At 39.0% G+C, this 121,896-nt stretch overlaps 1 protein-coding gene and 1 long non-coding RNA gene across 2 annotated transcripts; both read right to left on the bottom strand.

The window, feature by feature from the left end:
- Positions 1-752: 752 nt before the first annotated feature.
- Positions 753-105,173, bottom strand: CALCR (calcitonin receptor). The gene is made up of 13 exons (XM_081345566.1): positions 105,009-105,173; positions 104,567-104,651; positions 84,119-84,266; positions 79,155-79,265; positions 71,245-71,357; positions 69,649-69,740; positions 66,811-66,937; positions 33,844-33,997; positions 32,051-32,111; positions 31,733-31,799; positions 30,807-31,025; positions 14,306-14,347; positions 753-2,229 (listed from the first exon to the last, which is right to left on the bottom strand). The coding sequence occupies exons 1-13, from the start codon at positions 105,119-105,121 to the stop codon at positions 2,008-2,010; spliced, it is 1,554 nt and encodes a 517-aa protein (XP_081201692.1). The 5' UTR covers positions 105,122-105,173; the 3' UTR covers positions 753-2,007.
- LOC308678405 lies at positions 76,419-78,310 on the bottom strand. The gene is made up of 3 exons (XR_014028650.1): positions 78,254-78,310; positions 77,318-77,397; positions 76,419-76,707 (listed from the first exon to the last, which is right to left on the bottom strand). It is a non-coding gene; the product is annotated as an uncharacterized lncRNA (long non-coding RNA).
- Positions 105,174-121,896: the final 16,723 nt, after the last annotated feature.

Below are 121,896 nucleotides of genomic sequence, written 5' to 3'. Positions count from 1 at the left end.
TATAAAGAGATGCAGGTTGGCATAAAAATTCCAATGAAATCAAAGTAGAGGGAGACTTATGAACTTCCCAGACACAGTCATAAGTGATCCTGTGCCTCTGAATGCTGATGAAATGGGACTTCTGGTTGCTTTCCCTTAACCCAGCTATTTATTTGTTCAAATTATACTTTAGCTTTCTACTCCAAGTTCTTACTTTTGAAAGCTCCCCAAACTAATTTCTTCTTGTTGTGTATTCTCCAATTATTTTAAGAGAAATACAGAAAATCTGTACGTGAACTTTCTATTACGTAAAATATAAACTTAAAATGGTGAATAGAATATGTACTTTTTTTTTAGATATTTGGCATAACCCGAGTGTTGCCAAATATGTAACCAGTTCTTGGGAACATTGCAGTGGCTCCTTTCTTCTTTGGAACAGTGACTGTGGAATGTTAGGTTTAAGTGGAGCAAAAATGATCAAAAATTTAAACAACTATTTGTACCAGTGAAGCTAATTGGAAACTGTTTTCAGAGTTGAAATAGAATTGGAAATATTAAATGCATGCAATGTATAAATGCTTCTAAAATTTATTTTGATCATAGTATATGCATTAGAAAGTTATTAGAAAGTTATATGGCTTTTTAAAGTATTTTCAAGGCAAAAAAATAGTATGCATAGCTTTACCTACAATACATACATTGCAAAACCATACTCTTTCTAGATTAAAATTATGTCAAATTTTCTCATGAGCAGAATTAAGATTTAGGTGCAGCTGAATCCAAAAGTGATATGGAAATCACTTTTCTGTGTTGCTTACAATTTCAATAATATTAGTATGGAATGATATAAATAATAATTTTAATTACTTTTTATTCTATAAATTCTATTTGTGAATTGCAAGAAAAAAATTCTGGTGTTTATGAACAATGGCGTTCTCCTTAGATTATTTTTTTTTGCACTGGACTTTTCAGGGAAAGAAAGCAAGAAGATACATTGAAGGACATATAGTATGTAATAAAGTACAAAGTAGTTATAAAATTTAAGCCTGAATGATTAGCTATATAATGGTTACTTTCCATTTTGAATCCTTATCTGCAAAGGTTCCAGCTGGTAAAATGAATGAGTATTTAGAGTCAGAAAGACATCAATGGTAATATGAAAGAAGAAAGAAAAAGAAAGGAAGAAAGAATTAAAGAAAGAAAGAAGCTATTTTCCAAATAGAACTCTCACTTTATTTCTAGAAAAAATGATTATCTTTAATTTTTTGGACTGAAAAATATGGCTGACAAATTTCCGTTGAAACAATTTATATAAAGTTGATGTACTGAACAAGGGTCTTGAATCCCTTCAGTGATCTTCCTGACAGAATATTGTATTCCTATGATATTTAATCCTTTTTTCTAAACTTCATGATACAATAAATAATTTACCTTCATTTCTATCTCTTGCCTGATGTCAGAATAATACTGAATGGCTAGCATCCTGTTGTGATAGTAAAGATTTACATATAGGGAATAAATGTTGGTGTTGTTTTGCTCCAAGTTGTGGGGTGGGGAAAAACACTTTGAGACAGCATTTAGCCTTACTGAAAGTAAATAATAAAACTGCTCCAATATAATGACAAATAAATTTGTATTTATGATTCCAAATAGCAATAGCTCTTTACCATCTCCAGTTTGCATTTAGTTCTATTTGGATAACAAAGATCTCTTGTAGAAATAATGGATTATTCTAGTGGGATGTCTGATGCAAAGTTTTATTACTATTGCATCCTCATTTTATATGGACAAGTTCTGGAACTGGTGAAAAATTTTCCTCCTCATTGAGAAATCTAGTTTTCATCTCCTTTTCTTTTGAAAGTGGCATTGGCAACTGGGATCAGTCCCCATGTCTGAATCTCTATCAGACTTTCATGAACTGGTGCCACAAAAGAGCTGAATTTCTGCACTTGGCATATGATGGCTCCAGGTTGCCACCAGTCTTGCTCCTTTGTGCAGAAATGAAAAGTGGAACCCTTTAATTATAAATTAAGCAAATGTCTCTCCAGATTTTAATGCAACAAGTTCAGAGTCATGTATGTACTTTCCATTCAGATGCTCACTGTTGGAATCATGATGATACAGATAAACAGGAACCTCTGTGATAGATGTTGCTGTGTAGGAGGTAGACCGTGTAGAACAATGGTCACGGCGCCTTTGACCCCACTGAGTTTTATACTGCATCCATTGCCGCTTCAGAGTTCCTTGGACCTATAACCAAAATATATTCAATGTTAGCAAATATCTGTGAATTAATTTTAACAAAAAAGATCTCTGATTCCTGAAAAACATATTTAGAATGGAAATCACTTCAATGAAAATACAATTCACTCTTCTCAAATAGGCTTCGTATTTGTTACAATTTAATTCCCCTAGCAATGGTCACAATTTCTATGGATTAAAGGAGTTGACATCCCACATACCATGCTATAGGTGATTGCCATAAGCAATAATTGACCTCACTAACAGCTTCAATGAGATATAAAGAAGCGCATGTAGAATTCTGTTCATGGAAAAGGACTGTTTCTTGCCTCCTTCCTCAAACATGCCCTTCCTTGATAGAATATGCTTAGAGATCAGAAACTCCAAAACTGCGCAGTATACACTTCTGGAAATTGCATATAGAAAGAACAAGAAAGCAGGGTCAATCCAGGGCCAATCCTTCTTGAGTCTGAACAAATGTTCATTCAAGCTAGGCTTCTGCCTTCTATCTTGGTTTCTTTAGTCCAATGGTGACAGACATGCTGTTTTTGTGAGCTTTGGAGAAAATAAAATATTAGCTATCCAATATATGACTCTCAGAGGAGATATACTGCTCCTTGCGGTAATGGTTTTAAAATTGTTTAACTTGCAAATTGCTGGAGAGAGTTAGTTATTGTCCAGGAGATAAATAGTAAAAAAATAAAGAAAACAGTAAGTTCACATCATATAATTTAAGCCCTTTGAAAAGAGGTCAAAAGAGTCCCACAAAAGTCATTTAACTGGCATTTCCAAGAAGAATGGAGCTAGCCCTGCTAAAGAGTTATTTTTTATAAGGTAGCATTATAGCTAATCTATATTTTGTGACATAGAACCTACAATCATTCAATGTGGAACCAATATAACACAGTCTCACATAATGGAATTTTGAAGTCTTTCAGATATGGCTTTTATTATATTGTCTTCCTGATTCTCCTTCCAAAGATTTTTTTATGATCCTTACATGCCAACTTCCACTTGTGCATTAATTCTGATCTGTAATTCTTAGTAGGCACCATACATTCAGATGTGATTTATTCTTCAAATCTAGGTCCTCTAGGTGAGATGTGTCAAAATGTCAGCCCGTGGGCCGGTTTCATCATACCCAAGCCACCCATTGTCGGCAATGCAAAAAGAGTCGCGATACATCGCAACACGTCATGTGACGTGGTGAGTTTGACACCCGTGCTCTAGGTCCTCTAAATTCCTGTCCCCAAAGTCATGGAATTAGGACGATAGACCTACCACTGAGCATTATTTCAATATTTAGGGATAGTTTTTTTCCAGGCTTCTGAATCAGAAATGCTTATTGTGACTATCTCAAAGGGCATCCAAATCATCCTCAGCTATAAAAGCTTTCTATTTTAATCAACTATTTTAACCAATTCATTCTAGCTGCTAAAGCTTATGCCCACATTTCCTGGGATTCAATTAAGGCCATACAGTAAAATGGTAATATTAGAGAAAGTTCAATCCAAAGTTTGGAAAATATTTTCCAGATTCTATGCTGCATTTTAAATGTATATTTAGGGAAGAAGAAGGAGCCACTAGAGTTGAATCTTGCTTTTAGATTATTATTTTTACATTTGTAAGAATTTGTTATATTGTATAGTCCAGGTTGGTTGGCCCCTTTAGTTATAGGAGACAATTTTGATTCCACCTGAAAAAAAACATTACCAGAAAGCCAATTCAATTTGGAATTGGTAAAGTGTAGAAGGCAAACTGATTACATAGCTTTGACGTATTCATTAATAACCAATGACCAAAATATACACTAAATAAGTCAGCCATTTGGACAAAATCATTGTTTCAAATTTAGAAGATTTTCATCCTTGGCTCATTTTAACACTCTCCCACAGCAGTGTTGGAAGTAAACAACAGGAAAATTAATTTTTCCAAATGATTGTGGCCCGTTGATGCAGGGGCAATTCGATACAGTGTGTGTTATATGGCCAGTTCTAAGGCACACTCATTTGCAATTGATCTCTCTAAAAAATCCACAGGGCATTTTGATGTTCATTCAATCAATCATTGATAATTTTTTGGCTCCATCTGGTGAACATCAGGAGTTTGATATGAACAAAGGAGGGAAATCACGCAGAGCATGACTTCTAAAAGTTTTTCCAATCCCTTAACAGTAGCTTCGCTTTGGGCTATGACATGTGACTGAATAGGAAGAGGGAGGGAAGGCTTAGAGTGCAAAAGAGCTTAGTTTTTCCAGGAAACAGTCCAACCACCTCTCACACAGAGATCCACTGGGAATTTTTAAAATGATTTTCCCCCTCCACAGAGTACCTCAACATCTGGTCCATTTTTAGCTCAGCTGTTTTGCTGGTTTCTTCTACCATACCAAATTTGGTTCCATTCTGTTTAGCATTCAGAGTGTTAGCCTGCTGATGGGCAGTCTTAAGCCCTTTCTCATACTTTCTTTCTAATGTTGTGTTACAGTGAATAAAAATGGGTTCTTCAAGCTGTTCTTTTTTAAGTAGTGCTCTTGGCTTTTTCTGAAATGATATCATCCTTGGTTGGTAATAACTCACTCTCATTAGGAATAAATTGTTAAAAATCAGACTGAAACAACTTTCTCTTCCTACATCCCAAATCTCAGGTATTATCTTCTCCTCATCTTTAGAGGATAAAGACTTTAGAATGGTCAGGCTGCATAAATCTGACAACACCGAAATTGCAACATAAAGAATATCTATATAGAGCATGTACATTAAACTTTGTGTTACAAACGTATCTGGGATGTTTATACAAAGCATATATATCCAGTTAACTTCTGGTCTTCCTTTCAAAATGATTTCACAAAAGAGAAAAATGCCAGCCATTACAAATCCCCTTTCCTGGCAATGATCATAATAGGTAACATGAATTTCAGGCTGGGAACTATGGAAAAAGTCTGAAGACACCTTTCTATAAATTGAAGGAAGATCTTATTTAGCTTTGTGCTTTTTCACTAGGTGGGATTGAATTTAGGCTATTACACCAGTTTGAAAGTTAAATGACATACAGAATTCCACAAATTTGGTAACCGTGAAAAATTCAGGCAATTTTTATTTTGACTACGTTGCCGCATATGTGAAATCTCAAGAGTCATTGCAAAAATGGACAGGAATGGGTGAATTTAATTCAAATGACCATCAGATATACTACTGCGGGCAAGAATCCCTCAGAAGAAATGGAGTAGCCTTCATAGTCAATAAAAGAGTAGGAAAAGCAATACTGGGATACAATCCCCAAAATGACAGAATGATCTCAGTTCAAATCCAAGGCAAACCATTCAATATCACAGTAGTCCAAGTCTATGCCCCAACCACCAGTGCTGAAAAGGATGAAATTGATCGGTTCTATGAAGCCCTACAGCACTTTATAGAATTAAAACCAAAAAATGATGTCCTTATCATCATGGGGGATTGGAATGCTAAATTAGAAAGCCAAAAGATAACTGGAATAACAGGCAAGTTTTGCCTTGGAGTACAAAATGAAGCAGGGCACAGGCTGATAGAATTTTGTCAAGAGAATACGATGGTCATAGCAAACACTCTTTTCCAACAACCCAAGAGACAGCTCTACACATGGACATCACCAGACGGTCAACACAGAAATCAGATTGACTATATGCTCTGCAGCCAAAGATGGAGAAGCTCAATACAGTCAGTAAAAACAAGACCAGGAGCTGACTGTGGCTCAGATGATAAGCTTCTCATTGCAAAATTTAGGCTGAAATTGAAGAAAGTAGGGAAGTGCACTAGGCCACTCAGGTATGAACTAAATCATATCCCTGATGAATATACAGTAGAGGTGACAAATAGATTTAAGGAATTACATCTAATAGACAGAGTGCCTGAAGAACTATGGGTGGAGGTTTGCAACATTGTACAAAAGGTAGAAACTCAAACCATCTCAAAGAAAAAGAAATGCAAGAAAGCAAAATGGCTGTCTAAGGAAGCTTTGCAAATAGCTGAGGAAAGAAGAGAAGCGAAAGACAAGGGAGAAAGAGAAAGATACACCCAATTGAATGCAGAATTCCAGAGAATAGCTACAAAAGATAAGAATGCCTTCTTAAATGAACAGTGCAAAGAAATAGAAGAAAACAGTAGAATAAGGAGGACCAGAGATCTCTTCAAGAAAATTGGAGAAATGAAGGGAACGTTTCATGCAAAAATGGGCATGATAAAGGACCAAAATGGCAGGGACATAACAGAGGCAGAAGAGATTAAGAAAAGATGGCAAAATTACACAGAAGATCTATACAAGAATGAGCTTAACGTCCCTGATAACCATGATGGGGTGGTCAGAGCCAGACATCCTAGAATGTGAAGTGAAATGGGCCTTAGGAAAGCTGAGCAACAACAAAGCTAGTGGAGGTGACAGTATTCCAGCTGAGCTATTCAAAAATCTTAAAAGACGATGCAGTAAAAGTGCTACACTCAATTTGCCAGCAAATTTGGAAAACTCAACAGTGGCCACAGAATTGGAAAAGATTAGTTTACATTCCAATTCCAAAGAAAGGCAGTGCCAAAGAATGTTCAAACTATCGCACCATTGCACTCATTTCACATGCTAGTAAAGTTATGCTTAAAATCCTACAAGCTAGACTCCAGCAGTATGTGGATCAAGAACTATCAGAAGTACAGGCAGGATTTCGAAGAGACAGAGGAACTACAGATCAAATTGGCAACATATGCTGGATCATGGAGAAAGCTAGGGAGTTCCAGAAAAACATCTACTTTTGCTTCATTGACTATGCTAAAGCATTTGATTGTGTGGATCAGAACAAACTGTGGCAAGTTCTTAAAGAGATGGGAGTACCAGACCATCTTATTTGTCTCTTGAAAAATGTATACACGGGTCAAGAAAAAATAGTGAGAACTGGACACGGTACCACTGATTGGTTCAAAATTGGGAAAGGAGTCCGGCAAGGCTGTATACTGTCGTCCTGCCTATTTAACTTATATGCAGAGCACATCATGAGAAAGGCAGGGCTTGATGAATCAAAAGTTGGAATTAAGATTGCCAGGAGAAATATTAACAACCTAAGATATGCAGATGATACCACTGTAATGACAGAAAGTGAAGAGGAACTAAAGAGCCTCTTGATGCGAGTGAAGAAGAAGAGTGCAAAAGTTGGCTTGAAACTTAACATTAAGAAAACCAAGATCATGGCATCCGGCTCTCTCAATTCCTGGCAAATAGATGGGGAAGAAATGGAGGTAGTGATAGATTTTATTTTCCTGGGCTCCAGGATCACTGCAGATGGGGACTGCAGCCAATAAATTAAAAGACACTTGCTCCTCGGGAGGAAAGCAATGGGAAATCTAGACAGCATACTAAAAAGCAGAGACATCACCCTGCCAACAAAAGTGCGTATAGTCAAGGCTATGGTCTTCTCAGTTGCAATGTATGAAAGTTGGACCATAAGAAAGGCTGAGTGCCAAAGAATTGAAGCGTTTGAACTATGGTGCTGGAGAAGACTCCTGCGAGTTTCTTGGACTGCAAGGCAATCAAGCTGGTCAGTCTTAGAGGAGATCAACCCTGACTGCTCTTTAGAAGGCCAGATCCTGAAGTTGAAACTCAAATACTTTGGCCACCTAATGAGAAAGAAGGACTCACTGGAGAAGTGTCTAATGCTGGGAAAGATTGAGGGCAATAAAAGAAGGGGACGACAGAGAATGAGGTGGCTGGATGGAGTCACTGAAGCAGTAGGTGTGAGCTTAAATGGACTCCAGAAGATAGTCGAGGACAGGAAGGCCTGGAGGAACGTTGTCCATGGGGTCACGATGGGTCGGACACGACTTTGTAACTACAATAACAACAAATAGTTTGAAATTCCATCACTAAAATTTGTTTTTTGGTCATATAGAAAAAAGATCAAGAGCTGGAATTTTGTCTTCATGAGGCTTCCTGTTTCTGTTTGCACATTTTTTCCCCTTCATAGAGAAAAAAAATCGAACTTGCCACTCACTGCAAAATACTCCTATATCATCCAGCTGGTTGAGGAGTGTATATATTTATATATATATAAAACATTTATAAAGTTCTTTTCTAAGGTGGCTTCCACTGAAGAGTTGAAAAAACTCATTTAAACTAACACTAACTGCATAAAACTAATTTTAAATGAATAAAATCAGTACCACTATCCAGGAAAACTAAACCTGAAATAAATCTTAAAACATGTATAAAGAAAAGAATTTATGCATCTTTTGAATAAGTCATTCTCTCATATAAAAGCCAGGAATATCATTGTTGGGGTCATATCTGCAGACTTGCAAAAAGAGTCTTTGAGTCAGTGCTCAAAGCACAGGCTGGGTAGGTGAATGGACAAACCAAGGTGACTCTCCTAATACAGATCATTTCTGAAACTGATTGATTATATGCTGTCAAGTCATTTTTACTCCTTCCATGTAAATACATTTTATACATGACAATCTATCTGTAACCTGTTTTTTCAAGTCTCCCAATAGTGCACTTAGGCTATAGTAACTAAATCGTTGGATCCCTTGCTCTTTGCTGTCCTCTTCTTCTCTTTTTTCTCATCATTAGACCCTTTTCCAGAGAGCTGAGTCCTTGCATAATGTGTCCTAAGTAGATTATTTGAGCCTAATCATTTGTGCTTCAAGTAAGAACGCTAGGTTGATTTGTTTGATCCGTCATTTTGTTTCCTTGGCTGTCCATGGAATCTTTAGGAGTGCTCTCCAACAGCAAAATTCAAAGACATAAATAGTCTTCCTATCCTTCTTCTTTAAAGTCCAACTTTTGCTTTTATAGAGTATCCCAGAAAATACATTGGCTTGCACAATTCTGATCTTTATAGGTACAGTATAGACACATCGTGGCATTTAATATTTTTTCCAAAGCCTTCATGGCTGTTCTACCTAGTGCTAGTCTGCAGCATATTTCTTAATTGTTTGACCCTGTACTGTTGATCCTAAAAGGCAGAAGCTATCCACTTTCAGTATCTTCATTATCAATATAGGAACGTAAATAAAACTCAATCTTCCTGAGCAAAAGATATGCTTAAAATAAAAATCACTGCATACAATTATTCTGACAATACAATAAAACAATGACAAATGCAATATATAATTTTTATCAAACTGTGTCATATCTATCGCTCAGTCCAGCTGATAGAAAGATTGTATTTTTAAAGGTGCTTGATCTTATCAAGGGGATGATCTTTTAATGCAGAAAAACTCGCATACTTTTTTCCGCAGTAAAATGACTTAAATAACTAATTTATTTCAAGTGGAACTTGTGGTTAGTGGGAGCTAGGTTATTCTCCCAAATCACAGCAGCTACTTTCCAAAACCATAGTATTAATCTATCATGTTCAATATCAATCTACTCAAACCAGTATGGAAAGAACTCACCAAAATTGCAAGATGACACTGACTCATATAATCTATTGCTTCACCTATGCTTTATTATTTTTTAAAATGATGCTCAAGGATGTTGAGATTTTTTTTTAATTAAAAAGTTTTATCATACATTTTATCTTTAACAAACCCCCCTACCCCTCCCCTACCCCTCCCTCCTTACCCCTCCCCCCTCCCCCCCCCGACTTCCCAGAGCTAAGTACAAGGTATAAAAAACAAAAAAAAAGAATCATAAACAACCACATGCTAACAACCGTAAACTCTAAAATCTATCACTCTCTAGCTCATATAGAATAACTACAAACACTATTAATATAAAATCTTCATTTCAAAAAAAAGGATTTAGGCAGTCTAGCATGACTTGGGACGCGCTTAGAAGCTCCAGCCTTGTCCATCTGTACATCCAAAACACCATTCCAATCCCCCATAAAAATAACAGATTTATAATCCAACTGGGTAAGCTTTGTATAAAGTAAACTAAAAAAGTCAGCTTGTTGTTGATTATGAGCATATAATCCAACTAAAAGCGTCTTTTTGCCTTCTAGCAGCAGCTCTATCATAACGTATCTTCCATGCTTATCTGCTTCAATTAAGTCTGCTGTTAAAGCACTTTTAACATAAACAACCACTCCATTTTCCTTATTCATTACAGAAGCAACAAATCGCGTACCCAACCTTGAGTTCAGTAAATACTTTTGATCCACAACCCTAATATACCTTTCTTGCAAACATATAACATCTATCTTGAATTATTTTAAATATTGAAAAACTTTCTTCCTCTTCTGTGGTGAATTTAGTCCATTAACGTTCCAAGTTGAAAATTTAGTTGTCATGCATATCATCCCAAAGCTCTTGAAGCGCTGCTTTGATAGGACTATCTTTTTTAGGCCATGCTCCTCCCACTGCTTGGCTATAAGTACGTTGTGGAAATTCCATAGACTTCTGCTGATCTTTTTCTTTTATTTTTTTTTAATCGTTTTAAAGCAGCACGCGTCACCCTCTTCTCTCTAGGATCATCCAAAGAAGTTGTAGCTTGATCTCCTCCAGCACCGTTCTCCTCTGTCTGTCCATCTTCAGCCTCTTGGTGTTCTCCTTCTCCAAATCTCTTTGCAGCTTCCAAAAGTAATAATGGGGTTGCTTTTAAAACGTTATTGTAAAAATCACGCGCCTGCATCACAGTAGCCAGACGGTACCTTTTACCTTCATGCATCACCATCAACCCAACTGGGATCTCCCATCTGAATCTTATATCTCATTGTTTGAGCTCTTGCACAAGAAATGTAAAATCCTTCCTTCTCCTTAAAATCTTTGGAGGAATTTCTTTTAGAACCAAAACTTCTTGATCAGCAATCACAACTTTAGAATCATAGGCAGCTTGTATAACTTCATCTCTAATTTCCCTCTTTACAAAATAAACCACCACATCTCTAGGCAGCTTTCTCTGTCTAGCAATCCATGAATTCACATGAAACACTTTATCCATGCCTCCCTTTATTTCAGATGCTGGCTGATTCAATACCACTTCCAGAGCCTCCGAAATCAGCTGCTTTAGATCTTCCTTAATATTCTCTTTTAAGCCTCTGATTCTAACAGCAAACTGCATCTGATAATATTGAGCAAGACTCAATTCTCTGTCCATTTTATCTCTTAAATCTTCATTCTCCAATACTTTTGCTTCTAATATGGCATTCTTTTGAGTCAAATCTTCCACTTTTTTCTCCAGATCTTCCACACATTCAGCCACTTTATACACTGAAGACAAAATGTCTACCTTCATCACACTAAACTTCTGTTCCATCCTCTCTTCCATTCTCTCCTCCAATTTCTCCAATTTCTCCTCCATCCGTGCAAATTTATCTCCCATTGATTCCAGAATTACCTGGGCATGTTTTTCAAGAGCATCTTGTAGATCCTTCGGTGTCAATACATCAGGAGGATGCAACGCCTGCAATGATGATTGTTGCATCGGAGAAGTTCCAGCACTCCGAAGAGTTTTTGAGGGAGGTTTAGCCGCCATCTTTTAGTTTCACTTGTGACGCACTTTCACTTTAAGTTTAAAAAAGTCCATCAAGCTCGAGAGTAAAATATAATAATCCTCTTCATCTTTTCCTCTTGTACCGCTCTGCCTGCTCCTTTTATTCCATAGTCCTTCCTTCAGGCAGGGGTGGTCGCAAACGCCTGGCTCTGCTCCAAGAAATCCGGAGCAGAGACGCTGACCAGCTGGGAGCAACCCAGGCTACGGGGGAGTTCGATCCTTCAGCCGCCCAAGCTACAAGCTCAGGCGGCCCCGGAGAACTCAACCCCTACCTGGGGCCTCACCCCCTCCTCTTCTCCCGAGGAGGGGGCTTCAAATTCACCCGAACAGCTGATCGACGCTGTTTCGGGTGAAAATTACTCAGCTGAGCCGCGGGCAGCCCGGAAAGGCTGTCTCCGGCGCCGCGCAGCCACCGGAAGTCAAGGATGTTGAGATTTTGAAGAGGACTGGCTATGTATATTTTTCTTCCGGGTGAAAACCAGACTTTTTCCATTTTTGTTTATAAGAGCAAAAGGCAAAGATACTAGGGATCAAGAGACAGACTTAAAAATAAACTGACATGATCCTCATGTCTTTAATTTCTTCTATATTCAAATTGCTAGAATACTAGAATTGCAAAAACACCTTGGGACATTATTTATCTATTGTGCTTATTTACCTCGAACTCACAATGCTTTCCACAGTTAATTAAAACCTGTATCAAATAAAATTAAATTAAAGCTAAATTAAATTTAAACCACAATTTGTCAGAGCATTATCAAGCCAACAAAAAAGAAATAATTATAACAACAGAAACAATCAATGGTGTCTCTGGCAGAGCTCCTCTTTTGTCATCTACTGGAATGATATTAAAGGGGATAATTTAACATGCAAAGAATGGCTTTCATAGGAAGGCTGAGCCCAAGGGGTGCTAATTTTTCACTTATGATAAAAAAAACCCCAACAGATTTATCCTCACTCACATTATGAAACTAGGACAATCAATAATCTCTCTTGATATGGTTTAGGAATTTATAGATCAAACCCAGAATTTTGAATTGTACCTCTGAAATTATTGAGAGCCAATGCATAGTCCACAATACCAGTGCTATATATTTCTGGAAGCCTGCTAGCAAGTGGGTTGTCATATTCCCTCCCCCCTTGTACTTTGATCTAAACAGCCCCACACAGAACACGTTACTGCAATCTAAATGCACAGTGATTTACTACAGTGATTTAGTGAGGACATGATTTACTGTATCAGGATCTGCAGGCTCTAGGTATATGCAAAAGTCATATCTGTTTCTACTTGTCCATCAGCAGCCATGAATCCAGGAGAATCACCAAATCACACAGCCCAAATCAATCATAGATAGTGTCACTCCCTTGGGGAAAATGTTTGGAGCTGACAGAGTCATGATTGACAAATTCCAAATTGGTTTTTTTTTTAATTCAACTTCAGAATGTTTCAACCAATCCAGACCTTCATAGCCACTAGACCTTGACAAGTTCTCCACAATCTCATCTGTAGTAGGGATATACAATTCAGTATCAAAAGCATAATATAATCCGGGGGAAGATAAATGGAAGACATATGGTCCCAGTAGATTTTTCCTCCCAGCCCAGGAGTCGCTTCAGATTATGTAAATATGGACAATTGAACATGATTGCAGCTGCTGTTGTAAGCAACTGTACTAATTAATCCATTCACTATTAATAGTTATCATGAATCCAGTCATACCAAAACTTTTAAAAGCATTTGTTCTTGATGTTGTTGAATTCTTGCTGTGAACATTTAACATTTAGGACTTTCAGAATTTTAATTTATAAGTAGTCCTTGACTTATGACCATAACTGAGACTGGAGCTTCTCTCACTAAGTGAGATGGACATTAAGTGAGTCCTGCCCAATTGTTGTCATGGTTGTTAAGCAAATCACATGGTTGTTAAGTGAATCCAGCTTCCCATGTTGACTATGCTTGCTAAAAGCTGGCTGGGAAAGTTGTAAACTGTGACCCTGTGATCTAAGATGCAACAATCATTGTAAATACATGCTGGATGCCAAGAGGCCAAATTCTGATCAGGTGACTATGGGGATGCTGCAACGGTTTTAAATGTGAGGATCAGTCAGTCATAAGACACTTTTTTTTACCACTATCATAACAAATGGCCATAAGTCGAGGCCTACCTGTAACATGGATTAAAATCTTTTGCTGTACTTCCCCATACCAAAATCTCACTTTTTTCCCTACCTCATCCTAAAGATTTCATTCATTTCCTAAAGATTCATTTCTTCATTGTATTTTCATTACTCACATTACAACAGCAGGTTGCAGAGTAACAAGGCAATAATAAAAGCTCACAAAAATCCTTATAAAATGTATTGACACAACAAATTAAAACAAATGGTAACTACTAAAACAGCAGAGATAAAATGGATTAGTAAACCATGCGTGCAGTGTTAAGCTAAATGTTAAAAGATAGTTTTCTGATCAATGAATAAAATTGACCTGGCTCAAAATGTCAACCAAGGTATTTCTGTCATTTGTTGGGAGCAATTTGTTTTGTTTTCCAAGCTAATCTGAAGTGAATTCTACTTATCATACTAGGACTAAATGGCAGTATTAAATTACATGAAATGAAGTTTATTCACTCACCTCTCCGTTGAAGAAACAGAAAATAGTTGCCACAAGTAGGCCCTGAAAGGAAAAATTAAATGCAAATTATTCAGATTGTTTCTATGAATACAGAAATTATGGAATGAAATAAAGCGGATATATTTTATAACATTTCACTGTAGGTATAGTAGAGTATAATAACTCACAATTCAAGAATTCTGCTAGATCAAAGAGCTATCTAACCTAGCATCCTGTTATAGAAAACAGACAACCAGGTCATTAATGAGCTAATCCTCATCTGTTTCTCTTGTTTCTTCCTCTCTCTAATCTCCTTTTAAAACCATTTAAAAACTAATCACACATCCTAAAATCTTAATTAAGAAGGATGGAAATGAATGTCTTGATACTGTTCTGATTCAATGGTACTTAACTCAAGAATTATCACCACACATAATGAAAAGATATTCCATTATTGATCTTCAGTTACATTTTCATATTGATGTGAAACACTTCATTCTGTCTGTCCTGAATTTCACAATTTATTCCTTACATTTAGTTTTCCGTGATTAGAGACAAAACAAAAGGATATCCACAATGGGGGTCAAGGTGGACTCTCAAAAAGTCAAGATGGCACCTGCAAAGTCCAACTCCATATGTATAATTTTTCAATGTAAAAATTATAAACCCATACAATTATGCCTTCTGCCTTTTTTTTTTCTATTGAGCAATTATCACGTTGGACTTTTCCCAAAAAACTTAGTCTAAACCCCTGCTCCTTTTTAACAAGTACTGAACCAGTAACACACGTAAGAAAATGGAGAGGGATTCAACTATGGTCATCATGACAATGTCATGACTTTTTGACACCCCTTTCTCTGCCTCCTGTGGATGCCTCTTCTGTAAAATAAAATGTGGCACTTTTCAGGCATTCACCCTTTCTTCCCATAAAAACCAAGTCATTTGATAGAAAGTGTTATTTTCACAAAGTAGAGAAATTTGTGGGGAAAAAGTTATTCAAATGCTAGCTAATAGAGAAAATTAATGGTCTGAAACTAATAATTTCTTTTCCAAAAGAATACAGGACAAGCAGCATAGAATTTTGGAACATTTGAAAAAAAAAAGAAACATATTTATTTGGTGCAAGTTTTACTGATGGCAATTGTGATATTTTCCCCAAAGGACACAAGGCTTTGGACTGGGTGATCTTTTGTCAGCAGATCACATGTGATTCCCTTTCTTGTCTATTATTTCCTTGTTTCCATTTCTTGTCTGCTATTTTAGAATTAGAACAGAACAGAACAGAACAGAATAGAATCTGGAAATGACCTTGGAGGTCTTCTAGTCCAGCTCCCTGCTCATCAGGCAAAATAGAAGTGAAAGTTCTAAAATCCCATCAATAGGATTGTCATTAAATGAGTTACCAAAATCCAACTCTTCATTAGATGGCCCAAGGATACAGGAAGCTCTTTGCTACCATTTAGAGGACATCTGGATTGTTGTAGTTCAGATATGTCAATTCTACCCATTAATACAGGATCCCTAATTATTTGTTGCAGCCTTAAAGCCCATGCCAGTCACAAGGATCAATACCTGCATTATAATGTGGGAAATAAGGCAAATTGTAGAACTTGCCCTAAAATTGTGTTAGCATAGATTTTAAAAAGCTATTTTCTTTTCAGTGGAAATAAAATCCTGGCCTTATGGGTCCATACCCTGCTTGTTAATTTTTCCACCTGTTGCAGTCCTTACTCTTCCTAAAAATATTAAATGCAGACCACCGTTATTAAAAGACTGCACATTTGTGCATCAAAAATAAACACATACAAAGACATATTTATGTGTCCCTTTGTGTGTCTCTGTCTGTATTATACACACACATACGCATAGGTACACACCCCTGGAAATAAGCACTTCTGAATTCTCTATAGTTTCATAAGCAATTTAATAAATGTATATAATATTGCACTCCTTTTGTAATAGCAACTTTCTTCCTTTTAAAAAAATATTTCTATCTCATTCATAAAAGCATTTTGGATTATGCGGTTTCATAAATATATTGTATTTTGCCCAAGTGTAATCTGATCTGGACGTGTTCAGATGGTCTTGAAATTAGATTTTAATTCGCTATTCTGTAGGGAATACTACCAGAGGCAAATACAAGAGCCATGTAAGAAACAATGAAGAGGCTAATGGCAATAAGTGAGGTAATTTCAAAATAGCTTGTTTGCTTTATAACATTTTGAACCTGAAGCTACTGTCCTTGCCTAAAACTATTGTTCTTCCATCAGTGCAGCCTTCTCCAACAGGACCACTAAATTTCTTTGAAATTACAGCTTCTAGAACTCTGAGCCACTGGATTACCCATATCCAATAACTCCAAGGAAGAAATGACTAGGAAATATCCATGACAATCAGTGGACACATTTTAATGCATTTTTTCCAGTATTCTTAAAGTATTATTCCAAAGCAGTTGTAATATAATCCATCTGTGTTTTGCTAGAGATAAGGTACAATAATGTAGAGATTGTATCTTAGGCATCATGGGACAATGCCCCTGAAACGCTGTTCCTATTTGAACAATCTTGCAATCCAAAATTTGGAATGAGGGCAACTGCATGTACTAAGCTTCCATAATTTCATTACAATATACAAAATGCAAACATCATAGTTTAGGAGTACTAGAATCATTCTGCTTCTTCCTGTCCTACCTCAGCCATTCTGCTATGGCTCACAAAGAACTATAAAGTTTGAAGCAGCTTGAGATAATACAAAATGAAAGCTAAACAAAAGTATAAATAAATAAATAAATCACAGTCATAGCATTGTATGGAGATTTGCACAAACCGGCAAATCTTGCACATAGGTTTTGGGAATTGTGTATGGTTTGCAGTCTCAGGGTGTATCCTTCTGACAAAGTAGAAACTATGGTTTATAAATTACAATATAAACAGATTAAAACAAAACAAACCTCATTATGGCTTAGTCAATGAGTGACTATCAATGGAATTAAGAGCAGATGATACTTTGATTCAAGGTTTTTAAATAGAAGGAAATCACATGATTTCTTCAATATTATCCATGGGTTTGACTCTTTCACAAAATACATCCAATTACAATTTAATAATTTGAGTAGGTTTTTCTTATCTTCAGTGGCATTTAATTTTAGATTAAATGCTGATGATCTTGATAGCTTTCCATTAAATATTTAAACATTACCCAATGTCAAGCTAAGTATGCATGTGCTTTTGTAAAATTTCTTAGAAGAAGGATAATTCTTGTATGATAGTGCTCATCCTTTTGAGAGTAGTCGCAATATTCTGTCTTGCCAACTTTATTGTTTTTAATATCTTATGGCAGCAATAATAAATCAATAGATGAGTTTATACCTTTTTGCATGGTAGCTTATGTATAACCTTACATATTTTTATAGCTTGGAGAATGCATGTATTACAAGCTAATAAACAGATTACTGCAACAATATGAGTTTAATGGGCTTTGCAGAAAACACATTGATCTAGATGAAGGGGAAATGAAGCTGTCTCACATGCCAGCATCACATTATTTGCAGGCCACACAACTTTTGTATGTAGGAAATCATATTGTTGGTTTCTCCTGTTATTAGCAGACTAGCATACTGCTGCATAATTTATGGTCTGATCCGATCTTGGTTTGATATCCTGGCAACATAAATGCTGCTCTTTGCTATAAATACACAGCTTAACATAGCTTTTTATATAGCTGTAGCTACACTTAAATTTCCTTGAAGCATCAGTAATGATTTCAAAGTCTGATATAATCTAAATGCAAATATTTGCTCAGTGAACTGTTACTTAGCAATTAGTTATTTATCTCTGACTCCTAAAGGATTTAGGTTATTTCACATTTTGGTGGCATAAGAACAGCCTACAGCTAGTCCTTGATTTACAATCACAATTAAGACTGTAACTTCCATTACAAAGTGATCTGGCTGTCATGCCTGATTTTACAACTTGTTTTGCCCTATTTGTTAAGCAAATCACTTTGGTTATTAAACAAATCTGTCTCCCCCACTCCCCAAATCTGACTTTTCTTATTGGAAGCCCCCTGGGAAAGTCATAAATGATGATCACATGACCCTTGAGTGGCTACAACTGTTGTAAATAAATTCCACTTACTAGTTGCTTGAATTTTGATCCTGGGATTGTGGGGAATGCTGCAATGGTTGTAAGGACTGGTTGTAAGTCACTTGTTTCAGTACTGTCATTAACTTCAAATAGTCAAAGTTACAAATGTTAGTAAGTTGAGGACTATCTGTACAATACTGTAGGTATTTGATTTAGGACTAGGAAGGATGGAGCCCCATTTGAGAGAAAGGAAGAAAGAGACATCCTGGCCCACGAAGTGGTCTGCGGGGCTGTCCAGGCCATCCAGGAATCCAGATCCGGCAGCCAGACGGGCACCGTGCACCAGCAGGTTGCCACGGCCAAGGACGAGGACGACGAACGGAACATCGACCTCCTCCGATGGAAGGCGGCCCCAAACCAACGAGACAGATGGCCGGACAAGCCCACTGACGGCTCACAGAAGTGCACAGTGTGACTGACGGCTCACAGAAGTGCACAGGCTGCAGCGGAAACCATGTGTGCACGCTCTGCAAGTTCTGGTCAGCCACGTGTCGGGCCTGCAAGAAGACAGGCCACATAGCCATGGTCTGTCGTAGCCACCGACCCCGAGAAGAGATCCACGAGCTGCGCCCGGAAGATTCGCCGCCGAGAGTTACTGGGGCCCTGACCTGATTACAAATTGGATTTTTTGAGAGCCGGCTGGGCATCCACCACACTGGTAGCAACCGGCTGCTCAAACCCAAAATTAAATTAACAATCCGCTTGTAGGGTGTCCCCTGTAAAATGGAGTTTGACTCCGGCTCTGCGGTCTCCGTCATCTCCAATGAGACCCTTAACTACATTAACAGCCGGAGCAAGCAGCGGGTTCAATTGCGGCCCTCAAATTTAGCCCTGACCGACTTCCAAAATGCCTGAGTCAAGGTAAAAGGGGAGGCCACCCTGTCCGTGGGGTTTAAGAGTCGCGAGGAGCACCTGGAGGTAGTGGTGGTAGAGGGCCAGAGAGCCAGTCTAGTCAGCCTAGACTGGTTTGAGGCCCTTGGAATCATAGTCACAGGGATCCAACGCATCCAGGGAGAGTCCATCGAGGCCGTCTGCAAGGAGTTTGCAGACATCTTCGATGGAAAGCTGGGCAAGTACACAGGGGCCCCCATCTTGTTCAAACTGAACCCGAGCATCCGCCCCATTAGAGTCAGGCCGCGGCGAGTCCCCTTCGCGCTCAAGCACAAAATCGAGAGCGAATTGTACAAGCTGGTAGGCCAGGGAATCCTAGAGCCCAGAGATGGGGGGAGTGGGAAACCCCGATAGTCACCCCACTCAAGTCTAACAGGGAGGTGATGATCTGCGCTGACTACAAATGCTTGGTGAGCCGTGCCCTGAACCTGCACGCTTACCCGGTCCCCAGGGTCAGCCATGTTCTCACACAGGCGTACCAGCAGCTCACAGTTACTAGGGCAACAGCAGAAGAACAGACTATAGTGACACAGAGGGGAGCTTTCAAGGTAAACAGGCTGCAGTTTGGGATCAGTGTAGCTCCTGGCATTTTCCAGGAACCTCTCAAGGGCATCCCAGGAGTCTGCCCTTATTTTGATGACGTCCTGATTACAGGAGCATCAGCTGAGGAACTGGCAGGCAGGCTAAGGGAGGTCCTAGCCAGGCTGCGTGCTGCTGGCCTCAAATTAAAGAGGGAGAAGTGCAGTATTGGGGTCCCTTCCACAGAATTCCTGGGGTTCAGGATAGATGCAAAGGGAATCCACCCCACAGAGTCCAAGGTAAGGGCCATCAAGCTGGCACCCACACCCAAGAACAAAGCAGAGCTGCAGGCATTCCTGGGCCTGCTCAATTTCTACCACATATTCCTCCCACACAAGGCAGCCATTGCAGAACCACTACACAGGCTATTGGAAAAGAAGGCAGCATGGGCCTGGACCATGGTCCACGACCAAAGCTTTAGAGCTTTGAAGGCACTACTGTCTGACAAGTCCACAGTGACACACTTTATAGAATCAAAGCCCATATGCATCGCGTGTGATGCATCCCCTTACGGTGTGGGTGCTGTACTAAGCCACCTTGAGCCTAATGGGGCCCAGATCCCAATAGCTTACTACTCTAGAACGCTGTCTGGAGCAGAGAGGAACTATGCCCAAATAGATAAAGAGGCCCTGGCAATAGTTGCTGGGGTCAAAAAGTTCCATGGTTATCTCTATGGTAGGGAGTTCACAATTTACACAGACCACAAACCCCTGCTCGGCCTGTTCACAATGGACAAACAGACCCCCCCAAATACTATCTCCCAGAATGCTCCAGTGGTCCATCTTCCTTGCAGCGTACAATTGCAAGCTTGTGCACAAGCCAGGGAAGGAGATGGGCCACGCAGACAGCCTAAGTAGGCTGCCCATAGACACTACAGAACCAGACCCAGCCCCAGCATCACAGGTCCTGGCGTTGCAGGAATTAACAGAATGCCCAGTACATGCCAGGGACATTGCAGCAAAGACAGCCTATGACAACATCCTCAGTAGGGTACCCTCGTGGGTATGCACAGGCTGGCAGGGCAGGTCCCCAGGACCTGAATTCCAGGCATAACTCTCCACACACTGGGGTTGCCTCCTTTGGGGAAGCAGGGTCTTCATTCCCACAGCATTCCGGGACAGGGTATTGGAGTCTCTGCACGAGGGACATCCGGGGGTGGTTAGGATGAAGGCACTGGCCAGGAGTTAGCTCTGGTGGCCAGGGCTGGACAAGGACATTGAGGAACGGGTCAAGGGCTGTTACACATGCCAGAGATCCAGGCCAGAGATGCCCCACGCCCCTGTGCACAGGTGGGAGGCAACACACACTCCCTGGTCCCGCGTGCACATTGACTACGTGGGGCCCTTCCAGGGTCAGCTGTTCCTGGTAGTAGTAGACAGCCACTCTAAGTGGCTGGAGGTAGTCCCTGTTCCCAACATGATCTCAGCAAGGACAATCCAGGTGCTCAGGGCCCTCTTTGCCACACACGGCCTCCCAGACATAATTGTGTCTGATAACGGGCCTCAGTTTACCGCTAATGATTTCCAGGTGTTCTTGAAGGCGAACTGGATTAGACACGCCACCTCCGCACCCTTCCACCCGTCGACTAACGGTCAAGCTGAACGGATGGTAAGGACGACCAAGGACGCACTCCAGTGCATAATCAGCGGGGACTGACATCAATGGCTGGCATAATTCTTGCTCGACCAGCACACCACACCGTGCATGGCCACAGGGAAGAGCCCAGCAGAACTACGATGGGGACGGCGCCTCATCACCAAGCTTGACTGGCTGCACCCTGACTGAGTGGCAGCAGAGACCGAGAAGCCCTCGGCACCTAGGGTGCTCAACATGGGGGACCTGGTCTGGGTAAGGAACTATGGGGCAGGACATCCATGGATTCCGGGGACCGTGGTAGAGAAAACCGGGCCCCTCTCCTATATCGTCGGGTTGGAGGGGGATCGACATATCACACGACACATCGACCAGCTCAGGGAAAGGGCCCCTGAGTGCACCACCCATGTCCAACTGGAAAACCACACCCCAGGAGACCCCAGACCAGTGGAAAGCTGCACGGACCCTGAATCAGTGTGGGATGGCCTCCATCAGCCGGCCCTGCAGCAGCAACAGGGCATCATCGGTGGTGGTGACCCGGCAGCCGGACCCAACCCAGCCCAGGAGCACCGTGAGCCAGATGACCAGGGCCAGGGCGAAGCCCCACTCAGACGATCCACCAGGCCCCACAGGACTCCAGCGCACCTAGCAGACTACGTTTGCCAGTGACCCATCAACCTCACTGTATTTGTATATAGTTACACATTGTATATAGTTGTATTATGTTGCATAGTTGTGAGGGAGGCTCTTCTCTAAGGGGGGAGGGGTGTTATTTATCCAGGTGCAGGTCACCTACATAGCAGCGGCCACTAGGGGGAGTTGGCCTGGACGGTTGGTGGGAAACCGAGCATCCGGTGGGAAACCTAGGGCCAACCCCATTGGCTAGCTGCCTACCTGGCCAGGTATATAAGGAGGTCAGGTAGCCCATGTTTCTCAGTACGGACCCCTTCAATAAAGAGCTGAACCAGTACTCCAGCTGGTGTCTCTTCGTTGCGTCGGACCCACTACTTTACAGGGATCATATCTGGTTGTTCCACTGTTGGAACAAGCAGTGCTTGGATGCTTAAAATCAAACACCATTCATTGTCTTTCCCAAATCAAACTTTTAGGAAAAAAAAAACAAAAAACCAATGAAGGGATGTAATTTATTCAAACTGTACAAGGAACATTTCTTATGTTAAAGGAGCTTACATTAGGGAAAAGTATGGTTTCAAAGCCTGCATTGGGAATAAATAAGTATACATGAATAAAAAGTAATCATTAAAAAATGATTTTCTGGCAATTTGCATTAACTGCTTTTTATATCAGGGGAGATGCTCTAGATAATCACAGAAATGATCTTGGAATGTGACAGTTATCAAAATATGATTTAAGCCCAGGAATAAAAAAGAATATTAGAGAGAAACTTAAATTAGCTCTGCTGACAGAGTTTCAAGATTCTATTACTATCAATGAAGTAGGATTGCAATATTTCTTCTGGATTCTGTTTCCTGATTAAGTTTAACTTAAAGGGTTGGCAGATGCTTACAAAGATCCTGCAAGCCAGAAGATATTAAATCTTTTTAATATCTTCCAGTTTTAAATACTGGAAAAACCAAATATATTATTGTCGATTTCAGAAAAGGCAGGCACAGCCACACTGCTCTGTGCATTAATGATTCACCTGTGGAGATGGTTACCAGCATCATATTCCTGGGTGTGCAGCTAACGAGTAGGCTGGTTTGGTCGCTCAACGGTGGTGAAGTGAAGTGGGCACAGCAATACCTGCATCTTCTGCATTGCATAAGAAAAGCACATTTCCTTTCCCTGTCCTGACCACTTTCTACATGGGGACAATCGAGAGCATCCTGTCATACAGCATCACAGTCTGGTTTAGAAGCATCACTGTTTCAGACAGGAAGGTGGTGCAGAGAGTGGTAGGAACCCTAACCCTCCCCTCCATCCAGGACATAGCACATAAGTGTTGCTTGAGCAGGGTCAGTAAGATTGTCTGGGACACGACACATCCTCTTCACAACCTGTTTTCCTTGTTACCTTCTGGGAGAGGCTCCGTGGTATCCGAAGCAGAACATTCAGATTCAGTCACAGTTTTGTGCCATATAGTATTAACCTTGTGAACTCTAAAGCTTCCTCCTTCTGTTATGTATTCAACATGGACAGTGATTAATAGTTACATGCAGTGCTTTTTTTGTAAAAGAAAAAGGTGCCGGAACTGACACACGTCATAAAACCCGCCTTGCCTACCCTACAAGGTTCCATCCAAAAAAGGTGCCGGAACTCCGTTCTGAGTGTGCTATGAGAAAAAAAGCCCTGGTTATATGTAAGGGTGTAGGTCTATACATATATTGTATATAGTATGTTTAAATGTGTGTTGTGTATATGTACACTTTGAGAGCAAGCAACTAAATTTCATTTTTAATGTGTGCCATTGTGCCCACAGTAAAAAACGACAATAAAGGTTATCTAATTAAAGGACCAAATTACTGCCATATAAATGCATAAAATAAAATATGCCAGATTTTTATTGATCTATTTAACTCTAGAAGAGCTAGCCCACTAGTATATTATAAAGCATCTTGATCTAATTATTACAGACATTGATGTGTCAGGAAGTTGTAGGTAGGGAAGAAAAGAAGTTTGCCATACAGACACTCTTTGCTCAAAAAAGCTATATGAAAGGTGGGCAAACATTTTATGGCTGAGGCCATCTTTAATTTATAATACAATATGGGAATTGTTATGTATTGGGCTCAATTGTAACTCCACGTGGTAAGCTGGAGCTAGCTAATGGCTCTCCAGCAACTCAGACACCCCGTCTCCAGTGCTGCTATTGGCTGCCCCTAGGTGGCAGTGAATTGCTTTAAACCTATTGGCTACCGCCTAGGGGCCAGGCTATAAATTGCTGCAGGCTGCAGCCCAGTTCTTAGTTCAGATCCTGCAAGCAAATAAACATGACCATTGCTGAACTCACTTGCCTCATCTCCATTCCTGCGCAACGAACTCACTACACAACACTGGCGATGAAGGTGGGATCTTGCTTCTCCAAAAGAGCTGAAGTTCACTAGGGGAGAGGCAGCGCACGCCTGGCAGGAAAAGGCATTTCCCCCCCCTTTGGTTGGCTAGCCAGACACGCTAGCGACCACGTGCTCAGTGGATCAGTTCCTGGGCATCGGAGAAGCAGGATCAGAAGATGCAGGAACCAGCTGAGAGGACCTGAAGAATGCCTAAGGTTGGAAGGCTGCGAGAGTTCGATATCAAGCATACGGAGGGATGGCCATCCTACTTGTCCCAGGTAGAAAATTACCTCCGGGCAAATCAGGTTGCAGACGATGGGCTGAAGGCCACCACACTGCTCTGTGTGTGCGGCCCAGGCACATTCAACCTGGCCAAAAATCTGTTCGCCCTGACACCACTGGAGTCAGTCTTCTACTCTGAGCTTAAGAAGAAGCTAGGAGAACATTTCCAGCTGAAGATGTCTGTGATTGCTTGGTGTTACAAATTCGAACAGCGAATGCAGCAGCCCGGTGAGACCGTGTCAGAATACATCGCAGCCTTGAGGCAGGCCGCATGCATATGTAAATTTGCGGATGTTGAAGAGCGACTGTGAGACCGGCTCGTCTGCGGCCTACGAAACCGAACGCTGCAGCAAAGACTGTTTGCTAGACAGAATTTAACCTTCACTAAAGCCCAGGATGAAGTCATGGCAGACAAAGCCGCCCAAACAGTCCAAACAGTCCAGCCTGCCAAAATGACGAAACACAAAGAAACAGTCCACCACAAGGATGCCAAACGCTCAGAGAAATCATCAGAGGAAGAAGATGCCGAAGTCAACAAGCTACACAAGCAGCCCAACGCACAGCACTGCAGTAGCAAGCAACAAGAGACTCCTTACAAGGCAGTTCTCTTACTTAGATGTAAAAGTTGTGGCATAAGCCACCAATGTGCTGATTGCAGATTCTGGTCAGCCATGTGCAGGGCTTGCGACAAAACCGCCCACATCGCAGCAGTTTTCTGAGCTCGCCAGAGGGACCGGCCACCGAAACACCAGTCGGAAGATCTGACTAGGAGAGGTACTGGGGCCCAGGGACCGTTTAGTGTGGGGTTTTGTAAAAGCCATAGAAGTGTATGCCCCACTGGGGCCCGACGTCCCCTCAAACCAAAATTTAAACTTCAGGTGGAGCTACAAGGCGTCCCCTGTAAAATGGAGTTGGACACAAGCTCAGCCGTCTCCATTATTTCCGTGGACAAATTTAATTTTGTGTGCAGTCGCAGTAGAAAATGGGCCAAGCTAAGGCCCTCCGACATAATTTTAACTGATTTTCAAAATGCTAAAGTCAAAGTTAAAGGGGAAGCCACCTTGGGTGTAAAATTTAAAGGGTTTTATGGGCACCTGGATGTCATAATAGTAGGGGGCCAGAGAATGAGTCTAATAGGACTTCATTGGTTTGATGCTTTAGGCATTCAAGTAACTGGTATCAACTGGACACAAGCTGCAAATCTAATGTCAGTTTGTGAGGACTTTGCAGACGTATTTGACTCAGCCCTAGGAACATACACAGGCCTGCCTATTTCATTCAAGCTAGATCCCAGCATTGTCCCCATTAGGGTTAAGCCTCGAAGAGTCCCCTCTGCCCTCAAACATAAAATTGACACAGAAATAGACAAGCTTGTAGAACAGGGCGTTTTACAACCAGTTGATGGTGGGGAGTGGGAAACTCCTATAGTCACACCACTCAAGGCCAACGGAGAAATTAGTATATGTGCAGACCATAAATGTACTATTAACAAAGCCCTTAAGCAACACGCATATCCTGTCCCAGTGGTGAATCACATTTTAGCTTCTTTGCAAGGGGGCACTATTTTCGCAAAGTTAGATTTGGCACAGGCCTATCAGCAATTACCAGTCAATGAGGCCACAGCCACAGCTCAGACAATCATTTATTTTATTTATTTATTTTAATTCCATTTATATCCCGCCCTTCTCCGAAGACTCAGGGCGGCTTACAAGCTTAGCAGTAGCCTTCATTCTATGTATATGCCTGCTTATTAGGGCTTTCGCCCCCCCCCCAAGCGGCATGACTCACAGGGGGGATTTCAAAGTGAAGTGTTTACAATTTGGAGTTAGTGTTGCTCCAGGCATTTTCCAGGGAATCATTGAACATACACTTAAAGGCATTCAGGGTGTTTGCCCTTATTTTGATGATGTAATAATTGCTGGAGAATCTACAGAGGTATTAGCCAGCAGGCTCAGAGCTGTCCTCAGAGACGTGAATCAGGCCTCAAATTAAAAAAGAGTAAATGTAGTATTGGGGTTTCTTAAACTGAATTTCTGGGATTTCAAATTGATGCTAACGGTATTCACCCTGCTGAGTCCAAAGTGAAGGCCATTCATTTGGCTCCTAGTCCTAAATCCAAAGGAAAGCTACAAGCATTCTTGGGCCTCCTCAATTTCTACCATGCGTTTCTGCCTAAGAAGGCCACATTGGCAGAGCCTCTTCACAAGCTCTTAGATAAAAAAGCTCCATAGAAATGGACCAGCATTCACGAGAAAAGTTTCCAGGACCTAAAGGCACTATTGTCAGTTAAATCTACCGTAACTCATTTTAGGGAGTCTAAACCAGTCTGTTTAGCATGTGATGCATCTCCTTATGGGGTGGGGGCAGTCTTGAGTATATTTAGAAAAGAATGGATCACAAGTCCCTATTGCATTTTATTCAAGGACACTGTCCTCTGCTGAGCGTAACTATGCTCAAATTGACAAAGAGGCCTTACCCATTGTAGCAGGAATTAAATAATTCCATGACTATTTATATGGCAGGGACTTCACGGTCTTCACAGACCACAAACCAACCACTGGGATTCTTCACAACAGACAAACAAACTCCCCACATACTTTCCCCAAGAATGCTGAGATGGTCTATTTTCCTGTCTGCATACCCATTTAAGCTGGTTCACAAACCCGGCAAAGAAATGGGCCATGCTGATGGCCTGAGCAGATTCCCACTGCCACTAACAGAACCAGACCCGGCCCCTGCAGCCAGAATTCTGTCCATTCAGGATTTGCCAGAATTTCCCCTCCATGCTGGGGACATAGCTGCAGAAACAGCTACTGATAAAACACTTAGTAGAGTGCTTTCATGGGTACACACGGGGTGGTTAGATAAAAGCCCAGGCTCTGAGTTCCAGAGTTACTTTGTTAGAAGACACAAGCTATCAGCTCACAAGGGGTGCATCCTATGGGGGAACAGAGTCATAATTCCCTCATCACTGAGACATAGAGTTTTACAGTCACTACTTGAAGGCCATCCAGGCATTGTCAGAATGAAAGCTTTAGCAAGAAGCTACCTTTGGTGGCCTGGCCTAGACAAGGACATTGAGGCACAGGAACATGGATGTTATACATGCCAGCAATCAAGGCCTGAAATGTCACATGCTCCAGTTTACATGTGGGAGGAGACGCACACTCCCTGGTCTAGAATTCACATAGACTACGCTGGGCCCTTTCAGGGGCAGCTCTTCCTCATAGTAGTAGACAGCCACTCCAAATGGCTTGAAGTAATCCCAGTTGCAAACATGACTACTGCTAGGACCATCCAGGTGCTGAGAAAACTCTTTGCCACACATGGGTTGCCAGATGTCTTAGTTTCAGACAATGTGGCCCAATTCACTACTGCTGAATTTCAGGCCTTCCTAAGAGCAAATCTCATCAGACACGCAACATCTGCCCCTTTTCACCCGTCCTCTAATGGTCAAGCAGGAAGGAGTCACTTAAACAGATAGTAACAGGTGACTGGCATCACAGACTGGCAGATTTTTTACTTTGCCAGCATTCTATGCCCTGCACTGCTACAGGCAAAAGTCCTGCAGAACTTTGTTGGGGAGGCGACTGATCAATAAACTGGACAGGTTGCATCCAGATAGAGTGGCAGCAGAAGCCTCTCGATCAAAACCCCCAAGGGGGCTGCAAATGGGTGATTGGGTATGGGCCAGAAACTATGGACATGGGAATCTGTGGGTTCCTGGTAAAATTACCAAATCATCTGGTCCCCTCTCTTACAAAGTGGGGCTGGAGGGAGGGCGAGTCATCAGACGCCACATTGATCAACTCAGAAAACAGTTTCCAGAATGGCCACTAAGTGAGGACTGCCTCATAAGTCCCTCCCAAAGTCCCCAAACTTGCAGCCAAGCCAGCCCACACTTGGACTATCAAGACTCTTCCTTCATAAGTAATGAGGAATTGGGCATAGAGGAGGGGAGTCCAGAAGTGCAACAAGGATCCCCTGATGGAGCAAGCCAACCAGATTTTAACAACCACTGTGCCAACTCTGCTGAACAATCTGACTCTAGGGTGGGCCAACCCGGAGAGGCCAGCCAGAGAGCATCTATTTCCTTTGACTCAAGTGCATTAAGGGACACTGGTCTGCCTGGCCCGATGGGTAAGCTGGTAGACCAGAAAGTAACTGGAAACCTGAGGCGTTCCACAAGGGCACGCAAGCCTCCTACTTATTTAGCAGATTATGTTGTAAAATAAAGGAACTATAATGTTGTCTGTACTGTTGACTTGTTGCTGTACTGAAACAATAATGGAACTATGATGTTGTTAATTGTCTAGTGTGCTGTTAATGGAAGCCTATTCATTCTGGTTTTAAAATTGTGTAACTTGCCTAACTGTTGCTATGATGTTAAATCGTGTAACTTGTATTGTTTTGCTAATTGTTGCTATGATGTTGTCTATTCTAAGAGGGGAGGGGTGTTATGTATTGGGCTCAATTGTAACACCACGTGGTAAGCTGGAGCTAGCTAATGGCTCTCCAGCAACTCAGACACCCCGTCTCCAGTGCTGCTATTGGCTGCCCCTAGGCGGCAATGGGTTGTTTAAACCTATTGGCTGCCACCTAGGGGCCAGGCTATAAATTGCTGCAGGCTGCAGCCCAGTTCTTAGTTCAAATCCTGCAAGCAAATAAACATGACAATTGCTGAACTCACTTGCCTCGTCTCCATTCCTGCACAACGAACTCACTACACAACAGGAATACTATGTCATATCTTCATGGACAGTGCAGGATTATCTGAGTTTTCTTGTCCTTTCCCTCCAAGTATTTTTTCTTCCTAGAATTTTCCTAAAAGTGCAGGGTCCACATTTTTTGTATCAACAAAATATTGATCCATTGTAATGGGAATTGACCGACCGACTTTTTGCCCAAGCTTGGCACTGTGGGCTGAGTGAAATTAACTGGCCCCAAATCACCCAACCAACTTTCATACCTAATGTGGAACTAGAAGTCACAATCTCCTTAATTGCTAGACCAAACCAGCTCCCTCAAATTTATTATGCTTATTTACTGGATTTTTTTAAAAAATATTTCCCATTAAGTTAGCAAGAAACCGTGCCAATGATTTTCAGTAACTAGATCACTTTGGAAGTCACAAAAAAGGATTTAAAAGGCTGCATGTGGTTTTAGCTTGCATTTGTCCACACATTACCGTATGATCCTAGTGACACTGCCATGCCTTCAGAGTTTTAAAGAAGCCGTATGTAGTCTTCTTGATGTTACTGCCTGTTACCATGAATGAGGAACACTGAAGAAGGTATACCAAGCACTGGAAAATATATACCAAGCACTCTCAGGATGATCAATGAGCAGCATCTCAGACTAGCAGAAAAAAGTGGAATGCATTCATGGGCTATCAGTCAAAGTAGTTTTCTTCCCATGGTGTTGGGAAAAGCACTTATGCAATGCCAAATGGTTATATACTTAGTGACAATTCTCATTCTCATTCAGACTAAATTTGCCACTCACATTTTTATGTATTCTTTGGATTTGCAAGTACAAATATTTATTCTTCCCATGAATGTATTTTTAGATGGGAAGATTAAAGTCATTACCCAGGTAGTTATTTGCCAGGAAGGAGGGGTATATGTTTATTCTCTCTTCTTCAGATTAGTTTTCCCTACATATCATAAGTCCCTCCATAATCTTTCTTTTGTGTAAGGTAGTATTTCTACAGGAAAATTCAAACACAAGGGATAGATCTAAAATTGTGCCTCCATCAAATCATCTTCTGTAAGATGCTGTGTTTACTCAGTTAATATGCATAAGATCTCAGCCTAAATTATCTCACATATTTATGTGTGGATTTTTTTATTTGGAAAATAACCCACAAATCAACTAATCTGCTGTAAAGCTGACTTACTCTCATTGACTTTAGTGGCACTAATCCATTATTTGAAGCCAGCTGTGTTTCCTGGGAAAATATTCTTTTGTCAACTGAAACCTACCAGTATTACCAAAAAAACAATCATAAACCCATACCTGATAGTGCATTAAAATATGCATGATGTAATCATATATTTCTCCAGCAAGTTTATTTTCTGGTCTCCAAGGAAAAATGACAAACTGAATACCTAATAAGGGCACAAGAATTAAAGTGGCTCTGACAGCTTTCATGTACATATTGGATTCAGCCCGATGTGTATCTCTCAGTTTTGTTACCAGAACTCGTACAATGTTGAGCAAAAAGAAAAAATTGACCTGAAAAAAAAATGGGTTACTTTTATTTTTATAAAAAATTAAACAAAGATAAAGACATATGAATATTCCAATATAAAGAAAATATCACTCTTATTTTCATTAGTAGCCAACAGGGAATTTAGCTCACAACAAGGAAACATTAACATTTGCAAAGATGCTTGCAAAATGTTTTGAAATGAGGGCACATACAAGCAATATCTGTCTGTCTGCCTTTCTTTGCAGCTTTAGCAAAACCTATCCATTTATCCACTTTCTGCCAGGGAATTTCCCCAGTCATGTGAAAAGCCTTCACCTGGAATAATTTCCTTACTTGGTTCCAAACCCAATATCTCATCAAAAGAGTTAAAAGAAGATATAGAAGATATAGAAGAAGATATAAATATATATTATACCAGGCAGTTCCCAACTACTCAGAAAAATCCCCACTCATTTTAAATTCCAAACTATCATGCCATGTTACTGATAGATTTCTAGCATCCAAGTTGCTTCTCTACCATGAACAAAATAATCTGCTTCAGGTCAAGATAATGGTTCAGAAGTCCTAAGGACACAAGGAACCATGGAATTGGCTGATTATTTTTATAAAACATTAGGTGTTCTGAATTCTGTGCTGAAACGTGGGACAAAACATCTCAATAAGAACAATGAAGTGTAGCAGAATTAGAATAGTGCTGAACTCACAATAAAGTAGCAAATAATATTCTCACCAATAAAGCTGCCATTACAGGCCCATGAACAATGTACAGCAAATATGTGTCAACACTAATCCAACAGCTGGAAGAAAATCAATAAATTAAATAATGAAATTATATATATCATCTAATTAAGCTTATATATATATATATATATATATATATATATATATATATATATATATATATATATATATATTAACTAATTAAGCTTTAAATATGTGTCAACATTAATTCAGCAGCTGGAAGAAAATAAATAAATTAAATAATAAAATTTTATATATATATTAACAGATACTAATTAAGCTTTATATAAAGTAGCAAAATACTTACTTATCATTGAAATATCTGGCTCTGGCCACAGCATGAATTGATGCTGGCACTAAAGGAAAACCTAGAATAATAAATTATATATATCAGATTTATTATTATTTTTTATTCAATTATGGTATGCATAGGTCTGTACTGGTATTTCATAGAGACACAGGGTTGGAAAGGAAAGTTTAAACTAATATCCTGCATGTATTCAATCAAACTATTCCCAGCAGAAGATCATCCAATTTCTACCTGACAGATCCAGTGAGGAGGAACTTAGTAATTGGTTCCATTTTCAAGCTGCTGCTACTGTGAGAATTAGCTTCTTCTAGCATGCAGTCTCAATCTGGATTGTTCTACATACATTTATATCCTGTCATTGTACCACTATCCAAGTTAGCCAAAGTTATGCATTAGTAAAAAGTTAAACAGATATGTTAATTGACCACAAAGACAACAACAATAAAAATGAATTGCATGATTTAAAAAAGCTGTTTTAAAGCTATCATGAAAAACTGAAAGAGTCAAATAAGGCAGTGAGCCTAGTGGCTACTGTGAGATAGCCTCAGATCCATTCCAACTGATAATGGCACTTTTCTGCTGTTGAATTAGCCTTAAATGAGTAAATCAAGAGAGCTATGGGTCTCCTGTGGGCATACAAATGTTTTGCCACTCAACAACAATTCCTTTTAATGTATTTTTATGCAACTCAATGTTCTTTACAAGCTGGAGGGAATTTGAATGCAAATTCCCATAGTTTATGAAGAAAGCTTAAGCACTATCTTCAGTGTTTCAAACATCTCCTTTTCAAAAGGCTGTTACTGATGATAAGCACTATCTTCAGTGTTTCAAACATCTCCTTTTCAAAAGGCTGTTACTGATGATGAACAAGCTTTATCTGTTTAAGAGATGTGAGCACTGATGGAAATTGTTGTGGAATTAAGACTGATATCACAAAAAATTTTTACAATGCATTTTGCTTTAACATTGCCTTGGCAAATCACTGTTAAATTATATTTGAAGAAATAAAAAATGGACCAAACAACCTTTTATATGATAAAGCTTCTAGGTTTGTTGAGATACATTTCTTGACATAAATGTGAGCTATCAAATTCACCTTGACTTGGACTCCAGAGCTGGGGCAGATCACTGTGAGGCAACTTTAAAAGCTGCTATCCTGTTTGTATGGATTTTTTCCCCACCTACACATCTTAAAAGAGCTAAAGATCACCCCCAGAAATATATTTTCACAAAAAAAGCAACTGTGCAAGCTGAGAAACAATTATCTCTTAGCTTTTAATGATGAGATAAGTACAGTGTACAACAATGGCTAATGTATTAAGTGTGATGCTCCTCAATCACTCAAACCAAAGGACAAGTACGGTAATCCTAAGGCCAGTTAAATTTCTTTGACATCTGAAGCCAAAACATCTACTAGACTCCCCTTGGTGGGAAAAGTAAAATAATAATTAAATTAACCATTTGCTTTATACTGTCTAATGATAGGACTGGTCCTGAAAACTAGTAATTATAAATGTACTCATTTGTGAATGGAGACTATATAAACACAAATCCCAAAGTCATCCAACTGACTTTCATGTGTGTTTGTCTAGTGTTAGTATCTTAGCCACCATACCGTTCCAATTATTGGCTCTCATTCATTTGTACAAAAATACTATGCGTTTTTTGCATAATAACTTAACTATCTTATTCTGTGGATATTCTATGTTTGCATGAGTCAAAGTGCCAATTACTTTAAAAACTCTGTGACAAAAGGAAATATTTTAACAACTGGGTGGAAGACCACATACCCCAGCCCAGAAGGTAATACCAATGCAAGCGCTGTTCTTCAGCAAATACTGCCACCACAATCAGTGTATGAAGATATATTCCTTCACAAAGCATCCAGAAGTAGTTACAGCCCATTGTATATTGGTGAAAAAACTGAAGCACTTTGCAGCTTACCTGTCAGAGAAAAGCAGCAGACAGACATGGAGCAGATAACAAAGTACATAAATGAATAAGGAAATATCATAATAGACTTTCACAAAGTTTTCCTGCTATTACACCCTTCAGCATCTTCCAATGACTGAATTTCTAATGTACCAGACATACAGTACTGACTAAATCTGTGTCCTATATTAGGGCTTTGTTGAAGAAACCAACATGTCAAACACTAAAATCAACAATCCATACTTCAAATGTTTTTGCCTGTGATACAGAACAAATAGATGCAAAGTTCAATAAATTCAGGAGCTACACTACCTAAATTCTTCACTAGTCCATACTCACCCAGTTTTTTTAAATCTTTCTTTGTCTTATAATAAGCATTAGATGGTGCTATATAGCTAGAATGTATGTTGAAAACAAATTCTTTTTTAAAACTTTGCTGGCTACTGAAACTCAGTTTCATGAAATCACAGATTGCAGTAGCAAGAAAATGGGCAATAATACAAAATTTCCATATTATTGCAATGCAATATCTGTTGGGTATTGGACTAGGACCAAGGAGACCCAGGTTCTAATTCAACAGAAACCAACTATGTGACTTTGGGCCAGCCTTTGTCTCGTATTGTAACTTCACTAGGTATTTATTGTGTAGAGAAAAATTACTGTACAGAGTCATATATATTGTTTTAAGGTACTGGAGAAAAAGTATAATGTAAATTTAAAATATCAGTATTTGTTAACAAAAAAGAGAACATTTCCCTGAAGTTGGCTGGCAAAATATATCCATAACAAATGGCATTCTAAATATATTCAAACTTAGAGAACATTGCACTATATTAAGTGTATCACCAGCAGATGGATTTGTAGCTGGCTGACCGGCCATACTCAGTGTGTAGTCCTCAATGGAACTGCATCTACATGGAGCGAAGTAGACAGTGGGGTATCCCAAGGTTTGTTTTAGGGCCAGTAGTCTTCAACATCTTCATCAATGATTTGGATGAGGGGATAGATAGGGAACTCATCAAATTTGCAGATGACACCAAGCTGAAAGCAACATTCCAGAAGATAGGCTTAAGATACAGAAGGATCTTGACAGACTGGAACATTGGGTGCTATCTAATAAAATGAAATGCAATGGCGAAAAAAGTAAGGTTCTACATTTAGGCAATAAAAACCAAATGCACAGGTACACTATAGGTGGTACCTTGCTCAATATTAGTAACTGTGAGAGGGATCTCGGAGTCCTAGTGGACAATCACTTAAATATGAGCCAGCAGTGTGCTGCAGCTGCCAAAAAAGCTAACACAGTGCTAGGCTGCCTTAACAGAGGGATAGAATCAAGATCACATGAAGTGTTAATACCACTTTACAATGCTTTGATAAGGCCACACTTGGAATACTGCATCCACTTTTGGTCACCAAGATGTAAAAAAGATGTTGATACCCTATAAAGAGTGAAGAAAAGAGCAACAAAGATGATCAGAGGACTGGAGGCTCAAACATATAAAGACAGGGTAGAACTCATCAGGAATGAATTTTCTGACCTATTTTGTATTCTAAAACTTTAGAGTTTGAATGATGTGACATTCTCAAGAGACACATTTTCATTATTTGTTATATTCAATGTTATTATGAAACAAGTTTCTATATCTTTATTTAATTTTATTTTTGATTCATAATAGGAATTTTTGAGTATATACATTGGTTTTCTGCTGACAAGGCCAGCAAAGCTTAAGTCCATGCTGGCATTACATTATATTTAACTCTTAAATCAGAGTTGAAAAACTGGCCTTTTTCTTTCTTTTTTTTATTGAAAAGTTTTACAGTACATTTTATCTTTAACAAAACAAAACAAAACCCCTCCCAACCCCCTCCCCTCCCACACCCTTCCCACTCCCCAACCCTCCCCAGCCCCTCCCTCCCTTCCCCCTCGCCCCTCCCCGACTTCCCAGAGCTAAGTACAGGGTATAAAAATACAAACAATCATAATCTACCTTATGCAAACAATCATAAACTATTAAAACTATCGCACTTTAACTCATATAAATTAACTCCAAACAGTATAAATATCACATCAATAATTATTCAAATGCTGGATAATACTTTTTAGTCCCATATTTACTCCACAGTATCTCTCTGTTGCAAATAGTCTTTCAAGTACACTAAAGTCTTTGCCATATCCTCCAAGTTGGGAACTTTTACAGTCCATTCTTCTATAATCAGCAGTTCTTCCTTCTTCCTTCCTTCTTCCCTACTAAAAGTCTTGCTGCCGTGATTAAATTCAACATCCGCTTGATATCCACAACAATAGTGTCAATAAAAATACCCAATAAAAACAATTACAGACAAAACAAATTTACATCAATCATTAAAAAACCAATTTTCTATTCTTCTTTCCACCTGGTCTTTAATTTTCCATACTAAACCAAGTTTATACAATCTTTCCTTCTCTTAATATATTATACAGCTTCAAGTACCATACATTACTTTCCAAACTTAAAATTTTTTATATGTAATCACATCATTTTTATATTTTCTATTACGTGTTTCATTATTGCCCATAAAAGTAGCTTACAAGTTAACTTTCATCTATACTTTTTCCCAAACTCGCAACAGAGCATGTCATAAAATATATACCTTAAACACATTATCCACCTTCTTATCACACAATAGATATACATACCAACCAAACAGCAAATCATAACCTTCAAAATTTCAGTAAGCACTACTACAATTCTTCCCAATTAAGTTTTCATAATTATCTTAAAATTAAAACAACATAAAATATTACAAAACATAATTATTTTATATAACTCTACATTTGAGGGTGAAAAATATATCCCCAAATATTTAACCGTTTTAACAATTTCAATTCCCGTTTACTCTTCTAAAACCACCTTTTATGATCCTTATTGCATTATTATCTCCTTCAGTTCTACAACTAAATCTTCAGGCTCGTCTCATTCATCTAGAAGCAGCACGCCTCCTCCAATTTCTGGCCTCCTCCAGTGACACTGAAATTTGATCCACTCCTGTAACTTTCTCATCTGTCTGCATTGTTCCTTCAGCACCTTGTAGATTCTCTCTGTGTCGTTGAGACTCTCTCTCACCTTTCTTCTTTGTAGATTCCAAAAGTGGTATGGGGGCTGCTTTTAAAACATTACTGTAAAAATCATGTGCCTGAATCACCGTAGTAAGATGATGCCTCATACCTTCATAGGTCACCACCATACCCACTGGTATCTCCCATCTGAACTTGATATCACGTCGTCTCAATTCTTGTGTCAAAAAAGCAAATTCCTTCCTTCTACTTAAAATTCTTGGAGGGATCTCTTTTAAAATCAAGACTTCTTGCTCAGCAATTGCAAATTCAGTATTGTAGGAGGCTTGAATAACCTCATTTCTAATCACTCTCTTTGTAAAATAAACCACCACATCTCTGGGTAATTTCCTTTGTCTTGCAATCCACGAATTAACACGGAAAATTTTATCTATATCTTCCATTATTTCATCTGCTGGTCGCCCCAGCACCCCTTCCAGAGCCTCAGAAACTATTTTCTTCAAATTTTCTTTAGGATCTTCTTTTAAGCCTCTGATCCTCACAGCAAACTCCATCTGATAATACTGTACCGAGGTCAAATCACAATCAATTTTCTCCACCACATTTTCGGTTTCTGTCATTTTTACTTCTAATCTAGTATTATTTTGACTGAGATCTTCCACTCTTTCATCCAAATTCTCAATACATATAGCCATGCCTTGAAATGCAGATAAAATGTCTGCTCTTATTTCTGTTAGTTTCTCTATAATCTTTTCATCCATAACCTCAGCTAGTTTTTCTGTTAACTTCTCCTCCAGCTTTTTATCCATTATCTCAGCAAATTGTTGCAATTGCTTTTCCATAATCTCTTGCATCACATTCTGCAAATCTTTAACTGTAAGGGCTGATGCAAATATGGGTGCAGGGGGCAATAAGGCTTGCAACGAAGACTGCTGCACCAGAGCAGGAACTTTAGAAGATATAGCTGCCATTTTCACCCACTATTGTCTGCTACGCACTTCCACTTTCAAGCTCAGCAAAGTCCATTGAGTTAAAGATCAAAAGACCACTTTCACCTGAATCTCCTGTATCGCTCTGCCTGCATCCTCGTTCTCCAAAGTTCTTTCTTGCTAGCAGGGATGGTTGCAGACACCCTGTTCTGCTCCAAAAAGCCCGGAGCAGAAGTGCCTCGCAGTCCAGAGCATGCCCAGGCTTCGGGGGGGCTCAATCCTTCAGCCGCCAAAACTTTAAGTTCTGGCGGCCCCGGAGAGCTCTACCCCTACCTGGGCGCTCGCCCCCTCCTCTTCTCCCGAGGAGGGGGCTTCCGAGCCACCGAAACAGATGATCGGCGCTGTTTTCGGCGGCTCTATGGAGCCGCGGGGCTGACAGCCTAAGAATGGCTGCCTCCGGTGACGCCTTGCCATCCGGGACGGGCTCAACCACTGGGCCTCTGAGAGATGGCCGGGCAGGGTCAGGGGCCTCCAACATAAGCCCAACAAGAAGCCCCTGATTAAGTTTTTAGTTAAGTTTTTTGTGGGGTTAGGGAGGGGGGAGGGAGGAGACTATGGTTGCGCGGGAAAGGCACGCCTTCCAGCCACCATAACGCATGCCAGGCCCACGGCCGTCCGCGACGGCGTACAACGAGGACCAGTCGCCGATAACACCCAGTGGCGTCCCATCCCTAGGATGGTGGGGAATGGCAGAAGGTGCACAGACAGAGGGCCGTATCGTCACCGGGAGTGTCATCTCCGCTCTGTACAGGCGGTGAGACGCTCCGACCCTCTGTTCTCCCCCGGAGGACCCGGGAGCAAAGGTGCGCACCCTCCCATGCTAAGGCTGGTCTACCTGAATGCAAGGTCCGCAGCTAACAAAGCTCACCTCATTCGTGACCTAGTGGAGAGTGAGCATGCGGACCTGGCCTGCATCACGGAATCCTGGCTGGGCCCAGAGGGGGGTGTTCCTCTGGTTGACCTCTGCCCGCCAGGTTTCCAGGTACTGCACCAGCCCCGGGCTCATGGGAGGGGCGGGGGAGTGGCAGTTATCATCAGGGAATCCCTTAGCCCGCGAGAGACCACCGTCCCTCAGATGGTCGGGTGTGAGTCTCTCCTACTGAGATTCGGCCCAGGGGCGCAGTTGGGTCTGCTGCTGGCGTACCTACCACCTAATCGTGCAGCGGCGGCCCTTCCCGAGCTACTCGATGTCCTCTCAGGGTTGGTGATTGAATTCCCAAGACTCATGGTCTTGGGCGACTTTAATCTACCGTCCCTGGGAGGATCGTCCGAACTGGCTCGGGAGTTCATGGCTTCCATGACGGCCATGGACCTGTTGCAAATAATTTCTGGGCCGACTCATGAGAGAGGCCACAACCCAGACTTGGTGTTCTTGTCTGGACGGTGGCGTGATGATGTCGGTGGGGGTGCCACAACTATTACGCCCCTGTCATGGACCGATCACCACCTCCTGCGGCTAGACTTCCCCCTTGCCACCCCCCACCGTGGGTGCACGGTGCCAGTCAGATGGTACCGCCCTAGGCGCCTAATGGACCCTGATAAGTTCCAGGCAGCGCTTAGGGACTCGCATGCACCCCCTGCTCACAGCTCGGCGGAAGCCTTAGTGGAAGCCTGGGAAAAGGCAGCCACGGAGGCTCTGGACCGAGTTGTACCCTTGCGGCCTCTGACCCGGCGCAGATCCCAGCGAGCCCCATGGTTCACCGAGGAGCTCCGGGAGATGAAGCGTCGGAGACGGGGCCTAGAGAGCCGTTGGAGGTCCAGTCGATCCGAATCCGACCGATTGCGACTAAGAACCCTCACCAGGTCTTATCTCGCTGCGATAAGGGTGGCAAAATCCAACTACTTTTCCACCCTCATCGCGTCCGCAGATAATCGCCCGGCTGCCTTGTTCAGGGTGACTCGCTCCCTATTAAACCAAGAGGTGAGGGAGGAACCCTTGCAGGGTCGAGCCGAGGAATTTGGTCAATATCTGCTGGATAAAATCGCTCGGATCCGAACTGGTCTGGACTCCAACTGGGCTGAGATGGAAGAACAAGACATGGACAGTCTTGTCGACGTCATCTGGGAAGAATTTGATCCTGTAACTCCTAAGGAAGTGGACAGGATTATGAGAAGGTTGAGCTCCTCCACATGCTTACTGGACCCGTGCCCTTCCTGGCTGGCCTATGCAGCTCGAGAGGCGACACGAGGCTGGTTCCTAGCGGTCATCTCTGCTTCTCTGAGTGAGGGTCACTTCCCCACCGCCTTGAAGGAGGCGGTGGTGAGACCTCTCCTCAAGAAGCCCACCTTGGACCCATCCTCTTTGAATAACTTTCGTCCAGTCTCCAATCTTCGCTTCCTTGCGAAGGTTGTTGAGAGCGTGGTGGCGCACCAACTTCCTCAGATCCTGGATGAAGCGGTTTATCTAGACCCGTACCAATCGGGTTTCAGGCCGGGCTACAGCACGGAGACGGCATTGGTCGCTCTGATGAATGATCTCTGGAGAGCCCGGGACAGGGGCCATTCCTCTGTCCTAGTCTTATTAGACCTCTCGGCGGCTTTCGATACCATCGACCATGGTATCTTGCTGCGACGCCTCAGGGGACTGGGAGTGGGAGGCACGGTTCTGCGTTGGTTCTCCTCCTTTCTCCAGGGTCGCTCGCAGTCGGTGCTGACAGGGGGACAGAGGTCGACCCCGAGGCCTCTCGCTTGCGGAGTCCCTCAGGGGTCGGTCCTCTCGCCTCTCCTGTTCAACATCTACATGAAACCGCTGGGTGAGATCATTCGCAGTTTTGGAGTAGGGTACCATCAGTATGCTGATGACACCCAGCTTTTTATCTCAACTCCTAACAATATCAGTGATGCCCTAGACGTGATGTCCCGCTGCCTGAAAGCGGTCCGGGAATGGATGGGGAGAAACAGGCTTCAACTGAACCCGGACAAGACTGAATGGCTGTACGTACCGGCAAGCCAGGAGATTCAGAACGTCCCACTGCTTAACATTGGGGACAAGTTACTTCCCCCTGTTGATAGGGCCCGCAACCTGGGTGTCCTCCTAGACTCGCAGCTCTCCCTGGAAGACCACATTGGAGCTGTGACCAAGGGGGCCTTCTCCCGGGTTCGGCTAGTTCACCAACTACGGCCTTATCTGGACCTGGATTCCTTACGTACAGTCACCCATGCCCTTGTGACATCTCGCCTAGACTATTGTAACGCTCTCTACATGGGGCTGCCCTTGAGATCCACTCGGAAGCTTCAACTGGTGCAAAGTGCGGCGGCACGGACACTCTTGGGAGCCTCCCGATACTCCCATATCACACCTCTCCTCCGTGCGCTGCACTGGCTTCCGGTTGCCTTCCGTGTGAAGTTCAAGGTGCTAACAATGACATTCAAAGCCCTACATGGCATGGGTCCGGACTACCTACGGGAGCACCTTCTGCCGATGTCAGCACCCCACCGTCCTGTGCGCTCCCACAGAGAGGGCCTCCTCAGGGTGCCACCGCTCAAGGAATGTCGGCTGATGGCCCCCAGGGGGAGAGCATTCTCAGTGGGTGCGCCAGCCCTCTGGAACACCTTACCAACCGAAATCCGGATGGCCCCCGACCTCCGTACCTTCCGTCGCGACTTAAAAACTTTCCTATTCCAGCAGGCTGGCCTGGCATGATAACGTTAATCGGGGTCCCAGTTTGTGTTCATTAGTGTTTCTTATTATTTTATTGTTCGGTCTGTATACCTTCCTTCCTCTGTACACCGCCCCGAGTCCCTCGGGAGAAGGGCGGTTTATAAAAACTAATAAATAAATAAATAAATAAATAAATTTTAATTTAAGTTTGTAGGTTTCACTTTCTACATTAGATTAAGCACCTGCCATGTATTTTGGTGACGGTCTATAGCACGGGTCGGCAACCCGCGGTTCCGGAGCCGCATGCGGCTCTTTGAGCCGTCTCCTGCGGCTCCCAGCCGCCCGGTGCGCGCGCACCTCTTCGAACGGGCAGTGGTGCGCGCGCACCTCTCCAAATGGAGAGTGGCACTGCCCGTTTGGAGAGGTGCGCGCGCACCTCCCCGAATGGGCGGAGGTGCGCGCGCACCTCCCCAAACCTTTGGAGAGGTGCGCGCGTACCTCCGCGCGAACGGGCCGCGGCGTCGTTTTTTGAGGAAGCTGCCGCGGCCCGTCTGCAAAGCTGCCGAAAGCGGCAGCTTTGCAGATGGGCCACGGCAGCTTCCTGAAAGAGCGACGCCGCGGCCCGTTCCGAGAGGTGCGCGCGCACCTCCCCGAATGGGCGGAGCTGCACGCGCACCTCCCAAAACCTTTGGAGAGGTGCACGCGTACCTCCGCGCGAACGGGCCGCGGCGTCGTTCTTTGAGGAAGCTGCCGCGGCCCGTCTGCAAAGCGGCAGCTTTGCAGATGGGCCACGGCAGCTTCCTGAAAGAGCGACGCCGCGGCCCGTTCCGAGAGGTGCGCGCGCACCTCCCCGAATGGGCGGAGCTGCACGCGCACCTCCCCAAACCTTTGGAGAGGTGCACGCCTACCTCCGCACGAACGGGCCGCGGCGTCGTTCTTTGAGGACGCTGCCGCGGCCCATCTGCAAAGCTGCCGAGATGGGCCAAGGCAGCTTCCTGAAAGAGCGACGCCGCGGCCCGTTCCGAGAGGTGCGCGCGCACCTCCCCGAATGGGCGGAGGTGCGCGTGTACCTCCGCGCAAACGGGCCGCGGCGTCGCTCTTTGAGGAAGCTGCCGCGGCCCGTCTGCAAAGCTGCCGAAAGCGGCAGCTTTGCAGACGGGCCGTCGCCGTCGGGCAACCGGGAACCGGTTCCATCTCACTTTTTTAAAAAATGGCAACCGCGTGCGTCCGCGCATGCGCAAAAAACCGTTTTGCGCATGCGCAAAACATTTTTTGCGCATGCGCGTGCATGGACATGCGCACGCGGCTCCCAGTTTTTTTAATTTGTGATGGAACCGGTTCCCGGTGGCTCTTTTGCTTTTTTAGGTTGCCGACCCCTGGTCTATAGAAACCTGCTGGCTTCATTGCTTTGTGAAAAAGAAAAGGTGATGATATCTATTGACATCCTCTCCTGTTCCTGAGGATGCTAAGATTTGCTCTGTATAGTTTTGGTAGTCAAATGATGGATTGATATTTATAGAACATTTACAGTCGTTGGCTTGCGGATTCTCAGCATCCCCATGGCTAATTTTGCCCTGCCAGGGGACCCTAAATGGGACTAAGTCACCCCAGAGAGGCGACAAAGAAAGAAGGATGCTCCAGTGATTCTGGAATGGCAGCAGCCATTCTGTTCGACTTGGGGAAAGCCTTTTAACCTGACAGGAGAAAGGATGGCCAAATTGCATTGACCAGCCCAAGCTACTAGCAACTAAAGTCCAAAAGCACTAACCAGCACAACTGTGAACAGCGTGCTTGAAACTGGGTGAGGAATTTGATCTTCTCTTTTCTATTCTACATTTAATTTCTTGGAAAAGACTCCCAAGAAGCAAATACCTGCGAAAGGGCAGGAGGGGGATTTTCACCCCACCCTTATACTAATGGAAGCAATGAATTAATCTTTTTATGAAGGATCAAAATATATGGAAGTGAAATAAATATAAAACCTGAAATTTAAAACTTAAATCTGGATAAATCTAAAATTGTTTGAATGGTTAAGACTCTCATTTTAAAGATAATTGTTTATTTTGGAAATTGAAAAATAAATAGTTGTGAACACCTAGTGGTGGATGAAGACTATGACAACTATGACTTTAATATAAGACTTGGAAAATCTGGGAAAAGTTAATCTGTATTTGTGACCTTTGAAGTTTTAACAAAAAAAGAACACCTGTGACAAAAAAAGACAATAATCTGGGCTGTAGACAAAGAGAGAATTATAAATTTCAGGGGAAAAAATCTTTTTTTCAACTATTTGGATTACAAATATATATTTAATTGGGACTCTAAAGCTATTTGCAGAGAAAAGAAAGGAAGAAAAAAACTCAAATTCTTGGCCATCATGAATCAGAGACATGTAGAAAGAACATATCAAGAAAACATAAACACTTCACAGGAGGAGATATATAGTATACTGCAACCAATTTAAACAGCAATGACTTTAAACCACAAAAAAATCCAAAATAACTTTGAAAATATAAATCAATCTATTTCTAAGTTAACTCTACAACAAAAATTCCCAGAAAACAACAACAGAGAAGGAGCAGATAAATTGATATAGAATTGAGAATAGAGACTTAAAGATGGAACTTAACAAAACAAGGAAACAGGATTTAATCCTAGTGGAAATTTTTTTACAAGAATTGGAAAAATAACCAATTTATCCCTTAAGACTACAAAATAAATCTGAGGACAAGAAAACAGATTGGATAAAATGGACTGTAGAGGTGTCAGGAACATTGGAAAGAAAGGAAATGATGAGAGAAGCAGAGAGAAAGTAAAAGAAAAAGATTTTCAACAAACGTGGAAAGGCTGAAACTCCATACAAAGACATTTCACCTGATTTACTTTTTATATCTACAGCAACATTTATGAACATAAGGAAAAACCTTTTGATTCAGCTAAATATATTGATTAAGAAAGATACTGGGCAAACGAAAAAGACTAAAGTAGAAACCAAGAAAATAGATGATGGGACTTACCAGAGAGAATACTTGAAAAAGAAACATTTGTTTGAATATGGTTAAAGAAATAGAAAAGTTTTGGAATATATATGTCATTCTGAGAGGGATGAATTCCCTAAATAATATAGTATGCTTGTTCCCTTTTTTTGTTCTCTTTCTTGATATGAGTAATATAAAAAAGTTGAAATGACTTGGATAAAGGAAATATTTTAGATACTTAAATGTGATTGAATTTAAGAAAATTATAATGGATAAAAATGTTTTGAATAAGAGTTACAGGACTAGATGACTAGATGTATTAAATGGAATGTTTAAAGATTAAACATATTTTAATTATGGTTAAAAAGAATAAGAAATTTAGGAAATAAATAAAGAATAGCTTAGGAGGGATATATATTTAAGTAGTATGTTATTTTTTATGTTTCTTTACTCTTGCTCTCCTTTCTTTTTTTCATTGTTTTATCTATTCCTTAAGAAATGTAAAAGTGAGATGGCTCATATGGAAAAATAGAGTTAAATTTTTAAATGTAATTAATTTTTGAGAAAATCTTAACCAGTAAGAATACCTAGAATTTGGTGGGAGAAACAAATTAAAATAAGGACTGTAACAGGATCTATGATAAGGCAACCAGAATGATTGGATAAATATATATACTTAACTCAATGTTTCCAAAAGAGGACATTTGGGGAAACGAGGAAATCAACTAAAACCATTATGTGGGTTATGGATTATAGAAATCAATTGTTAATGATTGTTTTACAAAATGTAACCCAGACAACATACTGTTCACCAATTATTAAGTGATTTATGTTTTTTAAAAAATCAATGAAATATATTACCAAAAAAAGTGATTGCAGATGCACATTGTTCAGTTATTCTCACATGGATTGTTCCATCTATCCACAATGTTTTTAAGACAGGTATATTCACTAAGACTCCTATCTTGTCTCTGTCTCAGACACATCAAGAATTGGATGCTAATAATAAAACATGTTTGAATAAGAGTATCAGGCTCTACCCAGCTGGGCAAAATCAAGGATGCAAGATCAAGGATCAATTATATATTTTAATGCTAGTTCTGGGGGTAATCAGAAATTGTAAAACTGTTCCTTATGCACTGGATGATACATTCATTAATATATCATTTTCTCCTAAAATACTGTTGTAAATATCAGTACTTCTATTAGTTTCACTATATGCTAAATAAGCTGCTCTGTGGTATTTGATGTAACTTTTTCCTGTTTATATCGATCCTCATGGCTTATAGAATATTTCAGTGACTGATGGACAATGTTGGTACGTAATGCTCTCTGGTCCTGATGGAATGCTGTTTAACCAAAGAATGCCTATGTCTAAAAAAAACTACCAATAAACAATTTCTGTGAACACTGGCTTTCAGAAGAAAATTAAGAATTCCATTATTTTATGGACATTTTATTAAACTGTTTTAAAGAACAGTTAAACAAAAGATGTTCTAAACAGACCTTGGCATATGTCTGTAAATTTTATGTGATTATCTCAAAGTGTGCTGCTGTATTTTGTAGGTTTATTGATCAGAGTACATTGTTGTCTGGATCAAATAATCAAAGTCTTGCATCTGTTAAAAGAAAATGCATATCAAAAACAGCTTATCTAGTTCAGCTTTGGATTCTAAACAAGCGCCTGCTGCCATATTACAGGTAAACTCATTTAGCAACTATCTTCTGCAGTGCAGTTACAGTGTTGATGAAACAGTAGCTTTGTGACCAAGCTTCACATTTATAATCTTCTCAGGTCTCTAAAGCAAAGGAAAGCTGAGATATGATTGCAAGCACAATAGTTGTTTTACTTAGCAACCACTTTGCTTAATAACCAAATTGCTTCTCCCAATTGTGATGATTCAGGGAGGACTACCTGTAGGATGTTTCTAATAAAAAACAGAAACATTAATACTGCATGAAGCATCCACATGACACTAATTTTAGAAAACTATAAACATAGGAATAGGAAAGTCAATGCATGAGTTAAGCTAACATGAATTGGTTAATTATGTAAAAAAGATGTTGTGACTCTAGAAAGAGTGCAGAGAAGAGCAACAAAGATTATCAGGGGACTGGAGGCTAAAACATATAGGGAACGGTTGCTGGAATTGGGTATGTGTAGTTTAACAAAGAGAAGAGTGAGGGGTGACATGATAGCAGTGTTCCAATATCTCAGGGGCTGCCACAAAGAAGAGGGAGTCAAGCTATTCTCCAAAGCACCTGAAAGCAGGACAAGAAGCAATGGATGGAAACTAGTCAAGGAGAGAAGCAACACAGAACTAAGGAGAAACTTCCTGACAGTTAGAACAATTAACCAGTGGAACAACCTGCCTCCAGAAGTTGTGAATGCTCCAACACTGGAAGTTTTTAAGAAGAGACTGGCCAGCCACTTGTCTGAAATGGTATAGGGTTTCTTGCCTGAGCAGGGGGAGGACTAGAAGACCTCCAAGGTCCCTTCCAACTCAACTCTTCTCTTCTCTTATTAGTTGCAGAAAATTGTTCCTTCTGAATCCACTTAAGAACAATATCTTGACCACAGACACATGACATAGAGAATAACCAAATTAACAGAATAAACTGAATGTATAGGAGAAAGAATATAACTGCTCTGCCTACAGCATATGTGAGCACATAAGAAGGCACAGAAAAGCATGCTAACAAAATATTGTTAATAAATATGTATCTTCTACAACTTACAATCACTTGTTTAGCAATTTTTCAAAGTTACCACATCACTGAAAAAAATGACTTAAAACTGGTCTTCGCACTTACAACCATTGCTGCATCCCCATAGTCACAAGATCAAAATTTGGACACTTGGCAACCAGGATGTATTTATAATGGTTGCAGCATTCAGGGTCATGTGATTACCATTTGAGTCCTTTCCAGTTGACATTTGGTAAGCAAAGTCAATTGGGGAAGCTGGATTTGCTTAATGCAACATGAACAACAGTGGCAGAAAAGGTTGCAAAATCAGCATGACTCACTGAAGAATCACCTTGCTTAGTAATGGAAATTCTGTAAGTGGAGGACTCCCTGCCCTTAGGAAGGTGCCATCCACTGAGATACCTTGGTCACTCAGCAACTCCATAAGGGTGTCTAAACTGGTCAAACGTCACTCACCGAACTTTAGGTCTTTTTATATTCTTATCTGGCAAAATAACTCTAAATACAGCTTTATCAGAACTGTATTGTCTAAGAAAGTTTTCAATTAAAATGATATACCTATTTGGAACTTCCGGTGGCTCCGCGGCGCCGGAGACAGCCTTCCCGGGCTGCCCGCCGCCCAGCTGTGTGATTTTTCGCCCGAAACAGCGCCGATCAGCTGTTCGGGCGAATTTGAAGCCCCCTCCTCGGGAGAAGAGGAGGGGGTGAGCCCCCAGGTAGGGGTTGAGTTCTCCGGGGCCGCCTGAGCTTGGAGCTTGGGCGGCTGAAGGATCGAACTCCCCCGCAGCCTGGGCTGCTCCCAGCTGGCTAGCGTCTCTGCTCCGGACTTCATGGAGCAGAGCCAGGCGTCTGCGACCATCCCTGCTTGAAGGAGAGACTATGAAAGGAAAAGAGCAGGCAGAGCAGTACAAGAGGGAAAGATGAAGAGATGAAAAGGATTATTTTATTTTACTCTCGAGCTTGATGGACTTTGCTTAAAACTTAAAGTGAAAGTGCGACACAATTGTAAGTAAAAGATGGCGTCTAAACCTCCCCCTAGAACTTTTCGGAGTGCTGGAAATTCTCCGGTGCAACAACAATCATTACTGCAGGCGTTGCATTCTCCAGATGTAGTGACATCGAAGGATCTTGAAAAACATACCCAGTTAATTTTGGAGTCAATAGGTGTTAAATTTGCACAGATGGAGGAGAAATTGGAGAAATTGGAGCAGAGAATGGAAGAAAGGTTGGAACAGAAACTTAGAGAGATGAAGGTAGACATTTTGTCCTCAGTGCATAAAATAGCTAAATGTGTGGAGGTGCTGGATGACAAAGTGGGAGAATTGACTCAAAAGAATGCTATATTAGAAGCAAAAGTATTGGAAATTGAAGATTTCAAAGACAAAATGGATAGCGAACTGAGTTTGGCTCAATTTTATCAGATGCAGTTTGCTGTTAGAATTAGAGGCCTAAAAGAGAATATTAAGGAAGATTTAAAGCAGCTGGTTTCTGAGGCTTTTGAGGTGGTATTGAACCATCCAGCATCTGAAATAAAACAAGGCATGGACAAAGTGTTTCGTGTGAACTCGTGGATTGCTAAACAGAGAAAGTTGCCTAGAGATGTGGTGGTTTATTTTGTAAAAAGGGAAATTAGAGATGAAGTCATACAAGCTGCCTATGATACTAAAGTTGTGATTGCTGGTCAAGAAGTTTTGGTTCTAAAAGAAATTCCTCCAAAGATTTTAAAGAGAAGGAAGGACTTTATATTTCTTGTGCAAGAGCTCAAGCAAAGGGATATAAGGTTCAGATGGGAGATCCCAGCTGGGTTGAGCTTCATGTATGAAGGCAAAAGGTATTGTTTGGGTACTGTGAAGCAAGCGCATGATTTTTACAACAATGTTTTAAAAGCAACCCCATCAACACTTTTGGAAGCTGCAGAGGGATCTGGAGAAGGAGAACATCAAGAGGATGAAGATGGACAGATAGACGAGAATGGTACAGGAGGAGATCAAGCTGCAACTCTTTTGGATGATCCTAGAGAACAGAGGGTGACGCGTGCTGCCTTAAAACGCTCAAAAAAGAAAAGAAAATAGGTCTAGTAGAAATCTATGGAACTTCCACAACATACTGATAGTCAAGTGGTAGTTGTGTTTTTAAGAGTTTTGGAATGATATGTATGGTGACAGAATCTTTGATTTGGAATTAATGGACAATTTACTACAGAGGAAGAGGAAGAAAGTTTTGTGGGTTAATGTGGGTTAATTTGTGTAAGAATTATCTATTATAGCCTATTTTGGCTAGAGAGGTTAATAGGGATAGGTGTTTGTGATGTGTAAATGAGAATATGTTTAGGAAATAGTGAATTGTGGAAGAACATAGATGGGAATGACGCTAGTTTTCTTTTATTTTAGTTCTTTATACATATTTAGTATTATTAAGGATTGGTTTACTCTATATAAGCTAGAGAGTGATGGATTTTAGAGTTTATAATTGTTAGTATATGATTGTTTATGATTGCTTTTTAGATATATACCTTGTATTTTGCTCTGGGAAGTCGGGGGGGGAGGGGGGGAGGAGGGGAAGTAGGGGAGGGAGGTAGGGGAGGGAGGAGGGAGAGGGGGAGGGGGGGGATAGGGGGGAGGTAGGTAGGGGAGGAGGGAGGGGGAAGGGGGGGTTTTTTTTTAAAGGAAAACTGTATTTTAAAACTTTTCAATTAAAAAATAAAAATAAAAAAAAATAAAAAAAAAAGAAAATGATATACCTATTTAATTAAATGTAGATCAGTTGTTTGGTAACCTCATGCTTGTTTACTTAATTGATTAGTTTCCACTATTTATTCAGATTTGTTCCTTATATTATTCACCATGATCTTTCTCATAGTAATGTCTAAATATATTAAAGCTTTAGCTTCCAAAGTTCCAACTTATGAAGGCAATGATTGGTTATACAGAAGGATGCCTCTACTTGTGAAATATTCACTTATTTTACTCATTCAGTCAAGCTATAATATGGATTACCATGGGCTTCTTTGATAAATCAAAATTACTGTATTCAAACCATGGATCATATTTAATGGTTTAACCAAAATGAATTCATACAAAAAGAACGCACAAAGCAAACTGCATTATATTTGTTTATAGAGAAATGGTTCAAAGTTACATTAGTTAAACTGCCTGGACTATGTTCATATTTCAGCTTCTTTCATTCAGTCAAACTGTGCACAGAAGTCTCCATTTGACTGCAGTAGCAAAATCAGAAGCATTCAAATCCCTTTCCAGCTTTCTCATTGATATAGCCTTGAATTATCAGGAAAGCGTATCTTCTTCTAAGAGCAGAAAAGAACAGGAAAAGAACAATAAAAACTGTTTTGGGGAAAAAAAAACAAATATGTGATTGGTTCCAGTGGACGGTAATGCTTTATTGGCTGGAAAAGAGCTCTTCATGGTTGTTGGCTGTTGTTGGTTCTGACATCTGTTATTACAATAATCTAGATGCTTCTGAAAATATGTTGGCTGTTTCACATACTCCCATGTAAATCAGACTTAATACACATTCAGTATTGAAAAAGCACTGGAATTTAGGTTACTTCATCATGTTTTGCTTCATTAAGGTATGGAACAGGGGTGTCAAACTCAATTTCATTGAGGGCCGCATAAGCATTGCGGTTGCCCTCAGGGGGCCGGGTGGGTGTGGCCTGGGTGGGCGTGGCTAAAGTGCATATGGCCTACTGGGTGGGCGTGGCCAGCTCTACATCATTCGCATCAAGGGTGCCTATGGGGGCCTGGGCAGGAGTGGGACAGATCTGAGGGTCTCTGGCAGAAGGAGGGTCTCTGGGCCAGGGCCAAGGCAGTGGGGGCCGTTCCCTCACTGTTTCCAGGATGGCTTCGCAGGCCGCATGAAACCACTTTGCGGGCCAGATCTGGCCCCCGGGCCTTGTGTTTGACATGGAACAAAACTCTTTGAGCAGTTAATCTCTAACATATATATCTATATTTTTGAAAAAGCACACACTCTTTTGTACATTCTCACTTCAATCAGAATAGAGCTGGAAGGGACCTTGGAGGTCTTCTAGTCCAACTCTCTGCTCAAGCAGGAGACCCTATACCATTTCAGACTGGCTGTCCAGTCTTTTCTTAAACACCTCCAGTGATGAAGCACCTACAGGCCAGCTTCATCTGAAGTTTAGGATGCAAATTTTATTTTGTTTTTCCCCCCTATGTATTCAGTGAATTGCCTTATATTCACTGTTGAAAATCATGAGACCTAGATGTTTATTTATTTATTTACTTTGTGGATGTTGCCCATCCTCTACTCTACATAACTCTACTTCACACTCCAAGTAACAGAACTTGATGCCCAGGGAGTTTTGGTTATCCAACAGGTAGAAATATAATAAACGGATCTCTATTTGAGAAATTAAGAATGGCAAATAATGAAGACAGAACTGAGCCATCACGTGTAATTAAATATTGCCCTGATTTCCTTAGCAAATTCCATTAATTAATTAATTAATTTGCTGCCCATTGCGTTTCAAACAACTCTTCACTTAACTAAATCTAGATTGTTGTTTTTTTCTGAAGAATATATCTGGTTTTATTTTATTTCCTATATTATTAAACGTTGTTTAATTGGTTAATTTTCAGCCTCCAGAGAAAAAACAACTGAAGCTGGTCACTTTCACTTTCTTAATGGTATGGAAATAGGAAATGAGAAAGTAGCCAGTTAGAAATTGAACTGTGAATAGAGAAGAGCTAAAAGAAGGGTAGTTTTGAAATTGCCCTGAATACTGCTATTCATATCTGTTAACTCATTTACACTGCAAACCTATTCTATAAGGAAAAAAAGTAATAAATAAACTATCAGCCACTGGGATGAAATAGAGTAAGAATTTGTTGGTTGGAAGTATTTGGATTTATTGCATTCTCAGAGTGAAGAGTTCACCAGAGGCCCCAGTTGCTTTAGAAAGTGACCTGAATTTCCTAAATGCTAATGCAGAAAGCAAATAAATAAATAAAAAAATACTGGGAGAGGCAAGACATAGAAGCAGAGGAGAGAAAGCCATTTTTCATAGGAAGGAAACACAATAAATAAGCAGAATGTGAATATTGTGGAGCAACACACTTCTTCCAATGAATATCCCACTAAAAGAGAGAGATAAACCTTTGCCAATTTGGGAAGCTCTAATCCTTCTACATACTCCCCTGTCCATGCCTTCTTGGCTAGTGGGACGGGTCTAAGACAATTCGCCATGGCCAACTCGCCACGGCCAATTCGCCGCAACCCACTTGACATGGCCAACTCACTAGGGGACAACACACCAGGGCCAACTTGCCACAGGACAACTTGCTGTGAAACAAGAGGTACACTAATATCAAAGAAATGGTGGAATAGAATCATTAAAGAAAGGATGCAAAAGGAGGGGACAGAATAAAATGTGAATTGCAAAAATTAAGATATTTTTTATTTAATTTAAACAATTAAATAGAATTGTTAAACTGTCACACAACAAGTTGTTCCATGGCGAGATGGTTGTTGTAAGTTGTCCAGCGGTGCATTAGACATGGCGAGTTGACTGTGTCAAGTTGTCCCATTCCAAGTGGACAGTAGAAAGCTGACTGTACAATCAGAAGAGAGACACAGAAGTGTTGTCTACAAAGAACATTTTCCCTTGATATGTTACTTCTTAATTGCACAAACTTACGGTATTATATAAGAGAATGGTAAAGCCAGGAGCCTCAGCCCGGAACATCTATTCTAAGCTCTCAGAATCTACCAACTCATTCAGCTACTTATGTTAATTACATCTTAAATTGCAGCTAAACTAAACAACTGCAGTTAATTGGATGTGCAACTTGAAGATGCTTATTTCAGGGCCTGATATTGAAGTCCATAGATTTTGGATGGCATTTAACAAATAACTTTGTGAATGCCTTAGAATTCTAGTCACTTTAAAAAAATGGTTCTGCAAGTGTAACCGAATTACAGAAAATTTGCTACGTCTCTTAACACTGAAAATAGCTTGAGGGTTTGCTTCAGGTTCTGCTAACATCCAAATTGAAGATATTAAGTTATTTTGTTTGGACCATGCAATTTATATAAAACAAAGCCGCATTCAGCTTGGAGCAATTGAATTTTCTTGGCTTCACAGATCATAACCTTTAGATTCCAACTTAAATTCCAAAGTATCCATAGCTTCAAATAAATAACCTTTTGCCCTCAATTAAGCATCTTTAGCTTTAAGCCATTATAACATAATATATCTGCTGGTAATACTGCTATCTATTTTCAAATGTTAAGCCATTCACTTCAGTCTTTTTCTAATAGAAAACGGGCAGTCAAGCTTTCTTCTTAAGGTCCTTGATTAAATTCACTTTTTTTCATATCAAGGTGCCTGTTTCATAGTTTTTTAAATATTATCAATAACATGCAGCTACGGTGTGACATTTATATAATCTCCATGAAAACAATTTTGCTCATTCAGGCAAAAAGGAGCATTGATCTTACTAGTTTTTTCCCCTTTGCAGTTCACCACATGTATTCCTCTATGAGAATTATATTTTTTCCCATCTGTTGTTGCCCAATAACTTAAATTCACAGGCTGATGCTTCTGAGCTTAATAAATTATAGGTTTGCAAAGGAGAGAACTGATATAATCATAAATAGCAAGTAATGTTAGATGAGCTAATAGTATTAGATGGGCTAATAACATGTGCTAGCCAAACAAGGAGAAGAGAAATGAAGTTTTGATCAGTTTTTTAAATTATTCATATAAACTAAGTTAAATCACCACTGAGTCAGGCTTAGCCCTTGCAATTAAAAATGTCCATGTAGGTGTTTTTAACAATATTTTATTATTTTTTATAATCACAAATACTTAATATTTTATAAGCAACATGTTGTCTGGATTCTAATATTTAGCTTCCTAATACCTGTTAAACTCCTTTCTCTCTATCTTGTTTTTCTAGCCATTGATAAAATGTGTCCCATGTTCTAAAGTATTCTGAGTTTTCTTTCTTTTTCATTTTCAATGTAAGTTTGTCCATTTCTGCACAGTCCAAAGTTTTCTTGATTATCTCTTCCTCCGCTGATAATTCTTCATCTTCTAATGTTGAGCAAATAGAATTCTTGCTGCAATTAGTACATGTAACATTAAACATACACATTATTTCTCATAATTTCCTACAACTATACCTAAAAAAATAATTCTGGCTTAAAATCTACATTTTTTATCATTTTCTCTAATCATATATATATATATATATATATATATATATATATATATATATATATATATATATATATATATATATATATATATATATATATATATATATATATATATATATATATATATATATATATATATATATATATATATATATATATATATATATATATATATATATATATATATTCTTTACCAAAATCTTTTGGCTTTAAGGCATGTCCCTCAAAAATGATAGTATGTGCCTGGTTTTTGTCTACATTTCCAACAATTACTAGATATATTTTTAAACATTTTTGCTAACCTCAGAGGTGGTAAAACATTTTATATAGGTTTTCTTTGTAAGCCACCGCTTTTGTTATTTTAAGAGTTTCTTTCCTAAAGGCTTTGCCAGTTTTCTATGTTATGCCCAAAGTTTTTTGCCCATGTTACCATTGTTTCTTTAATTTGTTCCTCTTCTGTCTTTAAACTTAACATATACTTATACAGTTTCTTAATCAATTTTTCATCTGATGCCAATAGTATCTGGTCAAATTCTGTCTGTTCTTTATAAAATCCAGATGCTTTAGTATCTTTTTCATATCTCATTTGAATTTGCAGGTGTGGCCACTATGATAAATCAATGCCCTGTTCTTCCAGTTCTTGTCTAGATTTTAATTTCCCTTCAATATTCAAAATATCTTTATAAGTCATAATTTTCTTAAAGTTAATTAGGTTTGGGTGAACAAACACTTTCATTGTTGAAAGCCATCCAGGTATTTTCATATAAATTTTCGCTTTTACCTTTTCCCATTCTAGAAGACGTGTGTTTCTTATATAGTGGTTTTGAAAGTATCTATGTATTTTATTCTTCCCATACCATAGGAAGGCATGCTATCCAAGTTGTAGGTCATGCCCTTCTAGGTATAGTAATCTTTTATGTCTAAGGGTTATCCATTCTGTTAACCATGTTAATACAGATGCTTGATAGTATAAAGCCCAATCTGGTAGCCCAAATCCTCCATTTTCTTTCACTTCTTGTAGCATTTTAAATCTAATTCTGGATTTTTTTCCTTGCCAAATAAATTTTAAGATCAATGTATTTAGTTCATCAAAGAGTTTTTCCCCAGTTTTATAGGTATTGTTTGAAATAAAAAGAGTAATTTTGGTAAAATATTCATCTTCACAGGTACTATTCTCCCTAACATTGAAAGTTGTAGATTTTTCCATTTTTCCAAGTCTAGTTTTGTTTTAATAATTTTACGTACCGTAGTTCTCTTCTTTTATTGTTGCACATATTGCTGTTAAGTGTATTCCCAAGTATTTAACTTTTTTAACTATTCGAAGATCTGTTTTTTCTGACAGTTGATTTTTTTTGTTTATCTGTAAGGTTTTGTTATCATTTTGATCTTTTCTCTATTTATTTTCAGTCCTGCCACTTCTCTAAATTCTTCTATCTTTTTCAGAAGCTTGAGGCTTGTCTCAAGCGGCTCTTCTAATATAAAAACCAAGTCATCCGCGAAGGCTTGTAGTGTGTATATTTTATCTTTTATCTCCATTCTTTTGATTTCTGAATCTTGCCTAATTTCTATTCAATACTTTCAGTGTTAATATAAATAATAATAGGGATAATGGACATCCTTGTCTTGTGCCTTTTTTAATATTAAAATTTTCTGTAAAAGCTCCATTTATGATTACTTTAGCTATTTATCTATGATAAATTGTTTTAATTATATTTATTACTTTTTCTCCAGAGTTCATTTCATTTAGTTGTTGAATCATAAATTGCCAATTTACATTATCAAAAGCCTTCTGTGCATCTGGGAATATTAGCGCCATCTGCTTCTCTGGGTGCATTTCATAGTATTCCAAAGTATCTTAAATTGTTTTTTATTTGTATCTTAGGTAAAAATCCATTTTGGTCTGTATGTATAAATTCAATCAAAAATCTTTTTAACCGTTCCGCTATTGAAGCAAAAATTTTATAGTCCACATTTAATAGGGATATTGGTCTATAATTGTTTATCTGTGTCAACTCTGAATCTTCTTTGGGTATAAAGGACATTTGGCTTCTGTCCAGATATTTGGTATTTTAGCCTCTAAGAGTACCTCATTACACAGTTCTTTCATTAACGGGCTTAATGTATCTTCTAGGCATTTATAAAACTCTGATGGTAGCCCATCTGGACCCGGGATCTTATCTTTTTTTTTTTTGCCTTGTTATGGTCTCCATTACCTCCATCATTGATATTTTTTCATTTAGCATGTTTTGGATGTTCTCTGAAATTTTTGGTAAGACACTTTTTTTTAATGTATTGCTTTATGTTTTCTTGAGAAGTTTCTTCTGTGTCATAAAGTGTCTCATAAAAGTCTTTGATTATTTTTTTAATTATGTCATTTTGAAATTGTAAATCGTCATTTGAATCTTGCAATTTGTTTAGCAATTTTTTTTCTATCCTTCTTTTTTCAATTTGTATGCTAACCACCTACCCGGTTTATTAGCATTTTCAAAGTTTTGTTTTGCCCTTTTAATTTGTTGGGCCATTTTTTCAGCCTCTGTTATGTTTAATTTATGTTTTATTATTTTCATTGCTTTTTAAGAGTTTTCTTTTGTGGATCTCTTTGCAGTTCTGATTCCAATTTTATAAATTCCTCCTTTAACTTCGTTTGTTGTTGCTTTTTTTCTTTATTTTTTTGCCATGTAAGTTATAGCCAGACCTCTAAAACAGGGCTTTTCAACCTTTTCACCCATTCTACCACCTTTAGGATATGGCAACATCCGAGTACCACCAGTCACCTAGCAAGGTGTCAAAAACTTGATGACCAAAAAAAAAAAGGAAAATAATGATGAAGTACAGGTAGTCCTCAACTTATAACAGTTTGCTTACTGACTGTTCGAAGTTACAATGGCACTGAAAAAAGTGTCCCCCAAGCCATAGCCGAGCAAAACACTTGCTTGCCCGCCTGGCAGAGCACTTCCTCCTGTCCGAGGTTTTCATTGTTCTGAGCATTTCTGTTGAGGATTGGCAGTGGGGGTGGGGTGGTGTTGTGTTTGGTTTTTATTCCCCCCATCTGCTGGGTGGTTGCAGCAGGTTTTGGTCACTTCACATGACCCTGGGACACTGTGACCATCATAAATATGAATCAGTCAGAATGTAAATCACAAGATCCTGGGGATGCTGCAACATTCCAGCTGATCGGTGCTTCCTCTGGGCTCAGAAGGGCCAGAATCAGTGCCAAGCTCCAGCTGGAGCCTGGCAATGATCCTGGCACTTTCGCTGTGCTCTGACAGCCCTGCAGCTCCAGCTGTCTCTCGTTCAGGCTTGTGCGGTGCTACCACCAGTTCAGCTCATTCCCCTCCCCTGCTACCACTTTTCTAGGATGGTTGCGTACCACCTGCCAGGTGCCAATGTACCACAGGTGGTATCCATACCACTGGTTGAAAAGCCCTGCTCTAAAATATGCTTTAGCTGTATCGCACACATTTTGAAGCAATGTCTCTTCTTTTTTTTTATTTTAAAGAAAAAAACCATTTTCTTTTCTGCTATTTGTATAAATTCCTTCTCTTTCAGTAAAGATTGAGTCAGAGACCATCTTAGTTTTTTCTTAGCTCCTTTCCAAGTCATCTTTATCAGATTATGGTCTGCCCATATATTGGTTACTATCTCAATCTCTTGTATAATCATGCTTAATTCAGGAGATATCCATATCATATCAATTCTAGACCATGATTTGTGTCTGTGTGAGTAGAATGTATATTGTGATTTGGGAGGGGGGGTTCTCTCCATATATCCTGTATACAGATTTCTTCTGCCATTTTGAAGAAAGTCTTAGATAGTGTATTCCTTCCTTCCCCCCCATTTTGCAACTTCTGTAATCCATCTTCCCATCTACAATTGCATTAAAGTCTCCCATTTAGCAGATATTTTGATATTCCAATTCCACTATTTTTTAATGTAATTTTTGATAAAATTCTTGTTTGTTGTTAGGTGCATATATTGCTACCATCAGTATCATTTGATTTATCATTATTTCCACCATTAATATTCTTCCTTCTTCATCTGCATAGATTTGTTTGGGGTTCATTGTCTCTTTAATATATAAAGCTATTACTCTTTTCTTTTGTTGTGCTAGTGTGAAGTGGAGTTTCCCAATTGTTCCAACAGTTTGTAGTGTTGTCTTTTAATATGTGTTTCTTGGAGACAAACAAAATCCATTTTTAATTTTTGTAGTTGTGTAAGAAAAAATCTTTTTTCTGGGGGAGTTCTATTTGTTTATATTCATTGAAACAATCCCATTTCCCTTTTCCATCTCCTTCAGTTATATTTAGGTTTTATTCTCCTAGTTGTTCTTATCTGTCTTTGTACTCTTGCTTTTGCCCTTTCTTCTATGTTTGTGTTTTCTGTTTCTTCATCGTCCCTGGTTTGGCTGCTCCTTCTATTGCTCTCTCTTCCTGTTTTTTTGCTTTTCTCTCTGAATGAAATTCTGGACTTTTCCCTTCCAAAAAAGCTCTGTATCTCTCCTAGAATTCCATTGCCTTCAATACAGAGTCCAATTTGTATCTTTTCATGTCCCAATTAATTAAAATCCCTTCTGGAATCAGCCATCTGAAATTCACTCCTTTTTCAATTAATTTTCTGGTCAGGAATTGGTATTCTCTTCATGAATCTCTTATCCTCCTGGGGATCTGTTTCAGCAATACAATTTCCTTTTCTTTATAATGCAGAGGATCATCTCTCACTCTTCTCAATATCTCATCTCTTATAGATCTTTTGACAAATGTAACATGTATTTCTCTGGGGACTTTATTTCTCCTCACATAGCTTGAATTGACTTGAAATATCTGGTCTATCTCTCCTTCCATTTCCTGTTTCCTGATTTCCAGTGCTTCAGCCAATAGTTCTATCATTAAGTCCATGAGATCCTCTTCCTTATCCTCCATTATGTTTTGAAATCTTAAAAAAATAAGATGCCTTTTCCATTTCCAAAAGAGCCATGGATTTTCCAATTCTCTATTTGCCTGCATCAACCTCTGATTTTCATCTTTTATTTCTTCCATCTTCTGATCAATCTCTACTGACTTGTCTTCTATTTTCTGAATTCTTTGTTCATTCTTTGTAACCATCTGTCAGAAGCTTTCTAGTTGAGAGTTTGTTATGAATTTCTGGATTCATTTTATCAGAATTGCCTTTTGTCTCCTCATGATTTTTACTTGTATCTTCTTTGTGAGAGGAGATTGCCTCTTAGCCTGCTTGTAATGCCGCTTGCATCTTCTTCTGAAAGTTGTTAAGATTATTCTTGGAGAAAAATGTCCATGTAGTTTTTGTGCCACTGTTTTCTGAGATGGTTCCCTCCCCCATCTTTCTGGTATAGTCTAGTCTAAAGCCTTGGCATTCCATGAGAATTTCTAACCCCAAACTAATATGACAGTAATACACAAATGGTTGTAATAAATTCATAAATAAAGGCATAGTGAGATAGCACACTATAAGCAATTACTGTAAGTATTCTCTATTTTTTCTGAATGGTACATTCTGATGATTGCATTTCAGTGGAAGCATGTGAATTATTTCAAGGTTCTAATGAAATATTAGGAGCTCTGTGGTGGCTCAGTGATTAAAACACTTATCAGCTGGAAATCCAGCAGCCCAGGTTCAACACCCGAGCACCATGTGATAGGGTGAGTTCCTGTCCTTGCCTCAGTTCCTACCAATCCAGCAGTTCAAAAGCATATAAATACAAGTCGATAAACAGGTATCACTTCAGTGGGAAGATAACAGCAAAATGTCATGTGGGCCACATGACCACAAAAATATCTTTGTACAGTACTGCTAAATGGCCTTGAAACAGAGATGAGCACTGCCTCCTATAGCCAGCAACATCTAGTGGAATAAAATCCACAGAGACTCTTTTATCTTTTTTCCCCTAATGAAATATAACTATGTTATATGTAGGGATATGTATATAATAGGGATGTGGTGGCTCAGTGGGTTAGGATGCTGAGCTTGTCGATCAGAAAATTGGCAGTTTGGCGGGTCGAATCCCGAGTGCCGTGTAACAGAGTGAGCGCCTGTTACTCGTCCCAGCTTCTGCCAACCTAGCAGTTCGAAAGCATGTAAAAATGCAAGTAGAAAAATAGGGACCACTACGGTGGGAAGGTAACAGCGTTCCGTGCGCCTTTGGCGTCTAGTCATGCTGGCCACATAACCACGGAGACGACCTCGGACAAGTGCTGGCTCTTCGGCTTTGAAACAGAGATGAGCACCGGCCCCTAGAGTTGGAAACGACTAGCACGCATGTGCGGGGGAACCTTTACCTTTTTACCTATATGTAGGGAAATCTGAAATATAGATCCTTTCCCTGATGGAAATTGCCTACTCATAGGGATTGTTTTATAAGAAGGACTGGGAGCAAATAAAAGGATTACCCTAGAAAAGAAATTAAGCTTCCCATATAAAAATATAAAAGGCAAAGTCCTCTTATACATACTTATTTGACTTTTGACAGGTGTTGTCACAACAAGAAATCTTTCAAAAGAGATTGTTTGGTATTCTATGCTAACAGACCAGTTCTGACTTAATTTATGTGGGAGGTTTTGATTTAAAACTGTAACTGTAGTGGTTGCATCCATCACCATAACCACCACCTCCTCCCCTTCCCCTCCTCCTCTTTCTCCTTTAGTTTCCTTGATACTCTGCTTTTAGAAAAGCCGGATATGAATGTAAAAGGAGATGTGCTATCTGAGGTCCCACAATTTTCTGTGAACCCTAATAGTCTTCAGTTAGAAGAATCCTGAACCTATCAAATTGTTAATGTAACATAAGTGTAAGATATTAAATACATGACTTAATGAAATCAGATTTAGTTTTTGTCCACGGCTTCCAGCATTCTATTCAAAGACCTCATTTGTGCATGTGTAATAAAGGTAAATAATTTGGGTGAGAATCTATGAGAAGTGATTATAGATTGAATTATCTCCTGCAGAAGCCAGAAACCTTCACAAAGGATTTTGCTGGCTCAGTGGATGTTAACATTCAGCTTACATATTCGTGGGCTCTGTATGCATCATCAGGAGCCCGATGTTTTTCAGAATTCACCAATTACATACCTATAATTCACAGAAATTCATATTACTTCACAGATTGAAACCAAATAAGCACAAAGGAAATGAGTCACATGTACTGACCATAGAGATGTACAATATAAAGTGAAAGGAAACAGAACTGAAAAATAGAGTGACAGGTAAAAAAAAAGAAACAGTTAATTGATATTATGTTAATTTTGAAAGATAGGATTAAGTACAGCAGATAATTTACATATTAATATTTTATCAGATTTTGAAATTAATTTTATAAAATAAATTTAAAAGCTAATGCAAAACATTATTTCTCCTATAAGTTTACATTTAGATGTTAACTTATAAATCATACATCCAAGAACATTTTTCTATCTCCCCCATGTCATACACAAACATTTCAGAAATCTGTATACCTGCCGACATAAGCGTCATTTTATATTTTTTCCCCATTTCCTCATTTCAATAAGCAGCATTTTAGATAATCATAAACATTATTTCTGAACAAAAATATATAGAAAGCCTGTTCTATTGTCACTTATGTCAATTGTGTATCATTTTAATATTAAATTAAAATTTTATGAAGACTTATCCAAAATAGAATCTAATACTGGTTGGATAAAGCACAAACCGAATGATATTATATATTTGATCTATTTTTCTTCCTTACTTGCAACCCATGTCTAAACCAAATCCAACTAAAAATAGTATCAGTTGGAATAAATTTATCCTGTTTGATCTGCTGAGACTTAATAATGCTATTCTACCCTTCATTGAAGAAACATTGGATATGTCTATGTCATGATGAATATATGTACTTGATAGTTTTCAAGAGATAACAGGCTACACATCTTAGTTCTATAAAAGAAGGTTTCTTGAAATAGAAAATCTATCTAAATTATTCAGGTTCTTGAAATGTACAGATATTATTACACTTTGGAAACTACAAATATATTTAAGATATTAAACTTCAATGATGACTCTAAAGCTTTAGTGATGAAAAAAGATAGATAATTCAAATCTGTTCAATAATATAAACTAAAGACAGATTAGGCTTAATTTTCCAACTTATTTTTCTTAGGTTTTTACTATATAATATGCAACTCTACCGTACATGATTATGCATACACTCACAATGACATTTGTGAGGGAACATCAAGAAATAAAAACCAAAATAACAACAATTTAACCCTGAATTCTGCTTGAAAAACTTTTTGGGACAAAAAGTTTTATATATATTTCTGTTACTGCAGTCCTATAATACAAAAGTCATTTTTTCCTTTTGTTCTACAAATCACACAATAAGTCCATTTTATTTCTGTCCTTATTTGGCAACCATTCTCAGATATATATACTTTTTTTCTCTGACTTGAATTATAGTAAGTTCTATCTCCATTTATTATGAAGATTTGCATTTAATTTCTATCATAAATTTGCAGGTAAATATAAATACATTAATCACCTTTTCTGTGCTGCTTTCTTTAAAGGTTAACTGGAAAGAAGAGTCTAAAAAATTTTTTACAGGAAGATCTGGCAGAGTATATTTACTTTTTAAATTTATTTCCTGCTTTTTTTCTAGAAGCTATAGGAGTCTGACTGAATTTATATCTCACTCCAGTCAGGAACAGACTTTTGGCAGCTCATAATATGAAAAAAAAATGCTCAGTGCAAGTAATCCTCGACAATTCATTTGATGACAGTTAAAGTTGACTCATGACCTAACTTACAGAAGTCATATCACTCTCATGGTCACATAATTGCAATCTGGGCACTTGGCAACCAGCTTACGTTTACAATGGTTGCAGTGTCTCACAATTGTGATTTGCAATCTTCCCAGCTGGCTTCCGACTAGCAAAGTCAATTGGGGAAGCCAAATTTGCTTAATGACTGTGGTAAAAATGGTTGTAAAATCAGTTATGTGGTTGTAAGCTGAGGACTACATGTAACAAAAATCAGAAAAAAAACACCCCACATTTTAAAAATAGTATCTGGAATCAACCTCTAAATGTCCTCTGGAAAAGGTCCATATTTAGGGTTTCTGGAAGGCAACTGACATGGGCACAATATAAATCACACAGGACACTATTCCAGAGACCCAGCAAATTACAAAACAATTGTGCTTCCAGCTTTGACCTCTCTGACCTCCTGAAATTGGAGGACAACAACCTGCTGGTACAATCAGGTAGTCCTATTTCAATTACCCACCAAATCTATAAGCCACTAATAACCTCCCCCAATAACCCACCAAAACTATTCCTGCAACATCCATCTCGAAAACAATACAGATGAGCTGAGAGGTAACGAGTCACTTGAAATCATGTAGATACTGTATATTCCTGCGTCTTCCTCTATCACTGACTTTCTAGTCTGAATTTAAGAACTAGCTAGTTCTCAGGTCAAATATCAGTCAATCTGGCATCTGTCCAGACATAAAATAGGCCTTTCATATATTATAATATTATACATTACCTACAACTTTTTAATAAAGATAAGGTAAAGGTAAAGGTAAAGGTTCCCCCGCACATGCGTGCTAGTCGTTTCTGACTCTAGGGGCCGGTGCTCATCTCCGTTTCAAAGCCGAAGAGCCAGCGCTTGTCCGAGGACGTCTCCGTGGTCATGTGGCCGGCATGACTAGACGCCAAAGGCGCACGGAACACTGTTACCTTCCCACCGGAGTGGTCCCTATTTTTCTACTTGCATTTTTACGTGCTTTTGAACTGCTAGGTTGGCAGAAGCTGGGACGAGTAACAGGCGCTCACTCTGTTACGCGGCACTCGGGATTTGACCCGCCAAACTGCCGACCTTCTGATCGACAAGCTCAGTGTCCTAACCCACTGATTTAAGATTTAAATCTGGACCTATGAGCATGCAGGAACGCACTCCACATCCATTTATGGTTTCTTTCCTACATTTAATTTCATATGGCAGGTAAGATTATAAAGTTTTAGATTAGTATATAATAATAATAATAATAATAATAATAATAATAATAATAATAATAATAATAATAATAATAATAATAATAATAATAATAATAATAATAAGAAGAAGAAGAAGAAGAAGAAGAAGAAGAAGAAGAAGAAGAAGAAGAAGAAGAAGAAGAAGAAGAAGAAGAAGAAGAAGAAGAAGAAGAAGATGGAAGGGACCTTGGAGGTCATCTAGTCCAACCCCCTGCTCAGGCAGGAAACCTTATACCATTTCAGGCAAATGGCTGTCCAGTCTCTTCTTAAAAACCTCCAGTGTTGGAGCATTCACCACCTCTGGAGGCAGGTTGTTCCACTGGTTAATTGTTCTAACTGTCAGGAAGTTTCTCCTTAGTTCTAGGTTGCTTCTCTCCTTGACTAGTTTCCATCCGTTGCTTCTTGTCCTGCTTTCAGGTGCTTTGGAGAATAGCTTGACTCCCTCTTCTTTGTGGTAGCCCCTGAGATATTGGAACACTGCTATCATGTCACCCCTCACTCTTCTCTTCGTTAAACTACACATACCCAATTCCAGCAACCGTTCCCTATATGTTTTAGCCTCCAGCCCCATAATCATCTTTGTTGCCCTTCTCTATACCCTTTCTAGAGTCTCCACATCTTTTTTACATCATGGTGACCAAAACTGGATGCAGTATTCCAGGTGTGGCCTTACCAAAGCATTGTAAAGTGGTATTAGTACTTCTTGATTCTATCCCTCTGTTAATGCAGCCTAGCACTGTGTTGGCTTTTTTAGCAGCTGCAGCACACTGCTGGCTCATATTGAAGTGATTGTCTACTAGGACTCCGAGATCCCTCTCACAGTTACTACTTTTTAGCAAGGTAGCACCTATACTATACCTGTGCATTTGATTTTTCCTGCCTAAATGTAGAACCTTACTTATTCACCATTGAATTTCATTTTGTTAGATAGTGCCCAGTGTTCGAGTCTGTCCAGATCCTTCTGTATGTTAAGCCTATCTTCTGGAGTATTGGCTATTCCTGCCAGCTTGGTGTCGTCTGCAAATTTGATGAGTTCCCCATCTATCCCCTCATTCAAGTCGTTAATGAAGATATTAAAGAGCACTGGGCCCAGAACAGAGCCCTGGGGCACCCCACTACACACTTCCTTCCATGTAGATGCAGTTCCATTGAGGACCACACGCTGAGTACGGCCTGTCAGCCAGCTATGAATCCATCTGGTGGTGATGCTGTCTAACCCACATTTTTCTATCTTATCAAGTAGTAGGTTGTGATCTACTTTATCAAATGCCTTACTGAAGTCCAAGTAAATTATATCTACAGCATTCCTCTGGTCCACTAATTTTGTCACTTGGTCAAAGAATGTAATAAGATTTGTCTGGCATGATCTGTTTTTGACAAACCCATGTTGACTTTTGATCTATTGAGACTATCTTCTCACAAAAGCTTTAAGTAATTGAATAGTCAAATGGTATTTGAGACAACTATTTCACTATGTTCACAATCATACTAAACCATTGTTTTGTTTTGTTTTGTTTTTAAAAATGGCTTCTTAATCAGAATCTTGTAGATAAATAAATAATGGCTTTTTCTGAGTTTCTTTACTATCTTTTCATTGTTCTTATATTCTATATATGTGAATTACTTAGAGACGTGGATGAAGATCAAAGCAGGTTAAGGCTGAAAAACTAACTTTTCCAGGGCAATGTGTCCTGAAGCCAATTCCTTTTTATCATAATGGAGTGGAAACACATTCCATCTTAAAGCTGTGTTTACATATAAGCAATCATCTGAACAACTAGCATGTTGCTGCATGCTAGTTTTGTGCTCTAAATTTCTCATGTGACCAACTATGCAAAGGAAGATAGCTTTTGCTGTGCCTAAATTCAAGATTATGACTTCCTGTATTCAAACAGGTCAACAAATGAAGATCAGTTTTGAATTAGATATGGAGTGTAATAAATCATAGTTCTGGACATGGACTTAACATAAATCTAAGCAAAGAGTGAAATAGAAGCATGGATTGCATGCAGTAGTATGTTGCAATTCTACAATACGGTTTACTAAGCCAAAATTTCTGATTTACTACTTATAAAGTTTAAAATTTCTTGCCAGTATCGGGATTTAATTGGGTTGAAATAAACTTGACACTTTTAAAAATATTCTTCCAAGAATGCATTGTTAGAATAGGGGACAACTTTCTTCACATCCTGTGGCAAGAAGGCAGGAAGGTCTTTTAACTCTCAATGTTTTAAGTTCATTTATTCCATATGAAGTATAACAAAATACTTACTGGATCTTTTTTAACCAGATCTCGATCAGGCACCACTGCAATGAGGTGGGCAAGTGTAAACACAGAGTTAAGAACATATGAACAAAAGAGATTCTTATGCAGTGTTATCCTTTGACAGCTGAGGCTCCTGAAAAACATGCACCACAAATATAATATAAATTAGAAATTTAATACATTATTAAAGCTGATTCTGAGGTTGCATTAATAACAAGAACATATTTAGCAATTCTTTCTTAAATATGCAATCTGACACAGGCAGTCAGAATAAAATATGGCTGGCAATGAAGCCATGGGAAAAAAATTCCCTCCCTCTTACACCTGCTTAAATGCTCCATGCTTTTCCAATCATAGTTAGAGGACTTCTCATGTACATGGTCATGGCAGAAAAATTCACAGAATTATTTTGATAATAAGATATATATTTAATGTATTTAATATATTTTATTTAATAAATAAATGCAAATACCCCACACAGACATATTCTTTGGAGCATTATATTAAAATTACAAGATACTTTAGGAATGAGTTATCAGCTGAGTAAGAAATTTTGATGTGGAATTTTTCTGATGTTAGGGATATTTAATTTCATTCCTTGCATGGTTCTGATTTCTTCTTGGTTCCCACAACTATAAGAGATTCTTCCTGATTTATTAAAGTCAACTGAATAAAGAAAATTACTGTGCCATTTTTTCCCTAGAATTATTCAGAAATAAATATTTAGCTAACTCACTAACCCCACTGAACAACTCTGAAACAGTCAACGGTTATATGACTATATATTGCTTTTCATATGCTACTGAGTTGTTCATACACCTAACATGGCTAATTTTTTCTAGATTCCTTTATAATTAGATTAAATAATTGGGGCTCACCCAAAACTTGGAAACTATTCTTGCTTGCTAATAATAGAATAAAAAATAGCAGCAATTATTAACTCTTCCCAAAATGTGAGGCCCAAATTTAATATTTGCCATATTTGATTATGTCGAATCATTCTTTGTATTCTATTTTGGCACACACACTCTTTAATTACAGTGGAATACTTAGAGTCTGCTTAATGTCTTAAACAAGTGCATACAACTCCAACAAGACATGTTTACTTCTATTATAGAGAATTGACACACATAGCACATAGATAAAAGCACTTGTAAGCCAAGGAGGTGGTGGTCAGACCCCTCCTCAAAAAGCCTGTCCTGGACCCGGCTGTTTTAAATATCTATCGTCCAGTCTCCAACCTTCGCTTTTTGGCGAAGGTTGTTGAGAGTGTGGTGGCGCATCAGCTTCCTCTGTTCCTGGAGGAAACTGATTATCTGGACCTGTACCAATCGGGTTTCAGGCCCGGACACAGCACGGAGACGGCATTGGTCGCGCTGGTGAATGATCTCTGGTGGGCTCGGGACAGGGGTTGTTCCTCTATCCTAGTCCTATTAGATCTCTCAGCGGCTTTTGATACCATCGACCATGGTATCCTACTGCGGCGTCTCAGGGGGTTGGGAGTGGGAGGCACCGTTTTACGGTGGTTCTCCTCCTATCTCCTGGGCCACTCGCAGTTGGTGTTGACGGGAGGGCAGAGATCCAACCCGAGGCCTCTTGTTTGTGGAGTTCCTCAGGGGTCAGTTCTCTCTCCCCTCCTGTTCAACATCTATATGAAGCCGCTGGGTGAGATCATTCGTGGTTTCTGGGTGGGGTATCATCAGTACGCTGATGATACCCAACTTTTTTTCTCCACCCCGAACCAACCCAGCGATGCCCTCGCCGTGATGTCCCGTTGCCTGGAGGCGGTCCAGGTCTGGATGGGGAGAAACAGGCTTCGTCTCAATCCTGCCAAGACTGAGTGGCTGTGCATATCGGCATCTCGGGTTAACCAGATTATTCCACCTTTAACGATGGGGGGTGAGGTGTTACCCCCCGTTGATAGGGCTCGCAACTTGGGCATCCTCCTGGATTCATGGCTCAATTTTGAAGACCATATAGGAGCCGTGACCAGGGGAGCTTTTGCCCAGGTTCGCCTGGTGCGCCAGTTGCGACCCTACCTGGACCAAGATGCCCTACGCACAGTCACTCATGCGCTCGTGACCTCCCGTTTAGACTACTGCAACGCTCTCTACATGGGGCTGCCCTTGAGGACCACTTGGAGGCTTCAGCTGGTGTAGAATGCGGCTGCGCGAGTTGTGATGGGGGTTTCCCGATACTCCCATGTAACACCTCTACTCCGCGAGCTGCATTGGCTTCCGGTTGCCCTCCGGGTGAGATTCAAGGTGCTGATGATGACCTATAAAGCCCTAAATGGCTTGCATCCGGGATATCTGAGGGAACACCTGCTGTCAGCATCAAGTTCCCTTCATCCAGTGCGCTCCCACAGGGAGGGTCTTCTCAGGGTGGCGCCAGTAAAAGATTGCTGGCGGATAACACCCAGGGGGAGGGCCGCCTGCCCTCTGGAACCAGCTTCCCGCAGAGCTTAGGACTGCCCCCGACCTCCGTTCATTTCACCGGGACCTGAAGACCTGGCTCTTTGAGCTTTCCGGCCCAGGCTGAGAATTTTAATTGGGGTTTTTATTTTTTAGGAATTTGATTTAATCTTTTTTAAATTGTTTTTAACTTTTGTATCGATCTTTGTTTTAAATACCCTGTAAACCGCCCTGAGTCCTTCGGGAAAGGGCGGTATATAAATCCAAATAAATAAATAAATAAATAAATAAATAAATAAATAAATAAATAAATAAATAAATAAATGTGGCCATTAAGCAAATGACTAGACTATATGAACCAAAGAAATACTTCTATAATTCTTGCACACGCTACAATAAGAAAAAATAAACAGTGGAAGGATGTACTCACTTGAAATGGAAGAAAATTCCCAAGGAAATCAACAGGGAAACCATAGACAGTACATGTCCTACTATAGTCATGTAATAAACTATGAAAACCATCTGAAATTTAAAAGAAAAATTAAATAAAAAATGAAAAACAATGAGACATTTTAGAAATTATTGTGAAATATAAATAGTAGTAACAATGACCCCAGAACTTTGGCATATCTTTTACTTTATTTTAGTTACATGGAACTACCTCTCAAAATGATTTAAATTATATCCACATTTACAAAGTACATGTTATAAATAGTATTATTTTACTATATATATGCATGTATATTCACATGGGTATATAATTAATGTCCCTTGTTCATTGACTATCATAGGTTGTCTTGGTCACATGGTCTGTTCTATTTGATTTCTTGATTTTATAATCTCTGTTCCTGGTGCTGCTATGAGCTGCCCAAACATAGTCCACCTGTTCAAAACCATATCAAAGTAACCTGTGTTCTGCTATACATTATTTCTCCTTTATTTTTTTCTACATTTAGAATTAATTATGGCAAGATTTTCCCTCATGAACTATCTTCTTAATAGGTATTATGACAAGCTTCTGTAATTGGCCTTATAAAAGTCAACTCCATAAAGATTTACATAAAACCTTGAGAATTATTTCTTATAACGAAAGGTCATAGAGTGTCCTCAGCATTTTACAGAGTATCTTGTATAAATCTAAGTAGACTTTTCCCAGAATACTATGTAAGTCATGGTCTAAATGTCTCAGATTTAGATTACTATGTAATAAGTAAGACATTCAGTCTAAATGTCACACGTAAAGGGTTAGGTACAATATTTAAAAAACGGAAATTCAAATCTAAGTCACCTTAAAAAAAAGAAGGAATATAAAGAAAGATGTAAAATATATCCATCATTTTCATAACATGCACAAACTTTATGCATGAAAATTTCATTGATCATTTACTTATCTCTTCATATTGTACAGTATATAGAAGGCTTTCAGATATCTCTTCCTAATTATAATGAAAGTCAGTCATAATTCCGATTGTACCCATCAGCCATGTAAAGGGAATGTGCTCAGAAATTTTCACTAGTCCTTAAAATCTCACACAGATTATAAAGCCACCATTTTTGTCTTCATTAAAGTCAAGTCAATACATCTAACTTTAGTGATGAGCAGTGAAATTTGATGTTTTATCACTTTTTGAGGGGGGAGGAATACAGGTGAAAAGTCTGTTTATTTTTCTCTACCCAAATGGGGTCAGCATCTTGGCAAAACTGCTTTCCTTGCTATCAGTGACAATAATGGAGGAAAGAATAAGAGGAAAAGATTGCCTTTGGAATCTACAGCTCATAGTATGTGGACTCATTCAATTTTAAACAATAACCATCCAGGATACAAAACTATAGGCCTTGGTATTACATTAGGAATTTTTGTATAAAACCTGTGAATTGGACATTGATTTCCTGTGGCATCACTGAACATGGCTGAAATAGACAAAAGGCATTGCATCTCTCTATATTGGATCCCTGATTAATATATAAACCAGATGGATAAAAGTTAGGCACCATCAGAACCTTTTCTAAAATTTAAACAACTTACCTTACGCTTTTCATTTGTAAAAGAATTGCACCGGGTGTAGTTGGACCAGGTTCGGTTGGTTTCAGGATGCCGAAACCACATTCCTGTCTTATCACAATATTTTGTTGCTATTTCTGTGAATTAACAATTCAGTGGATGTAATTCATTTGAGAAACTTGTGTCTGTATATTAAAGCCTATTACATTTCATACATTAATTAACAGTGGCTAGAATTAAAGAAAAATCATTTATAACAACACTGAGACAAATTGTGATAATTTGCCATTTCATTTTGTAAAAATAGCAAATCATTAAAAAGGAAGTATCATTAACCACTTCCTGTAACATGTTTTGCTCACTGTAAGATTCAATGACAGAATCACTATAACCGAAATATATGAGTTAATTTATTTTTAGCTTATTTGTATTTAATGCATTAGAATGGATATAATATTTTACACTTTAATTCTTATTTCCTCTTAGCTAAATATTATTTTCTCACTTTAGTGGAGCCATACATCTTCAATTAAGGATGGTCCTACAGGCAGGTAAATTTTAAGAATTTCAGGAAGAATATTCTGCCTTAAATATGAACTGACCAAATAACTGTTTTATTTCTTTAACAATTCAAAATGCCATCCGATTCTTGGCCTGAAAATGCCATCTGAAATGGCCCCACCATTTCTCAGAATTACAAATGTTTGATTGATGGAGTAATGCCACCATTGCTATATTTTTATATCCTTGCAACCACCTACTACAAGGTACTTAGTTTTATTAGGTACTGCTTATAGCCTTATGTACCAGCCACTACAACTCTTTAAGGTAGACCAGACAAAGAAACCAATGTCATTTAGAACTAGAACTACTACTCAGTGACTATATTGTACAAGTCTGAATATGCTTCCCATCCCTCACTTTTCTTGGTATGAATTAGGGAACTCTTGAGACATTTACTCAAATTAGTTTCTTAGAATGAACTCAAGCCGCACTTCTCTTATGTCTGAATTATTAGCAGATCTTCCTTCTGTCCTTGAAGGCCATTCCCTATTTTCTTTCCAGCTGCATACTTACACACTAGCCAGGCTTTCACAACAACAAAGTTTTCCTCCTACTATCTTAAATCCTAGTTTGATTAATTATATTCATAATAGCTAATATATTTGCTGAACATGATGAAATTTTATTGTCTCACAAATGGCTGCCCGTATAACAAGTACACAGCAGCCAAGATTGATTACAGTGTTGGGACTATTTAGACAGAAAATCCCATAAGCAGTTTTTCCCAAGAAGTAAAACTTCAACTACAACAAATTAGCAATTAACCACTATTTTTGGCATTCCATATCTGCTTGAGGCAGTTAATTCATTTCCTTAATTTTAGCACCAGACTACTTTTCAAAGCTAATATATATATTCTTAGAGTAAAAAGATAAGGAGACTAAAATTCTTCTGAGGAATCTGAAATACTTTCAAGAAATTGGGGATCACTGCTGTCATATACTTGCTGCTGTGAATATAAGTTCTATTATTAGGATCCTTTATTGATTTACTGAAACTGTATTCTATTTTTCACTTTAATACAGCAATAAATAGCTTTGCAGTTTTGTTTTAAAAATGCAATCATAACCCTAAATATTCCTAAGAGAAAATGATCACAGGAGCATTGCCAAAAGCAATTTAACTGCTTATTCGTTTAATTAAAACAGTGAACAAGGAATGCAATCCTATTAGAAGTTCAAGGGTAGGTCTTATTGAGCCCTTGGTATTCACTCAGCTTGGTTTTCTTCATACAAAAGTTTCATTACCAACCTGCAAGTGTTATGTTAAAGAATAACTTACAAACAGAAATCTCAATGTGATGGGAGACAACACAGGAAGGGACTAATTTATGAAAATCACTCAGCTAACTCTTCAGGTATTCAACTGACAGTAAGTATATATTGGAGAACGTAGTCCTTCAAATACGCTGTTGCTTCAGAACAAAATGAGACCAAGTCTTTTTGATGTTTTTAAATGGCTTCTCTGTTGACCTTCTGCTAGGCCTATATGAAGGCAATAATAGATGTAGTACAAACAATAACGTTACCTTATAAAGGACATGTAATATTCATCTCACAACAGCTTCAAATACTCATGATCCACTTCTCAAGGTGCTAATGTGATATTTAAAGGCCTACACAGTTGGGGATCAAACTGTATGATAAACTGCACTTTGCTATATATGTATTCCTGGGTTTCAAAATATTTGAGAGTTGTCTTTTTTACTCTGCATACACTGAAAACCAACAGAGGACCTTTGTGTGGTTAACATCAGCTTCTGGATTTGCTTATTCTATCTTAAATCAGTTCCTGATAATAAGCATTGAATTTTTAATTCAGATAGGCCTTGTGTCCATCAACGGATTTGTAAAATCCATCACCATTGATTTTATCTATTTTTCTTTGTTAATGTTCTTTCATTATATTTTATTGCAATTTACTATATATTCCAAATTATATTGGAATTTGATGACCATTTAAAAGAAAGGCAAAACATAAACCTGTTTCTTCTGATTCTGTTCCCCCCATTATTAAAAAAAAGCAGCAAAAGACTAACAGCTGAGGCAATAAGTTCATCTCTGCAAAGGAGCAGCACCTTTTGTCTGGAAACCCTTGGAATAAGCACTCTTTAAATCATTCAAAAGTATAGATTATCTAAAGCTGGAAAGTGTCTCAAGTATTGCTTAAAGCTGACTGAATACAATGTATGACATTTTTATTGAGTGTTATTTCATTGATATCTAAGGAACATTTATTTCTCTTCAATTGCTTCACTTTGAAGGCAGAGAGGAAGGGGAAAATAAAGAAAATAGCTCCTTTAGTAGTTTTTGAGTCTAAATTCCAATATTTCTCTTTTATTAACAAGCTTGACTCACCAGCAGTCATCAAAGGACATTTTCTTTCTGCTCTATAAAGCTATAATAAGAAGATACTATATTAGCTGCCAGAACTTTCCTTTCCTTATGGTAGAAAATAGAAGATTTGTCACACTGTATTGTGCCTAAGGAATGAAGAAGATGAGGGACTGTTGCTGTTTCGGTTGTTGCTGCTTTTCCTTTATGGGAAAAGGGTTGGTGGATCTTGGACCAGGCAATATTAAAAGCTCAGGTAATTAATCTCTGTGTGGTTGGATTTTTATATCCATTCATTAAACCCCAGACTGCTGCTTTAGGATGGGGAGTATCTAATTTAAGATACTGTAAATATTTTTCCATCTCTTTTGTGGTAAATATCCTAACAAGATTCCCTGAATTGGCACCCAACAAATAGCACCTGATAAAAAAAGCTACTATCATGGTCAAAGTTAAGTTTGACCAACATTCTATGTCACACAGCAGCCAATCAGAAGTGTTGATGAGAAGGTCACACACATTAACTGAGGTGACAACCTTTTTGTACTTTTTTACTGTAGCATTTAAAATAACTTTCATGTGGTCAAAATGGTTGTAGTCAGCCATCAAGATCTAGATCTAGTAGCCTGATCTGTCATTAATTTCTCCAATCTCTTATAAAACTATCTAAACGGGTGCTTATGACCTCACCTAATGGAAACAAATCCCAAAATTTAAATATACATTGCACAAATAAATACTTCCTTTTAATTGATTCTATTTATCCTCTCAAGATAACATCTTGGAAATTCTGGGATTCCGTCAGCTAACTATATCATTGGTTTCCGTACTCCCACCATTCGGATGAAATCTTGATGGGTAGCTCCAGAAAATTTGCAATTTTATATAACCTCAATTTCTGCTGTTTGTCATCTCTAATAAGAAAGCAGGAGTTAAATAAAACACATGACAGTTTTAAAAGTATACTGTAACTGACTAAAATGAAGGACTCCTTCTTATAGCCATGTTAGTATGAAATCTTGTGTCCGTACTTACCAGAAAAAGGATGTCAACAGAAATTGTTCCACCTTAAAAACTCAGGCTGGGAAATGGATTTGATATGAATCACTAAAATATTCTTATAGGAGCTGGAATTTTATTGTATTTTTATACACATTATTTATTAAGGTAAAGGTTCCCCCGCACATGAGTGCTAGTCGTTTCCAACTCTAGGGGCCGGTGCTCATCTCCGTTTCAAAGCTGAAGAGCCAGCGCTTGTCCAAGGACATCTCCGTGGTCATGTGGCCAGCATGACTAGACGCCAAAGGCACATGGAACGCTGTTACCTTCCCACTGTAGTGGTCCCTATTTTTCTACTTGCATTTTTACGTGTTTTCGAAGTGCTAGGTCAGCAGAAGCTGGGACGAGTAACAGGCGCTCACTCTGTTACGTGGTACTCGGGATTCGACCCGCCAAACTGCCGACCTTCTGATCGACAAGCTCAGCGTCCTAACCCACTGAGCCACCGCGTCCCTTCATTATTTATTACTCATTGTCTAATAAGTCAAATATCAAACTCTTTGCAAAAACCCTAACTAATTAAAGGCAGCCCTTTCATCCTCAGCAACCAAATTCCATGGGGAATAATAATCCACTTTTTATAGTCCAAGAGGCTAAAGCCTTAGGTGTTTTGAGAGAACAGTCAGTGAGGAGCACTTTATCTTTTTTCCCAGCTCTCACTTCCACAAATAAAGAACAGAGCAGAGTCAGAACCTAAACCAAAATTAACTAATCTTTGGGACCCTTTTCTTGCTACAGTATGTCCTTATGCATCAACAATTTGTAACTACTGCTGACAGGACTTATAGGAAAGTCTCTCCAGATAAAATGGAAGTTAATGTACAAGCATACAGGTGAGGGAACTATGCTAATTAGAAAAGAAAAAGAAAAACACATGCAAAGAGGAAATAATGTGTATGGTAAACTGTAATATCATACAGTTATGGATGATATACTTTAGTATGTAAAAGAAATAGAAGAAAACTTTATTTAATCAAATTCTGGTCCTTAATGAATGTTGTTGTTGTTATTCAGTCACTAAGTCATGTCCAACACTTTGAGATCCCGTGGACCACAGCACTCCAGGTACCCTTGTCCTCCACTGTCTCCTTGAGTCTGCCCTATCTAACCATCTAATCCTGTGTGGTCGGTCCCCTTCTCCTGTTTCCTTCTATCTTTCCCAACATCAGGGTTTTTTCCAATAAGTCCTCTCTTTACATTTGGTAGCTAAAATGTTTGAGATTCAGCTTCAATTAATGAAATACAACAAAAAAAGAATTTTTAATTATATATACATGAATGTTTTTACAGATTTAAGGACCTAGGAAAATGCAGAAGACACAAATAGATATCCTGCAATGGGACACAATATGAAGTAGTTTCTCTGTGATAATAAATAGAACAAAAAGTAATGTGACAATACAGCAGTCACATTTTACAGTGATGAAAATGAGATGCAGCAAAATTTGCGCTTTGCTTATTTCCTTCCGTTTCTTCTTCTGGCACAGCCACGTGGAAGGTTTTGAACATGCATGCTTGGCTTCTGTCTGAACTTGAGACATGAACACATTTGTTTAAATCTGGCAGACGATTTAGAAAGGTTTCTGTTTTTGACTAATTTCTGCTTGCCAATTTATCTGAATTATTTATGGCATTTTTATGCTAATGTCAACAACAGAAATATTATCTAAGTCATTTTGAAAACAGTCACAACAAAGTTTACTGATGATTAGTCTCAACAAGGCCAGAACTGTAGGCATGAAACCAACCAACCAAAGGATTATTAGCTATGAATCCTTTCAGCATGTACGTGGAACAAAATAAACAGATGTCCCAGATCTGGTATGGGAAACTGGAGCTAATCCTGCTAGACTTCCCTATTCTCTTTAACTGAAATTGCAATCTGTGGCCTAAGATTGCCAGCAGTCATTTGCTTACTTTAAGTGTCCTTAGAACAGGCTGTTCCATTGCCTGTTTTTGCCTATTACAAAAACAAGAGAGAAATCAGAAGTGTGTATATTTTAATAGGTGCCTGAAAGTGCAAAAAACAAACTATAGAAATATAGATTCTTCACTTTGTCACACACTGCCTATTCCTTCTGCTGAGCACAATATATTTTTAATTTTTAAGCTACAAATAAAGAAATGAAAATATGACTTACAAGTCAATATGCCCATTCATACAATATTCTAAACCAAAAAAATCAACCAATCATGATATGGTTTAGCACAGTACAGAAACCTATAATTGGAAAAAAATGTGAATGTGGATTTTCTCTATTGGCATCTTAACCTTCAAGACATTATTAATTCTGAAAGCAATCCCTTGGCAGAAAACTCTCACTCCCACTCTGTAACTGTGGAAATCCCATTTTCTTTTCAATTTGATTAGCTTTATCCCACCTTCTGGCCATCAGTCAACTGATATTTCAGATTATAGAAGTGCAGACTTAAACATTTTCTATCTGCACTCATATAACAGACTACAATTTTGCTCTAATATAAAGCAGCAGTCAAACTGAACAAACATGTATAGTCATTCATATATGACACAGGCCTGCAACCTGCGGCTCCGGAGTCCTCTGCCATGTGCAGTCCAAAAAAAAAGTGGGACTAAAAAAGTTCAACCAATCAATTCAAATATGCAGGGTAGGTGCATATCTCGCCTTGGCTCCACTCTTTAGTCAAACCCTGTTCTGCACATGCGCGCATGTATGCGCATGCACACACATTTTTTTGCGGCTCCCAGTTTTTCCTTTTGTGAGGGAACCAGTTCTGAGTGGCTCTTTCACTGTTTCAGGTTGCTGACCCCTGATATATGAGAACTACATAATGGTAGATTGGACAAAAATGTCTCTCTTTAATAATTTATTTGATGGTTCAATTTATCAATCTTTGGGGAGATACAAATAGTATATACATTGCTATGAATATTTTAGAAATAATAAGAACTACACACGGTGACTTCATAAAATGTCGGTGATGTTTGCAAGGTATGGTTTAAAAAAGGTACAATAGTGTACACGATGGTGCAACTGAAACTTGATAGTATACAGTATATACAATAGGGAGAATTTCAATCACACTATTGTGGCTACCTTATTGATTGTGATGACTATATCCCTATAACAGGCATGTCAAACTCATGGCATCATGTGATGTTGTGCGATTTATCTGAAATTTTTCCCTATTGCCGGCAATGGGGTAGGCGTGGTTTCAGCATGATGCATCTGGCCCGTGGGCTGGCAGTTTGACATGCCTGCCCTATAAAGTATTACAAATTTGAGAATTATGTTGCTTCAGTTTATACAGCAGCCTTTGATCATAAAATACAAAAAAAATAGGAATGACATTCATGTCACATGAATGAACCAGTTTCAGTAACTGCTATTTAATTCTCTACCAATAGAATTATGATAAAAATGACTGACATAAAAATAATGCTATTTTCTGGATTGCAGAGTCAATATGACAAACAGCAAAAGGATTTAAAGCAAAACATCCTGAACATTCAGTGCAGGTGTGAATAGAACTCAGTAATGATATAAATAAAAGCTATTTAACCTGCTCACTTTAATTTTAAACAGGAAGACTTTTTGATTTTACTACTGTAATATTGGCATTTTAAACAGGAATTACTACTTAATTTCACTATTGTAGTATTTGCATTTTTTAAAAAAAAACAGGTTATTTTTCTGTTTACAGATTGGATTACAATTCATCTGTACACATTCTGTTCTGTGCATTTTGTCCTACATAGGAGTATTTGCAAGTAATTTTCTCTACTGACCTGCTAATGCATGTATTTTTTAAATGAGAGAATTTGCATCAAAAGCTTGGAGAAATCAGAAAAATTCACAAAAGATAACCGCTCCAGCATATGCACAATAACTAGTTATGGACATGTAAATGCAAATCAACTGTACTTTAACATTGATAAAAATTATATTTTCGTTTCCATATTCCACCGATTGGTTGAAAGTAACAAAGGTACTATACCTGTTGGATCAAAGTCTTGAAAATAATTGGGACAATTCTTGTCAGCATATTCTCCAGCTGGTGTATCATCCCAACACAGCCATCCATCCCAGGTCCGGTTACAGTATAATCCTAGAAATTTGAAAGAAATATAGGTTGATAGTTTGGGGGAAAATACATTGGCCTCATTTCCTAAACTCAGAGTAATGTCTATCATGTTCACAAAAACTCCTAGCATTGTTGTTTTTGCACTAAAAGGCAAAGACTCCTTTGAGTTGAACTTGACTCCTAGTGACTACATCTGTAATTTTCTTGGCAAGAATACAGAACTGATTTCCCACTGTCTTCTGAGATATTTTTTTTCAATTTTGCAGAATGACCTTCCATCCCAAGATATTGTATTATCCAATTTCTAATTTGGTTCAACTTGACTTAGTTTTTGAAAGCTGCCACATTCACTAAGTTCTGTCACCCGAGGTGGATAATATTGTTATTATTAATTATTAATTACTTCACATTACATCCCATCAATCCATGATAATAGAGTAAATTAAATGAGATCTATCAGAATTTAAATGGGGAGAGTGACTATAAGGGGATAGGATTACTTAGGCAGGATGGTACTCTTGAGTGTCAGAGCCACCAAAATTTGGATCTGACAGTATAATTATGTTACTTAAACCTGATAATAAATCAATGAAATGGGAAAGTTATCTTGAAGGTTTGGGGGCTAAATTATATTAGAACCCAAGGCATGTGGTAAAAATTGTTAAATAAATGTAAAGTACTTGGCCGCCCTTGGAGTTGCTGCCTAAAAAGAAAACCACAACAACACTGATTTGTTGGGCAGTTTGAAAATAGCTCCCAGGTGTACTTTCCTCAAGATGGGAGGTCTAAGTGTTTCAGTGTGGGTGGAAGTTCTTTTCTTAGAAGCACAAAAGTTAAAATGTTCAGTTTTTCTTCTGATAAATATTGACTGCAGGACTCCATCAGAAAAATCCTATTTTTTTTTAGATATAGCACATTTTCTTCCAGACTTTGTAATGGATAAAAGAACCCTATCATGGAATTAATGGAAAAGATTAACAAAAGAACAAAAATGCAACCAAAATATATTTCTGAAAGACAGCACAGTCAGTTATGTAGGAGGCTTAGTTTTTAATTTTGAAAAGATTTGTCATTCTATGAAATGAACAACATTTGTATTTTTCAATACACTACTGAAAGTTTTTCACCCAGGGGAAATAAAACACTCTCTTCCACCTACACATTGGGGTTATTTTTGAAAAGAGGATAAAAACTAATTTTATTTCTGCACAATATGTACTTTCAATCTGCTTATTTGTTATCCCCAATTATTTGTTGCCTCATTAAAATAATCTTTTTTTCCTTTTTATTGCATATATCTTTTCAGTTCTGTATTATGTAACCTTACCAATAATATATTTTTTCATTTAGCAATGATATCTTTGCTAAATGAAATGAAGGTAGCATTTTTTTAAGAGCTAAAAGAGACCCCTGCTATATGTGCCACAATTTTAAGGCTTTGAATGGCATGCAGTCAAGTTAAATGATGGGATGAGAACAAATGGTGCATCATGATGCAGTGGATTTCTTTTGCATATGTTCTACCCAAGGAGAAAAATTGACAAACTCTTTTATAGATATTTGTAGAGTACCTTGCTTAAAACAGTATATCAAGAATAATTCTCTAATATTTATTATTAGGTATCTAATATTCCTGCCTTAGGAGAATGAAATTCAAATTCCAAAGCTTCTCAAAAATATTATATAAAAGTAAGCTTTTGTTGTGGGATGCGGTGGTTCTCAGTGGGTTAGGACGCTGAGCTTGTCGATCAGAAGGTCGGCAGTTTGGCAGGTCGAATCCTGAGTGCCGCGTAACAGAGTGAGTGCCTGTTACTTGTCCCAGCTTCTGCCAACCTAGCAGTTTGAAAGCACGTAAAAATGCAAGTAGAAAAATAGGGACCACTACGGTGGGAAGGTAACAGCATTTCGTGTGCCTTTGGCATCTAGCCATGCTGGTCACATGACCACGGAGACGTCCTCGGACAAGCGCTGGCTCTTTGGCTTTGAAACGGAGATGAGCACCAGCCCCTAGAATTGAAAACAACTAGCACACATGTGCAGGGGAACCTTTACCTTTACCTTTTAAGCTTTTGTTGTGAGGACTTTAGCGGCAATAGCAGTATTAAGTGTTTTAGATCTACTCAATCTTAAAGATGATGTTGAAATTAATATCTCACAACCAAGTTTCCTAGACTGCTTGCCTCTAGATATTTCATACCACAATATGCTCTAATTATATAAAAATGGTAAAAATAAATGTACATTCCCAAACATGAGAAAAAAAGAACTTTTAAGATATTCAGATATTGGCAGAGTGATGCAGAATTTTATGTGCTTCACTGTGAAAAATTAATGTTTGTCAAAAAAAGAAAAATGACTGCATTGCAGCATAATTCTACCAACTTTGCTATATGTAAGTCAAATTTAATCTTGTCAGAAGAAATGTAAAGTCTAACTGCTATGAAAATAAGCTACATAATAAAACTACAGGTGGCAAAACAAGAAGAATAGATTTAAGAATTAATGAGGTGTTGAATGATTATTGATTGAGTACAGATAGTTCTTGACTTACAACAGTTCATTTAGTGACCATTTGAAGTTACAATGGCACTAAAAAAAGTGACCTATGACCATTTTTCACACTTATGACCACTGTAGCATCCCCATGTTATGTGATTTGCTTTTAGATGCTTGACAACTGGCTGCAATGTCCTGGGGTCATATGATCACTTTTTGTGACCTTCTGACAAGCAAAGTCAATGTGAAAGCCAGATTCACTTAACAACCATGTTATTAATTTAACAACTTCCATATTAACAAATGTGGAAGAAAAGTCATAAAATGGGGTGAAACTGTTTAAACAAATTTCTCACTTAGCAACATAAATTTTGGGCTTAATTGTGGTCATACGGTGAGGACTACCTGTAGTAGGTTCTATTGAAACACAGATTTAGCTATATTCTCTTTAAAAGTATTTCTACTTGTATTGCCTTGGTCTATATTGGGGTGTCAAACTCGCAACGTCATGTGACGTGTCACAACGTATCACACCTTTTTTTCCCATTGCTGGCAGTGGGGTGGGTGTGGTTTTACCATGATGCATCTGGCCCGTGGGCCGGCAGTTTGACACCCCTAGTCTATATCAAAGCCAAGCAAATTACATTTATGGCTAATTATACTAAGTTTCTCCTCCACAGATGTATGGCATTACCGAACTGAAAACTGTATACAAGCTGTATGTTGGATGATCTCTCTGCCTCTGTTCTCTTTACCCTGCTTGCTAATTTTCAGAAATCAATGAATATTCAGGACAATATTCAGGACTGTCTGCTTTCACAGCAGAATCCTCCAGCAAAGCTCAAGAATGGCTTTTTTGAAAAGTGAAAACCAAAACAAAGAATAGCTCTTGATAAAGTAATATATATTCAAAGAATGACTTTCCTTGGAGTCAAATATTTTCTTACAGTTATTTATATCTAGTATTCATTAATCTCTTTGATGGTTCTGCCTCTTTTATTCAGCATGATGTGGCACCAAGTAGCATCTCTCTTTTTAAAAGCTAGCACTTTAAAAACCACTTAACTACTTAAACATTCAGCTAGATGAACTGCTTCATTCTACTCCAGAGATAACGGTACAAAGGATCTCCCTGGATTCAGCACAAATGTATTTTTTTTCTTAATTGGTCTCAATTCCCTACTGAGGGTAGGAATTAATTAATTATCAGAACCTATTCTTTATTTCCTTTTTTTTCTTTGATAGAACAAAGCAAAAATATATTTATGTCTAAATAATGAAATGAAGTCATCAATTAAATAAAGCAGGTTTTATTCATATGATATATCCATCCATAGCTAAGTATAGTATATTCAGTAGAGATCATTTTCTATATTCATTAAAATGATATGGTTGGGTCTGTACATGTTAGACTAAAATATAGTTAGGTACTTGTATGCTTGGTATGTCATAGCCAGAGAGAGATGAAACTGTGACTAATTAAGAGATAACTAGGAGAGAAATATAAGAACAAAAATTACTAGGAAGAAGCTTTGAATTAAAGACCTAATACTGTTTTGTCTACATTCAAATGATGAGTATAATAATAGTACAGATAGTCCTTGATTTACAACCACAATTGAGTAAAAAATCTGTTGCTAAGCAAGACAATTGTTAAATGAGTTTTACGCCATTTTATGACCTTTCTTGCTACAGTTAAGTGAATCACTGTAATTGTTAAGTTACTAACATGATTGTTAAGTGACTCTGGTTTCCCCATTGACTTTGCTTGTCAGAAGGTTGCAAAAAATGATCACATGACTCTGGGACTCTGCAACTGTCATATATACGAGTCAGTTGTTAAGCACCTGAATTCTGATCATGTCACCATGGGGATGCTGCAATGATTATAAATGTGAAAAATGGTCATAAGTCACTTTTTTCAGTGCCACTGTAATTTTGAATAGTCACTAAATGAACTGTTGTAAGTTGAGGGCTACTTGTATTTGTTTTGTCTATGAAATCTTGTGATAATTCAAATCTAAATATAAGACAATACAAAAAATATTTTCAACATGGGGAAAAAAAGGCCTAGAAATCTGAACACCAAATTAGTTGTAAAGAAATATTGCCCTGCAGAAGGTATTCAAAACACATTCAAAATGAATAACCTTCTGCTTAAAGAAATATTATACATAATCTAATATTATCCTTGACACTTTCACTATTTATAAAATTTTGTGAGATTTTCAGTCTAATTATAAAGAGATTTTTTCTGTTTATAATTATGTTCATGGGTTATTGTTTGTTTTTTTTTTGGATTTTCAGCCATCCAAATCCAGCACTGCTTTAAACAATAATTTTAAAATGTTTTTTTTTCTTTCTCTTATTTGTTTCTTTACCTTTTTTCTTGTAAGGAGGTGCTCTGTTCATCCTTTCATAGCACTTGAACTGTGAATCTATTATTTTCTGGCGTATCGCTGAATATTCCATAGACTCTAAAGTAGGATTGGCATAACTTACAGTAGTGGGGAAACTTGGAGCCATCCTCTGTATTAAAAAAAATCTGTTAATATTTGTAAATTATATCAGGACAATACAATAAAAACACTTTTTTATTTTGTTTGTTTGATCAAGGAGTTTGGAGTTGCCAAGAAATGTACAATGCTCTTAATCTCAGGGACATGTATCTATGGAGTTGACCACAGGTAGGACTCAATGCAACTTTGAGTGATTGCTTGCCTTGATTCCCTGAGAGATCTTCTACCATATCATAAAATCATACATAGAAAAACTGTGTGAAACACTTCATTCACATACCCCACCCCACCCCTGTTATCTGGTGTAAGAGTTTTCTGTAATTCCTTATCTCTCCTTTTAATGACAATAGTAAGATACAGTCATTAAAAGGTGGTTATCATTATATCCTTGTTAGTAGAGATTGTTGCTATTGTATTCTTTGATTATGTTGTTAAATTAATGTTGGAAAGAAAAAAAAAGGGAACAATTCCCTGCCCCCATTTCAATAGCACAACTACATTTCTTTACAGCAATATCCCATCCATTTTATTATAAATTTCCAGTGTTCTCAATACCAAGTAATGCTTATCTAATCTAACTCTTTCACATTTATTTATTTATTTATTTATTTTATTACATTTCTATACCGCCCTTTCCCGGAGGACTCAGGGCGGTTTACAGGGTAATTAAAAACCAAAAATACAAAAGTTAAAAACCAAGTTTAAAAAAGATTAAATTTATGCAAATAAATGTAACTACTATGTAACCACAGTTAGTTCACATATCAGCTAATTGTGAGTATGCATATTTTATCTTTGTTCATATAAAGTCGTGGAATTGTGTGTATTCCCATAAACTAAAGTAATATTATTTAAAGCAGACATGTCAAACTCGCGACGTCACATGATATCACGCAATGTATCAGAGCTTTTTTGCCATTGCCAGCAATGGGGTGGGTGTGGCTTCCCGATGACGCATCCAGCCCGTGGGCCGGCAGTTGACACCCCTGATTTAAAGTATGAGTAGGCAGAAGAGCGATTTATAAGTACTCCCAGGATTCTGGATAATTTGCCCGGTTTCTGACAAAGATAGATAATAAAAGAAAAGTTGGATAATGCTGTTCGTTATGATTCAGGGATACATTAAAACAACAATAACAAAAAGAACACTATTGGAAATGTTTTTATGTTAAGCTGGAGAAATGAAATAGGCTTTTTGACGTATAAAACCCAAATAATCTAAGTCAGTGACTTTTGGTGACTCAATTTTTGTATGCATGAAATTTTCTTGGTATCAGTTAATTGCCTTCTGGGATACTTTTTAAATCTTCCAATCTTGTTTACAGGACAGCTACCAATTGGATTTTTGCAGCTCTGATCAGATTGCCCTTGTCTATACATCTGGAATTTCCTGGTAATCTCCCTTTAACTTTTAAGTCCACATAAAATCAGTCAAGCACTGTTAAATACCTAGGACACCAATATTGAAGAATGGATTATTTTTCAAACATGGTTCATTGAACAAACCATAGCAAGTTGTTTTTTATATGTCTCCAACAATAAGGGGTGGATTCACTCATCATGCAGGACTAATCCAAAATCAAATCATATTATGATTTTACATTGAGCAAAAACCATGTAAATCAGGTTATCCATCAGGAATTGCCAATTACTTACTTTCATTCTACTTCAATCTGCAGAACTTATTCAATAAAAAGATGTAAATAGTAGGGCTGTGCATAGCATGTGAATGATATATGGAGCACGGGGGCACAAATGAAGCCTTTGACTTTTGTGCTTTTTTGCCTTTTGCAGCACTGGGCTTCGCTGGCTGGGTTTACCCTCCCAACTGCCCTATTCAAATATTTTGCACCGCTTTAATAAGTAGATTCATATGTGAATGTTTTAACTGACCAATATCTTTCTCTGTTGAAATAGAAATAACTTTTTAAAAAGGAAAGATATTTTGCTGAATGGATCTAGTATTTGATACAATCAAATTCTTAGACATGTACTATTAAAAAGAAATCCCACTGAATAAAGTAAGGATTACTTCCAAGTAAGTATGCATAGAGCTGTCCTATTAAAGTGCAACATACTTTTGCCTTTTATCCATATCTTGATAAATTTCTATATAAATCTTTATACTTCTGAGTGCAATATGTGCAGCAGATACATTTTTGTATCATGTTATTTCTTCTTCTTTGGATATAGTATATTTTAATTACAACTTTTTGTTGAAAGTTGTTTCTTCACTGTTTCAAGACTAAAATGACAAAGGTGTACAGCTTTGGAAAGTTTAGGTGATTTTGCATTTATTACATTTCCAATATCACTTTATTATTCCAATTTGCTGTGGTAATATAAATAAGGAAGTCTACTGATGGCATGAAATATTTCTCTTTCTCTGGGCTATTGCATGAGGCATTTAGAAATATATTTATCTGTTCTTTTCATAAAGTATTCTGCTCTTCTATGAGACACTTAATGACCAAGTATGAAATTCCATTGTACATCTAAAAGAACACATGAAGACTTTTACAGTTCAATATCAGTTTGCTTTTCAAAGGCAGAAGCAGGAACGTTTGTCATCATTGCATTATTTAATCGGACAATACTATTACATCAATAGAACAATTTTCTTGGTGTTGAAAAAATAAATTGGAACCATGTTAACTGTCATGTTCTTACTTTTACATCTATTCAATCCAATATTTATAATCTTTATACAAAATCTAACAAAAGCTATATGCGAGTTATGTGTTTCAGCTTTCATCAGTCAAGTAAGTATGTTGAATAGATATTTTTAACCCAACCATAGGTTAATTTAGAAAGTTTATTACAGTCTGTCAGATAATAATCTCCCAAAGCAACTAACAGAGATTGAACAAGATAGAAATTACTTTAAGATGCTAAAGTTGACAGAATAGCATGCTGTATAATATAGATCACATTAAAAGATACATCGAAGAACCATAACTGAAGTGCCTCTTCCCATTGATTCCCTCTATTCTAACTGAATGTTGGGAGACCAAAAGAAAGCCCTCTAGGATGGGATGACATTAGGTATTACCAGTATAATTTGAGGAGTATGGCATCCAAAGTCTACCACAAAAACTGTTTCTGGTGAAATTCATTTGTTCATTTATTTACCAGGCTGTCTGTCTAAGTCAGGGGTGTCAAACTCAATTTCAGTGAGGGCCGCATCAGCATTGCGGTTGCCCTCAGGGGGCCGGGTAGGTATGGCCTGGGTGGGCGTGGCCTACTGGGTGGGCGTAGCTAGAGTGCGTATGGCCTACTGGATGGGCATGGCAAGCTCTACATCATTCGCATCAAGGGTGCCTATGGGGGCCTGGGCAGGAGTGGGGCAGATCTGAGGGTCTCTGGCAGAAGGAGGGTCTCAGGGCCAGGGCCAAGGCAGTGGGAGCCGTTCCCTCACTGTTTCCAGGATGGCTTTGCGGGCCGCATGAAACCACTTCGTGGGCCGGATCCGCCCCCCGGGCCTTGTGTTTGACATGTCTGGTCTAAGTTCATGATATTAGACAGCTAACAATAGTAACATTTATGTAGAAACAAATAAGCAAAAACACTCATATTAAAACCTTATAAACACAATTAGTAACCAAGGTACAAAAACCAACAGCAATTAACATAACCATGGACCCCATAAGTTATTAGGTCTTATAAAAAGACACCAGGGTTGGGGCCAATCTAATCTTCAGGGAATGCTGTTCCAAAGGGCAGGTACATGGCTAAAATGAGTGTCTTCTGGGTCCTTCCAGGTGACATGCTCTACCTGGGGATTAGGGTATAATCTGTTGGGAAAATTAGACAAAATCAGGAAGACCTTCAAATAATTCAAATGTTTGGCACTTTTGTCCATCTATTGAGTTCCTTCCCAATGACATCTGGGATAGGCAGATGTTGTTGGTATTAAAGGTATCATTGCAGGATGTAAGATGCTTCAAGTAAAGCTGCTTTTTGCAACTGACTGATGGTGATTTTGCCAGTGCAAATGGTGTTCCAGTGGTGCTCCAGATGTTCTGAGATCACACTCAGTATATCTATTGCTATTGGTACTACCTTTGCTTTATTTTGTCACAGTCATTCTACTTTTATTTATAGGTATTTATACTTTGTAATTTTCCCCCCAGTTCTTTCTCTTCTCTTTTACTTCTGCCTTATCCACCATCCAGACTTTGTTGTCTTTCATATCAACAATTGTTCAGTTTGGGATGTTATGTGACAGGTCCTTGTCTGTATGAATTCTAAGTCCCATAAATTCTTCATTATCTATTATTTTATCTGTTTTATGCTCTTACCAGTTCTTGCTTATAGTCAAATGATATTTCTTTCAGATCTTCCAAAGTTCTATTGTTGCTAATTTGTCACACCGTTGTTTGTAGTCAGTCTGTGAGATCTTGTAGCAGCTAACTAGGTGGTCCACTGTTTCTTTAGCTTCTTTGAAGAAGCAGTACCTGCTGTCTGTTGTTGTCTTTTCAATTCTGGCTTTGTATGCATTTGTTCTTAATGCTTCATCTTGTCCAGTCAGAATTAGCCCCTCTGTCTCTTTCTTCAACTTTGCTGCTCTTAGCCATTGCTGGGTCTTTTACTTATGTGCTTTCCCTGATAGTTTGTGTGTGTGTGTGTGTGTGTGTGTGTTTTAGTTTTTAGTTTTTTAGTTTTATTATATTTGTATACCGCCCTTCTCCCGAAGGACTCAGGGCGGTGAACAGGGCACATATAAAAAAATACAGGATACAAAAATTAAAAAGAATTAAATAATAGCCCAGCTAAAACAATCGATAACAATATAAAAATCCCCATTAAAACCCCCACCATATGCCCATCAGGCCAGTCCGGCTTGTTCAAATAGATGGGTCTTCAGACCGCGTCGGAAGGAGCAGAGGTCAGGTGCCATCCGGAGCTCGACCGGCTATCTCTGTGAACATCTCCTATATACATATATACATAACACCCCTTCTCCCATACAAAAAAAAAACAAATAATAATGGGAACAATAAACAACTAATGGAATAAAACCTGCAGTGTTGAGCTTGCTTTTGTTTATATTACCCTAGCCTCAAGACCTTACATAGTCCTTGAGATACGTCGGTGGCCTATGGATCCTTGCTGACTGTTTCATTGCTTGCCCCGCATTCTGGTCGCCCGGATCAGCAAGGGCAACTGAATCTGCAATGTAGTCATCCCTTGGGACGCCATCAGGGTCCTGACTACGGGCCAGATGTTGCTCTGGAGACATATTTTGAGGCTTTTCAGGTTGTGTCTTCCTCAACTCATCAATGTGTCTCCTCACCTCATGACCTTCCTCCACCTCTACAATGTAAGATACAGGCCCCGTTTTGCCCACTAACACACCCTGGATCCAGGTAGACCCTAGACCATAGTTCCGGGCCCAAACCTTTTCACCAATGTGCAATTCTCGGTTGGTGACTGGTTGCTCCTGTTGAGCTGATACTCTGTCTGGGTGTAGTCTGTCTAACTTAGTAATGAGTCGCCGTCCCCAATGCAACTCAGCAGGGCTCTTGCCCGTAGCTGCACACGGAGTGGTATGTTGTGCCAAAAGAAACTGAGCTAACCGGTGATGCCAATCTCCACTGATGATGCACCTCAATGTGTCCTTGGTTGTCCTCACCATTCGTTCTGCCAAACCATTAGTCGACGGGTGGAAAGGCATTGATGTGACATGTCTAATCGAGTTGGCTCTGGTAAATGCCTGGAAATCAGCAGATGTGAATTGTGGGCCATTATCAGAGAACAAGACATCAGGCAACCCATGAGTGGCAAATAGTCCCTGCAGCACTTGAATTGTCTTTGCAGTGGTCATGCTAGAGACTGGGACTACTTCTAGCCATTTAGAGTGACTGTCAACCACTACCAGGAACGATTGCCCCTGAAAAGGCCCAGCATAATCGATGTGTATCCGAGACTATGGGGTGTGAGTTGCCTCCCATTTGTGAATGGGAGCCTGTGGCTGTTCTGGCCTTGACCTCTGGCACGTGTAGCACCCCGCTACCTGCTTCTATATGGCTTTGTCAAGACCAGGCCACCATGAATAGCTCCTAGCTAGTGCCTTTGTCCTTACTATGCCAGGATGCCCCTCGTGTAACTATTGTAAGACCCTTTCCCTCAATTTCTCTGGAATAATAACTCTACTACCCCACAGCAAACATCCTTTATGGGAAGACAACTCTTGTCTCCTCATAAAATATGCCTGGAATTCCAGCCCCGGGCTCTTGTCCTGCCACCCAGGTGCTACCCATGAGCTGACCCTGCTCAGTACCTTGTCTGCTGTAGTGCCAGCACCAATATCCTTCACCTGTAGAGGACAATCTGGAAGAACTTGGATGAGTAGGATCTGCTCCGCCGGTGCTGGATCTGGGTCATTGCTCATCATTGGCAACCTGCTTAATGCATCTGCATGGCCCATGTACTTTCCCGGTTTATGGACTAGTTTGCAAGCATAAGCGGATAGGAAAATGGACCACCTCTGCATTCTTGGGGAAAGAATGTGTGGTGTTTGTTTGTCAGTTGTGAACAACCCCAACAATGGTTTGTGATCAGTAAAAATGGTGAACTCCCTGCCATACAGGTAATCATGGAATTTTTTTACTCCTGACACAATTGCCAGTGCTTCCTTGTCAATTTGTGCATAATTCCTTTCTGCTTTGGACAGAGTTCGGAAGTAATATGCAATAGGCCTTTGTTCCCCATTTTCCTCTATATGTCTTAATACAGCGCCCACCCCATAAGGGGATGCATCACACGCGATGTAGATAGGCTTATTTTCTATAAAATGTGTGATGGTAGAATCACTAGATAACAGTTGTTTAAGATTTGTAAAACTCTGTTCGTGGACCTTGGTCCAGATCCATGGAGTTTTCTTATCTAACAGCCTGTGTAAAGGTTCTGCAATTGCTGCTTTGTGTGGTAAAAACGCGTGATAGAAATTAAGTAACCCCAGAAAAGCTTGCAATTCAGCCTTATTTATTGGGGTTGGAGCCAACTTAATTGCTTTCACCTTAGAGTCAGTGGGGTGAATACCCTTGGCATCAATCCTGAACCCTAAGAACTCAGTGGATGCCACACCAATGCTGAATTTACTTTTTTAAAATTTAAGCCCAGCAGAGCGAAATCTACTTAAGACAGCTTGCAGCCTATCAGCCAAGATCTCCTCAGATTCCCCAGCGATGAGGACATCGTCAAAATAGGGACATACACCAGGAATGCCCTTCAGAGTCCTCTCCATCACTTCCTGAAAAATCCCAGGAGCTACTGAGATATCAAACTGTAACTGGTTAACTCAGAAAGCTCCTCTATGTGTCACTATTGTTTGAGCATCAGCTGCTTCCTTATTCACTGACAGCTGCTGATACGCTTGCGCCAAATCAAGTTTTGCAAAGAGCGTGCCACCTTGGACAGCAGCGAGAACTTGCCGGACTAACGGAACTGGGTAAGCATGTGGATTTAAGGCTCGGTTTACCATAGCCTTATAATCAGCACATATTCTAATTTCTCCATTTGCCTTTAACGGAGTCACAATTGGAGTTTCCCAGTCTCCCCCATCCACTGGTTCTAACACTCCCTGCTCCACCAGTTTGTCCAGTTCGCTCTCAATCTTATGTTTGAGGGCGAATGGGACTCTTCGGGGCTTGATACGAACCGGTGGGACATTCGGGTTTAATTTAAATTTAATGGGAGGGCCCGTGTACTTCCCCACCCTGTCATCGAATACATCTGCACATTTATTACAAACGGATTCAAGACGTTTGTGCTGGATGCTATTCACTCTCCCCAACCAAATGCCCAGGGCATCAAACCAATCCAGCCCTACTAAACTAGTTCTCCATCCATCAGTCACCAAAATCTCTAAGGGACCCTGGAAGTCCTTAAACCGCACAGACATGGTGGCCTTTCCCCTGATTTTAATAGGGGTGTGTTGGAAATCTGACAGCTGTAAACTGGTGGGTTTTAAAGGAACCCTCTGCCTGCTCCGATCGCAAATTCTTTTAAATGTCTCATAGGAGATTATTGAGACTGCAGAGCTGGAGTCCAGTTCCATCGTGCAAGGTACCCCTTGCAGATGGACCTGTATTGTTATTTTTGGTTTGAGCAGCTGATGGACTTCCGTGTGAGACACGGTCTGTCTGATCTTTCCAGGGACTAAGGGATCATGCCGGGGTTTGTGCCGAGGGAAAACAGTACCTTCAAGCTCCGATGCCATAGCTTGTAATTTGTTCAGGCTGTCTCTGCTCCGATTCCAGCAGACGGCTGCAATGTGCCCCGTCTTGCCACAGGAATGACACTTTACGGATCTGAACTGGCAGGTCGCACGCAGATGGTTTCCTCCACAGCTGGCACATTTCTGGTTGGATGTGTTGGCTCCCCTCAGTTCCTTGCATCTGCATCTGCATGCTGTGCTCTTTGTGGCTGATGATTGTCTCCGCTGGCCCCTTTCATTGTCCTGCCACGGTGGATGCTTCTCGGGTCTGTGCTGTACCACATCTACCTCTGCCTCTCTGTCCAGGTCACTGCTTCCGCTGCTCGAAGCACACTCATGATGTATGGTTGCTCCTGAGCTGCTGCTATTGCGGTGTGTGTGTTTGTCAGAGTCATTGGCTGCCTTGTAAGCCATCACCTCATCTAAAACCTCCCGCAGATTCATCAGTGGCTTTGCGAGGATCCTTTGTCGGCATTGCTGGTCTCTCAGTCCAAACACAACTCAATCCCTGATCTTGTCTTCCAGATCAGGAAATTTACACTGGAGAGCAGCCTGTCTCAGCGCCGAGACGAATTGTGAGGTCAGCTCACATGGATGCTGGCTGCGCTGGATGAATTTATGCCACCAGTAGATTGGAGATCTCGCTGGCATGAAATGCTCCTCCAGCTTCTTTTTAAAATCAGCATAAGAGATGTTTTCAACGGGCGTCGGCAAGCACAGACCAACAGCCACATCATACACGTCGTGACCGTTTAAGCACAGAAGTGCCGCTGCTTTCATTTTATCTTCTGTGATCTTGTTGATCATCAGGAACCCTTCGACTCGTCCCAGATGCGCTCCCCATCGCTCTGGCTCGTCAATGTTGAAACGAAATTCGCTGGTTGCTCTAAGTTTAGCCATATTGCACCGGTCCTAGAATGCTGCTTTGTTAGAAAGGTCTCAGAATTCTTTTTCTGCCTTTCCCGCTTCAGAGTGACTTCAGCTCTGATTGAAACAGCATCCCACCTTTGTCGCCACTGTTAGATCATGGGCTCAGGACCGCATGGCCAAGATAGACGATGCAGGACAACAGGGTTCAGCATAACTTCCTTTATTTATGTAGCACAGACTTGGCAAACAAAGGGGCAACTGCCCCTCTTATATACCTAGCCAGGTATACTTGGAACCAATCCCATTGTCTGGATTTCCCACCAAAGAGTGCCCTGCCAATCCTGACAGGGCACCCTGCCACCTGGTGGTGTCAGTGGCTATCTCTGTGAACATCTCCTATATACATACAGTCATGGCCAAAATTGTTGGCACCCCAGAAATTTTTCCAGAAAATCAATTATTTCTCACAGAAAAGTATTGCAGGAACACATGTTTTGCTAGACACAGGTTTATTCCCTTTGTGTGTATTGGAACACAACAAAAAAAGGGAGGAAAAAAAGCAAATTGGACATAATGTCAAACAAAACTCCAAAAATGGGCCGGACAAAATTATTGGCACCCTTTCAAAATTGTGGGTAAACAAGATTGTTTCAATCATGTGATGCTCCTTTAAACTCACCTGGGGCAAGTAACAGGTGTGGGCAATATAAAAATCACACCAGAAAGCAGATAAAAAGGAGAGAAGTTCACTTAGTCCTTGCATTGTGTGTCTGTGTGCGCCACACTAAGCATGGACAACAGAAAGAGGAGAAGAGAACTGTCTGAGGACTTGAGAACCAAAACTGTGGACAAATATCAACAATCTCAAGGTTACAAGTCCATCTCCAGAGATCTAGATTTGCCTTTGTCCACAGTGCGCAACATTATCAAGAAGTTTGCAACCCATGGCACTGTAGCGAATCTCCCTGGTCGTGGACAGAAGAGAAAAATTGATGAAAGGTTGCAACGCAGGATAGTCCAGATGGTGGATAAGCAGCCCCAAACAAGTTCCAAAGGAATGCAAGCTGTCCTGCAGGCTCAGGGAGCATCAGTGTCAGCGCAAACTATCCATCGAAATTTAAATGAAATGAAACGCTATGGCAGGAGACCCAGGAGGACCCCACTGCTGACACAGAGACATAAAAAGCAAGATTACAGTTTGCCAAAATGTACTTGAGTAAGCCAAAATCCTTCTGGGAAAACATCTTGTGGACAGATGTGACCAAGATAGAGCTTTTTGGTAAAGCACATCATTCTACTGTTTACCGAAAACGAAATGAGGCCTACAAAGAAAAGAACACAGTACCTACAGTGAAATATGGTGGAGGTTCAATGATGTTTTGGGGTTGTTTTGCTGTCGCTGGCACTGGGTGCCTTGAATGTGTGCAAGGCATCATGAAATCTGAGGATTACCAAAGGATTTTGGGTCGCACTGTAGAGCCCAGTGTCAGAAAGCTGGGTTTGCATCCGAGATCTTGGGTCTTCCAGCAGGACAATGACCCCAAACATACGTCAAAAAGCACCCAGAAATGGATGGCAAGAAACCGCTGGAGAGTTCTGAAGTGGCCAGCAATGAGTCCAGATCTGAATCCCATTGAACACCTGTGGAGAGATCTTAAAATTGCTGTTGGGAAAAGGCGCCCTTCCAATAAGAGAGACCTGGAGCAGTTTGCAAAGGAAGAATGGTCCAAAATTCCGGGTGAGAGGTGTAAGAAGCTTGTTGATGGTTATAGGAAGCGACTGATTTCAGTTATTTTTTCCAAAGGGTGTGCAACCAAATATTAAGTTAAGGGTGCCAATAATTTTGTCCGGCCCATTTTTGGAGTTTTGTTTGACATTATGTCCAATTTGCTTTTTTTCCTCCCTTTTTGTTGTTGTGTTCCAATACACACAAAGGGAATAAACCTGTGTCTAGCAAAACATGTGTTCCTGCAATACTTTTCTCTGAGAAATACTTGATTTTCTGAAAAAAATTCTGGGGTGCCAACAATTTCGGCCATGACTGTATATACATAACACTAACTTTGGTGCATGTTCTTCACTTTCCTTTAGATATTTTTCTAATGCCCTTTTGTCTTCTTTAACTGTCTGGTGTAGTTGCAACATTCCATGCTTAACTATGCTCCAAGTTGAGGAGATTCAACTATTTTATTGATCACTCAGCTCCAGTGGATTCTGGGAAGTGTACAAAACTATAACATAACATTAAAATAGCTGGTTGTTTTATAGAATGAATGATCAGAAAAAGCAACCGAAGACAAAGACCTCCTCAATCATGCTCACTTGCAGACCCATTTATTCCTGGCCTTGATAAAAGCAAGTGTTCCATGTGTGAGAGAGGACAGAAGTAGATTAACAGTCTTGTTCCAGCTGGATTCCATCTTCCTCTCCAATCAATTACAAACTGCCCTGGGTTAAGGACCACAGTTCACACAAGAATAATTTTACTTCTATTTTGGAATATAATGTTAATGCATCAATAAATATTTATTTTAACCTTATTTTTCTGATCTTATATTTGTTTTAATCTTATCCATAATGCAGACTTTGATATTAGGATACATACGGTAATGATTCCCTGGAATTGCTTGGACTTCAGAATGGTTTTTTCCCCATTTTTGGTGGAAGGAGGTAACATATGTTTCCTGTAACCAGTGTTCCATTTCTCCAATCTTTGTCAAAACTGACAAAGTTGACAGGCTCTTGGGAGCACATTATAGTACAACAGAAGAGGATGGCATCTCCTGGCCAATGTTAATAGGACTACACACATCTAGGCTGGGCCTGCTTTTCATTCCAGTTATCAACTACTACTCATGTGCCTGATGAAACAGAATTTAGACCAAGGCCTGCATAACTTATAGAGGCACATGATACATTAAAATTTTTCCAAGGCATGAAGAAATAAGTAAGCTGATCATCTGGCAACTAATGGAATGGCAGGAGTGCTGGAGCTGATGGAAGTAGGGAAGCTTCAGAAGCCCAGGGGTGAGTGGTGGGATTCAGCCGGTTTGCACCACTTGAGCAGAACCAGTAGCTAATTTTTTGTTGCCCAGGCCCAGAATGGACTTCCAGAAGCAAATCCACACAACCAGTTGTTCACATATTTGAATTCCACCACTTCCAGAAGTGCATCTTTTGGAGTGATATATGAATGAAAGATAATAGAACAATAAATCTCTTAAGCCCTTTTTACATGATGTGGGACTTAAGAAGCCGAGCTGATTATTTTTGGTTTCAAATCCAGAGAAAGTGGTACAAGAACAGTTTTGTTTCTTGTGCAATTGCAGAGCAGATGGTTTTGAATTAGTGGGCCTAACCAGCTCTTCCAACTCTCCAGTTCTTGGGACTGTTTCTTCCCATACCTGAAATAAAGGAGCTACAGTGCCTTGACTTGTTCACCCATCTCTAGTGGTCAGGAAAGTTGGAGAAACAACTTTATTGCTGCCTGGTCATCTCTCCCCACCCCACTTTGCTGCAAAAGAAAATGAAAGACAAAGGCTGGACATTGACTGGAAACCTGATCTTTCCACCAGCCAACAAGATGATGTTTCTTTTCTCATCAGCTCCAGAAAGCAAGAATGAGGATATTCCACGAGGGTGAAAGTGTAGCAGAAGGTAAGAGCAGTAGCTATTTGGACCTCTTTGTCTTTAAGGGATCGACAAACCTGTTGTTTTTGCAGCAACAACCCAGTTTATCACCAGAATAATTATATTGGTTTTTATACATGTCATCAAGATGCCAAATGCAATTTAGTTTGGGGCTTCAATGTGACATTTTATAAATATTATATTATAGGCAAGATATTTATGTACAAAAATGTCTAAATGCCACAGCATGGTATCAACTCAAATATTAAAATAGATTTTTAAAAATAAATGTTGACCTTTTCTATTTCATATCTGATGCTCAGACTGATGATGCTGATGCTTATGTGTATAGTGTGTCTATTATCTCTATTTGTCTTTCTATCAGACTGTCTGTCTGTCTATCTATCTATCTATCTATCTATCTATCTATCTATCTATCTATCTATCTATCTATCTATCTATCTATCTATCTATCTATCTATCTATCTATCTATCTATCTATCATTGGAGCCTGGTTCAGAGAAGGAGGAGGAGGAATTGGAACCAGGACCGTCCAACGGGAATTGCATGTCTCCCTTGGAATGTTTGAAGAGGCCAGGGCCTGAGGACAATGCTGTCCAGGCTTCTCAGACATTAGGGGAAGTGGTCAACCAGATGGAGAGTGTTATGTCGTGGGCTCTGGTGAGCAGGAATGAAGACATAAGGCTGAGTACAGAGAAACTCATTCTTTTATTCTTGCTGGAACTGTACTTGAGCCTGGACCGCTCCCCGCCACAATATATAGCCAAACCCTATGGTAGCAGCCAATAGGATTGAACCCACGCTTGCCACCTGGGGCTGACCAATTGCAGGACTGGAGACGGCCTGTCTGGGTTGCTCGAGAGCCATTAGCTCTCCAGCAACACACGTGGTGTGGTACCCAAAAGCCCAGTACATAACAGAGAGCTTTCTGCCCTCAAAGACACAGGGGAAGATTGGCTGCTGACAGCAGTGTGCTGATAGGCAATAGATCCCCTCTGATGAGGAACAGCTGCCTCCCCCACTTGATCCGAGGGCACGGATAATGGAGCATAGGCAAGCTCAGAGAAGGGCTCAGAGGCTATTCGGGAGAAAGCAGCCCACCCCTCCCCACAAGGAACATCTAGAATGGCTTGACTTAAGGAGAAATTGTGAGGAGTTAATCATTGCCAGAAACAATTGTTTATTTTGGTTTACACTCTCCAGATTTTGACTCTAGTCTCTTCCCTTTTGCCTTTTGCTCTGCCTTGCAGACTGCCTTTTGCTTTGTTCCTTGCCTTTGCCTTTTGTCTTGTGCCTTGCCTTTGCCTTGTGGATCGCAGTTTGCCAGATGGACTGGAGTTGGGACCTTGGCCCTGTGAGCATTTCTTTCTTTGTTATATATGGGCTGTTGTTTAAGGGACTGAGGGTAGCTGCCTTCAGGATAGCATGGGGTGGAGCCTTACTGGTTGTTGGAGGGTCGTTTATTGGAACATTTACTTAAAGCAATAAAGGATTCTCTGGAGGCCTGCTTTGCCTTGACAACCTGGGTCATAACACTATCTGTCTATTGGTCCATCTATCATCTATCTATCTATATCTATTTATAATCCTAGCTGAAAGACTGCCTTGTTTAGTGATCATTCACTAACTCAAATTGGTCCTATCATCTTCAAATATCATAGCATCTCAGTGGTCATGTGATTGAGAGTAAGGCATTTCGCAACCGGTGGATTTTTATGCATTTATGTGATTGCCATTTGAGTGATTCATAGCTGGCTTCCAACAAGAAAAGTCAAAGGAGAAGCCAGCAGTAAAGTCACAACTCACAGTCATGTGATATCTTGCTTAATGATGGAGTTGCTTAGCAAACAAGTTGCCAATCACAATTGTAATCACTCATCAAGGGCTATCTCTATGTGTCAAAGTGCAATGGCTCAGTGGTTAAAGATGCTGAGCTTGCCTACTGAAAAGTCAAGAACCCAGGTCTGAGACCTGAGGGCTGCACAATGGGGTGAGCTCCTATTACTTGCCCCAGCCCACCTATATAAATGCAAGTGGATAAACGGGTACCACTTTGGTGGGAAGAGTGTTCCATGTGCCTCGGCATATAGTCATGCTGGCCACATCACTATGCAAATGTTTTGGATAACACATGCTCCCTTAGCTAAGAAACAAAGATGAGCACTGCTCCCTAGACTCAGACACAACTGGACAGAGGAAAACTTTACCTTTATCTCTATGTGTATGTGTGTATGTAAATTTGTGCATAACTATTTATTTATCTGTCTAAAGCAAGGGTGTCAAACTGCTGGCCCGCAGGCTGGAAGCATCATGGGGAAGCCATGCCCACCCCATTGCAGCAATGGAAAAACTCTCCCGATATGTTGCACGACATCACGTGACATCATGAGTTTGACATGTCTGTTCTAAGGTAACGATCTGCCCCAGCTGGTCCCTCAGAAAAGCAAAACTCTTGACTCCACTACTGTTAATCAAAATAACTTTTACTGAGATAATGGATGCAGAAAAGTCAGGTGGAATCTGAAAGTCCCGCTCAAAGCTCAAAGCAATTCTTTCATTTCCCCCCAAACCCAATACCTCTGACCAATTCATTGGCAGCCAATAAGATGCTGTAGAGATGTTATGAGAACACTGAGGTGCTGGATAGATAACAGGTCATTCTCAGGGCATGATGGCCTTGAACTGGCTGGGAAGGAGTCTGTTTCTTCTCTGAAGACAACCCCCCCTCCCTAATTCCCAAGTTACAGCAAGCAAAAGCATGCAAAGAATGCCAGAAACCTCCCTCCCCCTCCTTCCAACAGAATGTCAGGACACCTGCATGGTGGACCTGACAGTCAATATGAATTAGCAACGTTATATAGGGAAGTCTCTTTGTGACTTCAGAAGCTTCAGAAGCAATTTGTCAAGTTGTAGAGAAATTTGGACAGGATTGGGTGCAGGAATAATATTTGAGGAACTAATACTAATATTTGAGCCAAACAACAAAACTGTAAATTTGAGTCCATTAAACTGAGAATGAAGAAATATTTGCCAATTTTTGATGCCAGCTGCTTCATATTATATTTATTTCACAATATATCAAAGAACAAACAAGATAATATTTTAAACAGAAAAAAACACTGTTATTGCAATATCTGCAACTTGTGAAATCGAATACCATCAAAGAGATGGGGCTTGGACTGCACAAATTGTGGCTGTCATTTTCACTTTTTTGATCCCCTGTATGTGCCTACTTTCTTCCAAGTCAAATTGATCCTTCTGTAACTGTAACAAATTGGAATCATTAGGGACTTCTGAGAAGAAATGAAGATGGCTCTGTGGAGAGTGGAACTGACAGCCATGGCCAGAAGAGGAATCAGTGAATGGACTGGCTCCTTGAAATTCCCCTCTGAATCCTCTCCAAAGCAAGCAGAAAATAAGGATTGCTCACAAGAACTCTGTATAAAGACTCCCCTTGAAGAGTCTATAAGACAACAATCTCTGGTGGCTTTTAGAGCTATGGGAACCAAGGAAAAGTAACCTCGCCTAAGGCATTTTGTGTCCTTCAAATGAACATTGGACTCACATATTTTCTTCCTTAATCACGTTAGCAAATTATTTGTTAATGGCTTTTGCATTATTAAGGAACTTCAGAAGAGCAAATTTCTTTACAATGAGTTTCCTTCTAACCTTAATGAAAAAAGTTTGATGCAAACTTAAAGACTTCAAATAAAAAAATATTTTCAGATAAATAGCAAAAGGGAAATTGGAATATTGATTTTGAAAAGTTTGGAAAGGGGAATTAATTGGGCAATTATTTTACATGAAATCAATTATACTTAATGGTACTAATTCAATCATCATCATCCCCCAGTGAGGCACTACCTTGACATAGTTGTGGGGCTTGTGTACTCTGAGGAAGATGAGAGCTATGCCAGAGGTTCAACCATATCAGACAGGTCTCATCAGAGGAGTCAGACAAAAAATGTCTCTCCCATAAAAAATATGTGAGATGTACATTTCAGAATGCCATACTGGCTTGGATGTCGCCTGGGTTAACAAGGTCCGTGCTAGATGTTGGAGTTCCTGGATATCTGGTGAAAAATGGGTTACAGGACTCAGGAATGCTGGCTCAGCAATGAGGGCCAGCAGCTGCAGAACTACTGGAAGAAAAGGTTTTTACCCATAGCAAATACACAGTGATTGAAAACAAAGAAATAATGATCTGTTATTACAGATCAAGCCAATAAGAAGAGGATATCTAAAACGAATGCACCAGTTCTGGAAAGAACAACATCCAGAATCAGAAATAACAGAACAGAGACTAGCAAATCAATGCCAATTAATAATACGAAATAAAGTATTCACAGAAACAGAATTGGATGAACTGCAAAGGTTTACCCAGGGCAAAGAAATCAAAGACTTGCCAGAAGTAATTCAGAATGTAGAGGCAAGCCAGGGGGAGTTGGCAGTGAAGGAATCCAGCAGAGATATACAACTGTTCTCATTTGAAAACCAGGCACCTCTTCCTCAGGAAGAACAAAGCCCTCTAGCTAAAGAAATAAAAGAATTGAAACAAAGAATAACTGAGCATCTAGAACAGCACAAAAACAACAGAATAAGGCTGTGTGCATTGAAACTTGTTCCAAAGAAACAGCACAAGCATTAAAAGATGCAAATACTGTAATATCAAGTATAAGCACCAATTCACTGCAAGAAACAAAACAACTAATGTACAGTATAGCTGCAGTTATAACTGAATACCTCGGATGCAAGATCAACAAAAGAAGAAAAACAAACAAACAGTACACCGCAAAAATGGAAGGTTTGACTAGAAAATAAGATCAGCAAGTTAAGATCACACGCAAGCAAGCTAGAACAGATGAAAGAAAAGGAGCTGAAGAACAAGAAGTCCAAAGAATACCTAATCAAGAAATACCACTTAGAAACAAGGAAGATCAAGGAAGCACTGGAAATAATAAAGCAGCAAATAACAGTTATAGCCAGGAAAATCAGTAGATACGAAGCTCAAATTGCAAATTATAGGCGGAACCTCCAATTTCAATTCAATCAGAAATGTTTCTACCAATCCATCAATGGAGAAACTGCAATGAATCAGTCAGTTCCTGACAAGGAAGAAATAGTGCAGTTCTGGAAGCAGATATGAGATAACCCAAAGAAACACAACAAGGATGCGGCTTGGTTAAAAGAGGTGGATGCAAATAAAACAGAAGTTGAAATGAAAGAACTAGTAATAACAACAAAAATGGTAGAAAAAAAGAGCAAGGAAGATCAAAAATTGGTCAGCACCAGGTGAAGATGAACTACATGGGTTTTGGTTGAAACATCTGTTATAAACCCACTCATTGCAAAGCAGTTCAACAATATACTACAAAGAGGAGAAATTGAAAAGTGGCTAACAACTGGGAAAACCTACCTAATAATGAAAAATCCAGCAAAAGGGGCAACACCAGGCAACTACAGGCCAATTACCTGCTTACCAACAACTTTCAAATTGCTAACTGGTGTGGTAGCTGATGCAGTACAACAGCATCTAGTTGAAAACAATCTCTTTCCACCCGAACAGAAAGGAAACCGCCCCAATAGCAGAGAAACAAAAGATTAACTCCTAATAGACAAAATGATCTTGGAAAACTGCAAGAAAAGGAAGACCAACCTGAATGTGGCATGGATTGACTACAAAAAGGCATTTGACTCTCTGCCACATGACTGGATAATCAAGTGCCTAGAAATAACAGAAGTCAGTAAAAACATCAGAAAATTTGTGCAAAGGTCGATGGCACAATGGAAGACACAGTTGCAGGTCAATGGTGAAAGACTGGGAGAGGTTAACATCAAGAGAGGAATATTTCAAGGAGATTCATTATCACCACTACTATTTGTTATTGCACTGTTTTATCTGTCAACAATACTGAATAACTCAGGACATGGCTATCAAACATCAAAAACATCTGCCAGACTATCTCACCTCCTTTACATGGATTTATTTATTTATTTTTATTTATTTTATTAACCGCCGAAGGGCGGTTAAAAACAAATTTAAAAAGATTAAATCATCCCTAGAATTAAAAACCCCAGTTAAAAATTCTCAGCCTGGGCCGGAGAGCTCAAAGAGCCAGGTTTTCAGGTCCCGGCGAAATGTGCTGAGGTCGGGGGCAGTCCTAAGCTCCACAGGCAGCTGGTTCCAGAGGGCAGGCGCACCCACAGAGAAGGCCCTTCCCCTGGGTGTTATCCGCCGACAATCTTTTATCGGCGGCACCCTGAGAAGACCCTCCCTGTGGGAGCGCACTGGACGAAGGGAGCTTGATGCCGGCAGCAGGTGTTCCCTCAGATATCATTCACAACTTCTGGAGGCAGGTTGTTCCATGGATTAATTGTTCTGTCAGGAAATTTCTCCTTAGTTCTAGGTTGCTTCTCTCTGATTAGTTTCCATCCATTGCTTCTTGTCCTACCTTCAAGTGCTTTGGAGACTAACTTGACTCCCTGTTCTTTGTGGCAACCCCTGAGATATTGGAACACTGCTATCATGTCACTCTTAGTCCTTCATTAAAATTCCAGCAACCGTTCTTGATATGTTTTAAGCCTCCAGTCCCCTAATCATCTTTGTTGCTCTTCTCTCTACTCTTTCTAGAGTCTCAACATCTTTTTTACTGGATGCAGTATTCCAAGTGTGGCTTTACCAAGGCATTCTAAAGTGGTATTAACACTACATGTGATCTTGATTCTATCCCTCTGTTAATGCAGCCTAGTATTGTGTTGGCTTTTTTGAGAGCTGCAGCACACTGCTGGCTCATATTTAAGTGATTGTCCATTAGGACTCAAAGATCCCTCTCACATTTACTACTATTGAGCAAGGTACCACCTATAGTGTACCTGTGCATTTGGTTTTTCCTGCCTAAATGTAGAACCTTACTTTTTTCGCCATTGAATTTCATTTTGTTAGATACCGCCCAACGTTCAAGTCTGTCAAGATCCTTCTGTATTTTAAGCCTATCTTCTGGAGTGTTGGCTATTCCTGCCAGCTTGGTGTCATCTGCAAATTTTATGAGTTCCTCATCTATCCCCTCATCCAAATCATTGATGAAGATGTTAAAGAGCACTGGGCCCAGAACAAAGCCCCAGGGCACCCCACTGCACATTTCCCTCCATGTAGTTAGTTAGTTTCAGCTGAAAATAGTAATGTTAGGTTGACAAGAATTGAATCAAGTATTTGATCTGATTTGATGTAAATCAAATGCAGGGGTGTCAAACTGCCGGCCGCAGGCTGGACACATCATCGGGAAGCCACACCCACCCCTTTGCCAGCAATGGCGAAAAAGCTCTGATACGTTGCACAACATCACATGACATCGCGAGTTTGACATGTCTGAAATAGGTAAACAAATTATGATATCTCATTAACAGGCACAGTGCATTGAGGTACATTTAATTAGATCAAGCGTGCTTGGACCAAAACAGTGTGTTTAAAGTTGTTTACTCCTGATTAATATGGTTACTGTGCTTAAAAACATGCAAACCTTGGCTTGAATGGTTTTCAGATAAATGTTATCAGGCTTTTTTCTACTTACAATTAGTAGAATAATCAGTAAGAAATAACCACTGTTTTTTTTATCCATTGCAGGTCTTTTCTGGAGAAATACTTCTTTCCTGGCTCTATAAGAAATTGAAAAAAGCAGACCCTGTTAGATTCTATTTTGTACATTGTCAATTAAAACATTTCTATCTTCTGATGTTACATTTTAAATAATTACACTAAACATTTATGGCATATCAAGTTTTCCCATTAATTCTTGTTTGGAAAATTAAATATGTCAATGAAGCAGAGATTATAAAATTTAATTTAAGCTAGTGCTAACATGATTTACATGAAGCTCAGTATTTCTCATCATCGAAGTTTAATCAGATAGCTTCATTAATTCCTGTTTTGAGCTATCTAAGATTACTGTGTGAAATAGGAGGCCACATAAGTCCTTTAAATAAACAAACAAGCAAATACATAAATTCCCTTACTTTGCTATTCCTAAAATGAAGACTTGCCCAGCATTATTCTCTATAAGATAGGTTGAAAAATGAGTCTCTCCATGGGTCAGGCTTAGATACTCTGCCAAATTACAATAATGCATAGAAATTATTTCCCAGTAATTACAAAGTAAGTCAGAACTCAAGAACTATTTTTCTTATATGAACCACCTCGACAGTAAGATAAATTTTCCCCTTTGTCCTTGTATTCCCAAGCAATGGCAAAAATGGGCTGGGGTTTCCAACCATGATATTTAAATTATCATCACACTATAAACCATTATATAGTTTGCTTAGTCTTGCTGTATTGCACAGCCTTAGTGTATTGTATGAACATGGCCACTTGATTTATAAAATGAATCAGTAGTGGTTAATTCTGTAAATCATGATTAAATGAAGTATGAGTGAACAATGTATGAATCCATTGTAGAACTAGTCTTCAAGGGCAGTGGTTTTAAAATATGAAACAGAATGTGTGTATGATCTCAGGGATGAAGGGTGGCTAGGAAACAAACAAACAAAAGACACTGGTTTAATGGTCAAAGAAAAAAAATGAAGTACCTACCCTAATTGATCAAGCAGTTAAAAGTGGAGGTGGGAAATTTGTGCCTTCAGGCATGCAAAATTCAAGCTTAAAATAAAGTAGAATTGGGTCATCTAGTCATGTTTCCTATCTGGTTTACCTGGGAGGACTGACAAAATGTGAGTTTTAATAGTTGATTGAGAGAATAAGCTGAATTGGAATTGTACAAACTTTGAACATTTGTCTGAAAAAGATTGAACTCTTCAATTCTTCCAGGCCTCAGTTCTGAAGTAGAATTGATTTCTGGATGTTTTCCTTAAAACCTCACAACACTGAGAATGTTATTTTCTTGAGAAGGAAAGAGTAACAATAGTAAACAAAACTTTAATCTTTCATAACTCTTTTTCTTAAATTGTGGGTAGGGATCTATAGCCCTTTTATGACTTGTGCTCTTCAACTCCCAGAATCCCATGGCTGGCTCAGGAATTCTGGGAGTTGAAGTTCACAAGTCATAAAAGGGCCATAGTTCCCCACCCCTGATTTAAGACACTGTCTTAAACGGATCTAACTCTAACACCTTGTTTCTTATTAGTAATGGAATACTTGGTAGATTAGGATAATGAAGGTTTGGCTTTGGCATCAGGATAAATTTGTTATAAATAGTCAGAGCCACAATGGGAATATAATTTATTTATGATACAATTTTATAATTTGTTAGCTTTATGTATGTGTACACTTTGAGAACAAGCAACTAAATTTCATTTTTAATGTGTGCCATTGTGCCCACAGTAAAAAATAACAATAAAGGTTATCTATCTATCTATCTATCTATCTATCTATCTATCTATCTATCTATCTATCTATCTATCTATCTATCTATCCATCCATCTACCTACCTACCTACCTTCCTTTATATGATATACAGTATCTCTTCAAGAAGTTCAAAGCAGTGTACATGAAATCCTCTCTTTTAATTTTATCCCCATTACAAGCTACATATTAAGGGTTTAAGAGGGTTGAACTAAAAGTATTGATCTCAATCACCCATTCAGCTTCTCTAGCTGAATGAGGCAGTCCGTAATGTACAAATTCACACCATTCTTGTGGTCACATGATCAAAATTCAGGTTCTTGGTAACTAGTATATATTTACAGTGTTGTTCTGGGGTCATGTGATCATTATTTGTGACCCTGCTAGCTGGATTCTGGATTTGTGGCAATTTCCGTACTTAAATAGGAATGTCTTGATTTAATTGTGCCTCAATATTTCTGGAGCAGGGAATTTAAAAAGTGGATACTTTTGAGAAGACTATACATAGTTTCAGCTCTTGTAATGGCTAAATCCCGGTAACTATGTAGAGTCCTTATATTGAAAAAAATATACTTTGGATTAGATATCAAATATTTGCTTTCTTATTACAAGAAAGAGAGGGCAAGAAAAAAAATCAGAAAAAAAATCTGATACCTGGGTAAGAACAACCTTCTGCTTAGAACAGGGGTGGGCAACCTTGGTTCTTTTTATGACTTGTGGACTTCAACTCCCAGAATTCCTGAGCTGGCCATGCTGAGGAGAAATGGAGAGGTTTCCATGCTGAGCCATGCTAGCTCAGGAATTCTGGGAGTTGAAGTCCACAAGTCATAAAAGAACCAAGGTTGCCTACCCCTGGCTTAGAATATTATTTTATAATTAGAATGATTTAGGAGATGTAGATATTTGTCTGCAATGTTTTGTACATAGCTTTTTAATTGAATAGTTTATTTTAATCTTTGAATACTATATATTTTCTTGCCTGCAGAGTTCAAAATTTCATAACAGTAGTCATGACAGAAGCAGTAAAAATGCTTAATTGTATACTGAGCAAAGTGGATGGTTTGAGCGTAACTGACAGAGATAATTGATGCTGTCATGTTAGAAATTTTTTTTAAGAAAAGCATATTTTAATTCCAAGAGACTGGGAATAAAAAAGTTGGACCTGTGATACATTATTCCCAATGGATTCTTTTTTTCTTCTATCTTAACTAAAAGATGGGAAAGAAGCCTGAGGTAAAGATTAATTATCAAAGTTATTTCCTTAACACAGTTTCCCACAGACCTCATTAATATTGTTCGATTTATAATGTGCCATCAAGTCAGTGTTGATTCTTAGATCCACATATACAGTACATTTGGCAAGATGCTCTGTCCTCAATATGTCCCTTCAGTTATTTTTTTAATGGTACCCCATTGTAATCAAGTTCATCCATTTTGCTGCTCATCAACCTCTTTCTGTCCACTTCTCCCAGCATCATAGCTTCTCAAAGGAGCTGGGACTTCACATAATGAGAGAGGGGTTTGAGAGAGAACCCTAAAGAAGATTTGGAATGGGAAGTTGCACAGGCTGTGGCTCCTGTCTTGAAATGTGAACCTGAAGAATTAGTTAAAGAGATGGATAAAACATTTAGGGTTAATTCCTGGATTGCTAAACAGAAAAATTTACCTAGAGATGTAGTGATTTACTTCTCCAGGAGATCAACTAGAAATGCAATCATCCAAGCTTTCTACCGGGAAAGATTTCAAATTGCAGGCCAAGATATTATAATTTTAAAGGAGATACCTCCTAAAATTCTTAGAAAAAGGAAAGACTTCACCTTTTTGTCTGATGAGCTTAAGAAGCGACAAATTCAGTTTAGATGGGAAATTCCCATTGGAATTGTGGTAAATTATGCAGGTACGAGGTATAGGTTGAACACAATTTCAAAAGCAAAAGATTTTTATACTAAGGTCCTTAAAGCAGGTTCACCACCGTCTCCTTGAGCTAAAAGAACAGAAGAACAGTTGAGTGAAGGGGCAATGTCACTGCCTCTTGAGGAGATGCAACAGGCTGAGACTATGGAGCAGAGTTTGGTGTTAAAAGAGGACCCGAGAGAACAGAGGATGACTAGGACTGCATACAAGCGTAAGGAAAAAGAGCAAAAACAGAAGCTTGTATCTGGTTTAACTACGCAATATGCGGCTGTTTCGGAGCCTGTGGGAGGAGCACGCCCAAAGAGAGCAACAGGTGATCTTCAGGTCATGTTCCCAAGGCTCCTGGTCACCAGATATGGTGAAGTTCCTGACATGGAATGTTAATGGTTTAAACTCACCACAGAAAAGAAAGAAAGTATTTTACTATTTGAAACAACATAAAAATGACATTGTTTGCTTACAAGAGACTCATATTGCTTTAAAGGACCAAAAGTTTTTGGTTAATTCCCAGCTTGGAACACATTTTGCAGCCTGTGCTCCGGACAAGAAGGCTGGAGTGGTCATTTACCTAAGAAAAGATTTTTTGGCTAGATTTATTGAATCGGATAAACAAGGGAGATATGTTAGTATTGAACTGTTGCTACAAGGAAAGAAAGTTCTTCTTATTGGATTATATGCTCCAAATCAACAACAGCAAGAGCTTTTTAAATTTTTACATCAAAGACTAATCGAATTGGATTATAAATCTGTTATTTTGATGGGGGACTGGAACGGAGTTTTGGACTCATTTGAAGATAGGAAGGGATATTCTAAAAACCCTCCTAATTATTCAAAACTGCCCAAAGCCTTTTTTGATTTGAAGGAGGATTTGGAGCTGAGAGATGTATGGCAGGAAAGGAACATGAAGGACAGAGATTTTACTTTTTTTTCAGATAGACATAAATCTTTCTCTAGGATTGATTTTATTTTAATTACTACTGATCTTTTCTCTAGGGTTAAGAATGTTAAGATTTTTCCTAGGACATTGTCGGATCATAGCCCTGTTTGGTTGGAGTTTTTTTGCTGAAGATGATAATAGAAGATCCTGGAGAATGAATGAAAATTTATTCACAAATGAGGTGTTTTTGCAGAAATGTAGAGAACATCTGAAAGAATTTTTTGTTATAAATATGCATAAAGGTACATCGATGGGAATGGTTTGGGATGCTAGTAAAGCGTACATGAGAGGGGTCTTGATTTATATGAATAATGCTTATAGGCGTAGGCAAATGCAAAAACGTAAAGATCTTGAGGAAGAGATTAAATCTAAGGAGAAAGATTTTATTTTGAATCCATTGGATAATAATTTAAGGACCTTGATACATTTATTGAAAGAACAATTTAGTATGTTAATGGCTGACCAAGTAGCAACTAATTTGAGTTATGCTAAGCATAATGCCTTTGGTAATGCTAATAAGCCTGGTAGGTGGTTGGCTTATCAATTAAGGAAGAAACAGAAATTACGTACTATAGATAAAATAGAATATAAAGGAAAAGAAGTCTATCAACAAAAATTGATTAAGAGGAGTTTCTTAGATTTTTACTCGAAACTATATTCTAGAGAAAACATACAAGCTTTAGATATAGATAAATATTTACAGGAAGCACATTTTCCTAGGCTTTCAAAAGAACAACAACTTGAGATGAACTGTTTAATGACATCAGAGGAAATCTCTTTAGCTATTAAACAGTTGAAAGTGGGCAAGGCCCCGGGAACAGATGGATTAACAGCAATTTATTATAAAACGTTGTTGGTTGAAATGATTGAACCTTTAAAGATGTTGTTTAATGAAATTCAGACTGGAGGAGCAGTTCCTCCATCTTGGAGGACAGCCTTTGTATCGTTGATTCCAAAGGAGGATCAAGACCTTACTCAACCTAAAAATTATAGACCTATATCGCTTTTGAATATAGATTATAAGATTTTTGCTAAAGTATTGGCTAATAGATTAATGCAAGTTTTAAAGCAAATGATTCATAGTGATCAATTGGGATTTATATCTGGAAGGTATATGAAATATAATGTAAGACAAATTGTAAATTTGCTTGAATATCTGGATAAAAACAAACAGTCCCTGCAGCGTTGATATTTTTGGATGCAGAAAAAGCTTTTGATCAATTGAATTGGCAATTTTTATTTAGAGTTGTTGAGGAAATGAATTTTGGAGAAGGATTTTTACATTCTATTAAAGCTATATATCAACAACAAACTGCACAAATTATAATTAATGGGGGGTTAACAGAGATGTTTAAAATTGAAAAAGGTACAAGACAGGGATGCCCCCTATCACCATTGTTGTTTGTATTAACGTTGGAGATTTTATGAATTAAAATTCGAGAGTCATCTATGATAAAGGGAATTAAAATAAAACAGAATGATTATAGATTGAGAGCTTTTGCTGATGACTTGGTTGTGACTTTATCTCAACCGATACAATCGGTTATAGATTTGATGGAAATTATAACTCAGTATGGTAAGGTTTCTGGGTTTAAGGTAAATAGTAATAAGACCAAGATATTGTCTAAGAATATGTCTATGAGTGAAAGGGAAATGTTAATCAAATTAACAGGTTTTGAAATAGTAAAAAAGGTTAAGTATTTGGGAGTGTATATTGCAGCTTCAAATGCAAAATTATATAAGAATAACTATGAAACACTGTGGGTGAAGATACAAGAGGATTTAAATAATTGGAAAAAATTACAATTATCTCTATTGGGAAGAATTGCAGCTGTTAAAATGAATGTTCTGCCGAAGTTTCTCTTTTTGTTTCAAATGATACATATATTGAAAAAGGATGCCAACCTTGATGAATGGCAGAAGGGTATTAATAAATTTATTTGGGCGGGGAAAAAACCAAGAGTCAAATTTAAGATTCTGCAAGATGCTAGGGAAAGAGGGGGACTCAAGGCACCTAATTTGAAATTGTATTATGATGCAGTGGTTTTGACATGGGTTAGCGATTGGCTTAATCTAATTAATAAAAGAATACTTCACCTTGAGGGTTGGGACTTGGTATATGGATGGCATGCATATTTGCTTTATGACAAAAAGGTAGACAGGGCTTTTAAATCTCATATTCTTAGAAGTGCTTTGTTACGTGTCTGGAAAAAGTGTTATTATAACTTAATTTATAAAATACCGATTTGGGGAATTCCCGGACATGCGATAGAAGGTGTATCTATGGGAGTGAGTTTGGATATGGTTTCCTATAAGGAATTACTTGGATTGGAAGGGAATAATTGGCAACTTAAATTATTAGATGAGTTAAAACAAGAAAACATAAATTACTCTTGGTTCCAATACACCCAACTGAAAGCTAGGTGGAAGCTGGATCAGAAGGTTGGCATTACAATTATAGATGAAAATTTAGTAAAACAAATTAGAGATTCAAATCGTGTACATATAAAGAGGATATATAATGTTTTAATTGAATTGGACTCAGAAACAGAATTGGTTAAAGATTGTATGATAAAGTGGGCACAAAACATACAGGAACCAATTCCATTGGATATTTGGAAGGTAATCTGGGTTAGAAATGTTAAATTTACTCAGGCTCAAAATTTAAGAGAAAATTTTTATAAAATGTTTTATAGATGGCATCTGGATCCCAAGAAGTTGTCTAACATGTATCTTAATTTACAGTCTAAATGCTGGAGATGCGGTAGTTTAGATGCTACTTATTTTCATATGTGGTGGACTTGTAGAAATATAAAAGCTTTTTGGATTAAAATTTGGTTCAACATCAAGCGACCAGAAGGATGACCATCGTACCTGTCCCAAATCAAAAACTACCTCCGTGTGAACCAAGTTGCAGTAGATGGACTGAAGGCTGCCACGTTGCTGTGTGTGTGCGGCCCAGCAACATTCGATCTGGCTGAAAACCTGTTCACGCCAATGCTGCTGGAATCAATCTCCTACGCTGACCTAAAGAAGAAGCTCAGAGAACATTTTCAACTGAAGATGTCGGTGATTGCCTGGTGCTACGCCTTCGAACAGCGAATACAGCAGCCCGGTGTGACCACATCGGAGTACATCATGGCCTTGAGGCAGGCCGCACGCCTGTGTAAATTTTCTGACATCGAAGAGCGACTTCAAGACCAGCTCATCTGCAGCCTACGAAATCGAGACCTGCAGCAAAAACTTTTTGCTAGAGCTAACCTGTCATTCACTGAAGCCCAGGACGAAGTCATGGCAGATGAAGCCGCCAGGGGAGCTGTCCGAACAATCTGGCCCGCCAAAACAATGGAGCACAAAGAAACCGTCCACCACAAGGATGCCAAACACACCGAAGAATCAGATGAAGAAGATGCTGAAGTTGACAAGCTGCACAAACAACCCAACACTCAGCACTGCAGCAGCAAGCAACAAGAGACTCCTTACAAGGCAGATTTCTTACCTAGATGTAAAGGTTGTGGCGGCCGCCACCAATGCACAGACTGCAAATTCAGGTCAGCCATGTGCTGGGCTTGCAGCAAAACCGGCCACATCACAGCAGTATGCAGAGCTCGCCAGAGGGACTGGCCATCGAAGCGCCAATCGGAAGATCCTACCAGGAGAGGTACTGGGGCCCAGGGGCCCTTTAGTGTGGGGTTTTGTTCAAGCTGCAGAAGTGTATGCCGCACCAGGGCCCGACACCCCCTCAGACCCAAATTTAAACTTCAGGTGAAGCTACAAGGCATCCCCTGTAAAATGGAGTTGGACACAGGCTCAGCCGTTTCCATCATTTCTCTGGACACATTTAATTTTGTGTGCAGTCGCAGTAGAAAATGGGCCAATCTAAGGCCCTCCGACATAATATTTACAGATTTTCAAAATGCTAAAGTCACAGTCAAGGGTGAAGCTACCTTGGCTGTTAAATTTAAGGGATTTTTTGGGCACCTGGATGTCATATTAGTAGGGGGCCAGAGAACGAGTCTAATTGGACTCAATTGGTTTGATGCATTTGGCATCCAAGTAACCGGTATCAACTGGACACAAGCTGTGAATCTAATGTCAGTTTGCAAGGACTTTGCAGACGTATTTGATTCAACCCTAGGAACATACAAAGGCCTGCATATATCATTAAAGCTAGACCCTAACGTGGTTCCCATTAGGATTAAGCCTCAAAGGGTTCCCTTTACCCTCAAACATAAAATCGACACAGAAATAGACAAGCTTGTAGAACAGGGCATTTTGCAACCAGTTGATGGTGGGGCGTGGGAAACTCCTATAGTCACACCACTTAAGGCCAATGGAGAAATTAGAATATGTGCAGACTACAAATGCACAATTAACAAAGTCCTTAAGCAACACGCATACCCTGTCCCAGTGGTAAACCACATCTTGGCATCTTTGCAAGGGGGCACCATTTTCTCAAAGTTAGATTTGGCACAGGCCTATCAGCAACTGCCAGTTGATGAGGCCACAGCCGCAGCTCAGACGATCGTGACTCACAGGGGGGCTTTTAAAGTGAAGCAAGAATACAAAAGTTAAAAAAGATTAAACAAGATGCCCAAAAACTATAACAATAAGCTAAGTTAAAATACATAAAAAACAATAAAACCCAAACCCATCACCCATCAGGCCAGGCCGGCTTGTTCGAACAGGTAAGTCTTTAGATCGTGCCGGAAGGAGCGAAGGTCGGGCACCATCCGGAGTGAGGACTGCATAATAAGTCCCTCCCAAGGTCCCCAAACTGGCAACCAAGCCAGCCCATGCATAGACTCTGAAGACTCTCACAGAACAAGCAATGAGGAGTTGGCCATAGAGGAGGGGAGTCCGGAAGTGCAACATGGATCCCCTGATGGAGCAAGCCAACCTGACTTTCACAACCACTGTGCCAACTCTGCTGAACAGTCTGACTCTGGGGTAGGCCAACCTGGAGAGGCCAGCCAGAGAGCACCAAATCCTTCTGGCTCAAGTGCATCAAAGGACACTGGTCTGCACAGCCCAATGGGTAAGCAGGTAGACCAGAAAGTGACTGAACCCCTGAGGCGTTCCACAAGGGCACGCAATCCTCCTGCTTATTTAGCAGATTATATAGTAAAATAAAGGAACTATAATGTTGTATGTACTTGTGATAATTGTTGACTATGAGACTGTACTAAAACAATGATGGAGCTATAATGTCATTAACTGTCTTATTGTATTGTTAATAGAAACCTATTCATACTATTGTTAAATCTTGTAATTTGTTATTTTCACGCTTTTTGTTGCTATGATGTTTGTTCATTCTAAGAGGGGAGGGGTGTTATGTATTGGGCTTAATTGTAACACCACGTAGTAAGCTGGAGCTAGCTAACAGCTCCGAGCAACTCAGACACCCCATCTCCAGTGCTGCTATTGGCTGCCCCTAGGCGGCAATGGGTTGCTTTAAACCTATTGGCTGCCACCTAGGGGCCAGGCTATAAATTGCTGCAGGCTGCAGCTCAGCTCCTCAGTTCAGATCCTGCAAGCAAATAAACATGACCATTGCTGAACTCACTCACCTTGTCTTCATTCCTGCGCAACAAACTCACTACACAACATCCTGATTCTGGCCAAATCCTGAATTAAATTGGGCTGCTTTGTAATGTACTTTAATTCTACAGTATAAGCTGTTGGGATCTGACAAGAAACAGAAATGGATTCTGGAGAATTGGAGAAAGGCAGACAGTTTATAACTAACACTCCTTCCACGCCCAGGTACATTTTTTTCTCTGTAAAATGACAAAGTACTTAGCGGGGGAGAGATGAGTTGAACTGACTGACAGATCTATCCCGTCAGCAAAAGGAAAAAAATATTAGGAGTTCTCTAAACTACAGTAGTGTTTCCCAAACTTTCTGAAAACATGGATCATCAAACTAATTATCAGCCGTTTAAATGACTCTTAATATATTTAGCTTTTAAGATAATGTAAATTCACATGTTGTGCAGAATAATATAATTTGAAACTTGTTCACTATTCTCAATTTTCTTAAAGTTAAAATTCATATTGCTATATTGTTTTTTTTATAAACAGTTTGAGGATTCTGAGCATGTTCCGTAGAGGTACGAACTTTCAGAGATTACAATAAAGAGTTACTGAATCTCTACAACTTCAAATGTATAAAGATTTATATTAAAATGATCCACAGAAAGATTTTACTCCATTTCCTCCCTCCCTCTCTACAACAACCTCTTTCTCAACTTTAATTCAAAACCTCAAGTAAAGGAGGATGTTTTTCCCTCAATAAACATTAATATTTAATGGTATTTGTTTATTTCATTACATTTGGGTTCATTAAATGTAGAGGAGACCATCATTTCACTGAGGGGCAGACTCCTCCATAAGGTTCGAGGACCCAGGGCTTTTTTTCTCATAGAACGCTCAGAATGGAGTTCCGGCACCTTTTTTGGATGGAACCTTGTAGGGTAGGCAAGGCGGGTTGTATGACATGTGTGAGTTCCGGCACCTTTTTCTTTTACAAAAAAAAAAAAAAACACTGGGAGGACCCATAGAGAAGGCTATGGTTTCGTATGTGGTGTGAGCTGAATCACATGAAATTTGTTCAACAGAATGTATCTTAACACATTGTGTGTATCTAGCAAAACTGCAAATCTAAACCCCTAGGTTTTTGTGTTCCAGTTTACTAAAACTCTAGGTGAAGGAGGACAGAAAGGGCAATTTAAATAAGGAAAATCACACATTAGCCCATAATCCTTCTAGCCCAATTCTATTGGGTCCAAAATCTTGTTTCTGTCTGGGCTGTCTGCTGCTGAGGAAATTTCTTAGGTTATTTTCATCCATAATTGTTTTTTTTAAATATCAAATTCTTAAAGTAAGAAAAATGAAAACTAAAAGGAACAAATACTTGCACAAAATAGCAAAAAAATGAATATGCCAGAGTGATGACAATAATGTTTATAGATGATTTTGAAAATGAATGTTATGTAATATAAAAGTTGAATGTAAATTTTATTTATTTATATGTGCTTTAACGGAAACCAGAAGTGTTTTTTGTGTTTGTTTCTTTTTGTATTTGTTATTTCGTTGCATCTCTTGCATAGTTTAATACTTCCTTTCTACCTGTTTTGCTTTCCACCTATATGATCTATTGCTTTCAGCAATTTAAAAACAGGTTTGACCCTCCAAAATACTTTTTTCCCTACTAATTTTGATTCATTCCACTACTGAGAAAAAGGTTTTTCCTGCACATATTCCAAAATTATATATCATATAAGAATGAAAAAAAGAAATAAACTCTCAGTGCTTAATTTAGTATTTTGCCATGTTTTGTACATTTTGTAAAATGCATGGTGTTAGTCTCTGACCATTAATCATGGAAGGTGCAGGAACCACAATGAATTATGTGTATAGTTTACAAAAGATCTATATTTACTGCCAAGATAAGTCAAACCAGTTATATACACAACAGCAGCTGAGAACATGGGTTCAGTACACAAGGCATGTCTGATCCAATCCCACAAATTTACAGTTTATCTACAGCAGCAGTTACAATGCATACTTTATGTGGCTTCTGTTCTCTAAGATAGGATTCTTGTAGCATTTCTTTATATTCATAGCATCGCTTTGACTGTTTTTACTCAACTTTTAATAAACATGTCTTCATTGTCATCGCCCAATACCAGATAAATGGCACAGTCCCTATCCCAAGGATTGACAATGCAATATGGACATATCCAAGAAGTGTGATAAGCAGTAGGATGGTTTTTAAATCAGAGAAACTCTTATAAGATCACCAAACTTTGCAAGATAGAATAAGAATAGAATAAATTAATAACAGAATTGGAAGAGACCTTGGAGGTCTTCTAATCTAACTCCCTGCTCAAGCAAGACACCCTATACCATTTCCAAGAAATGGTTGTCCAGGCTCTTTTTGAAAGCCTGAAGTGATGGAGCACCCACAAGTTCTGAAGGCAAGCTGTTTCATTGGTTGATTGGTTTCACCCTTAGGAAATTTCTCCTTAGTTCTAGGTTGCATCTCTCTTTGGTTAGTTTCCATCCATTGTTTCTTGTCTTACCTTCTGGTGATTTGAAAAGTAGTTTGACCCCCTCATCTTTGTAGGAGCCCCTCAAATATTGGAACACTGCTATCATGTCTCTCCTAGTCCTTATTTTCATTAGTCTAGATCAGGAGTATGGAATCTTGGCTCTTTTATGACTTGTGGACTTCAATACCCAGAATTCCTGAACCAGCCATGCTGACTCGGGAATTCTGGGAGTTGAAGTGCACAAGTCATAGAAGAGCCAAGTTTCCCTACCCCTGGTCTAGACGCCATATTTCTATGTATAACTGTTCTTCATATATTTTAGCCTCCAGCCCTGATTATTCTTGTTGCTCTTCTCTGCACGCTTTCCAGAGTCTCAGCATTTGTGATGACTGTCTGGGATGCTTCTCCAGATACTTCTCCAGATGTCAGCTTGGAGGAGGATAAGACAGTTCTGGGCACACATGGAGGGTCAATGGCTCCAAGCAACCATCTGAGAGGGATTTGACTGAAGCATAGCTGCAGCAGGAGAGCCCTGAGGCTTTAAGTAAGGAAAGCATGCAGGTTCAGCCAGTCAGTGATGAGGAAGAGGAACTACCTTCTGCACCTGATTCAAGAACAGAGAAAAGGTAGGAGCAGTGAAGGTCAACCTAATTATTCATGAGGAGGCAGCCTCATCGTACTAGATGGGTTGCACCAGAAACTGGCTATTTAGCACAGGAGACAGAGGTGATGCTGGGAACAACATATTCATTTCCTAGCTGTGTGTTTTCTGGTTGTTGTGTCTTGGGAACTTTGGACTGTTCTTGCCTTGTGAACCCTCTTGAATTGGGGATTTAATTTTGCCTGGTGGGTTTATCTTGATTGGGAAACTTTCAAGTGCCTTGTGGACTCATTAGCCATTGCTCTGTGAACCAGCATTGTTCTGCTATTGGCTGGACTTAATTGGGATAGTTCTGGATTTTTGGTAAAGGGAATTGCTGGGGAATATTAATAAACCCACTGTTACATGTTTGTGTTAGTGAGTGGGACAGCACAGCATTATTTTTGTATTGTGGTGACCAGAACTGGATGCAGTACTCCAAGTGGTTTTACTAAGGTTTTATAAAGCGGTACTAGAACTTCACATGATCTTGACTTTATCCCTCTATTAATGCAACCTAGGATTTCAGATTAGGAACATGTAAACTATCAGATGTTACCAAATCTTATGTTATTTAGCAATCAATTGGATATCTCTTCTATAAAATCTTACAATATTTTGGGCATTTTTAATTTGAATTCCAGGGCATCAAAAAGCATTGTGTGAGATGCAGAATTATAATCAAAGTCAACTACTGCCCTATCAACAGAATTTATTGTGTCAGAAATTGTGGAAAAGAAATTACATGTTTGCCTTACATCTTGTGCTTCAACTAGTTTTATAGCCATTAATATCAATTAATCCAAGATCTTCAGTGTCCTCATGAAGCACACAAAAAAGTCGTTGAGTTCTGCAACATTTTTATTTGTCTCTTGAGACCTCGAATGTGATAGACAGATTTCTTCCAATTTTTATGGAAGAGATGTCAAAAACTCAATTCTCCTTTTACATTGTTTTTTATTTTGAAGCAGAGCTGAACTGAAGGACTCTTGAAAGACAGTACTGCTTCTTGACAGCTTTCAGACAAAGAAAATATCTGAAAACTGATCATGCAGCAACCAAGAACATAGAACAAGAAGATCATTCTGTAATACAAATTTTGATTCAAAGTGTTTCTTAAATATGTATTAATTAATATCAACTGATGCAATATCAACATTCATTCTGCTGTGCAAGAGTATTTTATAATACGACTGGTGGTATATACATGATAATAAATACAAAATAAAATAAAAGGTTTGTTGGGCAATTCATTTAATAATTTATTTCCATTTCTAAGCCTGATAAGAGAGTGCCTTCTAATATAAGTTGACATAGCTCTCTGTTACAAGCAGCAGTAACATAAAAAATGTGCATTGTGGCTACATAGCGCAAATGACACAATTACATTTGTATCATGGGATCACACTAAGACAGGGGTCCCCAACCCCCAGTCCATGGACTGGTACTGGGCCACGGCATGCCAGCAACTGGTCCACACAAATAAGCAAAGCCCCAGGGCTTTTTTTGTCATAGAACGCCCAGAACAGAGTTCTGGCACCTTTTTTGGATGGAATCTTGTAGGGTAGGCAAGGCGGGTTGTATGACATCTGTGAGTTCTGGCACCTTTTTTTTTTTTTACAAAAAAGCACTGCAAAGCCCCATCTGTGGGATGCAGGCAGCACATGATACCATGCCCCCTCCGGTCTGCAGAAAAACCTCTCTCCATGGAACTGGTCCCTGCTGCTCAAAAGATTGGAGACCTCTGCCATAGGACATCACTCATTCACGTAGGTCTTCTGAAGCTGCTCACATAGGTCCCATAACCCATTTGTTTATTGCTTATATTTCTACACTGGAGTCAAATGTGTGACATATGATCATACCTTAAATAATTAGAAAAAATAACAAGAAGTGCATTATCAGGATTGATAGAGGAATAAATTGTGATTGCACTCATTAGTTAGTTGAAGTGGGATGGGAGATTGTGTTCCAGTAAATTTGTTTCTAAAATCTAAGCAATAATGATTTATACTAAGAGCATCTGGTGTGGTTTTCATATTGAGACTATGCAAAATTTATTTACAGAAATCTGGTTATACAGAAGAGCAAGTCCAAATTAATCTTGAATCCAGGAAACACCTGTAATAATTATTAATGAGTGTAGGGATGAAATATGTATTTTAATTATTGATATATCTTGCATTTATCTTCCTTTTAAAAATACTTTCTTTAGCAAGATCTTGGGCATCTTTCTAATAGGTTTTTTAGACAGAGGCTAACAGAATTGTATCTGTAGATATTATTTCAGATTTCAAGAATTAGGAATAATTTGACAGCAAACTGACTTAGTTGGTTACAACCAGGAAACCCAAACACTGATGATTTTATACAGCTTTCTAAAGGTACACGTTCAGTTAAAACAAATTACAGCTGTGAATGAAATTAGCTAAACTCCTGAAAGCCTGCATGAGGCCCATTGGAAACGCCACAATGATTTAATGAGAATTTGCAATGTTGATTCAGAATGTAATTTGATTCACCCACTACAGCAGAATTCCTCTCTCCATTTCTGTTCACAGAAGCAGATCTATGCATCAAAATTACATAAATAAAAAAGATCAGCTTTCAATGTGCCTACATAATTTTGAAGGAGGAAAATTAATAAAATCATTTTTCTGTCTATATTTGCAATTTCTTTATGGGTTCAAATTATAGAAAGATACTCAGACCAATTAGCCTCACTTTTAATTTTGTTTGATTGGCTTATACAATAAATTAAGATTGACAGAACCATATGTCTAAGCACAGTTACTAAGTGTAAATTCTCTTCAGTAATATCTATTTCCTATGTTAGAAATATTTTGAATTTTAAGTTCAAGCTATCCAGAAAATATGCAGTCATTTCAAATGCCAAAGTAAAATAGGAATCCTAACACTGATAAAAAAGAAATAGTTGAACTGAGCTTAATTATTTTGGAGCTTACCACTCAGTATTTAGGCCATAGATTGTTAGTAACACTAATGATTTAACAGATGATGCCCTGTTGGGGAGAGAAATTTCCAAGCAAAACTCCTATAATAAGCAAACTCATGATATTCCAAATGCAACCTTTAACCCAGTCAGCATAGCCAAAGATGAGGAGAAATAAAATTTTCCCAGAAACTTCAGAATACATTTCTTCTATTGGGAGTATTTGAATAGACATGAACATTTTGACCCATAGGTAGGTTTGTATAGGACACTCCTTTTAAACCTGGTACACTCCAAAGAATTTAGGATTGCAGCTCCGATAATTCTCACTCAGCATGGCCAATGTGTAAGGGAATTATATACCCTGTGCTAGAGTCCTACAATACTCTTATCATTGATCTAGGGAACTGAAAATTCTGGGATTTGTATTCTAGCCCAGCTGGAATATGTCAGCTTGATGAGGGGAAAAAATTGTCCACAATTGCCAATACAAGATATGGAGGAGAAAGATGGACACAGCAGAAAATTATGCCAAGTTTTAAGTTTGCTCTGAGTTTGTTCTGCTCCACAACAATGTTGAAGCCATGCTAGTCTTATTCATTCAAGATACCATGTCATTATCTGCTTTACAAGTAGGCCCAAACATTTTTCTTGCAATGTAGAATGAAACATTCTGCAGTTATTCTTTCTTACCACTATCTTGTGTGGACATCTAAATCCAAGAAGGTATTATATAAGACCCAGAGGTTGTTAAATAAATATCTGCCCGTAGTAGGTACCTGATAATTGTTATCATCCTGGATATTAAAAATAATCAGTTGTTTGCAAATGTTGGCATTATTGCTTTCTTGACCCTCTATTGCAGGTGTTACTCTCTAGCATTCTCACCTGTGGCTGTTTTTAAGGATTTTATTTGAAACCAATAATTTTGTTTCTCAAAGAGTAAAATGTAATGGCTTTATGAAATACTGACAATAGTAAGTATGCTAATAACAGGACAGGCACGATTCCTAAGAGCTAGCCTTTACGCTGCTCTGAAAATTTAA

Source organism: Vipera berus, assembly GCF_964194415.1.
Source record: "Vipera berus genome assembly, chromosome: Z".
NCBI lineage: Eukaryota > Metazoa > Chordata > Lepidosauria > Squamata > Viperidae > Vipera > Vipera berus.
This window is presented reverse-complemented; position numbering and strand designations above follow the sequence as displayed.

Bases quoted from the DNA above. Each gene is read 5' to 3' on its own strand.
- CALCR (XM_081345566.1), bottom strand. From the start codon at position 105,121: ATGCATTATTGTAATTTGGCAGAGTATCTAAGCCTGACCCATGGAGAG. The intron at 84,267-104,566 runs GTAAGTAGAAAA...TTTTTAATACAG, and splicing joins TACTGATTATTCTACTAATT to AGGATGGCTCCAAGTTTCCC. The intron at 31,800-32,050 runs GTAAGTATTTTG...ATTTTCTTCCAG, and splicing joins GCCAGATATTTCAATGATAA to CTGTTGGATTAGTGTTGACA.